General features: G+C 35.4%; 1 protein-coding gene across 1 annotated transcript; it reads left to right on the top strand.

Moving 5' to 3' along the window:
* Positions 1–20,691: 20,691 nt before the first annotated feature.
* LOC145686123 (serine/arginine-rich splicing factor 7-like) lies at positions 20,692–81,127 on the top strand. The gene is made up of 6 exons (XM_081759096.1): positions 20,692–20,763; positions 40,230–40,365; positions 48,893–49,046; positions 57,537–57,704; positions 64,958–65,023; positions 78,496–81,127. The coding sequence occupies exons 2-6, from the start codon at positions 40,248–40,250 to the stop codon at positions 78,602–78,604; spliced, it is 615 nt and encodes a 204-aa protein (XP_081615222.1). The 5' UTR covers positions 20,692–20,763; positions 40,230–40,247; the 3' UTR covers positions 78,605–81,127.
* Positions 81,128–124,845: the final 43,718 nt, after the last annotated feature.

Genomic DNA, 124,845 nt, shown 5'->3' with positions numbered 1-124,845 from the left:
TTTTCTTATATATGTCTACCAACTTTGTGGGTGTAAAATTGCTTTCGTAAACCAGTTGGTTAACGCGAGTTCGTTGAAGGTTCAACTCTTTCCACGATCGTCGGTTCAAATCCCATGTCCGCCAGAACTTCTTGCTTTTTTTTTAGAAAATCTTGATTTTGTCAATTCGTTAAACAATAATGTTTTGTTCTAATAATGTTTCTTAGTATTATTCACGAGAGTGTCTTTCAGGTCCGTTCACAATAGACGATGTTAAACTGTCCATATGATTATGCAAGCTTGAAAAATCCACAGGCATTGATTATTTACCATTAGAATCTTGTGTTACATTTATGGTTATTGTAGCTTCCTTCCTTGCCGTCTTTTTTAATGAGTACCACAGACATCTTGTTTTAGGACAGTGTCTCAGAACGGGCATTACAGTTTTAGTCATCAAATATTCATTAGCAGTTATTGTTAGCAGTTTTCGGTCTATAAGTCAATTGTGCATGGAATTAAAACTATTGACTAGTTGTCTCACGATCAGAGTAAAAAACACCTTGAAAAGTTACGCCCTTACCAATATTTATAAAACCTTGTAAAATCTCGGGGCCGCGGTGGCTCAGTGGTAGAACGTTCACCCCTAATACGGGGTCCCTGGTTCGATCCCAGCTCGCACCAAGTGTACTTTTTGGTGGAGAAACTCAGTGCGCATGCGCTTCCGCGGAGTTTGCTCCCACTTTTTTATTCTATCATTTCATTCATTTCTCATCATCACCGTCTCCTTTAGCCTAACAGACATAATAGTGCTACGAAAAACTCAAAGATTTCATTTCTTATCAAATCTCAGAGATTTTATTTCTTTTCATGAAGCTGTAACAATTTTATCCACGAATTATTCCAAGACATTTGACAGAATTAATCACAACCAAGGTTTACCTAAATACGGAATTTGTGATATTTTAATTTCTCTTATCAAAGGTATATATTCGAAACGAATTACAATGTTGAAGCTAAATGTTGGTTTAGATGCTCCCATCTCAGTTTATAATGGTATTCTACAAAGGGACACAATGTTTAGTATGAAGAGTAGTAATAAAGTTACAAGATGATATTTTTTCATATTTTGATATTGTGATGAGTTTTAAACATAGAAGTTTAATTGTATCTCACATACAGAAAACAAAAAGTTATAATAGTAAAGAAATTTCTCAGTACGAGGTTCGAACAGCTTACAATCACATCTAGTGATTGACTCTACAATTTCACGTTAATCAATTTTGCTATCGATTCTTACACGCGATCTACCTGTTCTACTAGAAGACATTATTTTCATTATTATAGTGTTCCAATTCGTCCTTTTTGATACATAATTTCAATTGTTTGCTTTATTTATATGGAGTCTGAAGATATAGGAAATGTTAGAAATATTTGATTATGTGTTTTATTTGTGGATATGAATACACATTCTTCCAGTCAGTGACGTAGAGGTCTCGATCCTAGGTTGAATTACAGAATTCTTCCTCAGTTTAGAAAAATACTCTTTTCAATAAAGTTGATAATTTTCGTAATATTGGCAAAATTAAAGTTTTTTCTTCTAATTTCTTTATTTTAAAATAATATTGAATATAAACATTACAAATGTGTTTGTCATTAACCCTTCCTGCTGTGGAAACCTTCCAAACTTTCGAACATATAAAGGAAATGTAGATATTTATAAACAACGTTAGCTTGAAGAGACGCATCAATAATTTTGCTCATACCTGTATATTTGAGCACTCTTCCTCTCCTTGAGATACGTTATAAATTAAAGTTAAATGAGAAAACTAAAGCCGGCTTAAGCCACAAGTTAATTTTAAACGGTTTAACTATTTTGTGAATTTTGCTATTTCATAAATACTGTATATAATGGGAATTTAAAATATTGTAGAATTTGACCTTTTTCTTCTCAAAATCAAAATTTTCGAAGGTGATGGGGCTTGTATCAACTTACTCATATGCAGAATTTGATCTATCTTAAATGAGTTCTAAGATATATTTTGATATTGTGATCAGTGTTGTGAGGTAGATTTCCGAAACTTACAGTTGGCATATAGATATAAAAGTTAAAATAAAAAGGGTTGTTTTGTTCGGAAATTTCATTGATTCCGAAAGACCGATTCTCGATGTCTCAGCATTTTTCTTCTATGGTTAGGAATATCTAAACCGGAAGTACTAGTCAATCTTTACCACTTCCAGTTTGAGTAACGTAATAGTGATGAGATTACCATTTTACTTGAGATATTAATTCGAAAACTCGCTTGCCTCTTCTATTACCGTTTTTGTTCTATGACGATCAACAATGTAACTAAAAGCTCTTTATTTCTAACAGTTTTGGTTTGGACAGAGGTTGATGGAATAGGTGGACCCTATCCTTAAAACGCTGAATCAGTTATAAAAATATCGCTTCTCGGTGTCTTAATATTTTTGTTCTGACAGGTGTCGAGAGGCGGACGGAGACTTTCGATATTTAAGCATAGCATAGTTTCCAAGTCTAATATCCCTGCAGGAGCTAAGTCCAAAGTTGTCATGATGTAGACAACTTTAGAGTTCATGTCCATATAATAAGAAAAATATTATAGTTGTCTAATAATATATTTTACTTTTTCTTTAGATTTAATGTCCCACGATTATACTCTGAGGCTAAAAGAGACGGCGATAATTAGATGCATGATAATGATGGAATGCAAAAATGGAGAAAACGAATGAACCCTGGAAGACCCACGCTTTTTATAAAATTTTTGATCATTGAAATATTCTTTAAAGACATAATTTTGAATTATTTGAAAATATTAAAAAAAACTCTAATGAAGAGAATAATACTAAGAAACATTACTAGAACAAAACATTATTGTTTAACGAATTGACATAATAAAGCTTTTCTTTAAAAAAGAAAAAGTTACAGTAGGGTATGTGATTTGAACCGAGGATAGTGGAAAAAGTTCAACATTCAATGAACACGCCTTAACCAACTACTCTACGAAAGCAACTTAATATACACTCACTTGGTACTTGGTTGTAACACTCACTCAATTATAAGGAAACCACTGAGACAAAATGCCTTATCGTTTCGCATATTTTGTGTCTTATTTCTGTTTAATAATTTGTTTTCGTGTAAAATTTTTAGTACCTATGATTATTAAAGCTGTGCTATATGTATAACAACTAACATTATGAAAGAACTACGTTTCATTTCTACTACAGCATAAAATTCTCTCTCTCTTTGCAAATTTCGTTGCTCGTTTACCATGTTTACGAATATGGAACTTAGAATTTAGTGATCAAAGTTTCGGAGATTTCTTTTTTTAATTATAACTTGCTTATATCTGATTTTTTTTTTTTTTTTTTTTTTTTGGAAATGTGTGTTTCCTTCTGTATATTTCCAGGAAAACATGTGACAATTTTGATCATAAAAAGAGAGTTATTATCATTTATGTAATTACTAAAGACATGCAACAGAAATTCTGGACAGAAGTGTACCAACAGGACATGAGGAATTATAAGAAGACTATGTGAACGGACAATACGCAAAAACTAAACGAAGGCGTTTTTTATATTATGCGGGGAAATTCTTTTAGGGGGCGAGAGCCCCACACAAGTGTCTTACATTTGACGTCCACAAGGCAAGAAGTGAGCTGAAGTGAATGAAATTGTGCACAGACATTGCAGACGTAAAATGAGGGAATACCTGTTTCATTTTTCTGGAAAAACGATTGGGTGGGGCATAGACACGTTCACCTGTGGTGCTTACGGTTCCGGGTTCGATCCCAGCCCCCACCAAGTGAACTTCGTTGTGGACAAGCATCGTGTGCGGGGTTTCCTCGGGTTCTCCCGTTTCCTCACACTTTCTTCATTCCATCATTTCATTCATTACTCATCCTCACCGTCTCCTTTAGCCTACCCGGCATACCCGTGGGACGTAAAACTCAAAGATTTCATTTTCATTTTCTTGGCTAGCTCTTGGCAACTTAAGAATTGCATTTTCCATCCTAGACAAAGTCTTAACTATCCCTCCAAGGGTTTGGGCGAAATTTCTCCTACATTTATCATTCTCCTCCTCCCCACCAGATAGAGTTCCTAAATAGTTATAGAGATTTCTCCCCTTCTCTAATCAATTCCACATTGATTTGCATGTAACACACATAGGAGAGTACATCACTTGGTGGCAGGGACGTAACCAGGATTTGATTTCGGAGGGTCGCTGACTAAACGTTCGTTTGGGGAAAATCCGGGGTCCAGTCCCGGAAAATTTTGACTAAAACCGCAATCTTAGGTCTTATTTTAACAATATTTCGGAAGGTCCAGTCCTGGCTACGTCATTGCTTGATAGCATCCATTGTTCCTAAACATCATCAGTCTCTGTTAACTTCCACATTCAGCCATAATTTTATTCTTTCAAGCCAAAGAAAATACATTCGTTCTCCTTCACATTTGGCGTTCTTAAAAGTAAAATTATGATATAATTAAACGTGCGAATTTGCCATTTTGAATGTAAATTTATGTCCCTTCCTCCGCAAAACAAATCTCATGGGCGCAACCTGCTTCCTAAACCCCGCGTGTGTGCTCCCCCTTGTTCTAAATAGAATAATTGATTTTGGATATTTTCTACAAGACTATTCGCGAGGTATAGAATTTCATATCCAGTATTTTTGTTTACTTGGCACTAGAATTAACAGAATTGGAAGTAATTGTTTTATGTAAGCATAATTATGCAGAACAGCCATGGATAAATGTTTTGTGTTGCTAAAAATGTATAAAAAATGTTAGGAAAGTTTCTAGACCGATGGAAAATATTCTTTCCCGGGCTGGGACAACAGTAATTAATTTAGTGACAGGGAAAGAGAAACTAAAGACAGGGAATTTTCCTAGCTTTTTCCCATACAAATAAACGTTTTGTAAGTAACAAACGTTTTGTATCTGTCGTATGACTGCCTATCGCTCTGTTTGGCCCCGTGGTTGAGTGAATAGAGTCGTTGCTTGGTAATCTTTAGGTTCATGGATCGAATCTCATCGAGAGAAGTTGAAATTTTTTTCATTCATTGTTTCCCATATCTTAAGATCTTTCTCCCCCTCCATAAACATCTGATGCTCAACTGAGTTCTCCACTTGAATTCAACAATTGTTAGTGGGATGCTCTCAGGTTCAGGTGAGCTTTTACACATGTCTACTTACAAAATCAAAATTTTCGACAAAATATGGATGCTATTCGATCATTTTGTCTCAAATTCTATATTTGCACATGTGACTGTATCTCTCTTTCAACTTATTTGTATTTCTCGTTCTCCATTGTTATCAACTATGACCAGTGGCGGATTAAGCTTCGTCGGCGCCCTAGGCACAAACTTAATGTGCGCCCTTCCCAAAAGAAAAATTGTATTTGCAGTATTTTAAGGCTAACATAAAATTAGTGAACATACTGAAATAAAACGCGAAGGATAACAATCAATAATAAAAGTAATACAAACAATTCATTTTATGTATGTGCTATACCTGAAATTATTTAATGTGTTGAGAAATTAAATTCACCACCCACCAGTCATAAATGAAGCTGCTTCCGCCGCACTTTGGTTGCTGCAAACTCGTGTATATGTTCTTCAAAGTTGACGTGTCCATCAGCCAAGATGTCTGCTTCGATGTGGAGAATAGATAACACGTTCAGTCTTTTATTACACATGGTTGAACGGAGATGTCTTCAGTCTTTTTAGAGCCGAAAACGAACGTTCAGTTGTACAGTTTGTTACAGCAGTACACAAAAGTATTCTTAATGCAGTCTCCACATTTGGAAACAGACTGCAACTTTTCTTTCCGTATAAACGTTAACATTTCTGCTGGTGAGTCACAGATTCGTCTGGTTTACAAAAGTCCAGCAAAATGTGCACACACATTTGGAATTGTTGATTCTAGATCAGTTTCATATGCAGCCTGAAGGTTGGCTGCGCGTTCAGAAAATGACACAAGAAGAACTTTGCAGAAACTCACTGAAAACCGTGAAGTTGTCAGACATTATTTTATAGCTTTCCTTCTAATTCATTCAACGTGCAATTTATCAAGAATAGGAAGAAACACCTCAGCTTTAAATTTTCTCTTCCTGTAGAACAACTTCATTGTCTCTTATTTCTTCGGCTGGAATGTAACGTTTTCTAAACCTTTTATAACTACTCGTAATCCATATCAGTTATCTCCATGGATTTTTGCTCATAAGAGTCGAACATGTCACGAAGAGAAGTTATAAAGTTCACAAGTGATTCAAATAAATCATATACTATTGTTAAATCTATGTTGACGCTTTGCAATTTCACGGTGACACTGGAATCTCTGCAGTATATCATTCCAAAAAGTGATCATGAAAGCTGTTTCCAGCCTGTTTAGTTGATTTAAGAGGAATAAGGCCTCATTTCGAACTAGAGGTTTCTCAAAAGGATCATCGCTTACATGAGTAAAGATATGAATTACACTATCCCAGTTTTCATATATACATGTACAAGCCTCCTCTCGTGCTGACCAATGTGTCTGTGATAAAGATTTTAGTGTTTTCGTTCCTGGTGAAAGAAGCAGGAAAGTTCCAGCGTTTTGTAGAACTGGAAAAAAATTTAAATCTTTTGAAGCATAGTGAGAAAAGAACATGCTTCCCTACAACTGCTTGCTGCACTACTTCCGACCAAATTCAAAGAATGAGCTTCGCATAGCACATAGTACGCTTTAAAATTTATTCCTTTAATTCGAGCCTGTAAACCTGTATATGCCCTCGACATATTGCTGGCGTTGTCGTACGTACAACTGACCTCTGCAATTAGTAAGGTCAATAGAATGACTGGTCAAATTATCTATTACAGCTTCGGATAGATTTTCAGACTTGTGACCTGGATTTGACAGAAACGAAAGAAACCTTTCAACAGGTTTATCCTCTTCATTCACATATCTTAACACAAAAACTAATTGATCAGTATGCGAAATATCTGGAGTTCAATCAACTATTATGGAGAAATATTTGCTTTGTTTTATGTCATTAATAATTTCTTTTCTCACTCTATCAGCAAGCAGTTCAACAACTTCATCACAAATTGTAGAAGACAAGTAACTTGTATGACCTTTCCCTGTTCCATACCGTTCAATGTGTTCCGCAAAAATGGATCTAACTCGGCAATAAGCTCTAAAAAGATCATGTATTGCCCGTTGTACAGAGAATTGAATTTTTCTTTTTGACCATGTAAGGGAAGCCCATGACTTGTCAACTTCTTTACTACAAAAAAAAAAAAAAAAAAAAAATTCTTAAGACACTGACCCAGTACGTATGTTCTGTCTGAATATGTGATTGAAAATGATTCTCCAAGGTCCCAACAGATTTCTGCCTTGTTAAGAGTGCCAACTCGCAGTTTTTGTATTCTTCACAATTTTTGTGTGATGCTAGAATATTTGAAATGTTTTTTTCAGTCTGAAATACTGTGAGTTGCGATCTTTGTCTTGCCTTTGAACAACCTACGCGATGCACAATAAATGGCGCCAGTGCAGTGCTACACGAATATACCAAATAATACCGCAAAATCGATTTGCCATTTACAAGTTTACGAAAAAAACACTCTTATTTAAAAATCTTGTCTTACCTGCTATGAATTTTTGCGATTTAGAAAAATCGTTTTCAATATTCTGATTAATTCCATGTCTTATATTAGAAGAATGTCAATTGTACTCATCCAGACACCACTCGGCAGGATCGTCAGTAACGAAATTTGCACTTTCACTGTCACAATCACTAACTCCAACAAACTGAGGAGACACTACTTTAAGTGCACTTTCTTCCTCCACTAAACCCATAATATTGTCAACGTTTTTCGTTTCACAGAGTTCACCCGACGCAACCGCTTCTACTTCAGTTACTGAACTGCTTTCGGATATCACTTGTTCCTTCAGCCTAAAAATTGTATCAACTATGCCAAGTTTTTTTTTCTGTAAGGTTGCTTGTCTTTCACACTTTTCGTTTGCAAGTTTACAATAAGCCGAACCAAATAATTTTGTTCGCTTCATGCTGATGGATTTAAAAAAAAATCGCAAACGCACTAGCAACCAACTGGATGCACCAGAAAATACAGTAAGACCAAAACTAATTGCATCGGATTAGATATCTGCGTAATAATTTTTTGCAAAGCACAAATACTCGTCTGTGTATAACAGATGTAGCTCCGAGTAGATTAATAACACGGTTCAAAAACAACCACTTTTGCAGCCCATACAAAAGATGCACTGACACTTAACACCAGACCCAAATATGACCGACTGTATTTTCTTTCGTTGTCTTAAAAAAATGTCATTGTAAGCGATCCGTATTCTGATTACAATACGGATTAAAAAGTAAAGTGATTGACACCTCAATTCGAATCTCAATGAGGCAGAGCAGACGAAACATTTCTCGACAACATAAATTCGATGCACCAAGGTTTCTTTCGTATGAAGCGAAAGGTCTAAATTGTTACTGTGTACGTAAGACATTTTTTTTATATTCTGGAGAAAAGATTTGCCGCCCCCAAGAGTTGGCGCCCCTAGGCACGTGCCTAGTGGGCCTATTTAGTAATCCGCCACTGACTATGACATAAGATGACTTATGAACAAAACTTCAAATCATAAAAGCGCTATACCAATGGGCTCACTCTTACTAAGCATTTAATTAAATGTATGTGTTTTCACACTGAAGGAGAGGGAATTCGCTGTTCCTATCCTCCTGAAGTGACAGAATATTTATTCAGGCTTTGCAAAGTCATTTCAGATCAAACGACTGAAAGAGTGTTCATTCCAACAGCAACAGTATTGAGTTTGCATTTTTTGTTGCACTTTATCTTTACGAATAGGTCAAATATCAAGTAATATGTTTACCATAAGAACTACATGTCTGAGATTCATCTCATTTTGGAGAAATGATGCTGTAAACGGTAGTGGGAATTTCGTCGAAGTGTACGGGAATTTTCAGTGCCTGATGATTATGCCATCCGCCTTCCTTTAAAGCTAATTCGGTTGCAATACTTCCTGGCAACTGGTGGAGCACTTTTGCCGTAAATTTCCATATGGCTGTACCATTAGTGTTGCCACGAGACGAGACATTTGACGTAAACAAGACGAGAGAGAATCCTTTTAGACGAGACAGACTACTTGTCTCATCTCGAAAACAAGACGAGACACGAGACGAGACGGGACGTCTCGTGAAATGTCTCGTATCGTCTCGCGTCTCGAAAATGAAAACGATTGTGGGAATGGTCAAGATTGAAATTGCCAGTGGTCATATAGATTGCAAAAGGAAAATCCCCTTTGTGAGAAAAGATATTGGAAAGCCTTCATAGAAAAGAGTCCTCTGTCTATTGAATGAAACAATCGTGATACATGAGCTTCCAGGAATATCATCCTTAATCTCTTGTAACTGAGGAATTCTCATTTTTTTTCATTTCTGGCTGGAATGATGACAAACAAAACAAAGACAAGGAAGATTTTTACAAGCTCAAGAAACCGAACTACTACCACCATCTATTCAATTTGAAAACTAGGCAAGGTCTACATTCATCACAGACTACAGACTACACTTGTCTTTATTCTCTGGTGGCGGTATTCTTTTTGCTAAATGAACCGAAAACGGCGATTAAAGTAGGCCTACGTCATCTTGCAACTTTTTCTCTTCTCTCTCTCTCTCTCTCTCTCTCTCACACACACACACACACACATAAAAACGCACTTTTACCATTGTACCAATCGCTCGCTTACAGCAGTCATGTTGTAAAATTCACCTCTTCGTTTGGAAGCCGGGCGAAGGACAAAGAAAGCAAAGATATTGTCCACGAACCCTTCAAATTGTTTGCTTTCAGCAAATTTATGGTACTAAGAATAACATTGGAGGTGAGAGGAGTGCCTTCCTTTTGTTACGCGGAAATGTTTGATCTGACCAGAGTGCGAAATTGCCCTCTGCTTCCATGTTGAGAGGAGGGGAATACTTCCCTTTCCTAGTGAATAATATTCATTAGAACCTGAATTATCTTATCAAAAATGGTTTCTTACAGGCGCATAAAACCTTTCGAACTTGAAAAGTGTAAAAAACATTTGGAACTCCGTATAATATTCATGGAACTCCGTTGAAAGCAGAAAATATCATGAGAATGATCAAAATTCGAACATTGAAGAACATAATTAACAGAAAAGAAATAGGATACCCAAACCATATTTTTAACCCTGCTATATAAGGAATATCCTATATTTGTACTAATTCCTTACTCCCATGAAAGTAACCTGGCGAGGATATTCTCTCCAAATTTTTCAGACTGAAATCCTTTTATCCCGTACGATTTCGCTCCCTGACACAATAGGGATAAACAAATGCTGTTAAAATCCATACACATGACCGGGAATCAACCCGAGGACTTCAAGCCGATGGTCTATCGCCGCAGACCGCTCGGCTTGGTATGAAGGTGTACGTTGTATGATTACGAATAGACCACGACAATATAAGAAACTTTAATCCAAAATGACCACCCAAAAAAAATTTTTAGACCACTAGCTAATCTGGGTGCACTGTCATGAGTTTGTTACACAAACGGAGCAAGCACCATATAGGGGCACACACCCCGCGGGTATGGGGACAGATTTGTACCATGGAGGTGTAGACTGGCCGCAAGCATTCTTTCCTCCAAAGTGTCGGTCAGCTCCCATTACTATGGCACTTTAAGTAGAGCTTACTGTGCAGTAACCTATAAAATTTCAATCAAATATTTTTCATTACTCAATAAAATTATTTGGTTCCAAGCTTTAAAATAAAATTGCAACAAATCTAAACATGCTAAAATGAAAAGTAGTTGTTGGATTGGTACGGGTTAACATTGTGAAACCTAAAGGCTGGAATATATGAAATCAAAGTGTACACACACATATCTATCTATCTATCTATATATATATATATATATATATATATATATATATATATATAAAACACACTATAAAGCAAGTGGGCTGATAGTATACGGTAGTGTCGGGGATTGTGACATCTTTACAAGGAATTTCAACTTTTGAGAATTAAAAAAAAAAAAAGGCTGGGTCGAGAAGCCTCAGACAACTAACAGCAGAGATATATTATCTTGTAAACTATTTGTCCTTACCTTATGAGCTTATTTGAATGTATTTTTAAAGACCTTTAGGCAACTTTGGCCCACTCCGAATAGATGATGATGTAAAAATTAGTGGAATGAAGAAAGTGATAGGATACAAGACAACTTCGAGAAAAGACACACACTCAATGTTTGTCCACCACAAAGCTCACATGGCACTAACCGAGATCGAACCCACCACCACACACACCAGAGGTGAATGCTTCAGGGCGTAGTTACCGTGACATTTCTTGTCTTGTGTGTTCTGGGTAATAACTTAGTTGTATCTTGTTTAGCATGGTGCAGTCTGCTACATTTTACTTTCGTTCCCATGGTATGCTGCTATAGTTTTTACGAGACAAAACGAGACAAACAAGACGAGACGAGACGGGACAAAACCTCTCGAGCCGAGACACGAGACGGGACGAGCACATTTTTTCGAGACGAGATATGCTTTCCACGAGACGAGAAGAGACAGCCAGAAGTCTCTTCTCGTCACGTGGCAACACTATGTACCATCTAAAAGTGTCCCTTACTATACCAAATATTCATGATAACACTCAAGAAATATTAGAAATATAACAGTAACAACCCTGATATAGTTGTACTATATCTCAATAATTTATTAACAAGAATAAAAATAACATGCAAGTCTCAATTGCATACACAATGATAGTTAGCGCATATTGTTTGTATAATAGGCACACAATGAATTCTTTAACCTACATGTATTTATCACTAAAATAGATTTTCTCAATCAGATTTTTATTGTTGGGCAATTAATCGTACATTTCAGCATACGAAAAGTGCAAGTTTTGCTTCAGAATTAAAGCATTTGCAATGGTGAATTCTGAAATATTTGTTTTCTCACTTAACCAGTAGAGCTTATTTTTTGAAAACAGACAAAACAGCTCCTGCATTTCATCCTGGAATGCAGAGACAAAATTCGACATTTTTTGGTAGAACTATTACATATATATATATATATATATATATATATATATATATATATATATATATATATATATATATATATATATATATATATATATATATATATATATATATATATATATTTTCTTGAAGATGCTGAACACAGACACTCATCGATCGTGTGCTTTGACATTTTATCTATTCCAGTTATTTAACTCTTCTGCTACAATCAGGCCAGTGCTGGCCCACCGGGACGTGTCCCGGTGAGCCCTCTGAAACATCACAGTATAAATAAAGGTACAAGTTTTTAGTAATAAATTCTTACAGTTTTATTGGTAAAGAACCCGTGAAAGGTGCAGTGCGCCCTTTACATTAGGCGCCCTTGCGAGTCCACATCAAAGATGAACGTATGTATTTACTATTCTGTATACTACAGTTCTGTACAATAAATACATACAGTTACTATTTTTAAAGAACCCGTGAAACGTGCAGTGAGCCTTTTACATAAGGCGCCCTACGAAACATCACATTATAGATAAGTGGTTTTAGTTATCTGTGTACCAGCTTTATATAATAAATTCAAATAGTGATTGTTAATAAAGAATCTGTAAAGAATACAAGGCGCCCTTTACAATTCATACAGTTGCTATTGGCAGAGAACAGGTAAAGAGTATAATCACTTACAAAAATATTATAAAGTTATGTAGCTGTAAAACGAAACAACGTGATACATCAAGAATAGTTCGGATAGTCAAACGTTCGAGCATTTATGAAATACTACACTGACACTAGTCTCTAATTTACGATTTTTACGGCATCAAAGCTTTCACAGTCTTAATATGCATTCATATGTCCGAGCACATTGATTGTTCCTGTGTGTTTTAAATCAGTGTTCGGATAATCAGTACCTATTGTATTTCTAAAATATAGTTATATTAATTTCCGTAAAATGTGGTCTTCCTGTCATCACGGCACAACGCGTCCTCAGGTTGTGGATCGAGGAGAAGCCCTCTGGGATATAGAGGTTAGCTGCGAATATACTGAATAAGCAGTCGCGGAAAGTCAAGGGGTGATTCTCCAGCTTGGGAATTTGGTGTGGGGCTAACAACTCATTCTGAAAAAAAAAAAAAAAAAGGTTCAGATATATTCGCAGAATCCTCGGATCAGAGCTGATAACTTAGCACGAACTCAGCAAAGTAAAATAGACAAGGGAATTGGAACATGGAAGATAAGAAGTCTCTATATGGCAAGCGCGTTAAAATGTGTAACGAATGAGTTCAGAAAGAGAAGATGGACCTAGTGGGATATCAGGAAGTTAGATGAGAAGGAAATGGAGGAGTCAAGTCGGGAAATTTTACGTTCTTTTACGGGGAACGAATTAAAAATTACCAACTAGGATCAGGGCTTTTTTCGTTCACAAACGAATACGTAATATTAGCAGCTACATGGGTTGAATTTGTTAATGATAGATTTTCTTTTACTTCTCTTAAGGGTCTGTGGTGTAATATTATTGTTTTAAATGGACCGTACATGCCCAACAGAAAATAAGGATGACAATAAAAAAAAAGTTTTTACGAAAGAATAGAACGGGTATTTGATCATCTCCTGCAATACCATATGAAAATTCTATTAGGCGGTTTCAATGCGAAGGTAGGACGAGAGGGTATTTTCAAACCGATTATAGGGAATAAATGTCTGCATAAGGAAGGTTGTGACAACGGCGTTAGACTCGTAAAAATTGCAACATCCAGAAACCTTATCGTGATGATTACAAAATTCCCACATCGGGACGTTCATAAATATCCTTGGACCTCACCAGACGGAAAAACACAATCAAATCGATCACGTTTTAGTAGATAGAAGAAAACAGTCTAGCACAACTGATTTTCGGTCGTTCAGAGATATCGTTGAATAAAGGAAATATTCAATATCTGAAAACGGAGCGGTTTAATTTAAAGAAATTAGAGGAGAGTCAGGTGAGAGGGGAGCCAGATTGAAGTGTCGAATAGATTCTCGGTTTCACAAGGTTCGGAGTGCACTAGTGTTCGGAGTACTTCGTTGAAATTAGAGAAAACATTAAGATTTCAGCAAAAGGAATATTGGGTCAAGCAGAAATACGTAGGAACAAAACATGGTTCAACCAGGAATGCACTAAAGAAGCAGAGAAGAGAAGGCAGAAGAAACAGCATTGGCTACAAAATCCGAACGAAAAAACTACATAAAATTTCGTTGTCATCTGGCGGAAAACTTCCAAAACTTTTAGAACAAAGAAAGCGATTTTTGAAAGTTAAAATTAATTAACTTGAAGATAATAGTAAAAAAACAAAAAGATTCCGGACATGTATAAATGCATCAACGGACTTTAGAAAGGCTATCAATTTCGTGCTTATAATTAAAGAAAGCTAAAGGAACAGTTCTCACTGATCAGGATAGCATCTTAAATAGATGGAAAGATTTCTTTGACGATTTTCTTAACACATAGCCAAAAACTAATGTGAGTGGAGAAAGTGAAATGCATACAGCATATCCGTATATTCCAGAACCTAACCAGACAGAAATAGAAATCGCTATTTAAAAATTAAAGAAACACATATCTCCTGGTGTAGACGAAATTCTGGTTGACTTAATTTTAGCTGGGGGGGGGGGGATTGTAGAGCAAGATCCACAAACTCATTCTCCTTATCTGGAACAAGGAGGAATAACCACAAGAGTGAAAAGAATAATTGTTCCAGTTCAGAAGAAAAGCAACAAGACTGATTATAATTTAGGCATTTCTGTTCTGTCAATATCCAATACATTTTCTTAGACATTTTATTAGCAAGATTGAGTCCATATGCAGATGAAATTATTGGAGATTATCAGAGCGGATGTAGGTAAAATCGATCAATTATCGACCAGATATTTACTATTCAACTATTACTTGAAAAGAAATGGGAATACAATATTCTGGCACATCAATTATTGACTTTCGACTAGGGTAGGAGAGAAACATTGTACAATATGCTTACAGAATTTGCAATACCGAAAAAGGTAGATTAATTAAGATATGTTTAACCCCTTTGGGATCTTATGGTATAATTTGTACCATACGCGTTTTTCATGGTACATTGCGTTATTTCCCTTCTATTTGAGCTTTTTCGTCCGGTTCTTTTTTTTTCAAGTCCAGAGGCCTTGTAGAAGACATTACGTATGGTCTCGGATCGTCCTGCGTCCAGACATAGGAGGTGATGACGTCATAAGTCAAAAATTTATTTTCTCATTTTCTAAGCCTATGTTCAATATTTTCTGGCGGGCTTATTTTTCTACGTAGAAGACTGAAGTTTTGCACAAACATTCAGTCCACCGAGTAGTATTTACCAGATTTTTTGTTCCGATGTCAGTGCTAAAACAAGGGGGGAACCAGAGGGACAAAGGGGTAAAAAAGGGATTTTTTACCCCCAAAATCCCGTTTTTCGTAATTTTCCCGCCTTACATACATGATAGGACCACGTGGGTCATACCGTCTAAAAGGCAGTTCCATTCTGAAGAGAACGACGGTCGAATTATTATCCTAGGGTAATTAGGGATGTCTCAGGGACTTTTTAAAAAATATACTTCTATATAGGGAAAAATGGGGCACTGTCGGTATATATATTTTTGGTGGGCTTATTTTTGAACGTAGAAGATTGAAATTTTGCACAAACATTCAGTCCACCGAGTAGTATTTACCAGAATTTTTGTTCCGATGTCAGTGTTAAAACAGGGGGGAACCAGAGGAGCAAAGGGTTAAAAAAGGGATTTTTTACCCCAAAAATCCCGTTTTTCGTCATTTTCCCGCCTCACATACATGATAGGACCACGTGGGTCATACCGTCTAAAAGGCAGTTCCATTCTGAAGAGAACGACGGTCGAATTATTATTCTAGGGTAATTAGGGCCATCTCAGTGAATTTTTATCCAAATATACTTCTGTATAAAGTAAAAGTGGGGCATGGTAGGGAAATTTTTCTGGTGGGCCTATTTTTTCACGTAGAAGATTGAAATTTTGCTCAAACATTCAGTCCACCGAGTAGTATTTACCAGAAGTTTTTTTTCCGATTTCTGCATAAAAACAGGGGGGTCCAGAGGGGCAAAAGTTGAAAAAAGGGAAATTTTGCCCAAAAAATCCCTTTTTTCAGGAATTTCCCGCCTTAGATACATGATGGAGACATGTGAATGGTACCGCCTGAAAGACAGTTCTATTCTGAAGAGAATGATTGGCGGATTATAGTCCTAGGGTAATTAGGGATGTCTCAGGAATTTTTTCCTGAGATCATAGTTTTTTATGGTAATTTGGGGCATTGCGGGAATTTTTGGTACAAATTCTCCCGCCCTTACTATTCAAGATAGAAACTTGAAATTTGGCACACACATTCAGTATACCAAGTACTATTTATCAGATTTTTTTAGATGGCTACGATCACACAGGGGGGGTCCAGGGGGGCGAAAGTTCGAGAAAAAAAATTTCCTTCCGAAATATTCACTTTGACATTTTTTCCCGCTTCTGGTATATGGTATGGTCATGCAAGTGATACCATTTCAAAGCCAGCTCTATTCTGAAGAGAACGAGGTATGGACCATGATCCTAGGATAAATAGTGACGATGCAGTAGCTGCTTGACTGAAAGTCTAAAAAATAGCCCAAAATGCCAGGACCCTAAAAGGGTTAAATGAAGCCCAAATTAAGGTTCGAGTAGAGAAATTATTGTTCACGAGCTTTCACGTTGAGAATAGTCTGAAAGAAGGAGATGCGTTGTCGCCAATATTATTTAACTTTGTTCTGGAGAACACTATAAGGAAAATCAAAGACAGGAATCAGGTCCTAGAGCTGAGTTGTATTTACCAGGTTATGGCGTATGCTTATGATGTAAATTTAATAGGGGATGATAGAACAAAGGAAAGGAATGCAGAAATCTTACTTAACGCTTGCAGAGATATGGGCTTAAAAGTAAATGCAGAGAAAACTAAATAAATGGAAGTTTGTCGGGATCGTAATACTGCATTTTATGGATACGTTAAAATACCAAATAATATTTTCTTTCGACAAAGTGGATACTTCCAAATACCTAGAATTATTATTAACAGACCAAAACCATAAGCACAAAAAAATTTGGTGTCAACTGAAAGCAGGGGTTTCGTGTTGTTATTCAGTTAAAAATGTTTTGTTGTCGCGAATTCTGCTAAGGAATTTGTAGCTTAAAATATAAAACGATAATCATGCCTGTTGTGCTGTATGGTTGCCAAACATTGTCACTGACTCTGAGGGAAAATCGCAGACTGATAGTATTTGAAAACGAGATTCTTAAACCAACATTCGAACTCCAAGAGAAACGGGAATAGGAAATGGCGGAAACTCAATAACGATGAACTGCATAATTTTATACCGTTTACAAAAGTATTGTTAGGGTCATCAAGTCTAGGAGGCTCAAATGGGCAGGTTATGTAGCCAGAATGGGAAGACCGAGGCGCAGATGGGAGGACAATATTAAAATGGTTCTCGCAGAGATTGAAATATAAAGTAGAAACTGGGTCCAGTAGGAGAAGGATGGAAATCAATGGAGAGCTTTTGTAAATGCGGCACTGAACCTCCTGTGTCCATAGACCATAGAGCTATATTAAGTTGTTGATACATTTAGCTTTTTTTTCATTTGACAGAAATGTTATTATAGGAACTAAGAAGTTTTTCTCTAGTAAAGAGGATTTCGATTCAAGGTTTCCACAAATTAGATATTGAAGTTAATACGAAAACAAATTTGGTGGTGGTTTTGATATAGAAAAGCATCTATATTTTATTTCAAAGTATATATATATATATATATATATATATATATATATATATATATATATATATATATATATATATATATATATATATATTCCCATTTGTATGGGCGCCCTTTTAGTAGACTTGTCCACCGCCCTCATTAGTATCCCAGCACGGCCCTGGCTACAATACCTTTAATAATAGAAGATTCGTCAAAAAAATGTTGTGTTGTCAACTTGCATATTACCTACATTTTCTATTAATGATATAATTTCTTCAACATTTGACATTCAGGCTCTGATTTCAAAGTATACGAAGTTAATGTGCTAATATCTGAAAACTGCTTTTCCCAAGAAATTAGATAATCATACAATACAGTGTAGAATATGTGAACATAATCCTCAGTATAAAATTACCCTGAACTTGTTTGTCAGATTCATACATGTCCTTCAACAGAGATTTAGCTTTTAGACTCAAAAAATTATTACCTTTCCTATTCTTCACCTTCATTGTGAGAAGGGCATAACATGCTAACGCAACAGCAATAAATGCATGCTGTTTTTCAATTTCTCTTATACTTGTCTCAAAAATATTCCACAAACAAACCACAACCACAGTTCTGACTCTTCTCCATTAAGAAATTATTTTAAAGCGTTAGGAGACTTTATCTCAGACAGGAAGAAGTACTTTAGAGCAGGGTATAAACAGGACTAGCTCGGGAGAGTAATGCTCCCGGAAGTAGATACGAGAAACCCAGTTCTGATTGGTTGGCGTTATCCACTTCTTACCACGTTATATTAAAATACCAGAAATCAAACGCTTGCTGCTGTCGGTCTTCGTGGCCGAGTGGGCTAGCGCTATATGCTAGTAAGAGAAGTCTTTTTTGGCGCGAGTTCAAACCCGGCCCGAGGAAACTTTTACTTTTTTTAACACATATTAAATTAAAATAATATGAAAATAATACTTAAAAAAGTGATTTATTTACTTTTATGCAGATAAGTAGTTGTAGTACTTATGCCCTTGTACTCCATGATATAGGGCTTTTTTCCCCTTGTACTTCATGATATAAATTTTGTGACCAACTTAAAACAACTGGCTAGGATAGCGCGTAAAACAACTGGCTAGAGTAGCGCGCGGAAAATCGTACTTCCGGGAGTATTACTCTCCCGAGCGGGTCGTGGTATAAACTAATAATTCTTCCAAGAGTCGGCAACAGTGCCAGCCACTTTGTGTATTGTAACCCAACACTTATCAAAAATTCACAAAATTCTTTGAGATTTTCTACTAAATTTCAGAACATTTAAGTGCAACCCACTTTCTGGTAAGAAATATTGAACTAAAACTGGTAGCAATTATTCTGATTGATGTTAGTGGTGTCTTTGGATACATGGACGGGACTAAAATACGGGACATTTGCCTGTCCCGACGTGGACGCGGGATACTCGGGTCCAAAATCGGGACTGTCCCGTTTTTTGCGGGACGTATGGCAGGCTTACTATAATATCGTTGGACCACACGTAACATTCTTTCAATTCTCAGAAGTAGAAGAGCATGGCGCCCTCCAGCAAAATATTAAGTACATCAATGTTCTTAGCCCAAAAGACAGAGTCGTTTCGAACTTTGATTAGCTTCATACTAAAACACTGACTACTGCAGGAGACTTATGTTAGTCGAGCTCTTTAGTATGGCGCTGATCGCACTTCAGAATGATTCTGCATAAGGCCCAATCAGTTCTCAACTTAACCCTTCTGACTTATGTACAATCTCCAACTGCTGTTTACAGTACAATACTGGTTTCTATTCGTTCTCCTTTTATAGTTTCTTATATGAAACTGCGAATTTTTACGCGCGGAAAGCAGTATTCATTCAATTTTAATTATATATTCAAGAATAGTCTTAAATCTTACATTTATTATTATTATTTTTATTATTATCTTAACAAGTCTTTGGAAGTAGCAGTAATATTTTATTACTGAAAAATGTCTTGATTACACAAGTTCTCACACAGCCAAGGCATGTTCTATCCTTAGTTGAGGACAGTGAGGTAATAAATTAACAAATTTACCTTGTGATGTTCAGTTCATTATTCATAAGAAAAGTGTAATATATAACTGGTTTCTCTGAATTATTTTTAGGCATAAGTATGATATATTAAATTGAAAATAACACAATTAACTTTGCTCAGCTTATTTTCTTGCTTCTGTTCTCAACTAATGTCTCTTCTTTTACCGGTGGTTCTGGCATCGCTGTAACAAACTGGACTCGACAAATGATAAGACGAAATGTGTAAGCAGAATTGAAGAATATTACGAACACACAAACATTTCTTATTAAAGACTTCGTTCGAACTTTCAATAATTCTTACAAACATTTAGTCATAAGAATTAAGTGTTAAATATTCTGGTGCGCGGGATATCAAAAAAATTAAGAGGCACTACTTCGGAAGGTAGGAGACATATTTTGTATCATATGCTTCGCAATGTTGCCATATTGACGATGTAAATAGAAATTTAAATTTACGCATATATCTACATTATACTTGCTATTAGGGCTGTATGTTTGTTATTTGAAATATTGTATATGCATATTTTTTTATTGACAGTCTTGTTTACACAGTTTGATTCGTACAAAATATGTGTGGACGATAAATTTAACAACAGTGCCTGTGAACTTCCGCGTTGGTAGGAACTATATTTGATGAAGCGATTGTTGAGTAATCGTAGAAGATAACATAGTGGGCTTGGAAGTAAGTACTTATTCCTAATAATATACACAACTTCTGAATATTAAGTATCATTAATATTTTGATATTCTTTTATGACAATTTAAATTATGTAGGAAGTGTTTAATGTTTTTCTGACAACGTAAACTGTCGGCAACAGCTTTGTGGGTGTATACAGAAGTGGGAAAAATGTTCTAAAGTAAGAAGATTGGATATATGGCTTAAAACAATTGGTGGAAATTAAGTAAATCGGTGTCACTTTGTTGTAAATTTTAGGAAAGGTTCTAGAACACAGATCGGTAACTCTTTACTTTGGGTTAGAGCCCCGCAGAACACGTAGTTTTCTGGCTTTCCTTCTTGGGAACTGAAACTCTAACTGTAGGAACCGATTCAGGTGAATTGGTTATTGTCAATGCCTTGCCTAAAATAAAAACTTGCCCACAGGTCCCCCTATACAGGTTAGTAGCTAGGTTGGTCTCTTTCTGTACCAAAGTTTAATATTTAAATCACATAGTATTGCCGAACGAGCGTTCGCGAGTGAAGGCGCATCAGAGCCCCTCAGGGCATCTTGTTTTCTGTCTTTATTGCAGCTAAATAGGAAAGGGGACATGTGTTCTAGAACCTTCCCATAGTAGGAGTAGTAGGGAGGGTTAGAAGCCCCTCAGGGGTTGGTTGGGTTCTGTTTTTGACATGGAATGGGCAAATTAAATACTTCCACAAATTTGCACCTTTTTTTCAATCTGGATCCTTACAGTAAAACAAGTGTACATCCCCGAAGTAGTCCATCCGCCTCCACATACAGTGCCGCTTACAACATCAAAAGTAACCAACTAATACAACCACTTCATCTTCCTCACAAACTTAAATAAATTCTCTAGTTAACCCAATAAATTTCCTAAAATTGATCCGGCGATACAGCACATAACCCCAGTCGCTAATGAAATGTGAGTTTTCAAAGGCGGTATGTTTTTGGATTTGGGAAGCCAGAATTTTTTGGTAAAATTCGTACTTTTTGTGGCATTAATCAAGCAGACGGTTCTACCAAATTTTGCCACATTTCTTACATTTTCAGGTCGGGTTAGAGCTTTCTATTTCTTTTAGCAAAACATGCACTAAATGAGGAGGTCCACTACTGCTTACAGATTAACTACAAGAGGGTTTAGTTTATATACAGTACGGAAGTATGGCGTGAAACTACAGTGCTTGAAACGCGAACAAGCTTGTGCTAGGTGGCCACTAAAGTGTACGAATGCTATCTCACCGAGTCAGGGCAGGAGCGCAGCAAGGGGCCCATGCGTTCGTACGGAGCAGGCGCGTCGGCGACGGTAGTATACACATAAGCGAGGCTAGTGAAAATGCACACTTGCGCGTCCAATACTTTCACTCAAACTTCATATCAGTATGAAGATGAAATGAAATATTTGAGTTTTACTAGAATGAAGAAAGTGGGAGGAAACGAGAGAACCCCGAGAAAACCCACGCACACGGTGTTTGTCCATCACAAAGTTCAGTTGGTGGGAGCAGGGTTTGAACCCGGGACACCAAACACCAGAGGTGAAGACTCTATCACTGAGCAACCGCGGCCCTCATATCAATATGATGTACACTCATAGTGATTACTTATATTCATATTCTCATTCCTTTACGAAGATGGGCATTTGTTCCGAAGTTGGGCGTCCGCTTTCGCCACGTTTTTTCGCTGTTATCTCCTTTGCACACTTACTGCAATTTGTTACTAGGCTCATTAATCCGTGCTCTTCACAAACTTTTAAAAGATTTTGTTCGTTATCAACGTATTGCTTCACAAATGTTAAAACTGTTACTTCATTGCCCTTGTACGTTCGCCATGTTGATAACATATATGCTTGTTTCTTTCCCGCAATGCAGCTGTTTGGTTACCTTGCGCCAAGTAGTTCCCTCCGCTCGCCGTATAGTCCGATGTTTATAACCGCTTAAATATAACAAATATACAGAATTTTCGAGACTCCTATATATTATGAAGCACACAAACGATCAAATTATCCATATCTTTCCTGTAAATTTTAAAAACCTTGCTGGAAACGGACGCCCAACTTTGGAACTTAGCCCCGAAAATGTTTCACATTGTATTTTACCTATAAATTTTCTGTTTGGTAGAATCGTCTGCTCGAGTGAACCATATATATATATATATATATATATATATATATATATATATATATATATATATATATATTTGTTCAGGTTACGTTAGGTTTAGGCTTACTTTCACGGTTTGTAGGGATCGGGTAGTAGGTAAAGAAATATTCAACCGGACCGTGTCACAAATGATCTACCTCTCCAAGCTGTAAAATCCTGAACATATTTTGCGTCTCAATGTTACCCAAAGAGAAATTTTTAACCGAGTAGAGTGGCGATTTCAGCGTAAGTTCATTAACATTGGAAATTCATATCACGCTGCTTGAGCTCTGCTGAACAGTGGTGTTTACAGTGCGGAAATAGCACGCAACAACTTGTGCTATGTGGACACTACAAGTTTGTATTGCATCATGGCAAAGCGAAGCTGAGAAGCCAGCGCGGAAATGCGTCTGTAGGGACCAGCTGCGTTAGTAACGGTGGATATGCATATAATGGAAGATTTTTGGGGTAGCTTTTAGCAGGGTTGGCAAAAACCATGTTTTTTATTGAAAGAACCAAAAAAAACTTTTTTAAAACCAGGTTTTTTTGGTTTAAATAATTTGCTTTATGTATTTATACCACAGGTGAACAGAAAAAGTTTCTTTCGCCGTAGTGTAACGTACCCTTTTACCGGTACTTTACATTGTTATTGTTTTACCGGTATTTTACATTGTTATTTGTTGTGCTGTTGTTTTGTTAAATGGTCCCCATTTGGTATAGTCATGCCATTAGCTCGTATACATGTTTTATTTGTTTTCACGTGTTAGCTATTAATGTTAGTTGTTCAAATGTTTCTTTACTGTTAATACAAGTCACCGGATGGTGAGGTTATTCTATGACTGTCCACTATATTTACGTATAACTAATATCAATTACAAATGATTTAATAATATATCGGATTCTTCTAAATTTGCTAGGTAGATTCTATTAACACTGCAATAGTAAAATGCTTATTTACATAACACTCACCCATGACGTAACATAATTAGTCGTGTCGATCATCGGTCCTTTGCATTCAATTGTTTTATGCGTGTAGCATGCTGTGCAGCATGCTGGGAAACAGAGCCAAGATGGCGATAATCGGGTGAGAAGAAATGAAAATGCACTGAATGCCGATTGGTGTTCTTCAAGTGAATGGACAGACACGACTAGGTGAGAATTATCAATATTCTGTTCTTAGTTTGATGAATTATGTGTCTCATTAAATATATTATATATATTAATACTTCACTAAGTTCTTAAATTTCAGGGAAGTAATAACATCAAAATATTAAGTTTTACAATATAAAAAAATATGGTGTAGTTGAGTTATGTAGTCGCCAGGTATTGCATGATGCTCAGCCATTTTTACTGTGCTACAAAATAGGCGACCCCCTTCGGTCATCCATGATAATTTAAAATTTAAACACGTAAAACGTACTTTTAGGACTCAACCTCATCAAAATTTGTGTTTTGATCCAACCTAGAGATAATTGGAATAAAAGAATTGGATGCCGAAGGCTAAATTAATCTGTAACAATTTCGATAAACGGTCGCCTGATGAAACCGCCTATGGATGCTGAAAATAGTAGGTGTCGGGTGGTTTAAAGTTGGATATATAATCGTCATTTCTTCGAAGTGTGCAGTTTCCATTCCGTAACGAAAAGGCAGAATCCGGAGAAGTGAGGAGGATACAACCAACGTGTCATAAGGTAAAAACTTTCCTTACTTATTTATCCTGAACCGGGAACCATTCAGATTGATGACAGCAAGGGTACCAGTGGTGATATAAAACTTAAACTATTTGCAACTTAATGACAGTTTGTGAAATTTTTATTCGGTACATCAATAGTACGACAAACATGTGTAAATAAAATCTCGTGTTGTGCCACGCATTTAACAGGATTATCGTAATACTTCCATTAATATAATTATTAAGACTAATATCATTATTGAATTTTTAGTATGCATGCATTCGGTAAAATAAACTTAGCTTTCGGTACAGATTTCGAACGTGATGTCCTTATGTAGTTTCAAGGTTAGGTTAGTTATGCTCGACTTGTCGTTTTTCTTCCTTTTCCTTAAATATATTGATCCATAGAATAAAATGTCATGTTCACAGTATAATCAGGAAAGTGATAAATATTGATGTTTTTTTTTTTTTCCTCTTCATATTCATTTGTATATATATCATATTCATTTATATTAAGAGTCAATGTAGTTCTTGTTATGTTAGAAAATGTGACCCAATGTCATAGAAACAAATTTAAGATATGCTACAAATATATGTTATGAAATGATTCCTAAGGAGGAATAATAATTGTAATAATAATGTAGTATATAGAAGTGGAGATGACATAAATGGGCACATATGCAGTACGTGACAGAAGTGCATGGAACATAATACTTCATTTTTTTTTCCTTCTTTATTTGTTCCTGACATTTTCCTGAATCTTGGATAAAAATAAATGGATCAATGAATAGTTAGAATTAATAGGATTGTTCCATTGGAGTGTAATACTCTAGGTTAACCTACCAAAGAAACTACTAACGATGTATCATCTATATGTTATTTTTTTTCTTTTTCTTTTCTTTCTTCTTTGTACTGGCAAGCTACGAATATGTAAATCACGTACAATTGTAACAATGTTGATTGGAAGTTATGTATTGACCGAATGTGAAAACTAAAGCAGTGCAAAGAGTCAAGCTTAATTTTGAAACAATATTTCAAAATTTATAACCGTTCTTCTTAAGCTGTAATTCCAGTTTTTTTTTTATTTCAATAAATGATAACTTGAACTTCAATGTATGATTCCGTACCAGTAATTCATATTAAGTACTTAGATTATAGGATAATAGTAACATAAAGCGCGAGTTGATGTCGAACATGTGCTAGATAGCACAATCGCTAAGATCTCATTGACTGTCTACCACTTGACAAGAACCTGCTATTGCATTAGAAATTCCGTTGCGTATGTAAATTAGAAATCAATCCTCGTTCGTTGCTTTAACAGAAATTAGGTAATTACGAATTCGCTATACTCATCATAAATTTTATTTGTGTTAAATATTTTTTTTTTAATCCAATCTAAGATTGTGCATGGTATCTTCTCATTTATTTTTATGACGTGAAAATTGAACGTTTCAAAATTGGCGACCTCAGCTTTAGGATTTTTGTTTATTTGATAATTTGTGTTAATATGTGAAGCTGATGTTTCAAAAATTGGCAATTTCAGCTTCAGGATTATTACTATTTTTTTTTATGTCTAGTAGGTAGGACTAAAATGAGATTTTAGAATAATTAGTGGAAGTATTGGGATAAGACTGAGATATGCGTGACTCATGTTTTGATGTAAATAGATGATGTTAAGTGATTCTGCCAGTGACGATCAGGAATTGCAAGTTTGTGTTTATTGTAAAGAAAACCTAGATCGAAGTAACATAAAAACGATGGCATGTGCGAATTGTAGGAAAGAAGTTCACTTTGACTGTCTGAAACTATCACAGCCCGGAGTTGAACGAAGCATTAAAGTAGACTCATGCTGGGTTTGTGTTCCATGCCAACAACGCATAGTTAATACTATGGATGAGTTATTTGGGCAGATAATTTCCGACGTGAAAGCATTTAAGCACGACTTGTCATCTTGTGTGAAATCATTCAAAAATGAAATGTCAAATGAAATGTCATCGATAACGTCGTCAGTATTAACTTCTGAGAACGAAGTAACTGAACTCGCTACTGAAAACCTAGAAATAAGAGCTATGGGGTCATTTGTAACTGATAGTGTTGAAGGCACAGATACACAATTAGGAAATAATAATGTCTGTGGTGTTTTAGATAAAATAAATGATAATTTGCGAAATAATATGGCTGCGATAAGAGCGCCTGAGCTTAAGTCTCATTTAAATGTTGATAATGTTAATTTAAAAGATGAGACTGATCATTATTATAATGATGTAGATGTAGTGATAGATTTAGTTTGTAGTAGTAGATGTAAGGTGATAAATGTTAATAAATATTTGTTAGATGAACCCCAGATAAGGAATGATACTGTTAACAATAGCTCTTTCATGCATGTTTCATATGGAAAAGATACATATTATAGAGTAGCGAAGTCTAGTACAGTAGATACTATAAAGCTTCACATGTTAAATGGTGATGACGTTGATATTTCCCCTTGTAGTAGTGACAAAAGAATGGGTAGATTTCGGAAAAAGAGGAAAAAAATAGGGAAGCCTAACCTAAGACAAATCATAGATGTTAAAGTAGATAGATCTAAGATATTCCTATGGTTGACAGGAAATTGCTCTAGCCAGGGTAGGAGACATATGATAAATGAGATATATTGCTGGAAGTGGCTGGAAGCACTCCATAGAATTAGACAGGCAAAAATTTCACCGCCTGTATTAGCTCCTCCTACAACTGAGATTGTAAACGTAAATTTTGTTCTTCTTTTCTTTTGTTATTGTTTCATTAGTTCAAGTTATGTTTGTGATGTTTCATAAATAATGTAGGAGGTAAAATATTATATATATATAGATTTGCAATAACAGAATGGGGATTTTAGAACCTTAATTTATAAATTTCTTGCCAGTGGCCTTATTTAAGTTAAGAATAAGCTTAAAATTTAAACCTAAGAACTAAAATTCTGTAAAAGAACGACAAGTTGACTCAAGTCACTCCGAGCAGTGGTCATAAAAAAAAAAAACTTTAAAATTTCTTATCGTGCAACTAGGCTTACGGGAAAAGAGTTTTCCGATGAAAAGGAGTGATTGTTAGAACTAACTTAGAATATTCAGGATTTTTTTTTTTTTTTACGTACCAGTATATTATGTGGTACCGGAAATGAATAATTTAACGGAATAAACCTACCTGGTAGCTAATTCTTTTCGGGTCCAATGATGATTTCTCCGTATTTATTCAAACGCACCAATGGTGATTACGGTCACATCTTTGTTGCATTGCCGTATTCTTCTGTTGTAGCGAAGTCAGTTGTTAACAATAACAATAATCACAATAATGTTTCCCAGTTCGTTAGTAACCCAGTTCTTAATTCGGGTAAATAGATTGAGCAGTCGTCATTAAGAGAAGGCGATGGTTACTTGACTGAACTTCTCTCTTCAAAATAATATGTGAATTTAAAATGAATTCGTTCAGAGACGAAGGGAGTTTGTATTGCCCTCTTTGAAATCATTAATACCTTGTTCTGAAGGAAGAAGAAGGAAATACAGCAATTTGAAATTTTGAGATATTTCCTTCCCCTTTCTTTAAATTGTGAAATGGGGGGGAAATACAAATAAGATGTATCCTGAACACAGGAGTCGAGCTGAACTTTCTAAATTATAATATTTGAAAACCTTACAAAATTCTTCTCGTTTGACTAGGTTCAACCTGTGCTCAGTGTACATTTAAATGCGTTTGCGGAAGAGAAGTAGTTTCTCAGTGTGCCGGAAATTATAGATAAGAATATGGAGGCTGGATTATTGTTAGGTTTACTTCTTTCTACGACTTATTATGTTTTAGTTCAAACCTAACTGAACATTTTGAACATTTGAAAACCCTCTTCAAAATTCTAGAATTTGGAAATTTTGCTCTAAATTTAAAAAAAAAAAAAAAAAAAAGTGTCAATTTGTAAAACTGAAATTTCGTTTCTTGGATATGTAGTGAATGGAAAGGAATTGAAGCCGAACCCTAAACAGAATGAAGCCATTAAGTGTTTTCCAGTTCCTAAAAACAAAAAGAAGTTAAGATCCTTTTTAGGAATCCTGTCATGGAGGAGAAAGTTTATTCCTCAATTCGCTGCGTTAACGGCTCCATTCTTTGACCTTTTGAAGAAAGACAGGAAATACTGTTTTACGGAGGAATTAATGAGTAAATTTCAGCAATTAAGAGAGTTGCTAAGTGAACCTCCTGCACTTAGTCAACCGAATTTCGACAAACCATTTCATCTATTTTCAGATGCTTCGTTAGAAAATTTGGCGGGTTATTTGGCTCAATATGACGATGATGGAGAACTTTTGGTCATCGAATACGCGAGTCGAAAATTAAAGCTTCATGAAGTGTCTTACTCGATTTTTCAATTAGAGTTACTAGCTGTTTTGTTCCTATGTGAACATTTTTTCGTATTATATATTAGGCAGGAAGGTGACGGTTCACTGTGACAATAGTGCAGTGACCTATGCTTTCACTTTGCAAAACCTTGATCCTAGAACGACCAAAATTTTGTTGAAACTCCAAAGGTTTGATCTCCGATTTGAGCATATCAAGGGAGTGGATAATAAAATTGCAGATATATTGAGTAGGAATTCTCCTGAACTCCCTGCCAAGTCGGAGGACTATCACGTAAATTTCATTAATTACAATGATAATACCTTGTTTGATGCAAACGAGTTGGCTCGAATGCAAGCATCGGACAAGTACTGTGGTGAGTTGAGAGCTAAAATGAATTCGGAATCTGCGAACTCTAGAATCAAGGTTATAAATAATCTACTTTATATCCAAAATTCAAAAACTAAGAATTGGCTGCTGGTGATTCCACAATCTCTGATTGAAAGAACAGTAAAACATATTCATGACACAGGACATTTTGGTGTTGCTAAATGCATGAAATTAGTGCAAGAGCTATTCTTTTGGAAAGGTCAAAAGCGAACGTTTCGGCAACATATAAACAATTGTGAATCGTGTGCGCGAACGAAATTTTCGAACAGAGCTATCTTTCGCGAAGATTTGCATATTGAGGCAGATAAACCACATAGCAAGGTGTGTGTTGATCTTGTGGGTAAGCTCCCATGCAGCTATGGATATTATTATGTACTGTCGATTGTTGATGTTTACTCCAGATTCCTTTGTTACCTACCTTTAAGAACAGCAACAACAGCTGAAATTATTCGGACTTTAGAGAAAGACTACTTTTATCTCTGTCCATACCCAAATTATATCGTCTCTGATCAGGGCCCACAGTTTGTTTCTCAGAGGTGGAAGGATTTCTGTAAGGAACATCAGATACAGCATATTCTGATTTCTCCTTACAACGCTCGGGCGAATGGAATATTGGAGAGATCGCATCGCGACTTGAATAGGATCATCAGATTGCTATGTAGTATTAACCATACCAAATGGAAAAATGTCTTGAAGGTCGCACAAGACCTATTAAACTACTCCTACAATAGTTCCATTAATTGTACACCTGCAGAAGTTTTTATTTCTTTTTCGGCTGCAGAGAGGTTTCGGGAGAAATTTCCTTGGCCTCCTGAACTTCAAAATGTAGAAAATTCAAAGAGGTTGATACAAGTACAACCTCGTTTGTTGTCAAAGAGGAAGAGGAAATTGAAAAAGAATGTAGTTGAAATTAAAGAAGGGAATCTAGTCATGGTGAAAACTCATTTTCTTTCGGACGCTTTCAAAAAGGTCACGCACAAATATTTTCCTGTGTTTACAGGGCCTTATTTTGTATCGAAGGTTCAACATAATTCCGTATTTCTAAAAGATTTAAAGGGGAGAGAAGTGCCAGTCCAAAATTTAATGAATGTTAAATTGTTTAATTGTTCAGAAGAGAAGCGAATTGAGTTATTAAAAGATTTCGAACAACTTTAACTTAAAAAAAAAAAAAAAAAAAAAAAAAAAATTTTTTTTTTTTTCGAGGTCGCTGGGAAAAATGTAACGTACCCTTTTACCGGTACTTTACATTGTTATTGTTTTACCGGTATTTTACATTGTTATTTGTTGTGCTGTTGTTTTGTTAAATGGTCCCCATTTGGTATAGTCATGCCATTAGCTCGTATACATGTTTTATTTGTTTTCACGTGTTAGCTATTAATGTTAGTTGTTCAAATGTTTCTTTACTGTTAATACAAGTCACCGGATGGTGAGGTTATTCTATGACTGTCCACTATATTTACGTATAACTAATATCAATTACAAATGATTTAATAATATATCGGATTCTTCTAAATTTGCTAGGTAGATTCTATTAACACTGCAATAGTAAAATGCTTATTTACATAACACTCACCCATGACGTAACATAATTAGTCGTGTCGATCATCGGTCCTTTGCATTCAATTGTTTTATGCGTGTAGCATGCTGTGCAGCATGCTGGGAAACAGAGCCAAGATGGCGATAATCGGGTGAGAAGAAATGAAAATGCACTGAATGCCGATTGGTGTTCTTCAAGTGAATGGACAGACACGACTAGGTGAGAATTATCAATATTCTGTTCTTAGTTTGATGAATTATGTGTCTCATTAAATATATTATATATATTAATACTTCACTAAGTTCTTAAATTTCAGGGAAGTAATAACATCAAAATATTAAGTTTTACAATATAAAAAAATATGGTGTAGTTGAGTTATGTAGTCGCCAGGTATTGCATGATGCTCAGCCATTTTTACTGTGCTACAAAATAGGCGACCCCCTTCGGTCATCCATGATAATTTAAAATTTAAACACGTAAAACGTACTTTTAGGACTCAACCTCATCAAAATTTGTGTTTTGATCCAACCTAGAGATAATTGGAATAAAAGAATTGGATGCCGAAGGCTAAATTAATCTGTAACAATTTCGATAAACGGTCGCCTGATGAAACCGCCTATGGATGCTGAAAATAGTAGGTGTCGGGTGGTTTAAAGTTGGATATATAATCGTCATTTCTTCGAAGTGTGCAGTTTCCATTCCGTAACGAAAAGGCAGAATCCGGAGAAGTGAGGAGGATACAACCAACGTGTCATAAGGTAAAAACTTTCCTTACTTATTTATCCTGAACCGGGAACCATTCAGATTGATGACAGCAAGGGTACCAGTGGTGATATAAAACTTAAACTATTTGCAACTTAATGACAGTTTGTGAAATTTTTATTCGGTACATCAATAGTACGACAAACATGTGTAAATAAAATCTCGTGTTGTGCCACGCATTTAACAGGATTATCGTAATACTTCCATTAATATAATTATTAAGACTAATATCATTATTGAATTTTTAGTATGCATGCATTCGGTAAAATAAACTTAGCTTTCGGTACAGATTTCGAACGTGATGTCCTTATGTAGTTTCAAGGTTAGGTTAGTTATGCTCGACTTGTCGTTTTTCTTCCTTTTCCTTAAATATATTGATCCATAGAATAAAATGTCATGTTCACAGTATAATCAGGAAAGTGATAAATATTGATGTTTTTTTTTTTTTCCTCTTCATATTCATTTGTATATATATCATATTCATTTATATTAAGAGTCAATGTAGTTCTTGTTATGTTAGAAAATGTGACCCAATGTCATAGAAACAAATTTAAGATATGCTACAAATATATGTTATGAAATGATTCCTAAGGAGGAATAATAATTGTAATAATAATGTAGTATATAGAAGTGGAGATGACATAAATGGGCACATATGCAGTACGTGACAGAAGTGCATGGAACATAATACTTCATTTTTTTTTCCTTCTTTATTTGTTCCTGACATTTTCCTGAATTTTGGATAAAAATAAATGGATCAATGAATAGTTAGAATTAATAGGATTGTTCCATTGGAGTGTAATACTCTAGGTTAACCTACCAAAGAAACTACTAACGATGTATCATCTATATGTTATTTTTTTTCTTTTTCTTTTCTTTCTTCTTTGTACTGGCAAGCTACGAATATGTAAATCACGTACAATTGTAACAATGTTGATTGGAAGTTATGTATTGACCGAATGTGAAAACTAAAGCAGTGCAAAGAGTCAAGCTTAATTTTGAAACAATATTTCAAAATTTATAACCGTTCTTCTTAAGCTGTAATTCCAGTTTTTTTTTTATTTCAATAAATGATAACTTGAACTTCAATGTATGATTCCGTACCAGTAATTCATATTAAGTACTTAGATTATAGGATAATAGTAACATAAAGCGCGAGTTGATGTCGAACATGTGCTAGATAGCACAATCGCTAAGATCTCATTGACTGTCTACCACTTGACAAGAACCTGCTATTGCATTAGAAATTCCGTTGCGTATGTAAATTAGAAATCAATCCTCGTTCGTTGCTTTAACAGAAATTAGGTAATTACGAATTCGCTATACTCATCATAAATTTTATTTGTGTTAAATATTTTTTTTTTAATCCAATCTAAGATTGTGCATGGTATCTTCTCATTTATTTTTATGACGTGAAAATTGAACGTTTCAGTAGTATTACTATGCAGCAATCGGATTATGCTGGAAGGGTTCACATAAGCTTAAAGCGGAACCGAGACAATATTTAAAATTTTCCTTTGATTGCAATTGCATAGTAATAATAAACTATAAAAAAATCACAAAATAATCATTTATAAACTTACGGTATAAAAAAAAGAGAAAACAGTTGCTTTTTTTTTTTTTTTTTTTTTTCAATTTTGGCTTTTAGTTTATCCCCCAATCTTGCACATATAAGAGTTCCAGTGTTGCTTACTTCAAAAAATATAACTGAGCGAGCGAAGGGGGTTAGGAGCCCCGCAGGGCTCGTTTTCTACCTTCATATCAGTTTAGACACGTACAAGCTACACGGTTCTGGAGCCATGCAACGAGTTGGAGGAGATCCTCAATGCCATTCGATTTTCTAGTGTAGGTCAAGTTTTGGCACACCACCCGAAATAAATATTAAAAATTATAATGCTCTAATTTCCTTCTTATTGTTCTCCAAAAGATTTGCTCAGGGTGGCATGACATTACCTCATTTAGCATAAATTAATTTCAAGGGGATCACCAGAAGTAATTGTTGATAAATTAGAATTTTTCACAATTTGCGTATGAGTACTGTGTCCAGTTATATAAGAGCTACACTGCAAAAAAGCAAACGAACTTGTGTTAAGTGGCCACTAAGAAGCACGATTGCCATTTAACCGAGTCCGAGTAAGGTGAAACTGACGGGCCTGCGTGGTGTTGCTTCAGCGACGTAAGCAAGGATAGTGAAAACAAGTGGTTTTTGGCAGGGTTTGAAAAACCATTTTTTTTTTTACCGAGCCCAGTGGGTTTTATTGGGCAAAGTTGGGTTTTATTAAATTTTGTACGTATATTTTAAGCCATATTCCTACCTAATATACCATTTAAGCATATATGTTCTACTGTACACACGGAACTATGGAATTCCTGTGAGAGACTGGGTTCCTAGTTCGATCCCAGCTTCCGCCAGGTGCGTTTTGTGGTGGACAAACATCATGTGCATGGGTTTTTCGGGGTGGCTTCGCCATGTCAGCATTATCCATATCATCACAGTCTCCCATAGCCGTGGTACGTAATCATGAGACATTAATAGCCGCCAGGCCATATTTTGGGGGTATTTTGCACCCCACTATTTGTGCATCATAATTATGCACATGGCGGCCAACGTGTTAACTAAACTTAATAATAATAATAATGCACAAGGAATCCGTGAAGTCCAGGGTGGGAAAAAATCATGAGTTTTTTTTTAAATCATTTTTGATGATTTTTTTTTATTTAAATAGATGTTTTTGATTTAAATCAAATCTTTCTCCTCGTATAATAAAAGTCGCGAACTGAAGAAGAAACATTAGGAATTAGTATTAAATGTCAATTATGCCATTTAAGTGAAAGTATTGGGGTTGAATTTTGAGTAATTCCTAATCGCTAACCTATTTCAATCCCAAACAATGTTTATTAAGCATTAAAGAAAAAGTACTGCAACATTTATCAACATGACACTTTTCTTTTCACTGAAGTTACTGATATTTGGCAGGGACATATTTTTAAAAACTCGGAACTAGCTAGCGGCACGAAATACATGTAAAGTACATAAACTTCGCCTAAAATTAAGTAACTAACTCTATGGCCTATGGAACCCGGAGGTTCAATGCCACATTCACAAAAGCTCTCCATTGACTTCTATCTTTAGCCAACTGGATCCAGTTTCTTCTTTGTATTCCTATTTCTGCGAAATGAATCTTAATATTGTCCTCCCATGTGTCTAGGTTTTCCTAATGTTTTTATTTTTTGTATTGGTTTCCCACTTAAGACTTTGAAAGTGTTCCTACTTTCTCCCATCCTGGCTACAGACCTGCCCACCTGAGTCTCTTAGACTAGATGACACCAACAATGTTTGGTAAACCTTATAATTTATGTAGTTTCTCGTTATGAAGTTTGCGCCATTCCCCATTCCCGTTCCTCTTGGGTCCGAATATTCGTCTCAGGATCTTGTTCTCGAATACTTTCAGCCTATGTTCTTCCCTCAGAGTAAGCGACCATGTTTCGCAACCATACAGAACAACAGGCATGATTACCATTTTATGTATTTTAAGCTTCAAATTCCTCGACAGAATTCGCAACAACAAAAGATTTTGAACTGAATAATAACACGAATTTCCTGCTTTCAGTTGACATTTATTTCCTTCGTAAATATTGTTTTCGTCTGTTAATATTTATCCTAGATATTTGAAAGTATTTACTTTATCAAAAGTATTATTTGATATTTTAACGCATCCAAAATTTGCCGTACTACGATTCCGAGGAACTTCTATGTATTTAGTACATAAATTTCGAATAAAGTTTTGTTTTTTAATTTTATTTTTGTTTTGTTTCGGAGAGGGGGTCGGACCCCTCTAAATACACCCCTATTACCTGGAAACAAAGAAATAGACGAGGACACAAAAGAATTTTCGTCTTAAATGTCCATGGTGATTTCCCCGTTGGAATAGTTAACGATTTAAAAACCGTATGTTACGAAGAGAAGGAAGTAGGATTCACCCGTTACCCGTTCAAAACTGGATTTTCCCTAATCATCCTCTGCATGATACTTGTTTTCATATTGCGCTTACATACATTTGAGTCCCATTGTATTATGATTATCATCTTCCATAATCGAAATAATAAAACAGAAACGGGATTTTACCTTATCTTCATTCTAAATTAATTTATTTCGGAATTTGATTTAAATCAACGATTTTTATTAAAAAAGTCAAGTGATTTAAATCGTGATTTAAATGAGACTGATTTAAATCAATCCACCCTGGTGAAGTCCCATACACGTTTCGTGGGACACACTTTGCACCATTGACACTCGCTTATGTTTCGATTTCTGGAAAGAAGGAAGTAACACAATTTTCTAGAGTAATAAAAAGGCCGATAGTTTTACGTAATACTGAATAGGAATAAAATTCCTTCTTACACTTATTATTCAAATACTTGAGTTTCAATTAAAACACGCGGGGCAAACACTCAAGTTCAGGAGCCAGAGATAAAAAAAATTACTTTTGAATAGATGTTTTTTTTTTTTTTTTTTTTTTTTTTTTAACTGAAATGATGGAAATGGATTTTTCTCATTTTCAGTCACCAATTTGGTTTCTTACAATATATTTTACGATTATAGGGGTTTTGTGGTATACAATAATTGTATTGTACTTCATCATTGTATTCATACTCCATCAGATACGCAAGAAGAATTAGGGAGTTCCACGATTTGATTGCCGTTAGTGTTGGGAAGATAGAGGTGTATCTTTAATAATTTCCTTTCTCAAGTGAAGCGTTCTCGATTTGTAGATTAACTGACACGTGGAGAAAGACATTTTGTGTGTTTATATTAATACCTAATTATATAACGGAGAAGGGAATGAGAACTAAAAGAAAGGAATGAGAACTAAGAATGTCCTATGTTAATCCTTAAGTCTAGACATGGATATGTCCCCCTCCCGTTCGCTCGTTACGGTAATTGAAATAATTAGGTTGAAACAAAGCATTTTTAGTTTCAATTAAATCGCCACAATAGTTTTAAATCTGCGAACTGCCTGCATGCTAATGACATCTATTGGCGTTAGGTAACACCTATTAGTATGACGCAATGACATTTTTGCCTTTTATAAACAGTATATAATATCAACCAGGTATTCTATGATGTAGATACTAGTTGTCTAAACACCGATTGCAAGAGTGATAAAATGTATGTCTATTCGGAGAGTGAATTGACTATCATAGTGGTTAACGTATAGGTACGATAAACCGGAGAGCCATATTCGTGCCTGTCCTGTCGTGTATTTTTCACTCGTTACCATTGAGTTGGCTCCTATGGAAGAATGTGTTATTTCCTCCATTTAGCATGTATAATGTTTACATTACTTAGATTTCACTTTCATATAACGGCCATCAATTTAAGTATGCTGCACAGGGGTTATTTTATTTCGGAGCTTGAGTGAGCGAAGTTAGGCAAGATTCACGGAGGGTTAGGGCATCTCGAGTGTAGATGCGGGTACGATGCGCCGAAATGTATATTTCGTGCGTGAATTTAAGTTGGTTTGATATGCCTTAATGACAAAACAGTTCGTTATTTTAGTATTGAGCCTCGTGTTTGACATACGAGCCGAGCCATTCCATGTCAACATACCGTTTCGGTTCGACCCTTAAAGATTGCAGTGATATTTTATGTTCTGATAAGATGTAAGCTCAAGTTGATTTGTGAACCAATTTCGAAAATACAGTTCCCAAAACTTCTCAGAATTTACCAAAAATTGCGTGAGTGGCATTTAATTTATTGACATTTGCGGCTGGCCTAAAGGACCTAGAACATTGTTTAAGGTGTCGTTTTAAAGCTTATGAAAAGAGCTTTCAAATGTTTTATATATATATATTTTTCGAAAAAGTATAAGTTTTGAATTTGATTTTCTCAAAAGCGTATATTTTAAAAATTTTCAAATAGTTATAAAACAGTATTCGGATGGTTAATATAGCTATGTCCCCAAAATTTTGTTTTGGGATCAGCGTGAATTATTTGTTGAGCTTCCTTTCCCGGTCGTCGAGGTGAAAATTGCGTTAACTTAGAGACATAATAATAATAATCATGTGAAACAAATAACAATGTATTAATATCAAATTAATAACATGCAAGCATGTCAAAAGAATACTGCTTACAACTTAGTTTGGAATTTTTTTTTTTTTTTGCCTCTCTCTGATTGTCACTACTGGTACATCTTTGTGAGGCAAAATGTATAGTCGGCCTGTTGAGGCACAGGGTTCACCCTTCACATTACATAATTGCACAAATTCAGAAAACATCTAGCTTCCCAGGATATGCAAAAGTTCGGAATGACAGCATAAAGAAGAAACGTTTTTCCCCACTTCATCTTTCCGCAAAACATATGCCAACTACTACCTGTTACATATTACGGTTATGTATCACTAATGGCTGCCACTGCTGTTCCAATGAACTCTGGCAATACGGAAATACCTTCACAAAACGTTGGAGGATATCTGAAGGTGAAGGAATGAACGTGTGAAATTTCGCTGTTCCAGAAATTGTTTGTAATTTATTGAAGCGATTTTATAACAGTGTTGCTGATTTTGTAAACTCTTCTTGACTAAATGCACTCCAGTAAAGTTTGTTGCTGCCCAGTCAAAAGTTGCCAGGATGAAGAGTTGTATTACCATATGGATGTTGCAAACTTACTCGAGCTACGAACCCTTTTGACTGTGCCACCAACCTCATTACAAGACCTCTTTCCATGAACTGTTGTAGCAAAATGTCATTCAGCCTTTATGCCAAAATCAGCTTTATGTAAATATAAGTTCAGAAAGGTCTTTTTGTTCTTGCACTGAGTACTAGATCCATCAGAATATCATCTTTTTCGGTCTAAAATGGTTGCCGAAGAACGCTAAGCAGTACACGGTAGTAATGTTGTATCCGAGACACTCCAAAATTAGACCATAACTGACATATTTTATTTGTTTCTCCTTTATATTATACTACAGTGACAACGCAAACTTTAATTTTCGGGGAGAGGATATAGAGAAAATATTTGGGGAAAGCTGTTCTTTTGTATCCCAGGAACTATTGCCTAGTTTTATATTATTTGACATACTTCTAATAACACATGCATGTGGCAGGGGAACGGGATATGTAGTCATTAGGGGCATATTTTTTGAAACTATTAGTCTAGTAATACGTAATAGTGGTGTAATTTTTTTTTAATCGAACATTTTAAAATTACATATCCATAAAATCATAACAAATTAGAAGTATCAGCATTAATATTTAGAGATCACTTTTACTATTCTAGCTTCTGCTTCATGGTATTTACGACCTGTAAAAAAGGTATTATTTTACTTGACCAGTAGCTTTGAAAAATAGACCCGAAGGGTGCCTGCCCCTTGCCCTTCCCGCTCTCCGGCTTTGTGACTGATTATAAATGGATGAACAGTGACTTGCTCACTAGTTCAGTGACAGCTTTACGTCTCGTCCCTCAAAATCATTATTTCCATCCATTTTCAAGAACCTAAATTAGAGCGATTTTTAACTCCGTGTTTGGAAGTGGAACTTTTGTAACAAATTATTCCAAAATAAAGAGAAATTGCAGTAAAAGAAATACTGTAATAAATTGCAGTACTATAAAAATTTTGCAGTATTTTTATAATTGCGTCCTATTAATAAAATTATAGTGGCGAATTGTTTTCTCCAGTAGCGATAATGACTGGAATACTAGTATGCAAGATGAACATTATGCATTCTATATTATGTTGTATGCATTTCAACGCTCGAATTTCTATTAAAGTTCTAAGTTTGTTTACCTGTTTTCTGTACAAGAGTATTCATTCGAGAAAGAAAGTGGAATTGTAGTTTTCTTTAGTGATGATTTAAAATTGTTACATTCATACACACGTGATCTTTAGCAATAAATCGTAAATTAACAAAAATCGAACTCATGCTGGAATGAACAGTTCAGATATTCAACCTTTCTTAACTGTGTTACAGAATCATGACTGAGACCTCTTTGTATTTCTTCCTACTTGGCATATTGATCGTGGCCCCTTTACAGGGTTAGACTACTTATTACCCAGCATGCCTTTTTTTTTTTTTTTTCTTTTTTCATACCTTGTGACAGTTCACTTCATCAAAATTATAATTCATTTGGTTTTGAGTTTTTTTTTTTTTTTTTTTTTTTTTTAAATTGTGTCCTTATGCAACACAAATGAGACTTACTGTTAACTTGGGGTCCGAACCACAACCGTTAAAGAACTGAGAAAAGAATGTGTCCTGAATATACAAAAGAACATAAACAAATGTGGTATTTCTGTGCTATAGCATTACCATACCTTACAGCACAGTACGACTAATGCTTTCTTACTTGAAATGCATATATCGCACACCCGAAGTAAGAATGTTACAAGTAAAACAAATCGAATTTTGAGTTCTCAGCATCATTAGATAGAGCGAAACGAGTTCTATCTTGTGGTATAAAGGTATATTGGCAAAAAGGTAACTCAAAAATTTATCCCCAGAGGACAGTGATCCTAATATTCCAGGGAACGGTTTTGATAGTATAGTACAAACTTTAAAACTCGTTTTCCCTCAAAAATGTGTTTCTTCGAATTGTAACACTCTCCGGGTGTGCGATATATTTTATACATGATGGAAACTGCGATTTGATTTTATGTCCTTGGTATTTAATGCTTTATTACTACGAATAGCTTGTGTAGGAATTGGGAGTTAATAGGAACTTCCTGAATACATATTGGTAGAGAAGCCAATTAACTTTCGCATAATAGTTGCTGGTTTTGTTTTTCGTTTTAGGTAGTAGTAAAAGCAACAATGTCTAGCAGAAGTAGATCACCTAATGGCTACTATAGCCGCAACTATAGTCGAAGCAGAAGCAGTAGTCGCAGCAGAAGCCCAAGCGATGGTATCAGACTTCATGTTGCTGACATAGGTATGTGTCACAGGGCGAGTAAAGTTCGATGATTTCTGTGTGAAACTTAAACTGGTAGGATTGGATACAACTGCGATACATGGACAACCAAAAGACTTAAAAGCTGACCTAGTGATCTGACGAACCAGCTCCTTTGTTGGTTTTAGTTTATTCGCTCGGGCACAGATGCGGGAGTCGTTCAAAGGTCCCAATTCATTCTTGAACTAGTTGTCAAATTCGGTGTTGGAGCGGTGCTTCATTTACAGCGGCGTTGCTGCTGTGAAAAAGAAACAATGTCGTTCATTGAGTTCCCATTCTTTCTAGCAGATAGCAAGTGAGTACCTGCTTCCTATTTGTTTCTTGTTCGCATATCTGATTGTAGGTTATCTGGAACAAAGATTTTATCTGTATGCTGCCTAATTTTAGTTGCCAGGTCTGTAGGTCTACAGGTTTTTCATAGCAATGCAGAAGACAAGATTTTTTTGTGACCTACGTATTTTTGTATTTACAAAAACATCGTTCAATTCATACGTTGAAGTTCTAAGCAGGGACAGGCTGATAAACAGCAGCTATGGGCACTGATACTGGGAAAGGCGAAGAGCCTCTAGAATCTGGATATATTTGCTTGGATCCTTCCTTGTATCTATGGTAATAAAACATATATACATTCCTGAAAGGCCCTTCCCCAAAGAATACAGAAATCGTTGCCGCTGACATCGGCCTTATGTATATAATATGTTTCAAGAAGCGGTTCCTCTAAGAAAAAGTATCTGAACGTTGAGTTACAGAACAGTCTTTTTTACTATTCCTTTCCCTTTTTGCTTTTCGGTCATATTCAAGACCTTTTGAAAAGATTTAGGTTCACCTTAAGTGTTTCTTCCAAACATACTTCCGGGGGAATTTTTTTCCTGGAGTTGGCCAACCACCATCCTATGTCAGAAGTAAGATAAATTTTCGATTGCTTGTCACTCGGGCACAACCTCTCCTCTTCTTTTGATTCTACACATAGACAAATCTCCTGAAAGAAAGCCTTGTCACCGAATTCTTGTGTTTGAGCGTTTAATAAAAGACAGCTTTCTACCTTGAAGGATTAGAAACATTAGTAGAAATGTATATATTGTTTTGTTTGTTTGGTTTCTGTGTGTGCTTGTTTAGAAATATAGTTGGTATAGGATGGGCATTTACTACCTCTGGAAGTACTGCAAATAGTATTTGCAAGATTTTTCCCCTATCCACGGAACCAACCTAGGAACATTCCGACGGATGGTATTTTCATGAGTGCAGGTCTCTTCCTTTCTGTATATGTTTCTGTTCTAGGTCACTAGTAGAGAGAGAGAGAGATAGAAAAGAAAAGTAAGCGTGTTGTTTCTCTGGGCCTAACTGTTGAATTTGCTGCGGTGCTGAAACTCTTCAGTTTGTAGTTTCTGTTCGAAACAGCTGTCGTATGAAGGTGGAAATACATTTAATCATCTCTACCACCCACGCAGAGCCCATTCCGCGATTAACTTGTCAAGACAACAGTTAACCCCTGAGCCGTTGGTGATAATTCTTGAGGAACGAGATCCCAAGTTATCTGCCCCAGGTTCGAGTGTCGCTGACGGAAAAGACCTGTCCCAATGAACTTGTCAGTAGTTACCTGCAACGGCCTGTCTCCACTATTAAAATTAAAATTAAAATTAAAAAAAAAACCTCGTAGAAACTATTTCAGAGAATTATCTACAATTTCAGGTAGTTCTTCTTTTCGGAAATATTTTAAGCTCCTCAACAGTGGATCTATAATTCCTGCATAGGGAACCTTTTCCAAGAATTGTGACATAAACTAAGCTAGATTACGTAGTAACTCAAAAAATGCAAGGCTTCATTCACCTTGACAATGGATAGATGGACATCAAAAAAGTAACTTGTCAGTTACTGCGCATTATATAGGAAGGAAAATGATATTACGTTCCGCTCTATTAGAATGTTCCATATATGAGAACCAGCTTACTGCGGATAATCTGTGCAATGATCTGAAGAGAACAGCTAGAATCTGGAGAATAGAAAATAAAATTGTCGCAGTCGTGAATAACAATGCACGAAACTTCGTTCTGGCTGGCTGTAAGGCAAACAGGATTGAAATATATTCTATGCTTTACGCACACTCTAAATTTAATAATGCAGTGTTGTTCGTCCTCAGTCAGTAACTTTATTGAAAAAAATAAAAGGTTTGTAACAAAAAAAAAAAAAAAAAAGTACACAGACCTCAACAAAAACAACAAACAAACATGCAGCATTAACTTAGGGGAAACCTGTACTAAAACAGGATATGGTTACGCGCTGGAATTCAACTTATTACATGCTCTAGCCCATAATTGACATTAAGAGTCCTCTCATGACTACAATTGAACTGAATTACCAGAAGCTGGAAAATATCAAACAAGGATTGTTATGCACCACCTGTCAGCATAACAGTCAGAATATAGTTATTTTTATTAATTTCCAAATTATTTGTTTTACTTTATTTTGTCAAAGCTGAGAAGTTGCTTGATTTAGGTTTTTCGTTACTTTTGTTGCCACATGTAAGTTATAAACATGAAACAACTAAGACGAATGATCCGTATCGTTTGATAAATACGTAGTTATCGTCGTCGTCGTCTTGTGATATAAAAATTTACTCTGTGATTAAAAAAAAAAAAAAAAAAAATACTAAAAATATAGAAGCTACGATTTTGAATCAGAAAAGGCTTAAAAAATCTAATTACTGTTGCAGCCTTCACCTACAAATGTATTGTTGATTCTATACGTGATTATTAGTATAGTAGGTCTCATGGCAAGAGATAATTATACAGGTATGGAAGGCTGAAAGTACTGTGTCGGGGAAGCCTCCACTTTCCCATTACCTATCACTTCTGATTTCGTGATGTTACCAATATTTGATTGCAAATACACAAAATTCTCCCGTTACAAAATAATAAATCTAGATGCATGTTATGGAGATATTTACTGACAAATCAATCTGTAGAAGTAATGCATGGAGCAAGGCGTACTCAGCGTTAGAGAATGGCTTATAATACATGTTTTAGGTTAGTGTACAATTTTATATTTGAGTGTTCGTAGTCATATATTTGCTCTACTTCTTGTTGTTGAATATTATTCCCAAACCGTTCCTTATGCACCATCTTAAGTTGTTAATGGTTGAACCGCCTAAAAAGGAGGAAAGGGGAATTAGTGCACACACATCGTACAGTATCGTCTTCGTCGAAGTAAGGTTGTTTATGAATAGGTATTATATAATAAAGAGTAATATGTATTAATTATTGGAAGAATAAATATTGTAATAATAAAGATGATACAATGAAAAATACTGAAATAATGATTAAATTTTACGCAACGAAGGAGTTTAAATATGACGAACATCTTTAATGCATACTTACATAAGCAGCAGTGTTTCTTGGATTCGTAAAATGAGCGTTGATCTGAAACGGACTTGAAAAGGGAAAGCCGATAACATTAATAAACAGTATTACTAATATTTCTAATTCTACGTAACTAGGTTTTGCTACGAACATACTTCTAACATTTCTGTGTATATATATATATATATATATATAACTAAATATAGCTACAAACTAACTGTAGGCATGATTGATTGTCCGCGATATTGGGTGGAGCAAGCGTAGGAGTAGCGGGAACTTTTTAATATGTTGTTGTGCTTACCTTAAAAACTCAGTATGCAAATTTTCAGAAATTCAACAATTATGTCCCAGTTTGGCCTAAAATTATGCCAGTCATACTGAACTATAATGCAAGTTTTCAAAGACAGTGAAGAAGAATTTGAAGTGAAAAACATGTCACGGCCTCGAAAATAATTCTTTTATGGAATGCTGTGTGAAAATGATGCATCAGATACCAGGAACGAGTAGACATAAATAAGAATGTGGAGACTATGATTACAAAGTTGTCTCAAGAATTAGATAGATACTTCATTACCAGCGAAAAAAAAAAAAAAAAAAAAAATGGGCTCTTCGTAAAGTTTACCTTCCTTGATCCTCGGTTCAATACTAAGGAATTCAAACAGACCGGGTGTGCAGAAAAAAAACAGCTGGTTATTCATCGCTGTAAAAATTATTATGGGAGGAGAGTCCGTCCCGCTATACCAGTTCAACCACCCATAAATCCTGTCCAGAAATCAGGGGCTACGGTGGCTCAGTGGTAGAAAGTTCATTTCTGGTGCATGGGGTTCTTGATTTGAGCCCAGCCCGTGTAAAATGGACTTTGTGGTGGACAAACACCGTGAGCGTGGGTTTTCTCGGAGTTCTCCCTTTTCCTCCCACTTCATTCATTTTACAATTTCATTCATTTCTCACCATCACCGTTCCCGTTAGCCTAGCCGTCGTAACCGTGGGACGTAAAACAAATATTTCATTTCATTTTTTCCTGTTCAGAAATCTAGTATCGGGAAAGACTGATGATTCAATCAATCAGCTAATTCACAAACTCTTTCTTACTTAAGCGGCAAGTGAAGAACTGAATTCATTTATCCAAGATCCAATAGTATCCAGGCAAGTAAATCCACTTACTCCATGGTCAAAGAAAAGGAGCTCATTCCCTAGGCTCACATTTGCACTCTTGTTTTATCTGTACCGTGTGAGCGAATATTCTCTAAGGCAGGACAAATAATTACAGAAAGACGTAATCGCCTAAGTGACAAGAGGGTATCTCAGGTGCTATTTCTGGATACCAGTATGGGAAAGACAGTGAAGGAAACTGTTATTATTTTCAAATTCGTACTGCCTACAATAGATTAAAATAAATGACTGTTCTCCATTTGACTTCATAATTGTTGTTGAACTGAATTATGTTAATTTGTAGTGAACAAATAATTTACTAAGTGATCTGGAACTACGTAACCTATGTAATTACGGGAATATAGAAAAGGTACTGTAGAAGATATGAGGAACAAATTCGTATCTCCGACTGCATTGACGTAATGGTAAGTTTTTAGTTTCTATCTTTGCGCTGTGTCACATGATCTTTCATAACTTGCAGGACTTCAATATTTTATGAAGTAAAAGAGAGAGCGTGTGACAAAAATATTTATAAAATCTAAAGGACGTTTTCTTGAGAAGTATCGTACTTAAGAGTGGGTTCGGGTTTTAACCCCAACATATTATGCAAAACTAAACATTTACTATATTAAGAAATGCATATACACGTCTGAAATTATATGAACTTAAAAAAAAATATATATCAATAGTCCATAGAAGATGGAATAAACAAATTAAGATGTCATTAACCTGCAAAAAGAATTCCAAGAAGCAACTGACAAAGAGACAGCCAACATCTAGGGGCATGACACCAACAGCCCCGAGATGCTTTTTTCCCAGATTACAATTGAATACCGGTAGAGCAGGAACAAAATTCGTTTTGCATGATTTGCAAACATACTTATTTTCAATAGCATTCTGTTCTGGAGATTTTCTTTTGATAAATATGTATTTGAAGTCTATTTCGAAACTAGGTCTGTACTGAGAAAAACGATTAAAGAAACTAGTTATGATCACATTAAGGTTATCATTTCAGTCTCAAGTTTGGAAGTATATTTTTGAACGTGTTTTTTGAGTTTTATCGTGAGTTTTACCTAAAAATACCAACTTCATTTTTTTTTTGGGGGGGGGGGCTAAGGAAGATTCCAATAATGCTGGTCAGTGTAGATGCAAAGTACCTTACTGTCGGATACTATGGTCATGATATGGCACATTACGAATAAATAGGAACAAAGTTATGGGAGACTGAGAATTTGGGTTGATTATGAAAACTTATAGATAGGTACAGTATTATATCCAATGAGTAAATTATTTTTTAAGTAGATGTAAAAATCATAAAGCCCTGTAGGGCAATTCGATATGTCAGATCGTTCCGGAGGTATGTGAAACTTGCATAGGAGATTTCTGTAGTGCTGGAAATGGAATTAATATTTATGGGAAATGTTTAAAATGATTGTTGCTTTCCTTTGCTGCTATAACATTGCAGCAGTTGTTTTTGGTGTTTGTATTTACACTAAGTTTTGGTAATTACATAATTTTAAGCAATGTTACAAACTTTACTAATGTTTATTATGTCTGCGGAACGGTTTGAGATATCAAATTGCTGTTAAGTTATGATTTTTCGTCTTTTGGAAACCATATAAGTACTTAGGTGTCATAAGCATTTTCTTTTGAAATAGAGCCTTTTTTTAAAAAAATCAAGTTTCCAATCTCGTATAATTTTGTTCCTATTTATTCGAAATCATGATCATAGCATTCGACTCAAAAGTACTTCGAATGTGTATTGCTCGACCTGCTTCATTTTTGTTACTACTCTTGTAGAGACCTCCAAAATTTGGATGTTTGTGATATTGTAGCGTCCTTAATTTGTAAAATTAAGTAATAAATTTGACGTTCCAAATTTTCTTTTAATGTGTAGACTTGAAGTACGTAATGCTCTGACGTACTACGGTTTGAAAAATGCAGCTCCATTTGGTTGACAACATTATCAATCTCGTATGCAGACTATGCGAAAGTATTTCGCCCTGTGCATATTTTCTTTGTTAAAACTTTCAGCGTTATATATTTATTAAATAGAAACTTAAAAGGATATTTTAAGGTAAATAGTCCACCGTCTATATACATTAAAATGGTAGCAATTTAGTTTCTAATGAAATGAGAAAATAACCACTTGAGAACGCTCCAAGAGCATTGCCAGACCGAACTTTAAAAAAGTGGAGAGATGGAGCGGGAAGGATAACTGTCATTGTTCCTAGATGTAAAAGTAAGTCTTTTTATCCGCACCTTCTCTTTCTTGCAAAAATTAGCAAAATATCATTTCTCTATCACTTACAGTTCTCGAGATACGGCTGCTTAAATATCTAGAAATAAGAACTTTTTGGCCAATATCTGAGGAACGGTGGCCAGTTGGCCAGTAGACAGTTAATCAGTGACCACCGGTTACTATTTGGTACCAAAATGTCCACCATCCTCTTAGGTATTGATTAACACCAATATGATCTCTGTGTGACGTATGGTTCCCGAGATTTGGCTCCTGAAATGTTCCGAAATTGGAACTATCTTTTGGCTAATATCACGGAAACGGTAAGTCATAGAGAGATGATATTGATGTTAATCAATCCCTAATAGGATGTTAAACATTAATTGATGGCCACTAGCCAAACCAGTGGCTAGTTGGACAGTGGCCATCGGTTACTATTTGGTACCAAAATATTTACATCCTCTTAGGTATTGATCAACATCAATTTCATCTCTCTACAACTTAAGGTTCCTGAGCTATGGCTCCTTAAATATCTAGAAATTGGCCATTTTTGGCCAATATCACGGGAACGATAAGTCATAGACATTATATTTGTGTTAATCAATACCTAAGAGGATGGTAAACATTTTGGTACCGATATTAATTGGTGACCACTGGCCAACTGCCCACCGGTTACTATTTGGTATCAAAATATTTACCGTCTTTTTAGATATTGATCAACACCAATATGATCTGTATGACTTATGGTTCCCGAGATATAGCTTCTTAAATCTCTGGAAGTCGGCCAGTTTTTGGCCAATATCTCATGAACACTCTTCCAGTAAGATTTTTTTACTTCTCCGATATGACGGCATCATCTGTGAAAGATGTTACCCGAAGTGGAGAGGCATTTGAAGTGATCATATGTCCGATTTGAAATTGTCATTTTTCACTTCGATACCATTCCATAGGATGGAATTTCATTCCCTTGAACTGTTTTTATTTCCTCGTGAATTTGTTTCGCAAATTTTTTCAGGAGGTGCAGAACTTGATACTATGCCGTGCCTCAAGTTTGTCAATCATTCAACCTTGAGGGCTTTACCTATAAAAAGAAAGAAACAGATAATTCGTATGTCCGAAGGAGTCTGTAGTTTGTTTCCTTCTGGGTGATTGCACGAACTTTTTGATGCCATTTCGTAAAAAAAGAGAAAGAAAGAAGATAAGAACGGAAGAGTAACTGAGATGTCCAGGTGGAAAACAGTGGGTTGGGGCTTTGTTTGGCATCTCGAATTAATTTCAGCGTATTTTTTTATTTATTTATTTATTTATTTATTTATTTATTTATTTATTTATTATTATTATTATTATAAGTTTCGTTATGCGGATATGTGTCGTGGCGCATATACAAGACTGTAAACAGCTGCAGAGTCCAGAAGATTAGTGAAGAAAATTTTATAACAAAGTTTTTCTTCTGTGTCCTTGAGGGCCACCAGAGCTGTTAAAATTGTGTTTCCTGAAAACCTTTTGTAATTTGTTTCAAATTGAATAAAATATTGACATGCCTATAATTTCATGATATTATCATTTGATTTATTACTATCCGTTTTGTCCCAAAAATAAAATTCTTCAAAGAGATCAAAAATAAATGAAACAGAAGTTTGAAAACAGTTATTTTCATTCATAATAACCATGCTATTTTGTGTGTGTCGTATACTAATGTTAAATTGATATAAATAAAACTTAATTATTCCAAATGACCTAATTATATTATTTTGTATTTTAGGACTTGAGGTATCCAAGCGAGATCTGGAGAAAGTTTTTGACAAATATGGACCGTTAAAAGAAATATGGCTTGCTAAGTCCCCACCCTGCTTTGCCTTTGTCGTTTATCGCTACAAAGATGACGCTGATGATGCTGTTCGAGCTACAGATGGCTTGTAAGTATTCGAAGAGATAAATATACTTATTGAAGTACACAATTTCAAATCGTTTCCGAAGCATAATCCCTATTAAATATAGTGACGCGACCAGTGGATCGCTAACCGGCTGTTGCCATTAAGTAAAGGCATTTTAAGAATTGGATACTTTACGGACTATTTCCAGATACAGTGCAGCAATTTGAAATCGAGACTGGAACTGTAGAAAAAAGAGAGTAAACATAGTAAACCGTGGATCATTCAAAGTACGACCCCCCTGCATCCATACATTGTTGTGTTCTGGCCGTCAGTGCATAGTATTGCTGGGAAGTCCTTTTGTGAAATGCTGTTGAAAACCCTTGTCGTAGCCTTCTTGATGGCCGTTACGTCATTAAAGTACCAATCTTTGAGTACAAACTTGAGTTAGGAAATAGAAAATAATCGCACATGGGTAGATCTGGTGAAAGGTGGGACAAAAGTTTTGCACAATCACTGCCCTGTAACTGGGAGCATTGTCGTGGTGCAAACACTACTAAACATCACCCTGATACTCAGACCTCACACGTGTGATACGTTACAGTAACCACTTCAATACCTCAACGTTAAATGTCGTATAGGCACAAATTCCTTATGCAAAATGTCCTTACTATCGTTAAAAAAAAAAAAGTTAGAAGTGCTTGATCTTGAATTTTGTTTGGCTTAGTTTTGTTGGTTTGTGGAGTTAGAAGACTTCCACTCCGCACTCTGATGTTTTGTCAACGGGTCATATTGAATTCCCCCCTTCCCCCAAGTATGTCTCATCCCCAGCAGCGATATTCAGGAGAAAGTTAGGGTCCCTGTTAGCTGTAGCAATCAGTTCTTTGCAGTAATCAACTTTGTCCCTTTGTTGGTCATTTGTTAAGGAATGAGGCACGAAACGAGCACAGACCTTTCTCTTGTTGAGATCGTGGGTTATTCACATACAAGAATTCGCAGTGTCGCATTTCGGTCCTACGAGATCAGTTTCATCACTTTTTTTATCAATTCCTGTGTTCTCACCGTCCTTGCTGCACCCAGATGTTCGTAGTCTTCAATTAACTCTTGTCCTTTCCTGAAACTTCTGTCCCATGCAAATACACGCGTATAGGATAAACAAGGAGTCCCATACGCTTGTTACAACATTTGATAAGTTTCTGGAGCAGTCTTACTCAAACGCGCTCGAAACTTGTTGTTCGCTCTTTGTTTCATGTTCAACTCACAATGCAGCTTAGAACACTGCCTACACTCACGACGTCCATACATGTAACCTTCAGTCAAAATCAGTCCACTTCGTATCTGTTACTTACGAAATATTCCTCTTTTATTTGCTCTACAGCTCACTTGCACAGCTGCTCCACAGGTTAAAAAAAAAAAAAAAAAAAAAAAAAAAAAAAAAAATCGTCTCGATTTTCAAATTGCCTCACTGTGTATGTATGTGAATTAGAGTAGGTCCGTTGTCTACGAGAACTAGGTACAGGCCACAAGACCAATAAAGCAGGGATAGGGTGACCATGTTTTTTTCCTCCGGAGTTTGACTGTTTAAAAAAACAGTTGCATAAAGTGCTGGAGTGAATTAGTAGAGTAGATAGATTGAGAGTTAAGATTAGGGATACCATGCATATGCAAGAACTCAGTGATTATAGCTTCATTATCCATACATATCTTTACTTATTACGTTAATTATTAATCATATAATATAAGGCACTGGTTAACCAAAAAGCCATATCACTAAATAATGTTGAGGTCCGAAGAATTATTTTTTTAAATAATACTACTATTCAAAGGTGTAATTCTTTGTCTGTCTGTCCGTTTTCGGTTTAATATTAAAATTTCTATTTTTTGTACTTCTTCTTCATACTCGTGGACACTGCATACTAACACTTGATTTCGTTTGTCTGGAATTTTGTTTTTTGTGTATATAGACTTTGGATATAGTCTACATGTATTAATCACACACACACACACTGTCCACTAAGTATATTATAAACATTCAGTGCTTTTAACCTTCCGTTGGTAACATATATTATACACCGGTGATGACAACATGGGGTTACTGATAACCCCAACAATATAAATACATGTTCTGTCAACGTGAAGTATATGTACTATAACACGAACAGCTCTTCTTATTTTTCTTGGTGGACCAAGTGTGTCAGGCTCTACCTTTTTACGATATTGCCTAAATGATTGCTTACCTCAGCCTCTGAATCCGATACCTGTATTTACACACTGACTCAAACTATACTTCAATATTGTCCTGTTCATTCCTAGAAACACTATCAGTACTGCGCTCAGTATTGTATTTCAACTCAGAAGAAATACGTTTTTCAAAGTTAAGATTGGATACGGTCACAACTGCATTATACATAAAAGTGTTCATTGATTTTATTAAAGAAGTTTACGAACGTGAATGGTAACCGGAGTGGCCAGTCACGCTTTCATACTTCAAGAACACATACATGGTAATAAACACTGTTGTTTCCGAAGTTTACACGAAGACGCACAAATCTGGGAATAGAATTTGTAGTATTATAAAGAACAGAATAATCCGAGATGGGGTTACACGTCACCCCTGTTACCAACGGAGGGTTCATATAAGTAGTGCATTTGGTCATTGTGTGTGTGTGTGTACATGTGAAGTTTGTTATCCGAGACCTCATAAGTCTTATTGCTTGATTGAGTTATTTTTGAGATTTGAAAGTCCATGTGCAGAGTGAGCGCATACTTGACTTACTTCCAGTCATTTATTGATTTTTAGAATCCTTACTGACTATGAATCAAGTAAATGAATATGAATGACAAAAACGAAAATAATAAAGAAACTATTACAAGACGTGAAGAAGCAAATAAATGAAACATTGATATTTCCTTGCTGCGTAGAATACAGAGGAGGGGTGAGCTAATGAATGTGTAAATTGCAATTATTATTTTAAAGCGGTTTGCAAAGAAGAACACTCTTAAACCGAAGGAGCTTTTTTACGATATCCTCATATCAGCATAACGTGAGTCATATCAATGTTGTGCCTCTTCCTTTGACACCCCTGTAGATAGTTTTGACTGTGGCAACTATAGAGTTGGTACATTAAAATTAAGAATAATGGTTTCTATATCTCGTTTGGCTCGCAGAATTATACATTATGAAAATTAAGAGAGAATTTATTACCTTTCACGGTCGGTAATTTGAAACTTGTAAATGGCTTTCTGTTCTTTTAGTGGAGCATCTCTGTTTTTGTTTTAGCTTTGTTTGTTGCTGTTCCCGCGCCTTAATTCTACCCTCTTTTAAAAAAAAAAAAAAAAAAAAAAAAAAAAAGTGACATGAAAAGTGTAAGCCGCAGCAGTAATGTGAAAGTGTCAACAGAATGACATTATTTCGGGGAAAAATTAGCGATCATAGTTGTCGAAATTACAGTCTGAGCTCCTTGCTTCAGAATTGCAGTTTTGGAACATCTTGTACAAAATACGAAAGTATCACACGATCATCATGGGCAAAGTGATTGGATCAGAAGATCCAATATATTTCAATCAAAAAAAATTCTCGTATGCCTTATATCTGGAGACGTACAGTGTAGCCAAACCCAAACTTTCATTTAACTCATTCCGTAACTCATGATGTGCTTGTTCCGTAGAAAATACGAAAATTCGATTAGGGGCCGTTCAAAAATTTTGTAGCCCCTCATCCAAAAGCTAATTATTGGTCAAGATCGCAATCTTTTGATTTCTTTTTCTAAAACTCTTTTGTTTTTAGAGATGTTTCGACATTTGTGAGAATGTATTGTATTGCATTGATGTTCTAGACTTAATGCAGACATTTCAGTGCATATTATGTGAATGAACTGCTGGCTTATCTTCATTGATTCCACAAAATTTAATATAAAATACGATGTTCAGTTTCAGTTGGTCATGCGCTAAACATAAGGGTACATACCAAAATACCATACTACAAAAACTCAAATTATGAGCAATATTCATGGCACATTTACGGAGACTGAAAGGTAATAAGCAGATTGTTGGTTTTGCTTATACAAAACAAAACAAAAAAAAAAAAAATGAGGTCTAAGGAGAAGCATTATGTAGAAAAACTTATTTGCCATGCGTCACGTGCTCTTAAATAAAGAATAAATTAGAGTAATCCTTCCTCCCTGCAGTGCCTTCCGTAAGGAAGAACAACCCCGACAAATGTTGGGGACCCGTGAAAAAACTATATTTTTTATGTTGACTGTGTTCAATTGTGACTTTTTCAAATGTGAAATTCCTGCTGAACTGTCTCTGGTGCACGGTCATACGTATGGCCAACTTTACCAGCTAAATTTTTCCACAATCTTTTTAAGTTTAAAAGAGAAAGTAATCTTGTGTATGATCGAATCATGGGAAAACGGCTGACCTATTGGAAATGTTTTTTTTGGATATAGTTATCAATTGGCACTTGATAAAAATTCATATCCTACAGAAGGAGCGGGATGTCATAATTTATGCGAAAAAATATAATATCTTACGAGTTCATTAAATTCGGAAGATATAACTCTGTATATACAGTATTGTGCAGAATGGATGGCTCAATCGGTTTTTTCCATAATGCAGCGGACATTCTCTTTGCACGTAATAGTGTCGTCTGCTAGGTTGTTAGGCTGTTAATTGTTCATAGTGGGTGACTCATAAGTATCTAGAGATCGTACTGTTCATACCGAACGCGTACTCGTTCTCTTTCTACTCTCGTTGAAGGATGACACTAGTGACTATACCTGAGAAAAGAATTTCACTGGAAATGTATGCACAAATTAAGATTCTGAGGGAAGAAAGCTACAGTACTCGCCAAATTGCTGCTAGATTGCGATTGGCACGAAAGATAGTTGTCAGATCAATAAGTAGTTTCAAAACCAGTGGAAATTTTGACTATAAAAAGCTAAAAGGACGTCAAAAATGCACAATTGAGCGTATGGATGACGCCATACTTTTGGCAGCAAAGAAGTCACCCAGAAAATCAGCCAAAGCAATCCAGGCTGGTTTACTAAAAGATGGGAATGTACCTAGCCAAAGGATAATCCACAAGAGATTTTTATATGCCAATTTAAAATCCTATAAGCCAGCCAAAAAGCCGAAATTGTCGGCCAAGAACATTGCCGATCAATTGACATTTTGTAAAAAGTATCAGGGATGGACTGGTAAACAATGAAGAAAAGTTTTGTTTTCAGACGAGACCCAAGTATCGCAATTTTATGCCATTTGTAAACACATACGACGGCCTCTCAGTACAAAGGACTCTCAACGCTACATCATTCCCAACGTAAAGAATACTGCAAAAGTCATGGTTTGGGATGCCATTTCTGCTAAAGGAAGATGTGGATTGTAGTTCATGCCTGAAAGGGCATTAGTGAATAGAGTTGTCTATCTCGATGTGCTTAAAGAGAAGTTACCAGTGTTTATGGAGATCAGCCAGTTCACCCACTTCCAGCTCACCCACTTCCGCTCCATGCTATCAGACAAAAGCTGTTAAGGAATAGCTTGAAACTAGTGGGTTTCAAATTCTCGGACCTTGGCCCTGAAATTTTATTGATTTGAATACCATTGAAAATTGTTCGGTAATTTTAAAGCGAAAATTGGCTGAAAGTAACCCCAGTTCAGTTTCTCAATTAAGAGAAGCTATAAAACACGTCTGAGCTACAGAAATTACACTAGAATACTGCTAAAAATTGTGTCTGTACATGCCTTTTCGTATCCAGTCTGTAAACAAAGGCTTGCACACCAAGTATTTATAACTCGCTGTCAAGCGTGTATACTTCACTAAGTTTCTATCACTGAAATGTATCCTTTGTATGTGTTTTTAAACTGAAGTGTATCATTTATATCAATGTACATCCGTATTTAAATGAGAATATTCTAATGTTTTCATAAGCATGACTTAGTTGTTATGTCATTCATTCTGGCCAATAATGTAAACTCTTCATTAAAAGTAAGGGGACCCGAGTCTCAACGTTTTTGAAATTTTTATTTTAGAAGAAGGGGGGGGGGGATTAACTTTCTTCACATTGAAACCTATGTTACACAGTATCTCACGAGGCTATCAAGTTATGAAGAGGAAACTTGGTATATAAACTCCTCATTAAAGATAAGGGAACACTTGAGTCGGGTTTTTTTGAATAATTTCGTTTTAAGAAGGGGGAAGGTGCTATCTATACTTTTTTGCCACAGGAAAACGTTGTTCATTTCTTGTGATCGCATAACAGGAATGGCTGAACTGTTTAAATTAATATTAGAACGTAGTTAGTACCCACCTCAAGCTGGATTTTTATAATGTCCCTTTGATTAGAAGGTGTATCCGAAGGTAATAGAGGGGTTCAAAATGTATTTTTAAAATACAATATTTACGGATTTTTATCATTAAACTTTCATTAAAATTTGTATCTAAAGAGGGAGAGTAGCTCAAATATTTTACATAAACCTATTTTTCCCATGCGAAGAACGGACACTTCCGGTATTAGAAAATAAATCGAAGAAAAATTAGGTTTTAATCCTCTAACTCTCGACATCAAGTTTTACGTCCCCACGTTGACTACTAGTATCGTTAACTTCAACGAAAAGCCGCTATATCTAGCGTTTTTGCTACGTTTGTCAACGACAAAATAATCGTATTGAGATTAAATCAAATAAAATTAGATCTTATAAAAATAGAGATGGATTTAGCAACTTCCTAAACACCCTTTGGTGACAAGAATAAAGTTTAGTCTATTGATAATACAAGAATTTAATGAATTTTGAATTGTAATGTGCTATTTTCATGAAAATGGAACTTACCAACAGTACTGACGGCCGTTGACTATGCGTAGTATTGTCAGTTTGTTTTATGTGTGATGTGAATTTGAGATTAAGTTGCTGTTCTTTTTTAATTAGTTCAATTAATATTGAGTAATGTCAGTGTGCAAGTTCTTATTTTCGTGAAAATTAGTCGTATAAATTTGGTGCCTCTTTGCCTCTTCAGGTGTAGTTAGTTAGGGAGGGCTCATGTAAAGTTGTCTGGAAGTCCATGAAATATGTGAGTAACCCTGCTCCCTGCATATAGTGTTAAGCGGTTTTTTTTAAGACAGTGGAGGAGGAGGAAGGAACCTTTTGAAAGCAATGGCTGCGAAGTTGAAAGGTAAAGCAGTTAAATAAAAGATGTTAATTTCGAACAGTTGCCCAATGAAGTTGAAAAAAACGCCTGGCTTTCATACAAGAACATTACACAAAACTTCCTGGAAAACCGGAAAAGTAATCACTATGTACAACTGCTTGAGCATTTTCTATCTTCCATGACATGAGATGTGACATGCCACTGAACGTACATTTCCACGACAGCAAATTGGATTTTTTCCAGCCTATTTAAGAACTGTGTCAGATAAGCATTTTGAGAGATTTTACTAGTTAATCCAAAACTTGGAACGGAGATAAAATGGAAACTGATGTGTTTCAGTGTTCGCAAACTACTGCTTGAACTTGAAACATTATTGAATATACAGAAAAGGGAACGCGATAAATGTCTGAATTCGATTCTATTATTTGTTAAATTTTTAGTACTGCAGAAGGTTACATTAACATTTATAGTAAGCGGCTGTTTATTACATATCTTTTACGCGTATCATGTACTCATGCGTGCATGTGTATATTTAGTGTATCAATCCTATGACAATATAAGAAAATAAATTTCACATACTTAGCGTATAATCCTTTCTATTTAAAAACTAATTATTTCGATGCCTATTTCAGCAATTTTGGGATCTCTTTCAGAGGATGTAAACCTTGAGTGTCGAAATCGAGTCTTCGCATGGTTTTCTGTATTGGTTGATAAATACAACTTTGTAAAGACACTGTTGAAATCCTATAACTCAAATTATCACAATTGAAATACCTCGAAAACTTGTGAAAAATAAACGTATTTCTTTGCACGGTATACAGAGATTCAATTTTCCTTCATATTGAGAGTTGCAGTCACTGTATTAGATCACTGCTTATAAAGAATTGCCAAAAAGTTTTCGGTAAGTATGAAACATTTTATGCATAATCTCGACACCACTGTAGCTATTTATTTACTGTGGTGTTGCCTAGTTTAATGATTTAATTCCAACCTTTATCAAGCGAGCCCTGATCACTGTTTAGTTGCTTCCGATTAATGTGTGTAATTTTTCACAGGAGCAAAGAAAGTGATAATTATTTAAGGATAAGAATTTACTTAGCGTTTATAATTATTTGTCTGCTGTAAAGAGTCCGTTTAGTGAAGAAAGCGATTGGAGAAAACAAAAGGAAGGTTTATAAGAGAAGAAGTAAAGAGGTGCCACTTGACTTATGGAAGTAATTAACTGTCAAATGTAGGTTACGTTACTTATAATATACCTAGGTATAATAGTCGTTTTCGTGTGTATATATCCACGGTGTAATCCAATATATATACACCGCATATTATGTTCATACTTTATGTGTCAGAATTCCTTCACACATAGATTGTATGTTTTTGTGCTCTTACAGAACTGTTGCTGGAAGCCGAATTCGAGTTACCTATGCAAGACCTAGAACACGAGGACGAGGCAGGCGTGGATTTGATCCCAATATGCGCTGCTATCAATGCGGGGAGCGAGGCCACTTCTCTCGAGATTGTCCAGATACAAAGTACGGTTACAAACGACCTCCTTCCAGGTAAAAAGGAGTGAAGTTCGGGGAGATAGTTTTAGTGCATACATGACACTTTATTGCCCACTCGTATTATAGGATGTATAATTGATGTGAAGTTTTCTTTTGTACAGGTACGCCCCTCTAGAACTTCATTGGCACTTATCGTATTTCTCACAATTGGTCAAGTCGGTTTCTCATTCGCGACGCATTGAATTCGACAAGCTAGGTGGTTGTAGCTTATTTTTCTTCTGTACGGAATGAGTTAAATATGTATATATCTGAAAAGCCAATGTGTAGTAACTAAACTTATTTTAATTGTATAAACAGTCCAAACTTCCAGTTCAGTCGCATGAACAATATAGGTGGAATTGAATTACTCTTTTAAAATAAATTTTATATATATACATATATAATCTCGTAAATAATCAGAAACTTAGTTTCGAATTTATCGATTGATTCTATTGGATCAAAATATAATTTGGGGAGATTATTTATTGATTTATTCCGCAGAAGACAATCTTCTTGCTAATTTACTCCTTTGTAAAATAGTGAAAGTTAACATTTGATAGAATGAAATACCAGTTTATATTTGTATATCAACATGAATGCATATAAATTAATGGGCTTGGTTAATTTTAGATATCCAAGACAATTAGAACGTATTTTGCCAACAAGTTTGTTCTATTGTTTGCACGTGAAGACTGCTATAGGTACCAGTTGTTTTTCAGCACAGTCTTAACCGTATTGTGCATGGCTTGGATTGATTCTTCATGTTGTTTTATCAGATGTGAGTATCCTGTCATGTTGATATTTGCTTCTGTGTAGTTGTTTACGTATTGGAATTGTAAATTAGCATGCTTATCATGTGGCAGTGCAAATGAAGAATCGAGTTATAAGTTGTGACTATGGGAAGAATCGTGTGACCAGTTCTTGATGCTTACGTCACGGCCGTTTTAATGCATAGATCCTGTCATCGTGTATTACGTGTAAAATTTAGTCGTAAAGGGTCCCAGCGCACATGTTTGCCCAGGGACGCATCATGCTGCTAAGAGGAAGACGGAACTGATTTGAATGGTAATTTTTCAAATTACTCGCGTACATTACTAGGTGGATAATTTTAAATATTACACTGTATTCCATACGCTCGATAACGAATTGTTTAGAATAAATTTCTCGTTTTCGTTGAATTTTTGGTGTTCCGATAAGCATCTGCTATTAATATTGTGTGTGCATAACATATGTTGCGTTTTCAATAAACTCAAATCGTATTATGATTGAAAACTAACTAAATGATGACTTTTGTATAAAAAAAAAAAAAAAAAAAAAAGTATATAGTTGTTAAATGACATAAGAAAGCTCTGCAGTGCACACGCTCTATGTGATTAAATTTTTTCATTTCTTTAATGTTTCTGTACTTGATTTACGTTATTAGCTAGTGTATGTCCGATTATCCACACCATTATTATTTTAAATATTGAGGGAGATTTTTGTACTTTTATGCTGTGAATTCTTGCCTATGGTTACTAACAAATTCTTAACACTATATAACTGCAAAGTTGTGTTTAAATGGAAATAACTTTAAGATCTTGAAGAAAATACGAGTAATTCGCATAATACCAAACAACCACGTTTCAGTTTTCTCCCGCATAGTGATTCTGTGTACAACCTGCCAGTAATTGAACGATGTATTATTACCTTAATACTACGAAGATTATAACGTTTGGTTAATAAAGCCGCTGACATCTTCGTCCGGGCCGCAGTAGCTATGAAGAGTCTAAGCCCAGTTGGTTGATTTTTACACATTCTTTAATATTCCACATCTTTCAAAGATATAAAATATCTACCGAAAGCGCTGACTTCCAAATTTGTCCAAACTCTGAAATATTTTTTTTATTATTGTATTTTTTAAATCGTCCACTTTCCCCTGCCTTGGAATCTTAGTTTGGAACTTACTGATAGACTCTTCTGCCTCTATACTCTTTACTGGACGTTCATTTTAATTTAGTTTTTATTTTTCTTTATTTATTTATTGCATTACTATTTCCAGTTTTTCTCTTTTTTTTAAAAAAAAAAATCAGCAGTTGAGGCTTCTTTTTTTTTTTTTTTTTTTGTCTGCTATCTCTAACAAAATCCAGACTTCTTTTTTTTAACAAATGTAATTTACCTAATTAATACTAAGATAAAAGGAAGGGAATGATAGAAGTTAAGGGAAATATTAGATGAGAGGATTGTTAGTTTGGAGAATTGATCTACTTTTACTTTGTAATTTATTTACGTTTCTTTTTAATTAGTCTCCTAGAAGTCTCTAGCTCGTGATTATGCTGCATCTTTGATTTCCACCTGTGTTATTTTCTCCTGTATTTTTATTTCACTATCAATATTCATACTTTGATCAGATACGTTTGATAGTTTCTCTCCTGCATATAATTTCGTAGTTCCGTATAGGTATTTAGTCTGATCTCCAGATTACTTTTACTCTGGTTTCTCACGTGACTGGATTAACTCATTCTCTGCTAATTCACTTACACTAAGTGCCACCATTACTATATACTATATATCTTTCAGCGGTCCTCCAGACCATGAATTTGATACTTGATAGTTTAATACATACATCGTGTTAGTGGTAGATCAAAACTCCATATTCCCAATACATATTGTTTTATGTACAATTTCCTTTGCCTTCTCATGTGTTTTTTTCAGTGTGTTCACTGAATAACAATTTCTCATCCATCAAAACTCCTAAATATTTTTCTCTTTTTCTTCTGTTACTTTTCTTGCTTTTCCGCTAATTATAATTGCAGCGTCATCTGCATATTCTATAATTCGACGTGCTTGTGTTAATTTATTTATATTTTTCAAACAGGCTTGTAGCGTGATGTCTCAAAAAAATAGGTTCACATACGGAACCTTGTGTGGAGCTCTTAGTTGTTATTTTACTTGTATTTTCCTCCTGACAATTATATACAGCTTTCCTATTTTTACAGTAATCTTTCAGTATTTCATATAGGTATTTGGAAAATCCAAGTTCTGTACAATTTTTAAAAGTACTGGCCATATGAAAATCATTATTACATATTTATTGCCATTGCCTTTTTCATGTTCTATTAAGGTGACTAGTCTGCTTATTGTATCTCCAGTAGATTTTTCCCTCTTAAATCTACATTGCATTTGACATTATTGAATTCCTGGTCTATATTTGTTAAACTTTTTTTTTTTTTTTTTTTTTTTAAATATTTTACTACATTATATTTTGGAAACATATTGGTCTATACGACATACATTCGTTCAGACCTTGTCTTCCCCTTTTAGCAATATTACTAAGTTTGGCTGTTTCCATATATTTGGGTAATTTCTTGATTGTAAGCATGTATTATATTATTTTATCAGGTATGGAATCCATTATGCTTATTATTTAAGAAATTTTCAGCTTTTATCCCACTGCTCATGAACTTTTTTTTTTTTTTTCTGGTTTATTGTTTTGAATATTTTCCAGTGTGTCATTTTTTACATAATCGATTACACATCTTCTATTTGTTTTTCCATTTCATTTCTGGTTAACTTGTTCATTGATTGTAATTGTATTGTCATCTGAAAGTAGACTACTTAATAAAGTTCCAGCTGTTTCTTTCCAATTTGTAGTAAACTTTCCATCCTCTTTTATAGCAGTTTGTTAATGTCATTGGCAACTTCACTTTTTGCTGAATAATGTTACGCGGAAGTCCCCATGGATTTTCGCAATAACTGTGGTAACCTCTATGTTGCAACTCGTGTTTCCATCATTTGACGTGTGATCTTTGGTTTTGACAGTGTCACTAGTACTGCTCTACCCTGGTAAACCCATTCCTTTTATTTTATTTTATTTTTATTTTTATTTATTTATTTATTATATTTTTGTTTTTCCTACCGTTTTTATCCTCACAATGACCAAGACTCTAGGGCAGAGTCGAAAGCTCAGAAGTGCAAGTGGTATTGCATAAAGTGGAATGATAAGTAGAATTCCTAAGCAAGTCATTAGAATGTCTGAAGTAATTACTGATTACTGCTGTTGTTCACAGTGAATACTCTTTGTCATTGCTGTGAGTCGCAGTCTAATATTTTAGCTACTCCGTTGTCTCTCTACATAATATGTCCTAGTTTTCATTCTTTCTTCACCCTGATAAATCACACAGATTTGTGTCCAAAATAGATTGATTGTTAGTTGTACTGTTTACTTTGAAAGCAGTGAAGGTATTCTATCTGGTTTTGTTCATAATTGGCTTTCTGTGCTTACTCTTCCGTAGGATGTATTTCGAAATAATTTATTATAATCCGTCTTTGGTAATAAGAGGTGCTTGTCAGAAAAGTTAAAAAGATAATTCTCTGTCACTGGACTCACGGAAACTGGAGCATATCTGTAGAATATTTGATTCAGTCGAATATGTCTATTATTCTAACAACTTGTACAATAAGATAAAAATTAATTTCACATTTTATGATCCATCAAAATACTTTACTGTTTGAAAAACTATGTATTGAATGAATACAGAAAAAAAAAATAATAGATTTCCAATAAGAGAATTGAATTGCTACAATACTGTAAGATTATTATAAAACAATATATAAAGAGTGAAAAATGTTAATGTTTTCTCATTCAGTTTCGATAACTTTCCTGGTTTCAAGGCGCACATTTATCTAATTCGGTAGTAAGCGCGCACACCAAGAGAAAAATATCTGCCATGAGGCAGAAAAATCTCATTTGTTCACTTGTTTCTCATGATTGACTAGCTGGCAGAAAGTACAGACATACATATACTGTGGATGTAAGTTAGTCACAGGAAGTTAAATATTTTTACCCAGTATTTAATTACCCTTTTACCCATAGCTTTAAAGTTAATGCTAGTAGGATACTGAACAGCATGAGACTTTATTGTGACAGTAGTTTCTAATTTAATTTAATGTAGATTGTGGATAAAAGATAATGGATACATTTGCTCTGTCCAATCTGTAGGTATCTTATAATTTATTACGTTATAAATGAAAATCTAGTAGTGGAGATCAAAATATTTTAATAGCACACAATATAATTCTACGGATGTGTCGTAGTTAGTGTTCCGAACACATTATGAGAAAGGAATCTATCACTCATGTTTCCGTTGAAAATAATAATAATAATAAAATAAATCCAGTTCTAGTTGGTGAGGTTTCTTTGCCTTCATTCGTTGGTAATTTGCTGCAAATTGATAACAATTTCGTTATTTTAAATGTGCAGTTCTATCTTAGTTTCAGAAATACCGGGTTTTCCTGTGCTTAAATCGGCTTCCTTTCAAGCAGAAAATTGTTACCAGAAGCACAAATTGGTTCACAAAAGAGAAAATGTAGCTTTTAAGCATAAATTTTCATTATTGTTGTGTTGAAGTCATGAATGTGTTCTTTAAATCTTTGTCATTTTTGAACCAACCGTTAAAAGAACACGAAGTATTCGACCTAAAAATTACCGGTGCAGGAATGTGAAGAAAAGGACCAAATAATCGTATAAATGGAGAAGCGAATTATAGCTCTTTTAACACGTTCGCTGCTGAGGGCGCCCATCGGCGTTCAGTACTGAATTTGGCATATGCGCCGGACACCTCTCGGCGCTTGTCCCTGCAGCTGATTCACTTTCCCACCAGCGCTAGTGCAGATATTGGCGGGAAAGTGAATCAGCTGCAGGGACAAGCGCCGAGAGGCGTCCGGCGCATATGCCAAATTCAGTACTGAACGCCGATGGGCGTCCTCAGCAGCGAACGTGTTTTAAATATGATTCAATTTAATTACGGCAAACATGAATTTTTATTTTAGGTTGTTTAAAAAGTATTGAGCCTTGGAAGTCAGACTTGAGAACACATTTGTTGTGATTTTGAAAATAACAGTATGAAACAACATATGCATCATTTTATTTGATGACCTGCCATTATTACAACAACACCATAATCCCGTTGCTATAGAACTCTGTATCATTTGGTCAGAAAATTGTAACAGGTAGTTTTCACAGGTCTCGTTCGAAACTAACTTTGCACCATTCAGAGAGTTCTGCAGAGACCGAAACAAATGATAATCTGACAGTGCCAGGGCAGGCGGTTGTCAGCGTGATATATGACACTTTGTGATGACCAGTTCCAGCTGCTCCTTTTTCCAGCTAGGTGGACTCGACAGTACAGATCGGAGTCTGTCATTGTGTTCGGCGGCAGTAGCTCGTGATGCACGCAGCCCTTTGAATCTCAGGAAACACACAGCGTAACCTTCCTTGGCGTCAGGTGGGCTTTACCACAAACTACTAAGCTTCTTCTCACTTCGACCACGATCTTTTTCGCACATTGTTCTTGTAGATTGTGTACTTTTCATCGTTCATGATCAGCTGCTTCAGAAATGGATCGAGTGTGGTACGTTTTAGTGGAGATCCGAAGATAAAAATTCGATGGAAATCGTTTTTCAGTCAGCATTTGTGGTACTCAAACGTCGAGCTTGTTTCTGTAGCCAGCTTTTTCCAAATGGATTTATGACTTCGGTGGTGGATGTTTAGATTATTGGCGATGTTATGATTGCTTACATGCTGGTTTTGCTAGACTTTTGTTAAAATACCATCCAGTTTGCTGTGATTGGTCGCTTACTGCGAGGAGCATCTTAATCGAAATTTCCAGAACGAAATCTCGTAAAGTGTAGCGCTGTTTTGAGGAAAGTTTACTCATCTTCACGGCACAATACATTATTCTTGATCATAAGAATTCCAACACTTTGCGCACATCTACTAGCTTCAACTGTCAACTGTCAAATGACGTTAGGCCCTACCCACTGTAACTCATACTCTGTGGTTTAGGACGCAAACGATATCTCATGCGCAAGTCACTACTTTTTAGGCTACGTGACACTACTGTTAACGGAGTTTCAGATATAGCCGGTTATCAGGTAATTTTATGCTGGAAATAGTAACTCTGCCAAGCGAGAAGGAATTCGTTGACGTAAACACCAGTTAAGTAGTTCGGTCTTAAAATAAGAACTCGGGACTTCCAAATTATGAAGCAAGAATGTTAATTGCTTACAGGCGTCTACGTATATGTTGTACAGTATCTCTCTTATTGATGGAATTTTTGACTTTGAACTTGTTTCGTGTTTTTGTGTATGTTTTTGTTTGATTGTTCTCACGTTAGTTTTTGCATGATTGTTTGTTAATCTCACCGCTTCGTACTTGTTCGTTACAGTGTGTGGTGTTATACATTAAAATGTGCATGTAATATAAAATTTTTCTTAACTTTTTGATGCAGGTCAGTGAACAAAATGAAGGAGAGCGGAAGAAAGACAGACAGCCAGCGCTCAGCGTCCCCATCGAGGTAGGATCTGACTGCACTTACTACTTTTAAGAACACTGTTAGAAGAAAATTTTCGTGACCAAAACTCGTTGCAAATAATTCGTCTGCTTTCTAAAAGAGAAATTGAGATCGTTGTCTTTTAGAAGGTGATATAATTTGCATTGATTTGACCTCGAAGATTTTCATCCAGTCCATGAGATGGACGTTGAGTGCACAGTCTTACTTGATTTCTTCCGATCCTTCATTTTGTTTACTTTGTATTTTTCTGATTTTTGTATTAAGTTGTGACATTTTATAGAAAGTTAATACTAGATTTATATTGTGTGTGTCTTGTGTTGATGTTCCCAAATCGTGTAACGGTTAAACGTCGCCTATATCGTAATTGATTGGTAAATAACAGAGTTTGCATAGGCTTAGAAGGCTTTGATTTCGATTAGAGAAATATTCGAAAATACAAATGTTTACACAAAAACTAAAATGAAATTTCTAGAGCATAGTTCTAATAAAAGAACTTAGTAGTAGTACTTATGGGTTTTCATTTCCCATTACATCTGATTCATGGAGCGTGTGGTTCAACCCTTGACCGTGTGCGTTTGTAATGGATGGCATTGAGTCTGTGTGTTTGTCCTGGTTATCCCCTTTCTTTCACTCTCCATTTGTCTGTTCCCTTTTTCTACCAAAAAAAAAAATACAACTGGACAGTAAAGTAAAAATGTACCACGCCTCAGTGAATATATTTTTTTAAGTAATAAATAAAAGAACCGGCTGAAAATAATTTGAATAGTGTGTTTACCTGGTTTTATTCATGATAGGCATTGAAGAGCGAAAGTTCACGCAAATATTATAAAATACGTTTACACAAAACTTTACACGTTTTTGGAAATTTCGTGCGACTGCAGTGCGTATGTGATTAATGAGTTTACTATGCGACTTGTGAAAAAAACTTATTTTGAAGTTCAAAAATTCGGCAAATTCCATGTTTTTCTGACCAAAAAAAAAAAAAAAAGGATAAACCTTCAGTAACATTGGCACTAATTACTGATTTTGCAAACAAAATTCATTAAAAGTTATTTTTTGCCTTATAATATAAACTTAAGTTTTTTTACTCACGTTGGGCCTGGGTCCAGCAGTTGGCTTGTGACATTCATGGCTCCCCTCAACCTTAGTGGTTGGTTTTCAAAACCTCAGTTAGCATGTTCTTTCTTTCAAGTAACTTTCTAGTTGTCCTCACGTCGCTCTGTGGATGTCATAATACAAACACCACCTGGTGAGATACAGTCACTCACCTTTCCTTTGACCAGACTTGCACTGCTTAACTTTACTGGCCTCACGAGAACCGATATTCTAATTTGGCTAGGACGTTGCTTCAACGTGTTTACACTTGCAATGCTATTTTTATTATTTTTCAATCTCGCGAGTCTAGTTCATTTGCGAACAACAGTCAAATCTCTTGGTTATTGTAGCTCTGCTAGGGTTACAGATGAAGAAAATGTAAATTTGCAGTTGAGGATATTTCAGATAAAGAACACTGTTAGTCTTCCTTCAAAGTGCTTATAGTTCTTGGAGTTTGTAAGCAATGCTGCAACACAGTAATGCATAGACCATTGGTAGTATTGACTTCTTTGCGGGCGTCATGAATGAACCCACGGAATTCACGCAGAATAAGTTATTCTCGAAATAGCTTGACTTTCACTACAGTACAGGGAAAGAAATTTCAGGGGAGTGGTATCCGAGAAGCGTGCCACAGTGCCACTTAAAATTGTCACAGTGCCTAAACACCTTCCCAGGGACGTTTTGGCAAGGTAATTAGGCATAAAACTTAGATAATGGAGTGGTGCCTCATGAAAAACTCATCAAAGTTTGGTATATCCTTCATTTTGGATACTATCTCTGTGTTCAGTATCTCAAGGTAGCTATGTTGTGGAAACAATAATAGTGAAAGGACCCCTGAATTTGACAGACGGCCTATATTGTGACATCAGTCTGATAAAGCTAGTTGAGTCAGCTATGCGTGTTTGCATGAACTGATAATTTCAGTAGAGCTCATCTGACCAAATAATATTGTCAAGGATTATATACAGATGAACCTCAAGCAAGACCTCTGCTAACCACAAATGATCTGAAGCACCTTGTGTGACACAATTTTGAAATTGTATATTCTTTTCATTTGGGCTACCCACAGAAGCAAACGTTGCTAGCATCTTACTTTCCGCAGTAGTAATACAGGTCGTACACGTCCAAATTTAAGATGGTTGTCCAGTTTATTCGTTTCCTCGAATTTGTCTCTTATCTGGCAAATGGAGTGCCGTTTAGTGGGGTCAGTTCAGTTCATAGTTTCTCCTCTTCGCCACATTCTCCATTTTCAGATACGTGTAGGATATTGTTGGCTGGAAGAGACCAATAGAAGATTAATTAATTAATAAAAGATTTGATAAATAGGATAAAGCTTGGAGATACCAATACAGAGGTTTATAAAGCCTTGTCTTTAACATGATGGCGTATCTATCTATGTTCTTTCAATATTATGTAGTCTCTACTCTTTTGTGATTCGTAACTAAATGACCCATACTGAAATTAGTCTTGTCTCCTAAATTCTATCAAAAATTGAAAAATGGACAAATCAGCTTGTTCTTGCGTAGAAACAGAGGGTCGAAAAGAGATTAAAATTTCAAATTAATGTTTTGGTTTATTGAGATGATGATAGCTTATATAGGCGTTTGTAGGATTGTCCGTATGGTACTAAACTAGATTTAACATATTAATAATATGCATTTTTTAGAAAAAAAAAAATCGATCAGCCAATTTTTAAAAGAAATTTCTGAGATGTCTTGTGCTTTTTCTGAAAACTAAGTTTATTTTGTTTGATTGCGTATAGGCTTTTTCTAGTATGAGTACAGACTTCGTTTATAGTGTTGTGGTCAAATTGTACAGTATCTTATATTCACACTGAAAAAGGCACCAATAGCGGTAGTTCATAACTTGAAAATTGACTGTTCTTGCTATATACCGCCACAGCTGCACGATACAAATTGGCGATCCCACACAATAAGGTTCGTTTAGGTATGAACAGTTCTCACATCTATTTATTTTTATTTTTATTTATTTTTAAGAATAGCAAGTATAGACATGACTCTACCCTAAAGTCTGCTTGTAGACAATTCAGTAAATAGCTTTTGAAATGTATTTCTTAAGCTTTTGAAATGAGTAGCTTTTGAAATGAGTTTCTACATTGCGCTGTTGAAGAAAAGTAAAAGTTCCATAAATTAATCAAATAAAACTATGATTATAGCTTTTAAGATAGGTAAAGTCTTGTACATTTTGTTAAGATTTCAATAACATAATCTTTAATCTTGTGATGTTCGCTTCAGTTCTTTGTTTTAACTGTTGATGACCACCTACACGCACTAGCTTAAAAGTGAATTATATACAAATAAAACAATAGAAGACGTAGCTATGTACACACACTATTCATAATTCGAAAGAATTAACGTTGCAAAGTCTTCAATTCAGTTGTAAATTTCACACAGAGAAAATATTTCATATTTCAGTCTCTGGGTATAACTGAAAATTTGAATTATCTGTTCAATTTATGTTCATTGAGATTAACATTTTTGAGTGAAGCTCTTTCTAATACCATCCCAGTTCGTATCTAGGTTGCCGTCATCAGGTTTAACGTTAGATTTTGGCCGTACTGTAATGTAACTCAGACAAGTCTTTGTACTTGTGGTGACGTTGTCAACAATGTTCATCCGTTCAAATTGTGAATAGTGTGTCTGCATAATTGCGTTTCAAATTGTTTTATGTGTATGTAATCCTCATTTTTCAAGTTTCATGGTACTGTCTGTAAGTGATCACCAAGTAAATAACATGTAATGACACTTACAAGCTAGTTCGTCAATTAAATGTCTGGTCAATGATAGCAACAAGATTGGTTGCTAAAGTAATCATTAGAATTGGAATCACAAGTTACCCCCAAAAAATAAAAAAAGTTGTCAATGAACCCTGTGTTCTCAAACTTTAGTTTCCTTTCTATATTTTAACGTACTAAAGCTTGAAAACGTTTGTTTGAGGACTTCATTTTAACCAAAAGTTTGAACCAATTGTAATTCGCAGTGTGTTTCGTATACATTGTTCCCTTATGTGTAATAATTGACCTTTCAAGGTCTTGAAGTACATTGGACGTAAAAGACAATAAGAGATCGTACTGAATAAAAGTTTCACTGGTGATAAATGTTGCATTATCCTTCATAGCATTTTTGTGATAGGACGCCATATAAAGTTAGCCTGACTGATCTATTTAATACCTTGATGAGGTGGTATGATTCCCAAACAGTTCATGTATCCAAGATAAGTTAGCTGCATTCAACTCTACACTATAGATTGCTGAGGTAGGCTCAGAAGTATTGATAAAGAGCAGTATGATATTTATTTGTTTTTAAGACTATATATGTTAGGCGTTTACTATTACAAGTTGCCATTTTGTTTGGTGTAACCGTGGTGTCACTTAATACAAGAGTGTGTCAATTTTCTAGTTACAGAATAGGATTCCTGTTTTTCTTCTTCTAGTGCAAATCCATCATTTCTCAGAATTTGATTAAAGTGTTTAAGTCGGAAAGATTTGAGAGGACTGATATGTGTGTTGGAACAACAAAACTAATTGAAACACATTTGATAATTGCGGTAGTTGTACATAAGCAATCTATTTTAGTAACTGTGATAGCCTTTATCCTATTTAAATACTAAAATATTTTTTCAGAATTCCTATGCTTCTATTAAATGAATTTAAAATAAGCATTAAAATAGAATTAACAACATGCACATCCAATCACACAGTTTTCTCTTCTAACATTAGCTTATAAAATTATTTTAAAAGAATCACATCAAGATAATTTTTCATGTTAGCGGTATTCTTATAGATGAGCGTTCAAATTTGTTCGATAAAATAAAGGTTTGGATTTACTTTTAATATTACGTTAAACTAAGATTTGTAGGGTCAGAAAAGAGAATATTTCGATTTCTATCCTTCGCTGAGGGCTATGGATCGATTTTGGGCAATGTCGACTTCTCATTGGCATGGTATGTAATTGCATTTGCTTTGTTTAATTAAAATATGAATGCAGAGATTCGTATTTTACGGATAAAAGTAGCACTAGTTGACGTACAACATTAATGTATATAATATATTTTTTTATCTATGACTGTAATCAAAAAATATACCAAACTTAGCTGTCATACATACTTTAGCAATATTATACCGAGGGATCAAATTAAACCCGTTCTAAGCTCATATTTTAAGTATCATCAGTAGGTGCGTTGTTACAAAACATACAGGAGAAACATCAGTACATGGGACTGTATCATTATACTTGCAGTTCAGAAGTCATCCCTGTAGGCGTTCAGACACTTGTCCCTCTGTACTACTAGACAATGAATTCCGTCAACGTAGAAATCAATCGGTTTTTGGCGAACCGCTCACTTACTGCATTTTGAACTGCAGTGTCGCTATTGAGCCAATGACCCTTCAGTGTCTTCTTGAATGAAACGAACATATAAAAATTGCAGAATGACAGGATCGGGCTATACAGTTAGTGGATGATGCAACATTTCCGTTTGAACCATCGAAGCAAGTCATATTCCTGTCCGGCAACATGAGAACGGGCGTTATCTTGTAACGCAATAACACCAGACTTTAGCATTCCATGTCGTTTGTGATTGATGGTCTTCCGAATATGGGTCAACGTAGTACAGTTGCGTGTGGCATTGATAGACTTTCCTGGTTGCATGAAATCTGGCAGTAATTGTCCTCTGCAGCCAAAATGCACGAAACCATGACCTTGCCATCTGACAACTGGGATTTGAACTTCTTAGGACGTGATGACGACGGGTGCTTCCACTGCATATTGACGAATTGGAACTAGGTTCAAAGTGGTGGCGTCATAATTCACATAGGAAAATCATTCCCCTGTGTGTGGTAATGCATCAAATGTTCGAGAGGAAGCCTTACGCTCTAGGTTTTGTCTCTGAGCATCCTGGCACGCGTTGTACACACACCTTATGGTACCCCATGTGTTTAATTCTTGTTTGTATTGTACCATAACTCATATTCGGTTCCATGGCTATCACTTGAATACTCATATGTCTACTGTTGTGAACACACTCGCCCACCACAATACGATTGTAATCCATGACAATAATGTGTGTCGTGCCGAGACGAGGAAGATCGCTTGTTCGACCTGTGTGAAACATTAGTGCCCTATCTACGACTGTCGTTTTTGATACACATGTATCTCCATAATCATCCTTCATTCGACGGAACACCTCAGACGGTTGACATCTCTCTGCACTCAGTAACGGGATGATTGCTCGCTGATCCGACTTGGACGGATTTGGGATGGTGAATGTCATGGCTTTATTCCTGCAAAGATAGGAAACGTTAGGCAGGATTACTACAGCAATGGCCCAAGTATATGTATCGCTACAACAATACAATCATGTTCATTAACTGTACCTATCAGGGGTGCCGAACGGGTTTCATTTGATCAGACCTTATATTTGCTTAAGAGCGTGAGGTTAAGCGCTTGTATGGAACAATATGGTAGATATTGTAGTCTCCATGTCTTTTGACTAAAGTATTCAAAGTAAAATTAAAGCTCAAGTTTTCATTACAGAAAGAAAATTGAATCATGTAATGTAGTGGGGAAGAAAGTATATGTGTGTAACATTTTAGCTATACAATTTGAAGCAGCCTCTAATGTTGGTTATATTAATAATGTAATGCGTTGGAATATGTTCATATTCAATCAAGTGTTTTCCATGAAAACAATAATAACTACTATGCAAGCATTCATTTAAATACATTCATTTTGATATTTTTTGTCAGTCTTCGTAGAATCGATTGTTAAAGTGATCCATTCCTTTTCTCCAGTCTGAAACTAAAATATGAGTTGATATCTGCACAGTAAAGTTAATGAAAGCTTGCAAATCATTCAAGTCCCGGCGGACATGAAAAAAATTAGTCAAGGTTGATATAATGCATCTCCTAATGAATGGCACCCTTTTGCCTGTAATATTACTTGAATCCAATTCCGTAGGAACTCCATCAAGATTGTAGGTGTATGTAACTTAAAATTTCTTGCACATCATTGGGTCCTCAAAGTTTCATTAGAGTGCATGGATACCTCTGCCAAATTTTCATTTAATACTCGAGGTAATCTTTATCATTACAATGACTTTTAAGTGAAGATTTTGCTGGCCAATCGAGGTGGGACGTATGTCTCCTAGCAGTTTTAATAGTGGTGCGTGGCAGTTTTCGTCGTTGAAAACAGGATTACCTATTCTAGTTGAAGGTAAAGGTACTCTTGGTAGTTGACTTCCATAGACACTTTCGATAGAGTACTCATTTTATGAAAAACATTCCCAGACTTGTTAGCTACCACCGCTTTTTTCCCTGTAAATAATTATGAATTTGACAATAGTATCATAACTTTGTGTCAGTTAACCAGATAGAGTGTGTCCTGTGCATTTGAGGTATTTTTAATTTATATTTTTCATGTAATTAGCCTGCACATTACCTAGTTTAGACAGAAGTTTTGATACATATGGTGGTAGGTGGTACGCACAACCAAGTGTTAGCATGGATATGTTCTATACATATGTTTGTTATCTATAGTCCAGTTCACAAGAGACAGGTGTAGTTTAATCAATGTCAGTGGACATCAGGCAGATCCGGAAAACATGTAAGGCGGTCGGCAGTGGCTGTTCAAAGGAAACTCTGCTGCGGGTCACACAAGGGCAGATTTCAGGGACGCCATATCAGAGGAACACCTCGTGCAGGCCTTGGCTTCCAATTTGTAGCACTGATAGTAGTACAAGGGATTGAGATCCGGGCTGCCAACGGGCCATTCGTCCGCCATAACAAAATCGAAAACATGTTGGAGCCACGTCTGAGTTTACTTTGCGTTATAATACAAAACTGAATCCTATTGAAAAACCTCATGGATATTGGCAAAGATCTATAACTACGGAAGAAGTTCAACTACATGTATCAAAGCGGCTGTTACTTTTCAGTGGTGAAGATCTTTTCGTCCGTAAATAAGACGTGATGTGGATCACCTCTGAACTACTGGAGAAAATTCTGTGCTCATTTTACCCTGATCCGCCGTAACGGTGAAGTTAGGAAATGTCTAATGCCCGAGATATGCTCCGTGGATGAAATCTCATTTCTCACACCATCACTTAACTTCCGCACCGGATTTCGTTGCAATCGAGTTCGCACATTTCTGATGGCCGGTGATGTCCTTATGGTGACTGGATGATCCATGACAGTAAATTTCTTCTGATATATCTGTATGGTACGGTACACAAATGCGCGACTAATTTCGAGTGGCTGCAAGAGATTAAATATCTCTCTCGCGGTGTTACTTGCCTTATGCAGGCCTACAAGGATTCTCATATTCTCGTTTGTACTCCACTCCATCTGAAATAAGCAAACAGGGCCAGTTAATATCTCAAACCATCATAGTCTATTACCTCCACCTAATATGTCGCGTTTTACCTATGATGACGTAAAGTTTGTATCAATACCTATGTCTATACTGAGAACATGCTTATGCAGAAAAAAGTATATCAGGTTTGTTTCGTTGTTCATACAGTTGTTTAATCTCACGCTATACCAACCATTACATAGTGGCAGTATGTGGAATGCGATTAAATGGCTACATATGGATATAATATCACAATTGCATGACATCTGTAGGAATTCCAGGTAGAAAACTATCCCCATCTGCATATATAGATCATCATTGATGAGGAATTACCTACCTACAGTAGTGAGAAGGAAATTTCGTTACGTGTTTAAGAGTAATTTGAAATTCTTTGACAAAAACAGTTTACACTCCGATTTCGTAATTAGGATATCCCCTAAATATCTGATTTTAGTATGTGTAGAAATATCTCTAAAAACTTAAGCATTTTCATAAGTAGAAGTCATAGTGTAACTGACAGTGGGAGGCAGATACTTGTCCTATAACAAACCTTGACAATATGGAAATTTATAAGTATGCGAGCGTGGGACAGTAAATCAATACGTATCTAAAAACAATGGATTAGTATAATATTTTCTCAATCCAGGAAGTAAAATCTCCTGCATACACTCACCACCACGCCAAGAGCTCCCCTCTGCACTCAAAGCAGAAGTGTAATTTTCTAAATGATAGCTCCATAATTGTCTTGTAAAGTAAAAGTGAAGAGAGCTATTCGTGAAACTTTTGAATTCATTTTATATCTTTATATGATAATTCAGGAGTTACAATTGGGCGATGGAAATCTGAAATTAAGTATTTAAATAATGTATGCATATTGACACAAATATGAATTGGTTGGTTAGTAAGTCAACGCCGCTTTTCATCATAGATGCTATATAAGACAAGGACTTAACGCTAGTTTCCACCGGGAATGAAATCTAGTCTCCTGCGCTGAAAGCGCGTATACTATTCATATATTCAGAAAGCACTACGAATGTCACTATTTTTGATCAGTGTTATTATTAGTTCCAAAGTATGTCCTTTGTTTCATGTAGAACAATTTATTAAATAGGTTTTTACGAGTCATATTAACGCTGGAACAGTTTCGCTTTAATGCTGATTGATGATTATCTTTCAGTAACTTACTTGCAATATTTATCATCGTTTGTCTAGGCTAATAAACAATTTTGAAATCGTAAAGAGTTTAATTTTTTGTTCAGTTACATCCAGTCGTGTTCTTTATGTTGAATAAGCATAGTACTTGTCGATTTTTTTTTTTTTTTTTCGAGTATCGTTGTTTCCTTCATTGTATCATCACCAATATGCATTTATTATCCGTTTTCTTAATCTTCAAATGTGATCTTGAAGTTCATATTTAAATTCTTTTCCTGTCCATGACCTACTGTTCATAGAATACCCATATTTTCTCTGGAGAAGTGGATTTACATAGATAAGTCAGTTTATGCGTCATATTGTCCATATGTAATCATTTTACTGCCACTAATGAAAGCGAAAATAATTATAGTGTAAAATGGTAATCATCACATAATGTATTTATTATTATTATTATTTTAGTTCTTTCTTCCCTGCTGTAGAAATATAAAGCAAGTGCGAATATTTATGGATTGCATTTTCGAAAGAATATATCCATAGGAATATTTTGGGATATTTAATTTAATTTTATGATAAAGTATAGTCTTGGGTACGTATTTCCAGTTGTATCGCTGAACAACATGGCAAGTATATAGTATTATAAATTACTTTGGGCGTTCGTAGGTTTGGTGAAAGACGATTGAAATCGATTTGATGGTGTATTTTGCTATATATCATCTATTAAATTTTATAAATGCGTCTTAAGTGTAATCGGAATTGTGTTTTTTAATCCATTGCCTTTCCTTGTGCTTTCCCATCGATTATCCTTGGACACTTCCTTTTTATCACATGTTCATCACTGGTATTTCTCATATTGACCTAATCATGTGCTTTTGTAGGTACATGTTTTATAAAATAAAAAAATAGTCAAATATGTAGGCCCTCCTGATTTCGGCTTTGAACTGTAAGCAAAGCTGTTCAAGAATACTAATAGTGAAACCTTTCAGATACGGACATCGGTTGAATTGTTAAAACCACACATGTATATTCCTTGCACTTTGATGACAAATATTTTAGTATTAAACTTTGGAAAATGTAATCAAAGATTTTAATTTTGCAGGCAGATATTACGTATCCGTCCAATATTGCTAGGTTGAACAAATTGTTTGTCCGTTACGAGAGGTTTCACTATGGTTAATATTAGACTATAGACTTACAGTTGCTTAATCTACTTTAGGGTGTGTGTTGTGATTGTGATAGAGAGCTGACATGTGATTGGTTGTGTAAACCATAATGGTGACCTGTGAATGGGTGGTTCTTGCTCTGTAAGAGAGCCCAGCTGTAGAAACTACAGAGCCTGTGGTCATAATGGTTATACAGAATCTGCTGGCCTTTATGGTTATGTTTTGATGATGGTCAAAATTGATTGATGATGGTGATGATGATGATGGTCTTTGGTGTCCCCTGGGTAGGTAGTCATCACATGGAATAGTTACCGACCGGTGTGAATAGGTAGAAATGTTGTGGCTTCACAGGTAAGAATGATATTTTGTTTCTTGACAAAGGAAAGAAGAATTATAGTAGGGGATTGCTATTGGGTTTATATTTCCTCCTGTTTAAGTGGAGAACGAAATTGTAGTTAATGTTGAAACTGGATGAAAATATGTAGTTATAACGTTAGTGAATCTGATGCCAAAACTCTTCTGTTATCTCGACACAACTTTGAAAACACGGTGGAGAAGCGCATAACAGTTATTTCTTTCTTACATTTCTTTTGATTGCAATCCTGAAGGAAATCACTCCGTAACTATTTTTATTTTGTTCCGTATCAGTGGGGAGAAAAAACTGTATACAGCATATAACACACTTTTTTTTTTTTTTCTCCAAAGTTTCGTCTCTTCGATCATTATTTCATAACAAATATACTTTATGCCAAGTGAAGATTGTATCCATTCATATCGATTCGTGTTCTAAAGTTTTCTGCGTAATAATACTATTTTAAATACGTTGTTCGGCAATTTATAACAGATATTAGAATGCCTTGTAATGACAACCAGAACGTACAAAATATTATACGTAAACATATTAAACTCTGGCTTGCATATTTTAGTAATGTGTGAACTATATATTATTCAGAAAAAGAAATATGTGTATCTATTACAAGTTTGTACTTCAGTTGCAAATGAAAAGTGACATTTATTCTGAAAGAAATCATTTGCAACGTCGTCTTACACAGGAATCCTTTCATCCCGCCTTCAGTTCTGATTATTTGGTTCGAACTCTATTAAAAAGATGAAGAATATACTATACACATTATCTTCCTCTCTGCAAGCGGTTGTGACTTGTATAGGACATAGTGCAATCAGTAAATTTATGATAGTGGATTTCTTCTTCCTTCAATAGCATTATATATATAACTGCAAATTCCTTACTAGCAAATATTAGAAGTTAATTTAGATCTGTTTAAACGCAATATTGATATGATTTGAGGAAGATAATTAGACGCTTCTATACCATCAAAATACATATCCATTGAGCTGATTAAATATCCAGCCTTTTCTTTGCCAGTACTGATAGTAGTGTGGTTACTTTTGGTATAGCTTTCTTGCATGTTTTGGTCGTACATTTCTCATGAACTTTGTTCTATTAATTAATATTTCTGATGTTTTATTGGTACAATAGTAGTTTGGTATTTAAGAAAAATCTTAGGTATTATGATTCGATGATCACTCAACGTAAGTAGATTGTGGATGTTCTCTACTTAGTGTGGGCACAAACCTTTCATATTGTTCTGAGTTTCTCTAATTGAGTGTGTCGTAATTGTATTATTTTCCCTATCACGTCACGGTTTGCTAAATGTAAAGTAACTACATTATACAAATATGCAAGTGATTATCTTGTTACGAAGAGGTAAAGTTAATTTGAATATTTGGCGTTGTTTGGGTAATGTATATCTTGATTCATTTTAGGGCAGTGCTCGTCCTTTTATCCGGAACAATACGTGACAAATAACATACTCCTGGCAATTTCAAAATTAGCCTTTTAATTTTAATTTGATAGGATAGTGTATTATGTGATTGGAGCATGTTATTGAATATTAAACTTGATTAGGGTCGTACGAAAGGATAGTAAATGGACGAAAGTACTAAATGTTCATTACCTCTGTAGCAGGATGACAATTTTATTATATGAGAACTATGCAAGAATCTCCAGTGAGAAAATTAGTCTCCTGCAACATAAAGGCGAATACAAGGTAAACAGTCTTAGTGATGTGATGGCTTTTATGTTCAGACCAAAAGGGCGTGAATTGTAGACACTACCTTTTGAACGTTGCCTGGTGGTTTAAGCACAACAAGTGTATATTCAGTATTGTATTTAGTGTCCAAAAGTAATATTAATTACTGTAGGAAGTGTTTTATGCGACAAATATCTCTGAAAAGTAACCGACGCTTAAATGAAGATCCAGATCGTAGTGTCTCGTCTTTGGTTTGGTTTGATTCTTTGTCCAACATCTCGTCTGGCAATGATTCTTATTTACATCTCCCAAGTCATGAAACAAGTATGGGAGCAGTAGACGTTAATTGCCTTTTATATGTATATATTAAAAACTCGAAAAGAATTGAAACTACATGAAGCACCTACACAAAGCATATAATTTCGGATTAATACGGAGTTTGAATATATATGTGTACAGAACAGAAACAATAGAACAGAGGTGAATATGCGTAAAATCGCGTAATCTTAGCGCGATTTTCTTTTTCATATTGAAAATGGTAATCGCGTCTACTTACCCTAACCAGGTTTTTAGGTGTGATAATATTATATAGTATGTATTTAGCTGTCTAGTTGTGCCGAGTAGTTCTATACTGATTATTGTAGTGGGTATTCCAGATCTCCTGTTGGCCGAAGAGGGTACCAGACCAGGTCTAGCAGATCATCTGGAGGTGGCAGTGGACGAAGAGGCTATAATAGAAGTCGTCGGTATTAATAAAGAATTTAATTCATATCTTCTGATCTGTAAAGTACTGTTTGCAGAGAGCGTATGTGTGTGTATAATGGTGTCACACAATTTTTTTTATTCCTGCTCAAAAAAAAAAAAAAAAAAGAAAATACGTTTTGTGTTAAGTATTTTGTTGTTCCCACTTGGTGAAGTGCCTGGAATGGTACTGTACCCACCAGAATTTATACTATATATTTGTTGTATACCGAGACAAAAGTGAAAACAATGACAGGGAGAAGGTTTAGACATTTGTGTTGTGTTAGAACTTTAGTATGCGTGATTTTGATACGTTACATGCACTTGCTTTTACATATGGTTTTGTTTCTTGTGCAACGAAAGATTAATTTTGCACTCAAGTTCATCTGTAACAAATAACGCCATGCATCTCGTCTGAAGAGCAAGAAGATGTTACAAGTTATGAATTTTAGTTGCATGTACGCAGGCTTTCCTCATGCGTATTTGAAAAACCTAAAATTGAATTATTTGAACCTGTAGAAATTAATCAGTGTTTGCGCCTACTTGTATGTTTACTATTTGGATGCCTAAAAATGCGTATTGGACACTGAAACAACAAACAAATTTTGTGTTTCTGTACTCTGAAACAGTAAAGATTTTTTGTGTGTTCCTCTGCTATTTCATTTAAAAGCATATATTAATAAAAGTTATTTAAAATGGGAAACATGATTTTCGTATTAGGACAGTTAAAATTTATGTACAGGTGAAAAAGATATTGGTCCATTATGCTTCGAAAGCATTAATAAGCTTCATACAAAGTAACAGTACTTCCTCACTTAATTAATACGTGAGTTACGTTCGAACGATTTATTATATATGAATTACGTTATCGTTTTTACTAAAGCAAAGTACGTAGAAAAATCACGACAGTTGTGTTGGTATTATTTATGATGTTGAGTTGAATTAAATATTTGAAATCTGAACCCTAGACTTGTAGTGTATATTATGATTTATAAAAAAAAAAAAGATGTACAGCTATTTTGTGTATTGTTTATTTTTGGTGTTGCTTTAAAGTATTCATCGAAATTTCAAGCACAAGTACACTGATGTTCGAGTAATTTGTTAGTTGAAGCATTGCCGATTGTTCATTTTCTTGTCGAGACATGTTTGCGTAATCAGTTCAGTAATATGAATTTGGTCATGTGCTAATGTTTCAACGAAAAAGTTTGCTTAATATATATCATTACATTAATGTGTTCGTTATACTTCGTACCTTCATTAATTTTTTTAAAATCAAACCAGTAAAACGAGTTTGAGGCAGTTTCCACGTTTTCTCAAGAATATGTTTGTAATTTTCAAAATTATTGAAGCTAACAGTTTTAAGAATATTGTTTGGTGTATCATTGTTCTAAAGTCGTTTGGTTTAAGACAAAAATAAATTCTTAACAGGTATGAAGATGCTATAACAATCATTTGTGTCATATGTATGAAATTTTTAAATTTCTGTAGAATCTTTAATTTTTCGTAATTATCTACCCAGGAAGTGTAAGGTGATCGATTACTTGCGTCGGTCATTATGATATATATATATATATTTTTTTTTTCTTGTAGGAACATAAATAATATGATAAGTTTGTTGCAAAATGTATTAGTTTATTGTGTAGCGTAGATTGTTATTAGCGGCATGTTTTAAATTCTTAAACGATATTTTAAAATATATTTTCCGCACATAAACGTTTTGGAATATTTTCTGGATGAAATGCGTACATTTTGATTAATTTCTGTGAAACAACTTTTAAGAGAAATATTCCTGCTTGTGGCAAAACCTCCATTTTAATTGCTTCTAAGTATATTTCATTACGCATATATGTCAGCAAAGTCATAGCTTAATAATTGCACAATATATATATTGTAAATACGTATGTATTTATATATCATTTGGAATGAAAATATGCATATATTACTGAACAGACAACAATCCTAGTCATTGTTGCAATAAATTTTAAAAGCGTATGTGTGTGTGCAATGAATATGCTGGAGTAGCAGGGAGCATTACTTTTATATGGTAAGCATTCCTTTTTTTTATTATTTGGTCATGATTGAAAACGCATTTACGAGCACAGTGTTATGTTTGTTATTATTTTCGCATATGTAGGATTCTGGTTTACTTGCCCATCATATCATTTTGTACATACCAAAGGACGTATAGCTTAGTAAAAATATCCTGTAAATAAGGGTGTGTAACTTCTGACATTACATATAATTCTTTATTTTACTTAAGCAAATTGAAGTGGGCCATTAAACCAGAAGCTTCCTGGTGTTCGTTTTGTACATTCAGATTCTTTGAAGTAAAATATGTTTCACGATTATACAACTTTGAGTAAATGTTTCAAGTGTAAATGTCATGTAAGTAACAGTGGATTTATATCATTGAAAAGAACATTTTCGAACTTCTGTGTTCATGTTACGGTAAAAGAACTCGTATGTGTTGTAACTTCACGCAGTTTCAGCAGATAAGAAAGTTTGAAAAGAATAAAGAAGTTTCAGGTTTGAAAATAGCTAAGTTTCATTTTCGATTTTTTATAGATGTTTTCTAATAAAGTAACCTTATATTTCCAATCTGGTTTTATACGATAACCATGTATGTAAAAAAAAAAAAAAAAAGAAAAAAGAAAAAAAAGAAAAAAAATTCTCTTGCATTATTATAATAGAGAACCATATTACTTTTCTACGTATCAAAAGTATGCACAAAACTTTGCAATATTAAACTAAATTGCGAACCAGGGTCATAGGTGAATCATTTGATTTACGGAACTGTGAATATCAAATGTCTACGTATTACGAGAGGAAAATCTAAGTCTTTGCGCCTACTGATTTATTTCCAGTTACAAACCATAATATTCTACACACCTTTGTCTGTTTTCCACATAATCACATCTGTTGACGCATTTGTCCCACTGTAATCACAAGTGTCTCGATGACCGCTGCATAGAAAGCGTCCTGCTGATCATGGAATCAACAACGAACAACGTTTTGTGTTTCCATGTCGTTCGTGAACCTCTGTCCTGCCAGATGCAATGTACCAAAAGGATGGTAATCACTGGGCAAGGCTAGACTTGAGGGGGAGGGGGGCACCATAATCTTTCACTCTCAAGAAAAAGTTTGGTGATTGTTCGCTGTGTGCGGTTTTGCATTATTATGGAGGGAAACGTCATTGTCAACATACGGAATACCCTGACGTTTCGTTCTAATGGCTGCTCGCAGATGGGAGAGTGGATATCTGTGACTGTGTGTCCCTTGCACCATAGAAAACGAAAAATACTTCGCTGCTCATATGGCATGGACACCCTAAGCACTAAGAAATCGGAAGTTAAACTGGAGCCGTTATAAGAAAAGCGTACCGCATCACCCATATACGAGGTGATATCAAAATTTTTGAGACTAGTTCTGTTTACAAGAAAGTAGTTCATTTATCTGCGTTTACACACTATCACCTTCAAAAAAGTCATCTTGTACAGCAATACAGTGCTCGAAGTGTTTCTGCCTCTGCTGGAATGTTTCCTGGAAGTCTTCTTTTCGAAGCGTGTCAAGCACGTTTTGCGATTCGCCTTGGATATCCGCAGTAGTGTCGAAACGACGACCTCCGAGCTGGATCTTCAACTTTGGAAAGATGGTAAAGTGCACAAGAGCCAAATCTGGCGAGTAGAGTGGGTGCGGAAGTGCGATCATCTTGTTTCTGGTGAGAAACTCGCGCATGAGGAGAGCACAGTGACAGGGTGCATTGTCGTGGAGCATCCAGTTTTTCGCGCCATAGATCCCGTCACGTTCACCCAATATCCTTCCTCACATGCCTTAAACCTGGCAATAGGACTCGCTATTGGCGGTCCGACCCCTGAGGACAAATTCGTGACGCACAATGCCCCGAATGTCAAAAAAGACGATGAACATGCACTTGGTCGAACTCAGGACCTGCTTCGCCTTTATCGCTCATCGAGATGATGGGCTCTCCACCGTGAAGACTGTTGCTTGTCTCGTTAGTACGCGTACACACAAATTTTGTCACACCGGAATAATCCTAGACATGAAGGACGGGTCATCCGCGGCTCACTGACGGAATTGGCAGACTTTGATCCTGAGACGAACTTAGCAGCAATCTTGGGACGAACTCAGCAGCACCACGGCACATGTTCAAATCACACGTGAGGATTGCCTCCACTGTTCCGTATGACACTGACAATGTCAGCAGTGTTGTAGATTGTTCTCCGACGATCCTCGTACACAAGTCGCCTAATGTTTCAACATTTTCAAGTGTTGTGCTGTTTGAAGGTTATCCTGATCTCGTCTTCCAGTGATGTTCCGCTTTTGAAGGCGCGTGTTACTCAAAACACCACGTACGACTCATTGCAGCATCGCCGTACACTTCCCGAATCTTGTCAACCATCTCTGGCGGATTTGCCCAGTTTCGTACAGAATTTCACGTTCGCTTGTTGTTCTAACTTGCGGTCCATGATGGAATCATAGACATGTTAACGCATGTTGTTAGAATAGCACCAGTTGCACAGTTCACGAAGTACACAAGACGATGCCTCTTGGCACACTAACTTTGAAGGTCTGTGCATGCAGACTTGCGTTGCCATCCGTTGGCGTGTTACAGAATTAGTCTCGAAATATTTTGATATATATCTCATCTCGATTTTGATTAAAATGTGTTACACGTTCGGAAAAAATAAGCACAAAGACTTTTCGATTATCCCTAATGTAATGATCGCTGCTGTAGTTTATTTTTTCTAAAAAGTACAGTGTTATTCAGGAAGAATAGTTTAAAATGAAAGTGTATTTATTTTGTACTGAAATGACATTCAAAAGTAAACTTGGCCGGAAAGATAAACAAAATTGCAAGTTTTGTGGACACTACAAGTATTTGATGTGAGCATTCTGAATAACACGGCAGACGTCCAACCAAATAATACAGTCCTTACCATACCAGGACTTTTCATGCAGCACAGACATCCAGTGGATTCAATGTTGTGCACGTGGCGTGAAATACAGTTCCAGTTCCGTGCACGTGGCGTGAAATGCAGTTCCAATTCCATGCGGTGCTTCTTTCTTGAATTTTCTACGAAACTGTCTCTGCACTGATAGACTGTTTGTCCAAATTCCATTACAGTATGCAGACGCTCTACCATCGTAGTCATTCTTTTCATTGTTACTGTTTATCTAACTATTGCCCCTAGCGGTTTTGACGTAAACCACAGACAGACTATATAAAACTTGCAGAATTCCATTCATCTTCCGATCAATTTTCCTTTTGTATGTCCTTTCAGTACAAAATAAACACGCTTTAGTGTTGCATCTTCTTTTTTGAATAGCTCGGTAAACCACGTTTAAGAAAAAATATCTACGTGCTAAGTGTTACTGATTAGTTGTTTTCGAGGCCTGTTGTTTAGTGCAGAAATTTGAGTGCCCAACAGATTGACGCCATAGACTATGAACCTAGATTTCGTGACTAGAAGGAAAGATTTAAAAGTACTTTCATTGTCTCTTGAGTTATTCAGTAAAATTTAAAGTGTGTGGGAGGAGCGTAGTGAAGCATTTCAACATAGTAAGATTCATTTGTGATAGAATGGGAAGTAAATACTTCATCATTTGGTGTAATGCACCAAACTGTGAACGTTTTTGTATTATCTTTCACATTTTAGGGCCCAGATAATTGGAACGCCATTGGAACTAATCTTCAAAATTTTGATTTTATCCCTGAAGTTCCGGTTAGTCCCATCACTGTTCTCCTGGGAAACAAACTGTTGCAGATTTTGAAATTCAAATTATCAAAGTATTACTAATAACTAGTGGTTCTGTGTATTGTTGAAGCGAACGATCCTCCCTTTTCGCTATTTCAGTATCTATTGATCTATTTCAATTCTAACAATGAAGACAATTGGGAATTCTCAGGAAAATTTACAATATATTCCATCCAAGTCGAATTATTTTACAAAAAGTTTATTTTTTAAAAAAATCATCGCGTGTAAGTGTGTGTGTAGTGGGATAATTTCATGTATGCACATCTACAATGTTTCGAAGGAAATGCCAATCTTACTACAAAAAAAAAAAAAATCATCAAAAGAATACAAGGTAAATGTTTAACACAAGGGATACAAAATTTACAGGAGAAACGGAAAATGCAAGTGCGTAGACCTAACATAACCTACCGTAACTTAAACTAACATAATATTAATAGCAATCAGGGAAATCCTATGATTTGTTCGAAAATTATGCTGTACCTCTTCATTAATATAATCTAACAAAGTAACCGAAACTAACAGCGTAACCTGAACTAACCTGATGTCCTGTTAGTAGTACAGTACAATGCTTAAATGCAGCTATGGTTAGTATTATGTATTAGAAAGTGTATCCATTTCATTCTCCTGTACTTGATCTGTGCTCTTGAAAGCGCAGGCCATAGTTCTTTTAAGGCAAAAGCCATAACATCCTTATTTCGGGGGAAAGTAACGAAATTCAAGTTCGGGCAATCACTACTACGAGGAATAATCACGGAGCCACTAAACATCCTTGGAGTTCAGTTTGAATATTATATTTATTTCTTTTAAATTTTCGATTTGCTGAATTATATCTGATATAAACAGTAATGAAAGCATAGGGCTATATAAAGATTGCTCCCCTATATTTTCGCCCATTTGAACAGTGTGTGCCACATACTATTAAACATCACTTTATAATTAATGTATCGTATTTTTTTAAGCTACCAAGAAACGTATACAGAAATATCATAATGTGTTTTGTTATTTGTTGACATCTTGTATTATTCTTTATGCATGTATACATTTGATACTGATTTTTGCGTACACCGAATCTGTCGTTTTTTTTTTTTTTTTTTTTCAACTGCTGTTCCGCAATTGTTATTCAAAATATAAATGATTAGAGCAAATTGTACACTTTTCCGCTAAAATGAATGCCATAGTCAATACAGTATTTTCTTTTGTGCAAGTACTGTGCAAGACAGTGCATCTGATATATTGCGGTGACTAGTAAATTATGACACCGCCCTGTCTCCGAAATGAAAGTGCGTATTTAATTTAAATCTTCAGAATACTTTCATTAAAAACACACACACAAATTCGGGCATCAAAATGGAATCTGGGAATCAGATTTAGATACCCCCCTCAAGTCCCGCATTCATATGCGTCCGATTTTTTCAAAGTAAAATTCTGGTCACCTTGAGGCTACGCTCATCTTCCAGGAAGCGAACACCCCCCCCCCCCCCGCTTCCGCTAGTACACACACACACACACACATATATATATATATATATATTCATTCATTGGAGATGGCCCCCTCAAAATTTTGGGCCCTGCATTGCCCACCCTCCTGAAAAAAGTTCTAGCTACGCTACTGCTACGATGATAACAATGCTAAGTGTATTTTTTGTTACAGCAAATTTTCTGATGGTACAATCCGCGGCAAAAAACCTGCAACATGAGAATGTAAGTTTATTGTGATACTATGCCTAACAGCACAGGGAATCAACATAACGTCTAAGTGGCACGAATCACGCCAGGATAAACCTCGACATCCTCCCGTGAACACTTATTTTGGAGCAAAAGACTTCGTCATTTCACAATAAACTTACATCATTATGTTGCAGGTTTTTTGCCGCTGATTGTACAAGGAGTGAGCTTGGGTCCAGCGTTCATCATGTTTAATGTGAGCTCACAATGACTGTGACGTCCTGAAGCAGACTATTATATTTGTGACTTTTGCAAGTAATCACATTCAGTTATGGCTTGGCATTCAGAATTTTCATATATTGTCACTGTATTCATTGTATGTTCAACAGAAACTCAGTTTTTTTCTATATAGCATTTGTATTCCATATTACCTTCCAAAGTGGTTTCTTTACAAATTACAAATTTTGCCCACCCCTGTAACGAAACTTCTTTATCAAGATACGCATAAATAAAGCCAAATATGTAAGGCGTATACTTGTTTTCCTTTTCGTTTCAATGCGCAAGTATTAACTGAGTTACAAGCGAAACAAAAATGATATTCCATAATACCCGAACTTCCTCTAAATACTGAAGGGAAAACATTTCACAGAAACGTTATATTCGTATGTTGAACATACTTTTTGGTATGTTGTGCAAAGTTTATATTTCAATAACTGTGGACACACTGAATGTTTACTAATGAACTTGCACTAATGTTCTCCTTATATATCTATATATTATTAGCCTTACGCAGAGTCGTTCTGACGAGTGATTAGTGTCATACTAAAGAGGTCGACTAACATATGCTTCCTGCAGTAGTCAGACCTGTAGTATGACACTAACCATATGTCAAAACGACTCTGAATAAGGCGGATAATGTTTAAAATAGAGTGTTCTAAATCATTGCGTTTATAAGTTACATGCGATTTTCTTTAAAATTCCTTAAATATTGTGCAAAGTAACCCCGTCTTAAGGTATAGAATTCATTCATTTGCTTTTACCACGTGTTTCTTTAAAAATATCGATCCTTATTCAGAAATGATTTTACATTTGATTAGCGTCATATTGAGGGCAGTGATTATAATTTCCGTATCGAAGAATGTTTTGATTATGTTACACACGACTGATGCCTATATCGATAGAGGTAAGCTACAGTTTTTCTGTATGCATAGCTTTTCAAACACATTAGCAGTAAAAAAAAAAGTAAAAAAATATAAAATACCAGTGGCGTCGCCACATGCAGTTCACAAGAGCATTTGAACCACAAAATATTCTGCGTTTATTGTTCTTTCAAAAATTTAATAATATTCAGAGTATCATATTATCATTCCGTTACTTTCTTTTCTTATCTTTCCTGTAACATTAGTTAATGGTATTATTTTTTTTCTTTAATTTCAAATAGGCTCTCCACTTGCTTTCCCCCTTCTTATATGGATTCCGTCACAACGAGCCTGCAAACGTGATGGGGTGCTCTGTGGGTTGGTATAGAAGGGGAGCGAGGGCAGTGTGGTGAAGGAACTGCATTCTTCCGACGTTTAAAAGGATTTAGATTTCTGGGCTTTCAGCATCTATAGGCGTTTAGCCCGTCACGTACATTGAGGGATGACGTTCCTCGACGAGCACACTATCCGCGGGAAGGGAAGGAAGGAAGCGGCCTCTGGGACCTATAAGTTAAGTACCACCCCAGCATTTCCCTCGACTGACACAAAATTTTCTCTTCTCACCAAATTTTCCCTAGTTTATTGAGTGTCCAATTCCTATGACAGAAGTTATGTGATAAGATTAATTTATCTATATTAAGAGTCTCAATCCCGGCGAAATTAAAATACCGCTAATTTTACAGTAATTATGTGATATCTTCAAATAGATAAAAGATACTCGAAATGTGGAATAAGAGCGCCCTAGACAATATTATTTTACATGAGAAACCGTTATCACGACTCACTTATCTGCTTTCGATTTCGAGCCATTTTGAAAATCGGCATTTATTTTCGCGTTTCTAAACAGCTGAAAACGGAAAGCCACTAGGTGACTTGTGATAACGGTACCTCACGCAAAATAATATTGTCTAGGGCGCTCTTGTTCCATATTTTAATTATCTTTTATCTATTTGAAGATATCACATAATTACTGTAAAATTAGCGGTATTTTAATTTCGCCGGGATGAAGACTCTTAAAGAAAGTGCCAACCACATTTGTCTTATTCATTTGCTTTTCCCTTCCTTTTTACTTTTTCCTACACCTCTTTACAAAAAAAAAAAAAAAAAAATCCAGCCAATAATGGGTGCAAATTATGATACTTTCAAAAGACATAAGCACACACACACTATTGGTATTATATTATTTCTTAAAAAAAAAAAAAAAAGAAAAGAAAAGAAAAGAAAGAAAAATTTATATTGGTCAGTCAGTCCGCGCGAGAATTTCCCTGTATTTACAGGTATCAAAAAATGTCCTCCTTCCTTTTTTTGTTAACTTTATCTACGAAATTTCCCTCAAACTACGAAAACTGTTCCGAGGTTTTACAGAAGGTGATGGGGGACTTTAGATCCCCAGAGATCCCTGCCTAAATAAACTGAATATTTCAAGAAAAGCGAAATAATTTATGAAAACATACACTGTACTATGTAATATTGCTACAATGTTAAAATCTTACCTTCTGTATTCTGAGGACCTGAAGGAAATTTTGGAAGTGAACTTCCTTTTTCACCATTCTTTTTTAAGACACGTGAAATAGAAGACTAATGTTGTTCTTTTTTTTTTTTTTTCAGTAACACATTCAGCTATTCTGAGAAAAATAATAGCAATGTTTTTCTTCTTTTTTGGGGGAGGACGTTACTTTGGAGATTGTACTTGATGCACTGAGACATGATTCTCTTTAACATTATTTCAGTATTTCAAACAGTTAAAAGTGAAACTGTGTTGTGTGTGGTATGCTGGTTGATTTATTAATTTATAAATGTATCTTCTGATATTTCATTTCCATTGAATGCAGTTATGTATTGTTAGAATTTGTGGTAGGTACAGGGTTTGTCCGGAAAGTAATAGGACTGAGTCGATTTTTTAAAAAAATATTGAGCCAATCGTTACAATTCTTTAAAAACTTTCAAAATAGGCTCCTTCTGCGTCGATGCAGCGCTGCCAGCGCGATTTCCAAGCATTGAAGGCGTCACGGAAGTCATTCTCCGGAATAGCCTTGAGAGCCACGGTGCAAGCTGCTTGGATCCCCTCTGTCGTCTCAAAATGCTTGCCTTTCATCGGGCGTTTCAGACGAGGAAACAAAAAAGTCCGGGGGCACATCTGGGCTGTAGGGCGGCTGTGGAAGCGTTGGGATGCCGGCCTTGGTTAGTTAGCTGTTCACAAGAAAGGCGGTGTGAGCCGGGGCGTTGTCGTGGTGCAGCTTCCAGTCGGCTCCGATGTCTGGTCGGACCCGATTGACCCTTCGTTTGAGTCTCTTGAGCACTTCCACGTAAAACTTGGCGTTGACGGTTTGTCCAGGAGGAACAAATTCATGGTGGACGATGCCTTTGATGTCAAAAAAGACAATGAGCATCGTTTTCACTTTGGGTTTGCTCATTCTTCCCTTTTTTGGGCGAGGAGACGCCGGCGTGTGCCACTCGGAAGATTGCCTCTTTTTCTCGGGATCATACTCAAAGATCCATGATTCGTCACCTGTGATTACGTTATTCAAAAATTGGGGGTCACTTTCACACATATTCAAATTTTCTTGGCACAATTCCACTCGCCGCAATTTCTGGTCGTCAGTGAGCACTTTTGGGACAATCTTCGCGCACACCTTGCGCATGTTCAAATGCTCCGTCACAATTTCATGAACCACAGTTTTTGGTAAATTTAACATCTGGGCAATTAAACGAATACTTAGTCGACGATCTGAGTTCAAAACTTCGCGCACACGAGTCACATTGTCGGTGTTTGTCGAAGTCGGTCTTCCAGCACAGTCTTCATCGGCGACCTCTTCCCGGCCCTCCGAAAAGGCTTTGTGCCACCGAAACACACCACTTCTTGCTAAAGCATCATCTGGGTAAGCCTGCTTGATCATATCAAACGTCTCTGTCGCAGATTTACCGAGTTTAACACACAATTTAATCGCGTACCTCTGCTCTAACGAACGCTGTATTTTCGGCTTGCACCACTCACAGAAACACGTCGTGCGAAAAAGCCTGTCCTGACTCTCCGTGTGCTCGGAGACAACTGATCAGCCGCTCGTTCGTTAGCTAGGAACGCCCTCTACCGGATCCAGTCGGTGCCCGCACGCTCCGAAGTACAGTCATGGCGGAATAAAATCAGTCCTATTACTTCCCGGACAAACCCTGTATGTACTCAACGGTTCAGAAATATAGATTAAACCTACCCTTAAACTTCAATTACATCCCTGAATTAAAGAAAATTTATGGTATTCTATAAAAATATGAGATGAGTATAGAGCTCCTTCATGCTAAGCGGTTAGCATACGCACCTTTAGCGTGGGAGACCCGGATTCGATTCCCGGCGGAAACATGTGGATCGGATTCCACGTTAATCAGTAGATCCATGTCTCATATAGCCTTGCTGCTGAACGGGACGTTAAACTAAAAATCAACTCAACTGAGATTAGTATACGCCGTATACTCCCGTATACGCTCCATTAAATCCTTGCTAGGTTCGTAGTGTAAGTTTCCTAAAATATTCTCCCAATAGTAGTGAATTGAGAGCTGTTTGGGACGGAAGCATTTTTCGAAAGATTTCTTGTAGCAAAAATCTTTTCATTACCCTATTGTACTGAGAATTCCGTTGAGCGTTTGAGTTCCTTCGTGGCTAAGCGGTTACCGTACGTCCTTTTGGCGTGGGAGACCCGGGTTCGATTCCCGGCGGGAGCTCATGTGGTTCGGATTCTACTTTAATCAGTAGGTCCACGTCTCATATAGCCTCGCTGCTGAACGGGACGTTAAACTCAAAAATCAATCAATCAATCCATTGAGCGTTTGCAAACTATTGTATATCATTTAGTGGATTGGCGGATTGCGAAAGGTTAGTAAGAAGTTAGGATATAATCGACTGATGTTAACTATCATCAGGAGTTGGAAACTAAAATGTGTCAAAATTTTAAAGTTGATTTAAAGCAATAAATGACTGACAGATTATGAAATTAAAATATCTTTGTTAAACTTTTCTTGACTGTTGTTTGAAGGGAATTAGCAGTGGATTTGAAAGCTGTAATATACTTGGAACATTCCATTGAAAAAGTAATGAAATATGAGAACTGTAAGAAACACCTAAACATTATGCTGAATTTAACTAGTTTGAGCTGCAGGGGTGCACAGACGTTGGGGATCCACCGAGTCTGGATCACCCCGAAAACTTCGTAACTCGATATACATTTGCACACCTTTATACTAAAACTAATTGTTTAGTAGAGAAGTTATTGATGTAGCGTAAAGATTTGATATTACACTTAATCTGTACTTTCTTTCATGATAGAAACAATCTGTCGGTTTTGCCTGAGAAAATAGGGGGTAGAACTTAATTACTTATTGTTTGTTAGGTGTAGAATTAAACCTGTTCAATAGTACATAGCGTTTATAGTTTTGGAACACCCCTTCTAAAACTTTAGAACTATCCCAACAATACTTTCTGGGTGCGCGTCTGTAAGCACGCCAAATATTTCATCACAACTCGTTCCTATTACTTTCTACTACCTGCTTAATCATACGCAGTCACTGAGTGACGCAACTCCGTGACACAACTACTTGTGAAGCATTGCTTTAAATTGTAGTATTCGTACGAGGCAACTGCAGTTGCCGTCACCGACCGCTCTCGCGCTACTGTCTCGAGCAACTCTCAGTATCCGTCAGTCAAGGAAAGGCATTGCTTTAAATTGTAGCTTTCGCACGGGGACACTGCAGTGACCGTCACCGCACAAGGTTGCCAGTGTATGTTGATGCCAATGTATGTATTTAAAAAATGCTGATTAGACAAAACATGCACACTAGATCTTTCCGTCCTGCACTAGTCGTGGGTTTTCCACTCCTCCCCGATGGGAGAAATTTTTAACACAATTATATTAATGAAAACACTTATTTTATGCATACCTTTAGACCTATTTCGTTTTTTCTATAACTTTTAATGAATTTTCATTTTGTATGTGCTGTGAAGAAAGACTTGAATTGCTGCAAATTCACAATCTGTTTTTTGTTTTAAAGTTACAGAGGATGATGAGTTTGAGTTTTACAATATGCATTGGTGCAATAATGAAAGAAATTCGATTTGAATTTTCGGCCGTAATAGTTTGAATATTCAAACAATTCAAACACTAAGAATTTCATTAAAATAATTAAAGTAATCGGATTGTAGAAATTTATCTAGATTGATATTGTGACAAAGTGTTGAGAAAAGAACATGCACAGGAGGGTTGCGGGGGAAATGACGTACACCATACTCACTGGTCTCTTCGTAACGTTAAAATTCCATTTAGCTTCGACAACCAATGATTGAAGCCAATAGACTTGCTAAATCAATTATTATTTCAAGAGTTTAATTTGACTTCTATTATTATTATTATTATTATTATTATACTTTCGCATTTTTCTTCTTCTTGCTTATTAAATTTTCGTTCAAACTGCTTCCTTCAAAATGTTGCGACCCTAGGCCCGTGCCTAGTGGTAAATCCAACCCTGCCTAGCCGTCTATTATGTTTCGTTCATTGGGTTTTAGTCATTTATATTAATCATAAGATTTTCAGCTACCCCTAATGCCAAACGAATCATTTCTGGGTCTACGTTTATTACTATTATTATTATTATTATTATTATTACGTAGCTGTACTACTAATAATGTACTGTTAGAACGCCCATCCGTTACTCCCACAATAGCACTTGGACAAATGCCAAATTTTTATATTTTGCTTTTGCAATAGATATGTGTAGCGATTATGGTATTTCGTCCAAGTTTGTCGTTCTTACCTTACAGTTACAGCTAGCTTCTCTTCTGGCCATAGGCGCCGACTTGAAGAAAATATGTGGGGGGGGGGGGGGGAATAATGAATAAATAGACCCTATATAATCATATCCAGCCGTTTTCTACCAACTGCTGGATAAAGGCCCCCTTCTCTCCAGATCTCGGTCTGCTGCATCCGCTCCACTGCTAAATTCATGACCTAAGTCAAATTTGTGTAAACGCATTAAAACAAATTCAAGTTCAAATTCTGGGAACTTCACTGCACCACATTGATCTTCACTTCTCATATCAGTGTTACCATAGTGTTGGTTGAAGCTTCAGTGCTCTATTAACCTTTTTAGGATTTTTGGTAACTTTTGTTACCATGGCGTACTATTGTCTTTGACCTCTTGTTTAGGTTCTATAACAGGTGCTTAAGCCGTTTTTTATTAGTCAAGTCAAGGATGGACCAAAGAACACCCCAGATGCATTTTGAAACCGGGTGATCAACTTGGCTGCGCCAAGTGGGGGCGGAAGGGCGTCACTTTTTACTTTTTCTTAAGGCAAATTTCAAAAATTTTTCCCGCCTTTAGTTTTCACGATATCAGATTGGAATTGTATGTACCTTAGGATATTTCTCAATTTTTTCTGAGAGGGGCCGCGGTGGCTCAGTGGTAGAGCGTTCACCTCTGGTGAATGGGGTCCCGGGTTCAAACCCTGCTCCCGCCAAGTAAACTTTGTGGTGGACAAACACCGTGTGCGTGGGTTTTCTCGGGGCTCTCCCGTTTCCTCCCACTTTCTTCATTCCACCATTTCATTCATTTCTCATAATCACCGTCTCCTTTAGCCTAACTGGCATAGCGTGGGACGTAAAACTCACAGATTTCATTTCATTTCATTTTCAAATTTTTCTGAGATGTCTACGTGAAGCCCAGTCTGGGCACGAAGGGCGTAAATGTTCGGAGGGGCTGATTTTCAGAAAAATGTCAGTTTTCCCGATTTTTCCGGTTCAGGTATACGTTACATACATGTGTGTGGCACCATTAGAAAGGGCTTGTTATACTAAGAAAATAACTTTTAAGCCATGACTCTAGGCTAAATAGTAATGACGCAGTAAATTTTTATAATAAGTTTATACGTATGTGTGTTTTTGTGTGTATAAAGAGAGAGCCTAAATTCAGACTTTCAACAATTTTTCTGACCTTTGTTTTAAGATACAAGATTGGATTTTTGCGCACGTATTATGCACATAACAATGTATTTTCAGAAAAAAAATCATATCCCTACGTCAACCCAGGCCTAGGTCAGAGGGGCAAAATGTTTTGGTTGCATTTGCAAAAATACTTCTGAGTTTTTCCCTAATTATCTGGTTCAGGTGTATGATACGGACATGTGAGTGATACCGTTGGAAGCGGCTTATTATACTGAAGAAAACCATGACCTAGGCTAAATAGGAATGACGCAGTACATTTTAAAAATATTTTATAACTAGGTATATATATTTATATACATGTATGAAAAGATGGGTCACCTTCAGACTTTCAAAAATTTCTCCCGACCTCAGTTTTCAAGATACAAGGACGAAATTTTGCCCACGTATTATGTACATAACAAGATATATTTTTTTAAAAAAGATTCAGATCCCTACATGAACCCAGGCCCGGGCCAGAGGGGCACAAAAATTTCGATTTTTTTTCGAAAAATCTCATGTTTTTTTTAATTTCTTGTTTTCTGGTGTATAATACGGACAAGAGAGTGGTACCGTTAGAAAGTATGATCTAACCTGAGAAAAACTAGGTATGAACCACGATCCTACGGTAAATAGTAAGGAAGCAGTAGCTGTTTGAGTGAAAGTCTAAAATTTACCTCAAAAAGTGGAAATCCTAAAAGGGTTAAACGCCGATTTGAAAACGGTGCTTTTTATCGAATAAGAAGGCTGTTCCTAATATTGAATTAAATGCACGACGTAATTTACGACAGAAATTCTTGCTTCTCTTTGGTAATTCTTCCTCAATTGGATTATGTTGGGGGCGAGGACCCCACATTTAAATATTGGGGGTCAAAGGTGCCCTGCCCCCAAAGTCGTCATCTATGCTTCTGGCGTAACACTTGTTCTCATCACTGTGTAAATCCCTATAATATCTGTCCGTATTAATTCCAGAAGTTCATCAAATGAAGGTTTCGACATATGAAGTAGTTGAAGAACTTCATTTTGTCTGCACGCAGATCACGATACAGGCCAGTTTGCAATCTCATTGATAGCATAGGATGCATATACATTCTTTTTTCCCATCTACATTTCTTCTTTTTGAGCAGCAAATGAGGACGAAGCGCTTGCTTACTATTAACAGCCATTTCTCAAACTGGAATAACACGAGACGGTAGAAATGATTCTACGAACCATATGAACTGGGCAGTCGCTGAATGAACACTGCAATCTCGAACCATGAATGGCTATATGTGTGTTTCTGCGTGTTCCATGTATTTCTATGTATCCTGGCAACACCATACATAATTTGGGCAGAGCTCCTCCGTGGCTAAGCGGTTAGCGTACGCGCCTTCGATTCCCGGCGGGAGCTCATGTGGTTCGGATTCCACGTTAATCAGTAGGTCCACGTCTCATATAGCCTCGCTGCTGAACGGGACGTTAAACCCAAAATCAATTCAATTCAATTCAATTCAATAATTTGGGCAATAAAAGGGAGGGGAAAACAGAAAAGGACAAGAGGACTCGGTATCTGCTGCCGGTTGCCTGTTTTGTATTTCTTTTCACAAGCAGTGACACAACTAACAAGGAGAAAGCAGACTTTGGTAAATGAACTTCGGTTCCATTTTTTGCAAGGTGATAGTGTACTGTACATTTAACCAAAGTGTTCACATTACAAACTGGGAGAGCGCAATGGCTTAATACAGCGGAGAAAAAACCTCTTAAAGTTTTCGACTGGACACATATATCGTACGATGCTCAAAGTTACCAAGTAAGGGCGTGGCAGAGTCAGTAGCATCTGTGACTCACGTGCCAATGGTCCCGGGTTCGGTTCCCGCTGGAGTCAACTTGTTTTCACTTCAACCAATAAAGTAGCCATTTGTAGCTACAAGTAAAATGGTAATTCACCATATGTTTATAATTAATTAAAACAATAGAAATATTCAAATCAGTTTAAAATCGTTCGATGTTAACTAGCAACTATTTCGTAAATATATTGATATCACGAGTTATATCATTGTTACCACGGTCGTTGTGTAAAAAAATATTCTTGACGCTTCGTGTCTACTCCTGTTGACAGTGTGCGAATTACCAGCACTGGCGCAAATTGCACGGGGGATGATGAGGACATGTCCCCTCCAATCTTGGGACTGAGGGACTGTACCCCCAATAATCCGATTTGAAATGTTTTTGTGGGAGGGAGAAATGTGATGATTTATGTCCGATCGCCACAAAGGAAAGTGAGATGAAATTGATATCCCCCAGAATAAGCCTCAAATCTGTCCGCCTCCCATTGTTGAAGACAACTCTGCTCCCCTGATCTTCCACAATTGTTTTTCGACTTCATAAATATTTTGAATATCGCTTAAAAATATGGGAACGGTCTTACTGGTCCACCCCAATGTTGAAGACAGATTTGAACCCGCTGATTGCAAGGAAAACAAGGGGTAAATCTCCTTTGGTTATAGCAACATCCAGTATTTCCAAAGAAGTTTTCCTTCTCATCCCTGTTGTAATTCTCACACTGTCAACAGATGTAGACAAAGCGTCAAGAACATTTTTTACACAACGACCGTGTTAACCATAATATACCTCCTAATATCAATATATTTACGAAATAGTTAACATGGAACATTTAAAGATTTTACAACTGATTTGAATATTTCTATTGTTTTAATTAATACAAAAACGAATTTATTGCATTTTATAAAAATACAAAATAGTATATTGTAAAGAAATTTGTTTTGAATTTTTATTCCTAATAATATGAATATTCCTAACATTAAATGTATCACTAAAATAAATATTAACTAAAATTGTGAAACACTTGGCTTGGCTCTTAGTTAATTATAAACATATGGTGAATTAACATTTTACTTGAAGCTACAAATGGCTACTTTATTGGTTGAAGTAAAAAAAAAGTTGGCTCCAGCGGGAACCGAACCCGAGGCCCTTGGCATGTGAGTCACAGATGCTACTGACTCTGCTACGCCGTCAGTTGGGAACTTTTATGCATCGGACGATATATGAGGCGAGTCGAAAACTTTAAGAGGCTTTTTCTCCGCTATATTAGGCCACTGCGCTCTCCCAGTTTGTAATGTGAACACTTTAAATGTACACTATCACCTTGCAAAAAATGGCCCCGAAGTTCATTTACCAAAGTCTGCTTTCTCCTTGTAAGTCACGTCACTCGGTGACCACGTGAGAAGGCAGCATAAGAATCATAACAAATTTGAAGGGGCTGGGAAGTCACATTCGCTCGCTTTTGATTGATTGCATCAAAATTTTGGCGCTCAATGTCTTTATTACGAGTTCGAAGATTTAGATAACTTTGGTGTTTTTCGTGGTTTGGTTGACTTCATGAAATATCTTGCCCTCCTCGCTGGTCTAGTGGCTAGTGTATGGCTTTGGTACACAAGCTCCGGGTTCAATTTCCGGTGGAATACTAACAAACACATTACAGTAATCTCACTTGTAAACTGTAAATCTCGTCCTATATAGCCTAATCTCTGACAGAAAACGTAAATACAAAATTACGGATGCGCACGAGACGAGTCGAGACAGGATTTTCCTGACAGAATTCGAGTCGAGACACGGCTCCTCCAATAGTAAAATATACATTTTTCGAGTCGAGACATCACTTTTACAGCACATTTTCGAGACGAGACAGCCACAAATCTTGTCTCGTGCGCATCCCTATACAAAATAAACAATTATAAAATGTCTTGAGACAACAATACAGGAAGACATGGACAAAACGCTCGTAATTAAAGGCACCTCTGCAACTAGCATAGCATTGCATGTTGCGTGTATAGTGTCAACAGTTTAAAAAAAAAAATGGATGCATACTTGGCAATTCAAGTAAACGAGACAGCACACATTTCGAGCCTATCGTAGTGAAATTGATGGTGAATCCTTAGAAAGACATTGGAGTTTATGCATCTTCCAGCACACAACAAAACACGTGAAAATCATTTTAAATATTCCGACGCGCACTCCAGAAGCTGAAAAGTTGCTTACCACATTAAAGAATATAAAAACATTTAAAGAAATGTCACAACTCAGAATTGTCTGAGTGCACTAGGTATAGTATGAAGAGCGAGAGAAAAATTAGTAAAGACTAGACTTCGAAAGATTTATTGGCAATTTGGCTGCCTAGAAGAACAACAGAATTGATTTCATATACAAATGAAATGAAGCATTTGTTATGAATGGGTACTCGCTATTATGTATAGGATTTATCACTTTCATTAATTTTATTGTTTTGCTTATCTGAAATGCTGACGGTATTGACATAGTCGTTTTGTTTTCTAATGCCGCTGTGAACTACCAAAAAATGAAAAAAATGAAATGAAACCTGAATTTTACGTCCCACGATTATGCCGGTGATGATGAGTAATGAATGAAATGGTGGGATGAAGAAAGTGGGAGGAAACAGAAGAACCCCAAGAAAACCCACGCACACGGTGTTTGTCCACCACAAAGTTCACTTGGCGGGGGCAGGGATCGGACCCAGGACCCCATGCACCAGAGGTGAACGCTCTGCCACTGAGCCACCACGGTCCTTACCGAAAGAAGCATGTGTCTTACTGTTCTCTCTCATAATATTATTGGATACTCTTGTGTGAAAGTCATTGCTTGCACCATCCGCTAAAAGTCATTGATATTATCATAATCGTTCTCCTGAATATGGAAATTATAAACACAAGTTAAGCCAATTTCTAGTAGTATAACATTAATCAATGTAAAATAGTTTCTGAAAATGGACCATCATTGTTTAAATGAAACTTTTAAGGAAATTCTGGGTACAAGCCTGCTTCTGACATGCCTTATTGTTTTTAATGCAAAGAATTCATATAAAATATACGAGTTATACGACCAAGTCGAGTCCATATTTTTGCGTTGACCTCGAACAAATTACATGCTATTTCAGTAGCCAGCTGTTTCCAACAAGCAACTCAGAACAGCAGATAAAAGATGTTAATGGATCCGCGCACTTGGGATGCACTCTTCTGCCCTCTTTCCCTTTTCCGTACTACATATTGCTGAGTCATTCAAGGTCAATCGATTTTTTTGTCGATTATGTAATGTTTTCGCTGCAGGACGCGTTTTGAAGGTCACTGCTATAGTGTCAGCTTTTCTTAATGAATTCTGTTTTTATGAAGGATAAAAGACTCAATTCTCTAATGGTGCGAAATGAAGTGTGAACACGATCAGTATTCAACGAAGAAGCATTTTTATTATTATTTCGTGTGTGAGTAACGAATGAAATTGCTTGGAAATATTGTAAAATGGTGGTCTTACTATGACCACAATAATCAATTTTTTCTTTATTATTTACTTGTACTGAAAGGTTGAATTGAGTTGATTTTAACGTCCATTTCAACAGCGAGGCTATATGAGATGTGGACCTACAGATTAACGTGGAATTCGAACCACATGAGCTCCCGTCGGGAATCGAATCCTGGTCTCCCTGCCAAAAGCACGTACGCTAACCGCTTAGCCACGAATGCACTAAAAGGAAAATGAGTGGTCAAATTATTTAAAACTTTAGGAATTGTATTGAATAATTCAGCTTAGCATACAGTATTTGTAATCAGAAGCATCTGAAGCTCTATTATCAGTTACCCGACTTGTTACTCCCACGAGTAATCGACTTTCTGCAGTTGCTGCTAAATCGTGTCGACTAGGCTGAACCCAATCGCTGGATTGTGTTAAATTATACAAGCAGAAGTGAATGATGCTTGTTAGAGCGCAACCATGCGAAGATTCAAAGTTCAGTTCTTGTCCTTCCCTCAAACTTCATAACAGTTATAACTTGAACACTGCATTTATTTAAGTAATATACTTCTGTTTCATCTGCACATTCGCGTGGGGAAATTCGAATCCAGACCTTTACAATCTTTTGACTTTGGATCCCCCCCCCCCCTCTCCACACCAAACAAAAATTTCTGAGTGCGCGCCTACTTGTCGATTTGCTTTCCTCTGATCGATTCGAAGTCGACTTGCAATTTCAAAACTGTACAAGAGAAGAACTATTGCAGAAATATGACGTGTTATAGCAAAATTATTTATAGCGATCTCACGATTAAATGTTGTTGCAATATATTTTATTTTTAGTCTAAAGTTCAGCAGTTGTCCCATCTGCACTTCTGGTTTCATAGGCATTCACGTTCCTTTGTCACAAAAACGTTGTTTGTGTTCCAGAGACATTCACTTTTTAAAAAATGAAATTGCAATTATATGTCACTTTTGGGCAGAACAAATCACTTAGCAGATATTGTCCAAGTGCAGTTCCCTTATAATTTTAATCCTCTCCCGGCCGAGAAAATTTTCCGGAAGTAAGTCTAGAAGTAATGTAAACGAGGGGTGTTCCAAAAGTAAGTTTACCAGGCATATTCGGTAATAATCATATATTATGTTGGATATAAACCAATCCACATTGTGTGCTTCAGCTAACATATATTTTCAAACATACTCGCCAAGACGATTGAGGCATTTGCAAGGTCGCCCATGTTGTGGTTTCCAAGGGGAGCAAGCAAAAGCAAAGTTTGAAATATAGTTTTAAATTTTGCTGTAATTAATAAAAATTCTATTGGGTTTTCAATATTCCCAAGTACAATTTCCTCTTAGGGGAGGCGAGCGCCCCACCTTGCCTCCTCTGATGGGCGCCCTTGGGCATTTGTCTAACCAAGAGACGAGCCTGTTTCGTAAAATATGGGGTCGTAACTGTTGAGCTAGCGTTGCACCATGGTTTTGATATATTCGTCACGACCTTGTACACTTACTTTTGGAACACCCTCATATGAATTAGACCTTAGAGAACATGTAACTGTAGCAAAATGTTTCTGTTTCTGGCAATAACGTCATAGTGGTTAAAGATGGACGGTCGAGTAGAGAAATGGTCTAAGACAGTGGTTCTCAAACTTTCCGATAACGCGGACGGACTTCTCCTGTCCATACGGAAAGTGATCTGCGGACCTCCTTGTATTGCTATCTGAAATTGCACATGGTATTAGAAATTACTACTGACAAGAAAAAAAATCAATAAAAATAATACAATAAGTAATTTATTCTAAAGATGCATGATTGTTTCCTAGTGAACGAAATTTCAGTTGAAAATACAGTAACTTCCAGAACTGAAAATCAATGTCTTTTTTTTGAAAGGAAATCCACTTGATAAACAATGTTCTCAAACGTGGGGTCACAAATGTGAGGAATGAAATTCTTTGTATTTTTCCATAATTGCATTGAAATCTTGAATAAGTTGTCACCATTAATCTTAGGTCCGATTCCACATTAAGACGATTTCGCTTTAAGGTTCTAATACTGCAAAATACAGAAAAGGTCTGCTCACATAAGTAAGTGGTAGGTAGGGAAAAGCATCAAATGTTGCAATGCCTTTTTAGACAACTCTTCATACTCACAGCGCACACGTAACCAAAAGCTTCAAAGTTCATTTTCTTTGAACATATTTTGCGATGGGTTTTTCATCATATGTTTGAGAAATCCTGGAACTGGGAGACAGGCTTGACGTTTAAAAGCATAGGAATGACAAACATCTCCATTTAAAAAAAAAAAAATCTGGAATTGGTGGGGAGCTTTCCGGCACTTGAAGATGAAATCCATTAAATTCCGAGGCGTCGTGCAGTTAATGTACAACTGCTTTTGAAAAAATGTCCTAAGAAAGAAAGAATTTCTCTCACTTGAAGTAGTCCTATATAACGGTTGACCAGCTTCAGGGCAGAAATTTAGTAAAGTAGGAAGAATTTAAATTTACAAACATAGGTATAATTTCTAATGGCTTTCTTTTTAGTAACTGAAAAAAATACTTCTTGCATAACAGCTGTGAGTTTCATTTTATTACAACTCATTTCAAATTTTGGGAGTCGCGAACAACCTGGCTAGGTCTCGCGGACCCCCAAGAGTCCATTGACCCCACTTTGAGAACCAATGATCTAAGCTGTCAGCGACTAGAAACATGGGGCCTTATGCAGAGTCGTTCTGACGCGTGATTAGTGCCATACTAAGTAATAGTCAGGCCTTTAGAATGACGTTAATCATATGTCAATACGACACTACATAAGGCCCATGCGGTCTAGCGTTAAAGGCATACAAAAGCATACCAAAAATAAGTTTTAATATAAAAGGAAGTACCAAATTTTAAAATTACTTTTTCATAATAATTTTCAAGAATTTTAGTAGTTTTAAATCATACTAAACGAAACTGTTTCAAACACCATAGCCAAATTGATATTGTTAGTTAAAAGAAGAAGAAAACTGAATTTTCAAAAGAAAGAATAGAAAATCGGAATGAATTGAGTGCAATTTTGTTTTCACCTTACTTAAGGCAGTGGTGATTTCAAGTTTTCTCGGGGAGACTTTCAACACACAAAGGCTAAAAAATAGTACTGTGAATATGCTGGTAACCCACATTGAGCAACTGTATGGCTTCGGGAGGAAATTTATAGTTTCGTGGAAGGATCCTTTCTTCTTCCCTGTCCCACTCCCTAAAATTATCACTGACTTAAGAAACTAAGGAGACGTGTGTGACTATGAATCAAGGATAAATTGATTCACTGTTGATGTCCCCATTAAACTTCCTGTAATCAATTAACCCACCAATCACCTAACCACAATTGCTAAACATTTCACAGAACTTCTCAGTTTCTATAGCAGAATGTTAATTTACACAGCATTGAAATTTTGAGGAATTTTTAAACATTTAATTGGACTCTAAACTTACTTAGTATCTACATTAAATTCTTAAGTTGATTTTATTTATTGAAATTATCTGGGAAAATTTATTTGAACACAAAACTCTAGAACAACACTAATAAATTATTGTGGTGGATGTTTCGAGTGAAAATCAATGACATAGTAACTAGACGATCAACAATATTGCAGATTGATACACGGCTAAACAAATAGAAACAATGTGAAAGCTGAAAGGATGTATCGCACCATATTTCCACGGAAGAATGATTTAGTGCATATTATTTGCTAGACTTAACTAATGTTTAAGTGATATGGGCAATTGCGTCCACAAATCCACAAGCTTGAGGAAGAACTACAAGATCTTCCGATTTCAAAGAAGCAGTTCATGATCGCAGAGGTCAACAACTTTTCTATTATTACTCGGTTAACGATTTGTGAAATAGCCAGAATACATAGTATTGTTTGGAACACACATGAAACACAGTTGACAGTTCCATCCTATAATACACAGAAAGTTTATCGTCGTTGATACTGCAATATGTCTTTCAGAGTCAAGTGTTCAGGAGAGCAAAGAACGCTGCTGTGACTAAATCCTAAGTCCCTCGATATTTGTTGTTTTGCCAGTGTGAATAGGCCATCAGAGAAGTTGTCAATGAACATATCGGAAGAATATTTAATTTAATTTTTGAACGACACTCTTGGAGTTATTAGACGTCCAGCTTTCGTTCGTAGCGCCTATGGGATCATTATAACTGACATGGACACCGATCCCGGGGAATCCTGTGTTCCCGAACTTTTCTTGCGGGCACTAGAATTTGAATATCTTTGCTTGAATATCTAACAACGAAACACAATATACCTGAACGGGGCTTCGAAAGTTATATAGATATGGGCACTGCTGGTAGCTGGTGCTCGTATCTGTATCACATTTTCTCCCTCAAATTAAATGGGAAGAAGAAATTCTGTCCGTGGGTTCTCCATACTTCCTTAATCGGATATGTAAAAGTCGTGGCTTAAAAATGCCGTAGAAACAAAAGATGACTCCAAGTAGAAAAATCTTGGTTGCCTGTAATATGCAACGTTAGTATGTCTGCATCGAAGCTTGAAAAGGTTCAGAACACAGCCTCTAATGGTTACTGTTTCGTACTGTGAATATTAAGTTGAAACTATATCCAGGGCCGTGCGGTGGGGGGAACGAGCGGGGCGACAGCGGGGGGGGGGAAATTCGGGAGATAAAAGGAAAAATTCTTGGAATATATGTATGGGGGCGCCGTCGTATACTCTCGCCCTGGGGGCTGATTTTCCACGGCACGGCCCTGACTATATCAACTAAGCTTCAAAAGGATTGTACGAGAGTAAGTTCTGACTTTTTAGCAGTTTCCTTAGACATTTCTGCTAACATGAGTCCTTCGTAATGTCTTTCGAGTAACCAATAACATAATATAGAAGAACGTATAGTACGTCTTATATGAGTTTCTACAATCCTCTAGCATCCAACAGGACTCAAGGATTTTTAAGAAAAATTCAATCGCCGTCATTTTGGATAATGCTAACATAGCAATCCAAAAGTGTAATGAAAATACTTCCTTTATCAATATGATTCAAATGACATATCACTCCGGCCTCTATATATTGATGTTTTCGAGGTCATGTTCCGTCCCTGCCGAAGATATAAAATAAATAAAAACTATTTTAAAAAATGAATCGATCTTTTGAAAAACACTAAAAGGAAGAATACATTAAAAAGGTTAAAAAGCAGATAATAATAATAATAATAATAATAATAATAATAATAATAATAATAATAATAAATCTCTTAGAAGCAGAAAATAATTTATTACCTATAATATATTTTGTTAATTCATGCAAGCAAAAAAAAATAATCCCTAGTATAAAAATTTTTTCGATGGTAATTTTATGAAATACTAATATGTTTGACTTGGCAGCCTTCAAACATTTCTTATAGATAATAGTAATAAATTATTTTCTGCTTGTAAGCGCTTTATTATTATTATTTTCTGCTTTTAAGAACTTTATTGTTATTATTTTCTGCTTTTAATTGTTCTATTATTATTATTTTCTGATTTTAAGAGCTTTATTATTATTATTATTATTATTATTATTATTATTATTATTATTTTCTGCTTTTCAGTACTTTTATTGAAGTCGGTTAATACTGTTGTGTTGTTCGTTTTTTGTGTTTTGTTTTGTTTTTTAGTGCGTTTTTGAAGTGTGTTTAATTCTTTTAATTTTTCCACTGTTTTGTTATCCCAGTAGTTTAAGTAGACATCTAAACTAATAGGCAGGACGCTAACTCCCTTTAAAATGAGTCGGTCTACGAAATATGCGTGAACAAATATATTTTTGAAATCAATCTACTCGTTGCAGAATTAAGCATGAATATATACAAAGTATTAACATTATCAATTATTAAGAATTTCAGATCCTGATCAAATTTATGTGATGCTTGCGAGAAAGTATACTCTTTGAAACTAATCAAAATAAGTACATCTGTGTTGAAGTTACACGTGAACATGAACACAATGATGTCGGTTAATTATGATATTAACACGAGGAGTTTTATAATCTACCTCCTAAGATAATTATAAGGGCCTTATAAAATTTATATGATAGCTCCTAGAAAGTAAAGCCTTATAATCAAAAGTAAAATCATTAAAATCGGTAGAACTATGTTGATGTTATGCGTGAACATGATGAAGTCGGTTAATTACGGTTTTCACACTGTACGCGTTTAAATGTTTGAAAATGTAGCTCTGGCCACCAAAAGAGAATACTGTTTTAAACCATGAAAGAATCAATAAAATCGGTGCAACTATGACTAAATTATGTGTGAACATTAATATTAAAGTTGGTTAATTATGGTTTTCAAATTGCACCTGTTTAGATGTTTCATGGGCTAACTCCAAACACACTCGTTACATCCTGAAGAAATTTACGTAGCGGCACCGGAAAATAATACTCTTTTAAAACGAAAGAATGAAAAAGAAAAGAGGAAAGTTGCTGGAAATAGTTCAATCTCAAATAGTGAAATTCTTCGAATAATACCAATTTGGACTCACAAGTGCTAAGACGCCCGGCGCCCCATGTTTAATAAAAAAAGTAACGTTACAGTTTCAGTAGTCTCTTTCCTTAGGTTCTCACAATACCAACAATACAGCAATGTTAGGAGAAGTTTCGAAGTGTTCTAGGTTCCCTGTCCCAACAGTATACACGTTCCTAAATGAGTATTGTAATTTCAAAGATTCTAATATTTTAGATTAGCAATAATCTATTTCCAACAAATTTTTCTCTTTCCACTTTTTTTTTTTTTTTTAAATCTTCACTCATGAGGGAGATCCCGGACTTTTGAATATATCTTTGACATTTCCTTCAGTTTGATACAGTTTGATTAAATATTTTTATTCAGAGCGAATTATTAAAGTAAATCTTTTTTTACGTGATTTCTTTTTTAAATCGTAACGTCACTGTATCGTCACCATACCAGCAATGGCCTCCAAAATGTTCCAAATTGTGGAAAGATCCGACTACATGTAGCTTGACAAAAAATTGTCTTCCAAATGTGTATAGTTCCTGAGTAATAAAGATTTTAATTAACCATCATCGTTTAATACGTAGATTAGATAGGCAAAACAGTGGCATCATACATGACGTCATACTGAAAATTGCCCAAGGATGCCAAGGTGGCATCATTCGGAATCTGAAATAGGACATTCCGTTTCATAATAAAAAGCAAAGAAAAAAACTTTATTTCATATGTTACGGTATAGCGAATATTACCATTGCTTTCTCCTGGGTTACATATACGTTGCTCTTTAGTCTATCATTTGGTTTATAAGTTGTACGAGAATAGGACGCTTTATATACCTTATATCAATATGGTCTTAATAAAGAATGTAAGTATTAATTAACTGAATAATATGTAGATCTCTCTCTCTCGCTCGCTCGCTCGCTCTCTTTCTCTCCAAAGTCTTATGCAGGATTGGAAGACCTTGTCAGTTTACAAGTGAGATGTTGCGTCATAAGGCAAGGCAAAGGAGTTAGTACACACACCTGAATCTACTTAAAAATCTACATTAAAAGACCAATTATATTCATGATAATTGTACTTCTATTATTTCACACCTATAACCATGATTAACGTCTTTTCTTATCTGGTAATAATTCAAAGTACGCTAGCAAATGATAGCTATTACATCGCATTTCTTTGTAAACATGCAATCTCCACATTATCAGTCATTTATAATTTATAACGAAACTGATAATCTATGAGCACTCAAGGGCACGTATTAACCAAAAGGCCATATTTTTTTAAAGTTATTTTAATTCATGGTCTCAGGAAATAAATAGAAACATTTATTGTAAATAAATATTTAACTCTAATAATGTTGACTCTCATTCTGAAAATTAGACCTCGTGTGTTTCGTCGCCCGTTGTAAACTACGATAAGCTAAATTTGATTAATAATATTTTTTTCAGAAAATGCTCCGAAAGTCATAACATTTAGATAAAATCTTACTCGGTGATAACTTCCGACCTGAAATTAAACACGATGCAGTTCTCTTTATCTATCCCATTAAGTACAGTGCATTATTTATAGCATTAAAATGCTCGTATATAGTTGATATATAAATGCGTAGTATATATCATTGCCTTTACATGTCAATATTATTAATTTATATGTTACATATTCTTCATGTAATTTAATTTTCAGTAGAGAATTAAAAGGATACAGAAATAAGACAGGATTTTAATGCTCTTGTGTTTGAGAAACGATATACTTGGATGAATGGAAGTAATTTCGTCACTTCTACTCCAAATCCCTGTGCAAGGTTCCGAAAGTCACGTTTTCGGTTCGAACACGCGCTGCTAGGTAAAGAAAACATTGGGCAGTGTGTATGTGTTCCATGTCAGTTTTACGTAAATACGTTTTCTTAATTTCCTTATCTCAAAAATTTAAACAAACTTTGCACTTCTCTCTTTCATTTTAATATTTGTAAGTCAATGTAAAACATAAATCATTGGTAAGTTCCGTAGCTTATGTCTTTGGAAACAATGCCGAAAATACTAGGAAATACATCATGTTTGACTCCTTCATTCATGAGAGAGAGTGAGGAGGATACTTGTGGTATTTAGGATCTATTGGAAATAAAAGCTGGAATTACAGTAAATATTAACAAAATGGGAAAGTTGGAAGCAAATGTTAGATATTCTTTGCGATATCTTATAAATAGTTGGGATGAAAACAATATTGCAGTTTGATCAGAAATAGTGTGGAATAAGACAGTACCCTTACATACAATAAATTTGAATAGAATGAACCCTTGCAGCACAGAGTTCAGCAGTGACGCACGGTAGGCTAGCCAACTGCAAACGTTGGTCCTACGTTCCAATAGGCCGCTTTGCCGAGCATTTTGCCCTAACAACCCAACTTTCCTTCAAAAGACGTAAGATTGCGATTGAGAGTACGAGGTCGAAATTGTTGGATAAAAGGCTGCAAATTGTTGGTTAGCCAACATAAACTGTTGGGTAAATGACTGAAAATTATTGATTGAACAACATAAACTGTTAGATAAATGACCAAATTGTCGGTTGGCCAACACAAACTATTCGATAAATGACTGCAAATTTGTTGATTGGCCAACAAAAACTATTGGATAAATGGCTGCAACTTGTTGCTTGGTCAACACAAACTGTTGGATAAATGACTGCGAATTGTTGATTTTCCAACATTAACAATTGGATAAATGATGGCAAATAGTTGGTTACCCAACATACACTTGAACCAATGTTGAGTCAACATGTTTTAAAACTTATTTTTGCAATTACCATTTTATATCAAGCATTAGGCTATTAGTTCCATCTTGGGCTTCTCCCATTTTTTTTTTTCTTATTTCATTAATTCTTTATCGATATTACTGTCTGGATTTATATGCATTAAAAATCTGAGAATATGTACTAAAAAGTTAGCAAATAGGCATAGTCTTTAATAATAATAAAGTAATGAGTGTGTATGTCTGTCATCTACTTTTCACGTAGTAAGAAGTGAACCTAGAGCCACCAAATTTAGCATATGGATAGATCTTTACCAGATCAAATCTCCTACAAAGCTGGTTTGTTTTTATTTTCGACTTGAGGGAGGAGATGACTACAGGCCACACACTCTGGAGATTTAAAAAGTATACAGTATCGCAGAAAACCTCAGATTAGGCAAACCGCACTAATTTACGATGTTGCAAGTTGTATAGTATCGATTCTTTCCTAAGAACGGGCATTTTATTTTAGCCCTCCATGGTTACACTGGGGTTTGACAGTCCCCAGAGAAATTACTTTTAGTTCTTATTTTTTTCCTGTTGTTTTTTGAAACCTTTCTCATCCATATAAATTCATATGGCAACACTGCCTGTTGTTATGGCTGGGTAGCTGCGTCTATCACAGAATAGTAAAAACAAAACAATTTGCAAAAAGATATTTAAAACATTAAATAAGACAAAAAAGTTTCTGGGATCCATCGGACTCCAATGTGACTTCCGTGTCATAAAAAAATAAATGTGACCACGGAGGGCTAGTTATAAATAAAATAATGTGCACTTAAGAAACATTAATTTCAGATTCACTTGTTGACAGTGTTTACTATGTGTGGAATGAATTTCCTTCGTTTATTAATAGCAGTTCTTCAAGGTTTTCTGGTGTCAAACTACGTTTCTTTGTCTGTTAAAAACTACAATATTATTAGTATGTAACAGAAAAAAGTCCATAGATGAGACATATACCAATTGATAGATGTTACAAAATGATACGCGTGAGTGAAGAAATGCTCATGTGTGATCTTTGAGAAAGAAATTTCTTTGTAAACTCAAAACTTGATGCTGTAGAAAATCATCCAACTTATTGAGGGAAAACTTATACTGAAACTCACTCTCATTAAGTTCTTCATTCTGACACTAGCAGGATGGCAATACATGGCACGGTTAATGAGATACAATCTAGAGTATAATTAACTCTTAAATCTTAATTTCTGTTTAACTAAAATATTGTTCAAAGCAGGGGCCGCCGAAGAAAATTTTGTAGAGGGGGTCCAGCTCCATGGTTGCTATATTACGTCTGGTATTTAATATACATAGTTTGCTATATTACTATACATTTTCGTGAGCCAAGGAAGGGGGCACCCTGCCCTCGGGCGCCCATGGTCCAAAGATATTATATGTATATACAATAGCGTCTGATATGTATATGTATATATATATATATATATATATATATATATATATATATATATATATATATATATATATATATATATATATATATATATATATATATATATATATATCAGACAATAGAACATTGTGTACTGAACAATGACACACTTGTAGATAAATTCATATGCGTAGTTTTTGAAAAAATCTTAACTAATTAAGCAATAATTGCAAATTTGTAGGGAAGTGATCGATCTTTATTGATTATTCATAGATTTTTTTTTTTAGTACGTCAGTTGTTTTCGTGAACGAAAACGACATTCAAATCGTTGAATTTGGTATATTACCGAAAAAGCATAATGGCTTTGGAAAATTGTGTTCACAGAACAAAACGAAAAGGGCTTCACTCCAAACAAACAAACAAACGAACGAACATTTGTGCAGCTAAAAAGTATATTGTTCGTTACTAGTAGCAACTGAGAAGTCTTATTTTAGTGAAATGAATTGTTATTTATGTACTGTTATTCTGTGAAAGATTTTAAATATATTAAATATTCTCAGTGTATCAACTGAGAATCAAACTCCTAATTGTCGTTTCTCAGTCTATCCAAATTTTCAAATGATTTCTTACAGAATATTGCGAGAGATAGAAACAACATGAATTCCAGAGAAGATAAAACTGATAACAGAATGATAAAGAGGTTTTAATACCATTAACTTTCTCATAACATGTATCAAGGCTGTGCTTGAGATACGAATCAAGGAATTTAAGATTATCAAGAAAAGTTAATAGGAAAAGGCACTTATATTGTGTTCCTGTGCTAGTTGAAGTCAATCTCGAAGGCTTCGCCTCTCGTCCACTTGGCGTACGTATAAACTAATGGCATGAAGTGTAGACTTGTACTGTGGTGTGGTTGACTGAATATGGAGGGTCCTTTTACATGAAACGGCGGCACATCACTTTCATAATTCCTTATCTGGAAACTTCACATATATGTCTGATAGAATCCAATATATGTTGGGTTTATTTTAACAATCCGGATTGGATATCGGAAACAATCCTGACTTAATACATTCGTCAGACAGTATTTTGTACTCAACCCAGTCTTAAATTATTTAAACAAATGAACAATACGAAGAAATTAAATATTCATAATTTATAAAATTTCGTTATTGTATTTTTTTAAATTTTATATTACAATATGTAGCAAATTACACTGCTAACATAGTAAATTGTATCTACTGCTCTTTCTCTTTTCCTAACTGTGACAACATAACCTAGACGGAGCTAGGAATTGTCTGCTGGGGGAAACCTTTTGGTCGGTCTCGGAGGTCTTGGTAGGTAGCCTTCTTATAGGTAACATTTTTATTTTTTGTCAAAAAGTTGGGAGGGGGGCAAAATTCCCCATGCGCCCCCATAACTCCGCCCATGTGTGACACATAGATTATTTTATGCACATACTACCTGTAAGTTTATAGGCCGAAAATGACATTTGAACATCAACTGAGTAATTGGACAATATTTGTACAGTGACACAGAGAATTCGTAATATCCATCTGGGAAAGATTTACTAATTCTACGCATGTACTGCTTGGTTAACACGATCTTTCCTAATCCTACATTTGACTAAGTACTTAATATAATTCATCTTTAACTTTTTTTTTTTCAATTTCGCCTGGTGCCGAACTTAAAGATGTTATTTTCTTTACAAGTTCGAGTAACTCGTATAGGAATGCACTGGCTCTCCTAACGCTTCATTGTTTCACCAATTCACCATTGATTCATCAATTATCGAAAAGTCTGCATAAAAGTAGTTCATAAATATTGATGCTACCAAATAAGATTACTGTTATTACGGAGGCAGAAAAAATATTTCCTTAATGGGGTCCAATAGACACAAAGCTATCGATTCATGACGTTAAAAATATTTTTAAAAAAATTCGTAATTTGAAATAGATGTAAAAATATGCAAATATCCTTAGAAAAAGATATAACCTTCAAATTATGCATTTACATATGCGAATACATTTTTCTTTTTGGCTCAGTGGTAGAGCGTTCACCTCTGGTGCTTGGGGTCTCGGGTTCGATCCCAGCCCCCGCCAAGTGAACTTTGTGGTGGACAAACACCGCGTGCGTGGGTTTTCTCGGGGTTCTCCCTTCCTCCCACTTTCTTCATTCCACCATTTCATTCATTACTCATCATCACTGTCTCCTTTAGCCTAACCGGCATAACCCTGGGACGTGAAACTCAAAGATTTCATTTCATTATTTACATTTTTCTTTTCTTTTTCTTTTTTTTAACCCAGGCCCTAATCATAATTTACTGGTATTCTCAATTTCTTTTTTCCTACTTTTGTAATTGCAAGGTCAACTACCATGATGGTCTGGATGATGATGATCCTCCACACTCAACGGTGTTTTATAAAATTACAAAGCAAAAATCAAACAATCTGATCTACGTTGTTATAAACGTGGGACTTTAAAACAAAGATTTCATTTAATTTTCTAAAATTATTTCTCTGTCTTTTTAAAATACAGATTCAATTTCACTTCTTTCTTAAAGGAAGTGTTAACGAAGTTTCTACCATCGGACTCGATTGGCACTTTTGTGTCTATCCATCTGTCCGTCCGTCTGTTCTACGATAACTTTCGTAAAACGTACCTAATTTTAATGAACTTGGTATGTGCGTGTCTTCAACATGTAGAAATAATGCTATTGCTTGGATTGCAATCCATCAAGTATAAAGAGAGAAAAAGGGTAAAAATCCACTTTATTTTGCAACTTTTCATATATACAATTTTCGCATATAAACTTCATAAAAATTATTCAATTATGATAAAACTTAGTGTATTGCGAATATCCCGCAACTTGAGGTTAAAATCTACCAAGAATAAAAGACTGAATTCACTCCCCGCCCCCCTCAATTCGAGAAATATGTTCCATGATCATTTTTGTATTTAAAAAAGTTGTTCGATTTTGGAGCAATATGTCGTACGTTTTCTTTGAGACTCCCCAATCAGTGAGTTAAAATCAGTAAAAAGTAGAGTACCTGGTAAATTTACTCTCCTATCCCACACCCACCCGATTTCTTCTAGAGTTCCAGGATTTATATATATATATATATATATATATATATATATATATATATATATATATATATATATATATATATATCCTTTGCTTTTGATAACCCTAATACTTGGGATTAAAATCAGTGAAAAATGACCAGTGAATTTAGCCCTGGAATGGATTAATTCTGCTCCTCCCTCAAGTATATATATATATATATATAAGATTATTTCTGTTGCAACTATTCGATTTCGGTATATCTTGTACGGGTGAATATTTGATTAGGGGTAAAATCGTGTCCCATTAAGTTTTCATTCTATTTTGAACAAATACATGTTATATTTGTCTTCCTGATATTCCTCATGAACTTTTACGACCGTTACAGTATGGTTTTTGCATTAGCATCTATTCTTTATATTTTTTAAAAATTAAGTTTTTACTTAAATGTCATTACCGCAACGTGTCCTCACTAACAAGTTGTCAAAATACATAACTGTTTGTGTCACTTTCCAATATTTTATTTTTTAAATAATCGACACATTCAAGAGAATATACGTTGCTCCTCATTACTCCGATGAATAAAATATTCCACCTTTAATTCTACTTATTTTATTGTTTGTAAAATCTCAGTCTCCAGCTTAGTATGTCATTACCGCAGAAAGTTGATAATTGAATTATTTAGCAACTTGGAACTGGCAACATTGAAGAAGTAACAATTGAAGAACGATTTGACATCCTAGTTGTGTGTGATGTACGTGACAATTCATGTGTAATGTATATTACTGAAGATTTATTGTGCTTCAAACTTCTATGTTTGGGTGAGTATTTTTATTCAACGTCATTACCACAACGTGTGTTTTGTTTGAAGGATCTTTGTAATAATAAACCTTTTTACGAAGTTACATTATGCTGTAATGCATTATACTTGTCCAACTTACTTCATGACGTCATTTAACAATGACAATAGCGATTTATTGTGGTTTTGCCATTACCGTAACTGTCATCACCGCAACATCTATTTCTGTTGCGGTAATGACACAAAAGTAAGACCATGGCTATTGAAGTACATAAACGTGTTTCTACTGTATAGCATAATTATATATGATATGCTTTTTCTTAATATAATATACAAATTATGCAGATCACATCTTTATACTAGAGGGAAGCAAACTACTACGATTTATGCTATTTAAACTGCTAATTACGGCGTTTATGAATTAAATAGGAATTTGACAACAAGTCCTAGATTCAGTGACGGTACCAAAATTAAATAGGCGATGGGGAAGCTACAAAAAATTCTTTCGAAAGTAGAGAGCCTAACATCTGTAACATATCAACCAGAATACATTAAAAATATTGTCTTAAGACCCACCTAGCTCCATCTTGTGCTATCACAGTGTAATGGTACATTTGAAACATTTCATTCATATTAGGTGGTAGATTAAATGTTTTTTTTTTAAAAATTAGAATATTGCTGTTTAGCTTTAATTAATATTCTTATGATAGGTTATTCACTAATTTCGTAATAATTTCTTAAAGTGTATTAATGGTTTCTCACAGACTTGCTGTACTATGTTACGTCAAGCATTGACTGTTAAAAGGCGAGCTGCTCGTTATACAGCAAGATTAAAGGAAGATTCAATAAAATGGCAAAAGTACTTGAAGATGGAAAGAGAAAGATACAAAGAAAGGATTAGTAAGAAAAAGCTGAAACCTGTAAATGAGAGAAGCCCAAGAGAGGAAAAAAGAACGAAAACAGTGGAGAGAGAACCAAAGAAGAAAAAGAAGCAAAGACAAATGTTTATCAAATATTATCAGAGAAACTCCACCAGCATCTCCTCCGTCATTAGAATGAGCGTAAGTTATATAGCCTATGATAGAAAAAATATAGATAATAACAGCATATGCCTATTGCCGTTTAGCTTTCCTTGATCTGTTGTCGTTTAGTGATTTTGGTCGTTTTCTTTTGGAAGGACAGAAAGAACAAGACATGGGAACCAACACCGAGTTTATACACGCCTTTAGGTAAGGTAACGAATGGAAATGGCATTCTATCTGGCGTCGGTGAGTACCCGAACAATTATGTCTTCACCGCTACTCATCACGAAAATAAAGTAGATGTTTAGAATGCGCCTGATAAGATAATGGCCATTAAAAAATATTATATTTGAGTTGTTGAATATATTCATAGACCAATGGAACAGGATAACTCAGTATTTACAATAATTGAAGACTCGCTGTAGAAAACAATGTAAGTGTTACCATGAAATTGTTTCACTTATTTTTTAATATGTTTATGCCTTACTTAGATTTTTATACACAGCTTCACTTTCTTATATGCTAGGTTGTATTTCTAAGAAATAGTATTTTCTATTTTGTGACACTTGAGCACAATTTACTGTCTTTTTTCTCTACTGCTACAACAAATATTGTTTTTGGCACTTACATTTTTATCTACTGCGAGTCTTCAATTATGTAATAGCCACAGGAAGACATGCAATATTCTTATAGTTCACTAATTCTCATTTTTGAAAGAGAAAAACTGATGACAGGAAAGTATATTTTGAGATAAAAGAAGTCAGAAATTAAATTTGTTCTATGTGCATTATTTAGATTATAACTGCAATTTCGTTTCTTTTTTTCAAGGGTCGAGTGTTCGCAGGGAACACGAGGAAGACAACATTTGAGGGGAGAAAGATACACTGCATATAAAAGAATTAAAGAATTGGAGAAAAATAGAAGACATAGAAGAGAAAAGCCGGAAGGTACAAAAACAATATGGACAAATAATAATGAAGAAAAAAAGTGAAACTTATCAGAGTTTAGACCTCAGAAAGAAACTAGAACATCATGTCGTCAGGTCACCGTGAGAGGGAACTAACACCGATAATGGAAGAGACGACATCCTTGAGAACAATTGAAACTCAACACTTAATGGCTCTCTGTGCATAGTCATGTACACTCATGTTCAAAATTATTGTCGCATGTCTATAAATATGTTGTTGTAGGAATATAATTTGATAACGAATTTCGCCCGGTATTTCTTAGAATGTTAGTATGTGTATAATCGGCAAAGGCATGTATGTGGCAAATTTCATGTCAAAAGATCAGTAAATAAGAACATATAATGAAAATAAAACTTTCTTGTCCATGTACCAACCTTTTGTTTTACTCATTCTAATTTTCGTATTTATAATTCTTTTCCTATGAAATTTACAACAAGTATACATTTCCCGATTACACACATAGTATCAGTATTAAAAGTATTCTGCAAAATCATTATCAAATTAGGTTTATATTCTTAGAAGAAGACACTATACGACAATCATTTGGGACATGAGTGTACATGGACAAATCATATTTAAGTACAGTAAAAATTGATGGAGAATATAATTACGAAGTTCAGTGCATGAAGTCTGTTGGTAAAAATAGATTCTTTTGACCTCCAAAGCCTGAAATTTTGTGGTATGAAAGAGATCATATTGTAGGTTCCAACATATCTAAACCTCAGTATGTAAGCAGGATAAGAGGGCATGTTCAAATTGATCCAATTCTGTGGAAAGACTTTTGTGAGTATTACAATTTGTAGTGTACATCAACTGTTGGATTGTTGTTTATTTATGTTTGTCATTACCACAACATTGTGTCATTACCATAACATTGATGTCATTCCCGCAACGGACCAATAATTTGTACTTAATATGTAAAGTAAACACGTACCAGCTACAGCAAGGTTCTAAATGTACATAACTAACGCATATTTTTGGTATTACGCAATAATTATACTAAATTCTTTCTTAATTCTATGGTTTTGGTGTTACTTTTGTGTTCGATTACCGTACTTGCACAGTTATCAGTATTAAATTAGTATTTTTAGTTTGTTTTTCACTAAAATTGTTTATGTTACTGTTCAATATATTACAATAGATCTAGCAAGTATGAGAAATAAAAGAAAATTGCAATACATAAATTATAGTGAAGAAAAATGTAAATGTGACGGTAATGACAAAAATTTGCAAGTAGTTCTGAAAAATGAATAATTTCTATGAAATAGATCGTGTTCCAGCGCTGTCCTATACTGACAGGTATCCCAAAACTATGTACTATTATCTGATGTATCTTTGCTTGAAGAAATTTAAAAAAAAATTTTTTTTGAAAACATCACATGCCATTTTTCCCCTAATCTAATAATAATTATATATATTATTTAAGACTTTCCAATCATACCTCTGCACGGAGCTGAAATCAATAAAGAATAAAGTGATGTGTGTTCCTTCTTTATTTTTTTAAAGGACCATGATAAGATACATAAAACTCATTTGGTATTGATACTACTTATCTTTTCTATGACTCTTTCTCGTAATTTCCAATGCTTAAAATTAGAATCAGTCAAGAATAAGCGATGAATGTGCTATGAATTGCACTCCTCCTCTTCGATTAAAATATATGATCCAAGATATCTTTCGTAAAAATATTACATTTCCATGGAATATGGCGTATACCTTTTGAAGCTTCACAATCATTTCTACCACTGGCGCAAATTCCAGGGGGATGAGGGGGCATGTCCCTCCAATCTTGGAATTGGCGGAACTCTCCTCCCAATAATCCGATTTGAAATATGTTGTTTGGGGAGAAATGTGATGATTTGTGTCCGATTGCTACAAAGAAAAGTGAGATGAAATTGATGTCCCCCAGAATAAGCCACAAATCTGCCCGCCTTCCATGTTGAAGACAACTCTGCTCTCCTGATCCTCCATAGCATTGATTTTCAACTTCATAAATATTTTGAATATCGTTTAAAACAATATATATATATATATATATATATATATATATATATATATATATAAGTGGGAACGGTCTTATCAGTCTCGAAGTTGAAGTCAGATTTGCCTCGCTGATTTCTTCTACTTTATTTAAAATCCATCGAGAACAATAGAGTCAATCTGTCCCTCAGGTTTAAAACAATACGTTCTATGATAAATTTCGTAAACATTATTCGATTTTAACACAATGTGACGCATATATATATACTGAGGTTCCAAATAATCCTCATTATTGCAGTTGAAGTCAATTAAATATCAGGACTTACTTATCTCCCCAATATTTAAATAAAATTCTATGATAACTTTCGTAAAAACAAATTGAGCCATCCCGCCGAACGATATGTGTGACATTTTAGTGATTTAGGGAACAACGAGAAAAACTTGTAGTATATTTCAGGAGTACAATAGGAAAAATTTAAAAACAAGAAGTTAGCGATCTTCATCGGAATAATGGAAGGAAAAAAAAAAACGTAAAATAAACGTTCCTACATGAAAGAACGGAAGTTTTTCTCGAAAGCACTAAAATGTAACACATATCGTTATTCGACGGGATGTTTCAATTGTCGAATATGGTCTTTTTTGTGTGGGGGAATGGGGGACATTTCCAATCGTCTCAATTGCTTGCATTTTAAATAGGCCAGTAATGAGGGAGCGCGTTCTTCCCAATTTTATGTAACACATATTTTCCTGAATATGTATTTTAAAAAATCAGTTTTATAGAAGGTTGCGTATTTTGTAGGAAGTAAGGGATTTTTCTGTAGAGTTGAAACTAGTGAGACGAAAAATTGCTTGCTTTGACAATGCACATCATCACACTCTTTCTTTTCTTTTCTTTTCTTTCTTTTTTCTTTTTTTTTTACTTTTTCCCTTTTCCCTAAACTTACTTTCCTATTAATGATGTCATTTCTCACTCTTCTTTTAGACAAAGGCTCCATTTTGTACAGTAAGAAAGGTGTGATAACTGCACAAATGTTTCCATTGGTTGCTTAGCAAAAACGCTTTCTAATCAAGAGATTTATCACACCAATGGAAGCGCAACTTACATTGATGGAATACACTCAACCTTTGCTCAACTTCGAATGTCAGTGAAGTTTATTAGTTGTCTTTGGGAAGGTCAGTTTGTCAGATTTTATCAAAAGCAATACTGGGGCAGTTGCACCCGAGAAGGTCACCATTATTCTTGATACTGTTAATTTCTCGACATTTTTCTGTCCAAAACGGAGATATCGGATATCATCAAAGTTCACTTATAACATTCCTGAATGTTATCTACCATTTGGTATGTGTATATGTGTTAATTACACTTGTCGTATCTCTGTATGTTTAATTTATATTAAATTTAATGAACTTTCTGCTATACAGCTAACGAAGAAGTGCAACCAGCCAGAAAGTTCTTACTTCAGTGATGTATGGTCAACATATTGACTTCAATTGCCGCTATGTTTTTCTTCCTAAAACAAAATTTGCAACCGCTTAGTTCGAGTAACATTTCAATTACTCTCTCCTCCCCCCCGCCCCCGAATAAAACCTCCATCGGAAATTAAACCCAGGATTATGTACTACACTAAAGGCACACGCTATATAATCTTTGGAGATATCAATTTGAATGTACTAATTATTTTAAATTTTTGAATGAATATCCTATGTCATCTTTGTTACGAAAAATAAAGTTTAGTCATATTATATGGCAAAAATCTATATCGATATTTCGGGTAACAATAATATCACATGTATTTCGTTTCCTTTATCGTGTAAATTTAAAGAGAAACTTGAGGAGAGATTAAAATATGTCTAAAAGTTTTAATATTTTGTCTCTCTATATACAGGGTGTAACAAATACGCATGGCCAAACGTCAGGGGTGGATCCCGTATGAGGTGACAGGTAAAAAAAAAAAAAAAAAAAAGTTCATGTGATCATAATGGTTGCAGACCATTACTCATTTAATAACAGGCGACAAAATTATAAATTTAGACTACTTATGGGGTACACATACATATAGGTATTCGATTCTCCGAAGATGTCCTCACTTGTACAGTAAAGAAAAAGTGGAAACTGATGGCGAAAAATTCGTTCTTTTTGGGGGTGTAGGCTTGAAACACTGTAAATACTGTATAGTACAAAATTAGACGTGTTTAGCAGGCAGTGTTTATCGTGTGGTGAGCCCGTTAGATATCGTTTCTCATGTTGTAAAAAAAACTTGCATAATACCAAGAAAGTGTTTGAATCATCCGGATAATTTTTGCTACATTTATGGTGAACTAACATTTAAATTTCAGAGGCGAAATTTTACATCACTTTACTTTGGCTACAAAGTTAGTGATTTTGATGAAGCATAGGTTCCAATTATATGTTGTATGTCATGTGTGTGACTCCTTGCAGTATGAAAAAAATGGCTCACGTCATACATCTTTTGCAACTCTCGTGATCTGGATGAAAAAAAAAGACCATTCCAGTGATTGTTATTTTTGATTAACAAATATAAAAGGAATCACAACTAAAATTAAACATAGTAAACATATTCAAATTTGCCATCTCCAATGAGGTCTGTATTACATAGTGACCACTATCTTGTGCCAAAGTGTCCAGATTTCGTGACCTTAATTCATTCTAACTCCGACACTGCACACTGTGGAAGAAAGGCAAGTTAGAAGTGGTCTTACATTCGATGCTTCTTCAGCCGAATCCCACCTACTAACTCAAGCAGATCTCAATAATCTCGTTCGGGATTTAAAGTTGTTTAAACAACAATAAAATCAAAGCATTTCTTCTTATTTTCTGTTACAAAAATAATCTTCATGAGGAACTTTTATGTAGTGATTTCATTACATAGGCAAGCCTATATGTATAAAAAAAAATGGGTAACTCTGTTTTTGAAATAATTGATAAATTCAAAGGTTTCTTTTGGCTTTCTTGTTACATTTTAAATAATGGGATGAGATATTTGCAGGGTTGCTTTGTTGAAAACAAAATATTTAAAACAAATGATTAAAACTTGTTTTAAACAATTTATTTTGTTTAAAACAAATTTTGAATACGTTTTAAATATTTTGTTTTAAACACATGTATTTTTAAGACTTGTTTTAAACACATGTATTTTTAAGACTTGTTTTAAACACATGTTTATTTTTATTTTATTTTATTTTTCTAAATAAATCTGCCAGAGAAAGAAAATTGTCAGAAGTGCTCCCCATTCAGAAGACTATTTTCTTCCCATGTGAATGTTTTGATTTCTCGTGGCTACAGCAGTTAATGTGGTGATCTACAATTTATTTTGCCTCTTTTTCTCCATATTTTTAACGTATATTGCATTGTTTAAATGCTTCTCAGTTAACTTGCGAGAAATTGTCGTAATCGAAGGTTGGACTACTTGTAGAACTGATATTAAAAAATAAATAAAATAATTATCATGTAAACAAATTTTTGTGTTGTATTCAGAAAATAAACAAAAGGTTATTTGTTAAATTGCGGTTCTGAAATTAAAATATCTCAGGCATTCGTTAATACAGTACATATTGGTTCTCAGTCTCAGTACAACTTGGAATTGTTTAACATGAGTTTTACGGGAAGAAAAAAGGACATTATTTGGAGCAAATTTAGTAAAGTAACTCAAACGCCATCAGATAAGAAAACGACCATACGAGCTCGTTCCAAAACGTGTAAGAAAAAAATGGTTAGTTTAGTTCAAAGAATGAAGAATCATTATGAAAATGCAATGCTGGGAAAAAATTGGAAACTCAAACAAATGGTAAAAGTGTCGATCCAAAAATTGCTTCTGATGATTCTAACGTCAGTGATGTGCTTGAGATGCAACTGGAAACTTCAGGTAAGAATTAATTTTGTATCAGCAATATATTTTTCATTATATTATGCAAGTTTTATTTCGTCCATCTTTCCCACCTCAGTTCTAAATTTTCTTAAAAACTTTACACCTTGACATAGCTTGTATGAAGGTACCAGGTGAGAAAGCGCAAGGTATGGCAATCGTCCGCGTAACTAACCATTAAAGCGTCATACTTATTGTAACATCAATGCCGAACGTCTGTGGCTGGGACATTTTTGATCTCAATTTGATCGTCTGTCTGTATGTATGCACCACGCTACAGGGCACAATTTTCGGTCTTTTAACATTAAAATTTGATGGTAGAAACACGAGACGTCGGAATTTGCTGTATAGATTTTGACTGCGATCCGATGTAAAATTTCAAAATTAGTGGTTCGGATCCCACTTTAAACAGAAAGCCCTGTCTCATATAGCCTTGCTACTGATGCAAGACTGTAATCAATCAAAATAAACAAACTAATTTTATGCGTTTCGAACAAACTTGGGTTGCGGGATAAATTTGGCTCCAATTCAGTTTTTATGAAATATTTTTAAATATGGGGCGTTCAAAAGCACAAGGGATCCAAGTCCATTTTCAGAAAGGTTCACTTTTGCTCATCAAACGTAGTATCTTCGTAGCCAAGGGTACGAAATAAATTAAACAAAAACCACGTGAAAGAGTGTTGACTAGAGTTTCATAGGACAACCGGTAGACAAGGGCGTTGATGGAATAGATAATTTCCCCCTCCTTGCTCATATATTTAAGATATTAACATTATATTGTGTACGCTGCAGCAAATGCTTAACAAGTCAAGCTCCGAATGCCATAGTTAATGATGCATAAGTCCGTTAAATAAATGCAGGGTGTGTCCAAAAGAATACACCGACGGAAGACGTCATATTTTCACAACCACGAATCCGAGATTAAAAAAAGAAAACTACATGACAAGATGCAATCTAGAATTTTATATAATTGCCGCTAGAGAGGGACATTCGTTTAGAGGTCATCCGCTCCTTAACCCGTATTTCTAATTTCGAGGGCAGTAATGCAGATTTAGAAACCTTTTGCTGAGCAAAGTTCCACTTAAAAATTTTGAAGTCCTTACACCGAATAAATACGGATTTTGATCAGTTATAATCCATTTCCATTGGCCGTAAGGAGCTATAGGCCTATATTGCACTCTTATATATTTTCGAGTTTCGGGCCTGCTTAAAATTCTGGAAATTGGGCCTTTTTAAGTAACTTTCCAGTTTTAATCATCTGCATGTTCTCCGTATTTATTCGGTGTAAGGACCTCAAGCTTGTTCTGTTGGACTTTGCTTATCAAAAGAATTGTGAAACTGCCTTACTGCCTCAAAATATGAAATCCAGAATTGGGATGAGGGCAGTTGCCCTCTTGTCCTACTGAGGTCCCTGTCTAGCTACTGTCATATGAAATTATCCCACGCTCTTTCGCACGGTTTTAGTTACATTTGTTTCGGACTCTTGACTGTGAAGATATTACGTTTTGAAATAGAATTCATTTGCTGAGCAAAACTGAACTTTATTGAAAATGGATTTGGATCCATTGTGCTCTGAACGCCCCAAATATTACCTTTCTTGAATAAATTATTGACTCAAAAAACAACCAATTACATGGGCTTGCAGAAAATATTCTAAAGTTAGCACAACATGAAGTGTGCTTCAAATATTACTTTTCGAAAATGTATTATTTTAAAACAATTTTATTAGCATCAGTATTCTGAAATAGTAATCAAATTTTGCAACAAAAATCTCACCTACCTCCACGAAACGCGAGCTTAGCCCTTAAAGGCATAATTAGAAAACTTTCAGAAGCGGTAACTACGAAATCTATTGAAATTTGGAATACCAAGCAAAGATATCCGCCATAATGCTTGATAGCACCGTCGGATGTGTCAGACCACTTCCAAGTTTCATCATTCTCCCTCAACCCGTTCTCAATACATAAGGATGGTAAGGACTTTTGTTTTGCCATGTATATTCCGTGTATATTGATAGATTGTGTGAAATCTCTATAGTAGGTAGATGTTAAGATCTGCCTAAAAAGCTTATTACAACCAAGAAAGTACTTAAACGAGAGTCACTGGAAAGAGGGTGTAATAAAAGGGGGGTCGTGATATGAAATAAGTTGAGAATTACTAATCTATAGATCTCTACTGAAATATTCTGTACCCAACACAGTATAGTCTTAACGAGAATAAAATAAATGAAAAGACCGGTTGCAAGAGCAAAAAAAAAAAAAAAAAGTCTTAATAAATACGTTATTACACGATTTTGAAATATGTGTAAATCATGTTTTAAACTGTTCAAAATGTTTAAAACGTTTTTTTTTTTTTTTCGTGTGTGTTTTAAAACATGTTTAAAATATTTTGAACACCTTTTTCATATTTTATATACATGTTTTGTTCATTTAAAAAACTGTATTTTTGCAACACTGGATATTTGTACTCTACGAACTCGATGTATGTTCCCTGCGCTTCACCCACACCCACAGAGAGAGAGAGAGAGAGAGAGAGAGAGAGTTGAGTTGATTTTGAGTTTAGCGTCTCTTTCAGCAGCGAGGCTATATGAGACGGGACCTACTGATTAACATGAGCTCCCACCGAGAATCGAACCCGGGTTTCCTACGGCAAAGACGCGTACCCTAACCGCTTAATCACGAAGGAGCTCGCAGAGAGAGAGTGAAATACAATGTAAGTTTTAACTTGCCAACTTGAATTCAATTTTATAGCTCAACGTGCAGTTAAATATAGTGGAAAATTTTCCACCTAACATCACTATACATAATATTCAAAATTATCCGAATTATGAATAATTTTTCCACGTATTTCTACATAGTAATGAAAATTTTCCGATCCACAAAAAGTTGTTTTTCTTTTTGTTTCAAAATTATGAAAATTTTCCGATTCATAAAAAGTTTTTCAATTTATCCATACAAGACAGAAAATTTTTCCGAGCAT

This window comes from Thermobia domestica, chromosome 5, assembly GCF_964235325.1.
Source record: "Thermobia domestica chromosome 5, izTheDome1.hap1.1, whole genome shotgun sequence".
Lineage (NCBI taxonomy): Eukaryota > Metazoa > Arthropoda > Insecta > Zygentoma > Lepismatidae > Thermobia > Thermobia domestica.
This window is presented reverse-complemented; position numbering and strand designations above follow the sequence as displayed.

Bases quoted from the DNA above. Each gene is read 5' to 3' on its own strand.
- LOC145686123 (XM_081759096.1), top strand. From the start codon at position 40,248: ATGTCTAGCAGAAGTAGATCACCTAATGGCTACTATAGCCGCAACTAT. The intron at 40,366-48,892 runs GTATGTGTCACA...TTTGTATTTTAG, and splicing joins ACTTCATGTTGCTGACATAG to GACTTGAGGTATCCAAGCGA. The intron at 57,705-64,957 runs GTAAAAAGGAGT...TTTTTGATGCAG, and splicing joins TACAAACGACCTCCTTCCAG to GTCAGTGAACAAAATGAAGG.